At 47.3% G+C, this 122739-nt stretch overlaps 1 protein-coding gene across 3 annotated transcripts; it reads right to left on the bottom strand.

Annotated features, from left to right (window-relative positions):
- Positions 1-25871: 25871 nt before the first annotated feature.
- Positions 25872-118604, bottom strand: LOC148518705 (calpain-1 catalytic subunit-like). 3 transcript variants are annotated; one of them, XM_088477158.1, is made up of 22 exons: positions 118521-118604; positions 105587-105794; positions 105442-105511; positions 103081-103199; positions 102783-102940; positions 99263-99434; positions 96522-96593; positions 92792-92877; positions 92640-92711; positions 91110-91276; positions 90165-90322; positions 86122-86330; positions 71863-71899; positions 71179-71235; positions 70996-71056; positions 61408-61466; positions 58063-58131; positions 56878-56956; positions 45974-46090; positions 40817-40875; positions 40568-40703; positions 27015-27047 (listed from the first exon to the last, which is right to left on the bottom strand). In XM_088477158.1, the coding sequence occupies exons 2-21, from the start codon at positions 105749-105751 to the stop codon at positions 40614-40616; spliced, it is 2076 nt and encodes a 691-aa protein (XP_088333284.1). In that variant the 5' UTR covers positions 105752-105794; positions 118521-118604; the 3' UTR covers positions 27015-27047; positions 40568-40613. The 3 variants fall into 3 exon arrangements, with proteins under 3 accessions (XP_088333285.1, XP_088333284.1, XP_088333286.1); XM_088477159.1 differs by lacking the exon at positions 40568-40703 and having other exon boundaries at positions 25872-27047; XM_088477160.1 differs by lacking the exons at positions 102783-102940; positions 105442-105511.
- Between the last annotated feature and the right edge of the window lie 4135 nt (positions 118605-122739).

Genomic DNA, 122739 nt, shown 5'->3' with positions numbered 1-122739 from the left:
CACAGCCTAGCGAGCGGCCAGGAGGCCGGGTCAGAAAATAGCGGCCGCCCTCATTCAGAGTGAGCGCTCGCATTTTGCGAGCGCCTCTGAATGAGGTCCTCTGTCCCCGCGAATCCCCTCCACAGCCTTATCACTGTATTTTTCGGAAAAAAAAATACAGTGACAAGGTGCAACGCATGCGCCGACTGGCCACCGCTACAACCTCCAGCAAGGTAAATTTTTTTTTTTTTTTTACTTTAGTAAAAATAATGTTAATAAATAGAGCCCATTGTGAGACTGGAGCTTTCACTGCTCAGTTACATCTCATTTATTTCTTACCATAATTATCAGAATGAGGAGGCATTAGGCAGTTAGAGATGTTTCACTTCGTGGTTGGGATGCACTATGATGAAAATGCGGTCAGATCTCCGAAAATGCAGTTTTCGGAGGTTCGACGATAATTACTGTATGCACCAAATGCTTTCCGAAGATGGCGTAGCCTACTAGAAACCTATTTTATCTGAATTTTACCCAAAAGGAATCCAATAGGGTCCCCCTTGGCTCAGGCATGTACTGGCCGACGGCTGCGCATTCACAGATGTACTCCCGGGGACTTATGGAAACCCTGCACTGCAAAGGACGGCGCTTATCTGCAGTGCTGTCCTTTGCTAAAATGTACATGCACACGCTGGTATGCATGCAATCATTGGCAGGATGTATCCGAGTGATGCTTGATGCATCTCACCCCGTGTGTTTGAAGTTCTGTTTTACACTGACTGAGAGGCGCCTACAGATACAGAAATGTAATTTACAAACTCTGTAATCCATCAGATTGTTTTATATAACATAAAGTAAGTATTGATCTTTCTCAGTGGTCATCTGTAGCCACTGCTACATGACCAAGGGAAACACAGAGAGAGAAACACACAGAGTGAAACACGGAGAGCTAAACAGTTCAGGTTACTGACCAGGGAGACAGAAACCTCCCAATAGATGAAGTGATGGAATGATTCATAAATGACACTAATTATTATGTAAGACGAAGCCTACATCACAGTAAGCAGTTATACATGAGAGTGGAACATAGGCCCTCATTCAGAGCCGTACGGTCTGAGCAGAGCGCACGCTCTGAATGAGGGCCACCCTCCATAAAAATGAAGCGTCCTCCTGGACGCTCGTATAGCTGTGGGTCACCACCCACAGCCTATACGAGCGTGCAGTTTGATGGCCGCGATGGTCTTGACCATCGCGACCATCGAAACTGCGAGCCGGAGCCTGCGGTTGAGGTTTTCAACCGCAAGGCCCGGAGTGATTTTGGCTCTATCAGAGCCAAAATCACTCCCACTGACATCACTAGTGATGTCAGTGGGCCGGCTTCTGACGGTAGGCGTTCCCTTGGGAACGCCCCCGTCAGGGAGGCACGCCCACCAAAGGGGGCGTGCTGTCAATCAACATCGACAGCACGCCCCCTTTGATCAGACACAACGAGCGAAGGAAAGTCCTTCGCTCGTCGCGTCTGGTGCATGCGCACGACGGAGCTCCCTCCGTCGTGCGCATGCTCAGTGCAGACCATCGACCCACTTGCGAGCGGACAGCCGCTCGCGAGTGGGTCTGAATCAGGCCCATAATGTGTTGTTGAATTCAGTGGCATATCTGTAATAGGTACAGGGGGTGCAGTGTACACGGGCCCATGGGTCACAGAAGACCCTGTGCCGCACACCCTGCCCCCATGAGAGATCCACCAGAGACAGTGTCACAGTCTGTGTGGTCCCGCCTAAAAAGTCCCTTTGCTCTACGTGTGTATGCATTGATGGTTTCCCTCCACTCTGTTCAGCAATAAAGTAATTGGGATAAGACCAGGTTAATATATTTATGGATCCTGCATTGCCCCAAGTGGTCCTCTCAACTGCCATTGCGATTAACATAAGGATCTATTTTTTTAAATTCCATTCAAGCTGTATTCTGTTCATGTCAAAGTGCAAATTAAACAGAATGTACAGTAGCTGAAGCATAGGGGCAATGCCTATAGATTGTAAGCTTGCCCTATAGATTGTAAGCTTTTGAATCACGGCGCCCTAGAGTATCAGCAATTTTTTTACAGCTCCCCTGGGCCAAAAGTTTCTAATTGAGAAATTCAGCAATAATTAAATGAAGTAAATTCTGCTTATTTGTCATTCTTCGGTTCAGTTATGTGGTGGTTGATAGAGCTGTGCTTCTTTTTGTCCACATTTTTTGATTGGCAGCCATTAACACTGGTTTTGCCTATCACACTAACTAAAAATAAAATTATTTGGTACTGGATCACCAACCTGAGGCACCCCAGGGTGCCACAGCACCCAGTTTGGGTACCACTGGTTTAGTCAAATACTAAAATAGAAAATACATATATCTTTAGCGAAATAAGAATGTCAGTGCTCCGTGACAGATCCTTTGTTATTGATTGGTGAAACAAGACAAGAATTCGGAATACATATCTATAGTTGGGAGTCACTATGGCAACAGAGAATATGCTGGTAAATATATTGTTCTAGTTGATGGAATAGTAGATGACAATTTGATCTCAGAAGTTTTGGACGGAGTAGATAGAAGTATGGTCCCAGTTGCTGGAGTAATATAGATATTAAAGATGTAGATTCAGTTGTTGTAGAAGTTATTGGCTCAGTTGTGGATTTTCTAGGCTATACTGTTGTTGATGTTAACTCAGTTAAAATTGTAGATACTACTTTTTATGTTTTTTCAGCTCTTTTTAACCCAGTTGGTTTTGTAGATTGAGATGTTGGTGAAGTTGTTGGTTCAGTCATTGTTGCAGACGTACAGTAGACACAGTTGTTGCTATAACCTGAGTTATTGATGCAAATGTACAGTAGACACAGTTGTTGATATAGACTAAGTCATTGTTGCAGATGTACTGTAGACACAGTTGCTGCTATAGACTGAGTTATTGATGCAGATGTACTGTAGACTTATGCTGGCCATACACCTGTGCGACCAGCATCAGAACCTCACGACTCCCCGGAGCTCCCTAGCAGTCCCGGCGGCATATTTGCTGTTATTCTTTGCACACAATCTGTCGTACAATCGATCGTGTGCCTCACGCGCGCATCAGGAAACGGTAATTTAAATTATACGAATGGACGCACGATGCATTGCATGCACAAAATACATGGTACGATCTGCACACGATACGATGGACCATATGGGCTGCACATTTGATAATTCAATCCGTTTTAGGAGCTGCGGGAGCGCGCATCGGATCGTATCCTACTCCAAAAAAAATCACGATTTCCTCACAATACATCATACGACTCATCGAAAGTAATCCAACCGGCCCGAAAACATGCAGGTGTATGGCCAGCATTAGTTGTTGATTTAGACTCAGTCATTGTTGCAGATGTACAGTAAACACAGTTGTTGCTATAGACTGAGTCATTGTTGCAGATGTACAGTAGACACAGTTGTTGCTATAGACAGTTATTGTCGCAGATGTAAAGTAGATACAGTTGCTGTTATAGACTAAATCATTGTTGCAGATGTACAGTAGATACAGTTGCTGTTATAGACTCAGTCATTGTTGCAGATGTACAGTAGACACAGTTGTTGCTATAGACAGTTATTGTCGCAGATGTAAAGTAGATACAGTTGCTGTTATAGACTAAATCATTGTTGCAGATGTACAGTAGATACAGTTGCTGTTATAGACTCAGTCATTGTTGCAGATGTAAAGTAGACAGTTGTTGATATAGACTCAGTTATTGTTGATATTATTGAATTTAATATTGTTGTTTTTTAGTTAGTTATTGCTGTTGTTGACTGTTATGTATTGTAGACCCAGTTGTTGCTGATGTTGTAAATTGGTCTGTAAATACCATCGGCTCACCTATTGTTGATTTTGTAAGCTAATTTGTTGATGTTGTTGACTCAGGTGTCACAGACATTCGTAGAGTCATGGTAGAGTCAGATAATGCTAATGTAAATGGGGTTGTTGATTTCAACCCTGTTGAAGTTGTTGACTTAGATGTTGAAGATGTAGATTCAGTTGTTGTAGAAGTTATTGGTCCAGTTGTGGATTTTCTAGACTCTGCTGCTGTTGATTATGATAACTCAGTTATTGACATTATAGACTCAGCAGTTGTTATCTCAGTCATTATTGTTGTTATAGACTCAGTTATTGTTGATGTTTTTTGTTCAAATGTTGTTGTCAGTTGCTGCTGTTGATTCAGGTGTTATAGATATTTTTGACTCAGATGTTATTGTCGTAGGGTTACTTTTTGATGTTATAGGGTTCAGTGTTTCTCACTGCTGTTGCCAAAGTTATGTACAATAGGGTTCTGTGTTCATGTCCCATTATAGCATAAACAAGATTAGCTAGTGTTATAGTTTAGTTGTTGGTGTCACTCACTTCATTTTTCATGTTGTCTACTTGCTGTTTGTGGATATTTGTTCTGAACCAATTGTGTAGCAAAATGGGGCCTACTCAGGTGTATAATCTGCACCTTAGTCACAAATATAGATAAATAACCCCCTGCAGATTCAGGGACTAACAAACAACGCGATTATCTGTTCTCCTGCCTTGGATTACGTGATATTAGGCATTCCCAAGTAACACATGCAGTCTCTTCCTAGTCTCCACCTTCCACGTGTGTCCCATCACAAGTTGCATCGGTGCCATTTATGAATGGTGTTACACAGAAGATATGGCAGGTATCTCCTGCGCTACATAAGGATTGCAGGAACACCACCATTCCTATGACCTCTTGGTCTGAGATGTTTTCCAATTCATCAAATTTAAAAAAAAAATTTGTTTTGGAGCTTGAAGTCTATAGCAAACGCCGTCTTCAGATGGTGACAGCAGCCACTTTTGTGAGGATGGAACAGGATGGAGAGATCTTGTCAGATCCCTCCCTGTGTGTGAGCAGCTCGTCTTCTCGTTCCTCCTACACTATATTTGTTTATTAAATTTTTATTTATTTTATTATTATTATTCACACATCCTGGTCTAGTCCCCTGGTCACCCCCCCCATCCGGAAATATGAAAATATAAAGTGGTAACCCTGCCGCCCCCTCCTCTTCTAATATGAGACATTAAGCATCAGACAACCCAGCAAACACATTTATATGAAGCTTAGATGGGGAAACAATTATGCTAAACGTCATATACACAGAAATCGGAGTTGCAGATGCACTATGCCATCATTACTGCTCACATTTAAATGTATTTTGTATTTAAATATAATATCAGAGGTAGTTAGCATATCAGTGGCCAATGATACGGATCTACCCACCATCGTCATGGTCACCTCATTGAGCAGGTCCCTAACACTCTGGAGTTCACATCTGGGATGCAGGGCACCTCAAAAGACAGCCCGGCCAAAGACCTCCCCAGGGCATCACACAAAAAAGAGTGACAGTGAAGTGTTATAAAGTATCAGGTGTGTAAAAGTAGCTAATAAGTGTTAAAAATTAGGTGACCTTGATGGTGGGCAGGCCCGTATCATTGGCCACTGATATACTAACTACCTCTGAAATTATATTTAATTACAAAATACATTTAAATGTGAACAGTAATGATCGCATAGTGCATCTGCAACTCCGTTTTCTGTGTATATTACTTTAAAATCTCAGCATGATGGCACCATTCATTACTATTAGGGTGTGCAGTCTAGAGCCCCTCCCTATATGCTAAACGTCATGCCCACCTTCAGATTCATTTGTAGAGCCCCCCTACCCCCTCAACCTAATACTCCCCTTCCTCAGGCTCCGGCAGCTGGTCCGATGCTGATGGAAATGAACATTCTGTATTTCTGGAGCACAGGAACAAGTACAGTAAGAGATGCGGGTAGTGATGGGAAAACCCAACTGAATGGGTGCTGTACCTGTCCTTCCATGGAGTCATCAGTCTAGTGACTAAAGAGATAGAGGAGGACCTGTTACCATTGGGACCTCAGGATTATAAGTAAATTCAGTCTGTTAGAATATTTCCCCTGATGCCCTGTTTTCCATTTGAGCATATAGGTAAGAGACTAAGAATGCATGTCAGTATTTCCAAAAGAAGACATTTGTAATGAATATATTGGTGTATGGTGGTAGATGTTCCATTTATCCTCAGTACTGGAACCGCTCAGCATTTTCCAGCTGGTGAGTATAGCGCAGGCTTTTGTAATTAATAGCTGAATACTGGGCTCTTGATACAAAGACTTCCAAAGGCCACAGCAGCATTATTAATACATAGAAAGTATTGCCTGGGTGCGGGGATGAGTTACAGTCTCCATATGTGGACATATCAGAGATAACAAATACACCTTCTGAGTGAAGGGCACGGTGGTATAAGACTTTATAGCTGCCAGCGTGGTAAATGCAGACAGTGGAGGGGAGCACCTGCGTGTCACAAGCTGCCGCACTGCGAACGCCGGGTGATCGTTCGTTGAACTCCTACCAGTTGTCCATCATCCCTGGTCCGATCTGGTTTGACTCCTGTGGCTATTTCCTGCTGGTGCAAAGGTTGCTCTGGTGCTGGTGATAGCGTTTCACGTGTTTCCAGTTCTGGCTTAGTCTCCAGTTTGTTCAGTCGAGTACCCAGTTCTCCTGTCAGCTTTATCCTGCCATTTGTGTCATCCAGGTGGCACGGTCCACATACCGCCTTCCTGCCGTTTGTGCCATCCAGGCGACACGGATCGCACTCCTGTGTCCAGAGTGCACAATCAAGCGTCCAGCTGCTTGTGTCAACCAGGCGGCACAGGCCGCACTCCAGCATCCAGAGTGCGCAGTCCAGTGTACTGCCGCTTGTACAACCCGGCGGCATAGTCCGCACTCCAGCATCCAGAGTACGCAATCCAGCGTACTGCCGCTTGTGTCAACCCAGCTGCACTCCAGCATCCAGAGTACGCAATCCAGCATACTGCCGCTTGAGTCAACCCGGCAGCACCAGCCGCACTCCAGAGTACGCAATCCAGCGTACTCCTGCTTGTGTCAACTTGGCAGCACAAGCCATATATCAGCCACAACTAGCCAAGGCTTACCAGCTCTCAAGGCTGCTTCACGGCCCAAAGGCCGCATCTTGTTCTACGGCCCACAGGCCACAACTAGCCAAGGCTCGCCAGCCCTCAAGGCTGCTTCACGGCCCAAAGGCCACATCTTGTTCTACGGTCCACAGGCCACAACTAATAAAGGCTTACCAGCCCTCAAGGCTGCTACACAGCCGCAGCTAGCCAAGTTATCCAGCCCTAAAGGTTGTTGCGGGACTAATTCGTGGAGGTATATCTATCCATAACATCGCCGGCCCAAGAAAGAACTTTTTTGTTTACGACGATAGGAGTATTCATCCTTATTCTGCTTTTGTCATGGAGCCTGCTCAGAATCCTGTGCAAATACTTGCAGCTCAGATTAAGGTTCTGACCCAAAAGATGCAAGAACTTCCCCTCCGAGTTGAAGAGACTTAGGCTTTTCCTACTCATTCTACAGTTATGGAACCTAAATTGAATATGCCTAACCTGTTTTCTGGGAACCGTAAGGACTTCCTAAACTTCAAAGAGAGTTGTAAACTCTATTTTAAGCTCAGACCCAAATTCTCGGGCTCGGAGGTCCAACAAATCGGGATAGTAATTTCCCTCTTACAGGGTGACCCCCAGACTTGGGCTTTTGGCCTTCCTTCCACCTCAGCCGCACTACAAACCGTGGACACCTTCACAGCTCTAGGTCTGCTTTATGATGACCCAGACAAAGCAGCCATGGCTGAGGCTAGCCTCCGGTCTTTGAAGCAGGAGAACAGGGCTGCCGAGGATTACTGCACGGATTTCCGTAAGTGGGCCATCGACTCTGGGTGGAATGATTCAGCTCTTCGGAGTCAGTTTAGATGGGGACTTTCAGACCAGATAAAGGACATCTTGGTTCAATATCCTTTTGCAGAGAGCCTGGATGATTTGATGAGTCTGGCTATTCGCATCGACTGTGAGTTCCGGGAACACAGGGTAGAAAGAACTTGCCTTCTCTGGCTCCATGATCTCCTTTTTGGATGGCTCCGGCTGAACAAGAAGAGCCAATGCAATTGGGGGCATTCCTAAAGAGGAGAAGCGCAGGAGACGCACATTGGGCCTTTGTCTGTACTGCCGTGGTAAATGACATATAGCTGAACTTTGTCCTGTTAAGTCGGGAAAAGGCAAGGTCTAGGTGTAAGTGGAGAGTTGCATCTAGGCCTTGCATCCATCTCTCCAGAAAATTCAGTCCTTTTCCCCACAGTAATCAAGTCATCATGTGCTCAAGTTCCTGTTTCTGCCTTCGTGGATAGTGGAGCCTGTGGACCTGACTTTTTTTTTAAACTTTGGGACTTACTCCTGAACCCTTATCAAGTCCAGTCACAGTCATTGGTCTGGATGGCAGAAACCTCTCCAAGGTTCCTATTACTTTCTGTACTCCTCCATTACAATTGGCTATCGGAGCTCTGCATCTTGAATCTTGAACAATTATCATTTCTTCTACTTCAATGTCCTCTTGCTCCTGTGGTACTGGGATTACCTTGGCTTAAAAGACATAGGCCCTGATTCAGAGCCGGACGCTCTGGCCAGAGCGCTCGCTCTGAATCAGAGCCCTCCTCCATTAAAATGGAGCGTCCTCCTGGACGCTCGTATAGCTGTGGGTCACCACCCACAGCATATACGAGCGTCCAAAAAGATGGTCGCAATGGTCTTGACCATCGCGACCATCGGACTTGCGACGGAGACCCTGCGGTAGGGTCTCCCAGCCACAAGTCCTGGAGTGATTTTGGCTCTATTAGAGCCAAAATCACTCCCCACTAGTGATGTCAGTGGGGCCAGCTTCAGACGGTAGGCGTTCCCATGGGAATGCCTCCGTCTGGCAGGCACGCCCACCAAAGGGGGCGTGCTGTCAGTCACCATCGACAGCACGCCCCCTTTGGTGCGAGACCCGGAGCGACAGCTTGGTTGTCGCAGTACAGGTCTCGCGCATGCACATGACGGAGCTCCCTCCGTCGTGCGCATGCGCAGTGGGGAACATCGACCCACTTGCGAGCGTACTGCCGCTTGCGAGTGGGTCTGAATGACCACCATAACCCGGTGATCCAGGTGCAAACTGGTGAAATCCTTCAGTGGGGGTCCTCTTGTTTTTCTCACTGCCTCGTCCCATTTGTCTAGCAGCAGCCATTCCATCCAAGTCCTTGTCAATTCCCACTCCCTATCATGATCTGGCTGAGATATTCTCTAAGAAAAAAAGCTGATGTCCTGCCACCTCATCGACCCTTCGATTGTGCTATTGATCTTTTACCTGGTACCAGACTTCCTAAAGGCAAGTTATATGCTTTGTCTGTCCCTGAGAGTAAAGCTATGCAGGAGTATATCCAGGAGGCTCTGGAAAAGGGATTTATTCGACCATCCAAGTCCCGGGTAGGAGCAGGTTTCTTTTTCGTTCAGAAAAAATATGGATCACTCCGGCCTGGCATAGATTTCCGAGGTTTAAACAAGAACACCATCAAGAACGCATATCCCCTGCCGCTCATCTCTGTTCTCTTTGATCAACTGCAGGAGGCTTCTATTTTTTCTAAAATCGACCTTCGGGGAGCATATAACCTCATCCGCATCAGAGAAGGAGATGAGTGGAAGATGGCATTCAACACTCATTCGGGGCATTTCGAATATCTTGTCTTGTCATTTGGTCTCTAACGCCCCAGCCGTCTTCCAAGATTTTATCAGTGAGGTCTTAAGAGATTTTCTTGGAGTCTTTGCAGTTGTCTACCTTGATTATATCATAATTTTTTCCAAGTCCTTGAAACTGCATCGACAGTATGTCGCAGAGACTTCTTGACAACAATTTATATGCCAAGTTGGAAAAATGTGAATTTGAGGTGGAAGAGTTCTCCTTCTTGGGTTACATTATTTCCTCTCCATGGATCCGAACAAGGTGAAGGCTATCCTGGATTGGGAGCAACCCACATCGCTGAAGGCCATTGTCATGGCTGCCGACACTTTAGACTCCTGGGAGGAGGCAGGCCTACTAGGCACAATAAACTGGGGTGGCTTTAGGAATTACCTTTTCATTAAATCTCGATAGTATGGAATAAAAGTAAATAGAATTTATTCACAGGAGAAATATAGCAACATCTCACATAAAGTCTCAACAACACTGAGGTTCACATAAGCAATAATGAGTATAGGAGAAAACCCCCCATATAGCCTTTAACACAGAAAAGTTAATATGGTAGGGAACCCCGAATCCAGTATGAGGCTAACACCTCAGGATGGTATAGAGGAGTTTCGCCAGGGTGGAACACTGTAGTGATGGAGATCCAGAGCAGAGTGAGCCCTGTGATGCAGTGAAAGACAGAGCAGGGTTGAGTCCTGTGATGTTGTGAAATAGAAGCAGGGTTGAGCCCTGTGATGCGGTGAGGTTGGAGCAGGGTTGAGCCCGGTGATTGGATGAGGTTGAAGCAGGGTTGAGCCCTGTGATGCGGTGAGGTCGGAGCAGGGTTGAGCCCCATGATTGGATGAGGTTGAAGCAGGGTTGAGCCCTGTGAAGCGGTGTAGTTCCGGAACAGGGTTGAGCCCTGCGGTGTAACTAGAATCCGGAACGGGGTTGAGCCCCGTGATACAGTGATGATATCTGTAACAGTGCAGTTGACAACTGTAACGAAGATGGGTTCGATGTCCACAGGAGTGAGAGGCAACAGGCAAAGTAAATAGTGCAGCAAAAGATGAAACCACAGCAGTGGAGAAAAAAGCAATACTTAGGCTATGGTTATGCTGAACTCTGTAGTGCGGCTGGTAACTGGCATCAGAAGTTTAGCTGGAACATGAGCGGAGATATAGCAAAGTCCACAGCAACCCACAGGCACAGCAGGGATCTGGCAGGAGTCCAAGAAAGACCTGAAAGTAATGTTGCACAGACACTGAGACACAGTTAGTAACAGGCTTTATACTAGAGGTCTGTGATCCATAGGAAGTTCAGAACATGTGACCCAAAATGGAATCAGGTTTGAAATAATGAGCAATCTAGGAATCCCACAACCTGACAACACCTTGGAAACAGATGATCACTTTAACTCTCTATCCCCTGTATGTGAAGAACGCCAGCAAGCAGGATAGCTCCTCCAACGACCACAAAGGAACTTTGGAAAAAGTAATCTATCTTTCTGTACTGAAATAGTCGCTGTCCTGACAGCCATTCAGCGTTTTCTTGGGTTTGTGAATTATTATCACAGGTTTATTGTCTCACCCATCGTGGAATTGACGAAGAAGGGGGCTCATGTAGCTCATTGGTCCTCCAGCACCATATATAGGGTGCAAAATCTATACATAGGTTGTGTGATTATATATAGTGTGTGGGATGTATATACAGGGTGTGAGGAGTCTATAGGGTGTAGGATGTATATATGCAGGGTCGGACTGACCCACAGGGCTACAGTGGAAATTCCCGGTGGGCCCCACTACCTGAGGGCCTCACCTCCTCTTCTAATGTCACGTTTCAGACAGTGCATTTGAATTATACATTGTTACTCTATTACAGACTCAGTTACCTGGCAGAGTAGGGACATGGATGAACAGACCATGCAGTGTAGTATCCATGTTGTCTGCACGCTATGTACTCTATAATGGTAGGCCAAGCCTCTGCGGTGGCTGGACACACCCCTATGGAGGCTGGCCACACCTTTTAAACATGGGCCCCTACCACTACCTTCCCCTGGTGGGCTCTTCATGCCTCAGTCCGACATTTTATGTAAGTTTGTGGTGTGGTATATATGGGGGTGTGTGGGATGTATATAGGGTGTGAGGTGTACAGTATATATAGGTTACTGGATATATATATATATATATATATAGTGTGGGATGTACAGTATATATAGTATATATACATCCAGCAGGGTGTGGCGTGTATATACAGTGTGTGGGGTGTATGTATGGGATGTAGTGATGTGTGTATATATAGGGTGTGGTGTGTGTATATATATATATATATATATATATATATATAAATAATGAATGTATGTATACTGTATATATATTCTCATGTGTCCATACCTACATCCTAGGTAACCCTCTTACTCCTTATATACTCTCCTTTGTTTGATCACCTGTCTCTCTCTCTCCTTTACTTACCCACCACACCTGTCACTCTGTTACCCTTTCATCCCCCGCTTCCATCTTCACCCCCATATTTCTCACTGCCTGCTGCCCTCTTTCACCCCCTTCCCCTATCACTAACTGATTTCCTTTGTCACCCAGGGCTGCCAACAGCTCTGCCAGGCCCAGGTACAGGGAGGGGGCGTGACCAACCAGGGAGGTGTAGCCAGACCCCCACCCCCCAAAAAAAATAATTATATGCACTGCATAGGAGGCGCAGGGGGTGGGGGTGCAATCGCTCACCGCTCCCGCATATAACACAGGGAGAGAGGACTGACTGCTGCTGCAGCCTCTCTCCCTAGCCCGGCACACAGCGTGACAGCAGCATGTGTGCTGAGCTGGGGAGAGAGGCTGCTGAGGCCAGGGGCATAGAGAGCCCTGCCGGGTCCAGGTGAAGAGGGGGCGTGGCCTAATTATGGGAGGCATGGTCATGCCCCCATAGCAAAAAAATAAACACTTTTGCAGCGCCACATAGTACCCGCCCCCCTCTCGGCGCCCCTGCTGTCACCACCTGCTCCACCCTCTAACCGATTCCCTCTCCCCCACCCTGCCCCTCTCTCAAGGCCGTAACTAGGGGTGTGCGAGAGGTGCAGCCACACAAAGCACAGCGCTCTGTGGGCGGCACAGCCGGTCACCCACAGCTCCTGCATCTGGCTAGCAGGGTGCCTGTAATTGCACCCTGCTGCCAGAATCTCTGCAGCAGTACTGCCTGGAGCTTCCTTAGGACGCTCCAGATGGTCACAATGCTGCCCTTACAGCACCCCGGAGCATCCTCAGCATTGCTGTAATCACCTGCTCCCGACACCGGGTGCAGGCCTCGCCCCCTCAATGTGACATCATATGGAAGGGGCATGACCTATGGCACTGTCCTCTGTCACCACCTGCTTCTCTCTCTCTAGCTGATTTCCTCTGTCACACCCTCCCCACTCTCTGATTCCCTCTGTCACCCCCTCCCCTATCTGAACCCTCACTAGGATAGAGCTGGGAGCATCAGGTGCAATCTGGAGCTGGGAGAAAACAGTAGTATATGTACCTGGGTTATACCAGGAGAGAAAGGAAGTATATGTGCCTGGGTTACACCAGGAGAGAACAGTAGTGTATGGGCCTGGGTTACACCAGGAGAGAACAGTAGTATATGTGCCTGGGTTACACCAGGAGAGAACAGTGGCCCTGATTCAGAGCCGGACGCTCTGACAGAGCGCTCACTCTGAATCAGGGCCGTCTCTGTCAGAAGTTTCTACAAGCCAACGTAACTCATCTTTGGTGATTTGCCATATTCTATGCCGGTTGCTAACACAACATGGCACAGTAGTGTACACTGGGATTCATGTCATATAGCCATAGGAATAATCACACATAGATTGGTGGCAACATCCAGATTCGCACACACATGCTGAACTTGACTGCTAATAATGCAAATTAACAAGGACATTTTGCCATCACAACCACCGGTTCAAGAGCCTCATTTCGGCACTATACTGTCGATTTGTCTCTCATAATCACCCCTTGAATTGGCCTTGGAGGTAGATGTGGGAGAGACCTTGTATCCCGAGGAGTAATCACAAACTAAAGAAGTTCTGTCTCTGTGCGCATTAATTAGAAGTCCTGTTTACTCTCTTACCAATGTTATTTTGTTCCCACTCTACCCGATACATTTTTCCTTCCTCCTCCTCCGACTTATGTGGACGCTTGTCACAATTTGCCAGTGTGCCTTGTTACATACCCAGGTTCCAGTTGTCTCTCCTCCTCCGGGTCATCCTGCTCGCCAGTCACACACCCGGACTTCTGCTCCTGTGCAACGTACACACCGTTCTGGGATGACACCTTCAGTTGCTAGGAGATTGGGACACTGGACTGCAGCACGTGATACTGGGTGAGGTTTCCTTCTGTGAATCATCATTAATCACCTGCCTTGCAACTTCATTGGTTCGCCATCTTTCTTAAGCCTGCTGGTTCATCGCAGGCTATAGCGTATCTGTACGTGTCTCTCCGGTTCCTGAAAGTCGTGCTTCTGCCCTCCTATGTCTGTTTTGTCTCTTTTTCATGGATTCTCAGCCTGAACTCTCATTCCTCCATCTAGGGATCTCCTGTTCTGCCAGCAGCGGTGCTCTCCGGGTTGAGCTGTCCCTGCGGCCTGCATACTCAAGCCACACCTCGGCTCTTCTCGCCACACCTCGGCCCTCAAGGCTGCAACACAGTCTATATACTCATCGGCTCTCAAGTTGCACCTCGACCCTCAAGGCTGCATCACAGCCTGCTTACACATCGACTTTCAAGCCAATCCACGGCTCTCAAGGCCACATTCCACAGTCTGAGAGCCAAGATCTGATGTGTATTCAAAGTCGCATCTCAGCCCTCTAGACCGCATCTCACAGCCTGTATCGGCTCTCCAAGCTGTACCTCGGACCTTTAGGCTGCACCTTGCAGCCCTTGTACTCTTATCAGTGTCCACACCAGCCGCATTAATGTCCAGTGGTCTCCAGGACAGCCGAAGTCTTAAGACTCTTACACGGCGGTTCCTAGGAGACCGTAACAATGCTCAAGTGGCCAGTGAGGCACCCTACTACACATTCAGAGGACTTGCCCTAAAATCTACTGGGAAAGTAATCATGACCTGAACAGAGACATAACCAGTACCCGGCTTCTTTCTGTATTCCTTGCTACCTCATCCAATTCCTCAAGTCTCTCCTCTAAATATCAAACAAATCTTATATACTACCAAATATCAAATTGCCCCAGAATGGAAAAATGCAGAACCCCCTCTATCTCTGAACCCATCAGTGTAGCAGGTAGAGTACATTACTGCAACCTTGCCTGACACCTTTGACCACTTTAGTAAAGTTTGGAATCCATGGACTGCGCACCGTGAGGCAGAATTTCTATTGTATGTTGTCTAATATTATATAAGAATATTTATTCACCTTGACATGGGTACAGCCCCTGTTGGTCCCTTCTTTATTAGGCACATATTTACCTTCTTATCTCTAGGCCTTCAGCTTTAGCAGTCTTATAGTCTCTATATGTACAAATTGACGCTCAGTTTGTTTTATGTCCCCATTCTACTTCTGTTGTCAAGTTTCACTGAACATTTTATGTTTTCTGTTCTATTTCTCTGTTGGTTTTCCCCATGTGCAGTGCACTCCCCATCACCCTCCCACACACAGACCTTCTGCCTGCGATGTCCTCTTTTTAAGCAATATTATCGAGAGAATGGCACATGTAGCAAAGCTTCTGGGACAGTGGCAGACTATTTGTGATCACCTACGATGTCGGCAGATTATGTAGTATGGAACCACTTCGGCATACAATGTGGTCCATTATGGGACCCAAGGGCATCTGTGCACCACATGCCCTGCACCCATTATAGATAGCTAATGGAGATATTTACAGATACTTCACTACTTAGGCACTTTATGCTGTAAGGACGCTTATAGGGAAATTACTCTAGTATCCGGGAGAATACAGTGGAATGGCAGTGTGACTCAGCATCTGTTTTTTGTTTATTTGATTTTATAGACAAAGGTGATGACATCCATATGATGGGAGTCTACACAACCTGTTTTAATCTCCTGCCAATTGAGATATTATTAGTTTTGAAGTGGGCAGAGATATAAGAAAGTGTAATGAGTCAGATAACTGGAATATTCACAGCATCTAGGGGTCCGAGCACCCATGGCAAAGTAATGGTCTGGCATCCTCCTCCCCCGACATTTTCTGAATTACCTTCTGTTCTCTCCAGCCATCCCCCTTCTGTCTCCCCAGCCATCCCCCTTCTGTCTCCCCAGCCATCCCCCTTCTGTCTCCCCAGCCATCTCCCTTCTATCTCCCCAACCATTCTCCCTCTAGCTCTCCAGCCCATGCCCCCCCTTGCATCCAGCCTCCCTGCATCCAGTCCCCGAATCTCATATATACTTACTCACCACCTCTTCTGGCTGCGTCTGGCTCCTCAGTCTCACACGCAGCGATGATTAGAACAGAATTAAATTGTATTCTATCCAAGTACCATATATAGCTGGGAGGTGATGTAGTCTGTGCTGAGAGATTTTGGGACAGTGCTTCCACCCAAGCAGGGGCAGAACTATGGGATACAATGGAGGTGCCTGCCGCCGGGCTCCAGCTCTGAAGGGGCACCTCCATTGTCCACAACGTATTCACCCCACTTAGGGCTGTAACTATGTACCCGGAGTGTACCGTCACGGCTGCCCAATACATGGCACCCCTTCCCGGCACCTGAGAAGCCATCATACACTAGTGGAGAGCTCCATGTCAGACCATCAGCTGCTGCCTTCGTCTATCTATAGCCTGTCTGCATGCTAATTGCTACATTATAGTGTCAGCTGCTGGGGGGGCACCTAATTATAACTTGCCTCAGGGCGTCTGGGATGAACTTACGCCACTGCACCCAAGCCACCGTATACAAGAACTCCCAATAGCGGACTTGGGAACACTATTAAGATGACTACATGTTTTAGACTCCAGATGCTCCGAACTTCGGCTTGTTCCGAGTGCTGCTTCCCAGTCTGAGGTACTCCGTGTCACAGTTACTTGTCTCTGGCGTTGGTGGAGGATCAGCAGCAGGTGGGCACAGAGGAACCGAGGAAGCTGAATATAACACTCCTGTAGGTTTGGCTAGCAGTGAGAACTGCCTTTGGTAGTGAGTAACAGGGAAAGGTAGATTAGCTGCCCCTGGTATGAACCGGACTGGGACCAGCAGGAGTAATTTGCAGTACCGGACTGCGACTGGCAGGAGTAACTTGCAGAACCGGACTGGGAACAGCAGAAGTAACTTGCAGAACCGGACTGGGACCGGCAGGGGTCATTTTCAGAACCGGACTGGGACCAGCATGGGTAACTTGCAGAACCGGACTGGGACCGGCAGGAGCAACTTCCAGAACCGGACTGGAACTGGCAAGAGCCTAGAACAGTTAGCATAGACACTGTGAGCCTGCAACAGAGTAACCAGTCTCACCGCAGGAAGTAACTGTTGTTCAGGCACTGAATGCTGTCAGTGCAGGATACTTATACCCTGGGTCTCCCAGGGATTGGCTGATGCAGTCAGGTGGTCTGGTAGCAGCGCTCTGAGTGGTGGAGGAAAGTCAGGTGACTGGATCCAACATGGCTGCACCCACACTGAGTTTAGGAGGGAACTTTGGTGTGCAGCCTGAGAACTAGCATGCTGTGGAAGAGAGCAATTGCATCTTCTGCAGTTCTAAAGGTGCCCATACAACAGAGTGGGGTTTCCGTGATCCTGCGACGCGATCGGAAATGCCGATCTGCCGGGTGGAAATGCTGGCCGGCCACCATCGATGGTCAGCGATCCAACATGTTGGATTTCTGCGATGTCGGGTTGCAGTATCGCGGGATCATGGCAATCCATTCGCAGATGGATGGGGCCCAAAAGTCTGCACTACTGTTTGGACTACACCTGCTATTCCTATCAGGAATTTGCAGAGTTCACTGACAGAAGAAGACTCAGGTGAGTAATTAGCTTGAAAGGAATAGCACAGTCTAAATGCACACACTGAAAGTGTTGCAGCCTGCAAGTTTGAGCAGATCTCCCAGGCAATTAGAACATCTACTCTACAGGTCAGATTTCAGAAGACAAAACAAATGAAAGAATTAGTCAGGATCCTGACACCATACATGCCTACCCTCCCGTTTTTTGCGGGAGGCTCATGATTTTTCGGGTAACCCCCCGCACCCCAGGAAGGGTAGGCCATAGTTGCCTACCTTTTAATATCTCTTCCCGGGAGAAGCCCGGGTAAGAGAAGCAGGAGGGTGGTGTTGGGGCCCTGGCCTGATGATTCGCATCATTAAGCCTCACCCCCTCGCAGTAAAATTGCCGTGGGAATTCTCATTCTGCCCACTTCACTAGGCGCAATCTTACAGTCACGCCCCCGATCACGTGCCATGCTCCCGGCCATGCCCTCCGCTTTGCCGACCTGGATACCTCCTCCCGGAGGGGGCAGGCAGGTTGTCGGCAAGTATGTTTCAGTTATATCTTGCACCAAAAATAGTTCTAGCGTAAGTATGCACTGATGGTGATAACGTGTATCAAACCAAGCGTACGGATAGAGGCAGTCTGTTCACAGAGATGCATACAACTCTTTATATGCTAAAATATATGTATTTTGTTCTGGGCACGCAGTGTGGGAGTTTCTCCGGCCCAGTTCCGTTCAACCCTGCAGCAGCCCCTGTATGTCTGTGAGTGTTGCTTCACCTAATACCACTTACGGCTAATATATCTGCTTTTTATGATATTATATCCTCATGTATCACATCCCTTTGCTACCAGAAATACTCATCCTTATTATATCCAAACTGACAGCCTTGAAATAACATTAATGAAAATCCTTTGTATTTACTGCTACCAAGAGTATTGTTTGCTTAGTCTAATTATTGTATCCAATATTGAGCAGGGTTTGGCAGTTGCTTCCCCTCTTGCATACCGCATTGGTGGTTCATATTATCTGACGACGCCTCTAATTATCTCTATCTTTGATACATCTTGCTAGTCTTGAATTTAGAACCAATGAATGATGACATTTGCAAGCTCCATCTTGTGTCCATTGAGAGGTATTGCAAGTGATCAACTAAAATTAAAGTATTAAATTAAGAAGCATTCAAGTAGTATACATACATTGTTTATTATTTATCTGTGTTTCCACTGCAGCTTTGAGAAAAAGTAAAACTATTGACTTTCAGTTTTTGACACTGTTAGTGCTGTCAGATGGTTAGGAAATGAAGGGGGCGATTTAATTCAATGCAATGTGAAGAACGCCTGGAAAAAGTTCCCGGGGCTTTACAACTGACCGCGCTGTTAATCCCGACTACAGGATTTCCGCTCACACCCTCCTGAGGTGCGAGCAGAAATCCAACTGAAGTGCCGGCCGTGATGCTGATTTCCGGCTTAGCCAGCGCTAACAGCATCAAAGGCAGCACTTTAGTCGGAGAATGCCAATTACCAGGACTAAACAGGCGCAGTAACTGGCATCTCCCGACTAAATGCAGGGCGTGATGGGGACAACTGAATAGCTGCGGGAACTCCTTCCTGGCGTTATTCACATCGCATTGAACTGAATCCCACCCATAGAAATAGAATGGAGAGGGGGGCACAGGTAAGACATAGGAAACCAGCGGAAAGAAACCCAAACAAGAAACAGACAGTAGAGAGGAGTAAAGACACAAGGAGGAGGGTATAACAGATGGGTGGCTAGCCAGACGTGGGCGTGTCGTGGTCAGCTACTACAGCTTTTCCCACAGTTGCACTTTGCACTGTTTTCGGTGGCCATGTGCAGGCAGACATTCTGCTCTTCCATAGCGCTGGTGCAATGTTTGATGATGCTACCGATGAGCGACCAATGCTGCGTCCTAATATGCGAAACGGCAGATTAGCGCCCCAGCCAGTGGGCATCTCTGTACAAATCCCGTCTGCTGCATCTACGCTTCTCAATGTGCCCTTAAGGCAGTGGTTAGGGCTATTGCCACTCAGACTACTGCAAGGCTCAAGTGACAACACGCCCCCAAACCCTAATTGATTTAGAAGCTACAGTAGACTCGCTTTAGTCAAAGAGCAGAATAAACTATAACCATCAAAGTCCCTTAAATATTAACACTCTTTTATTAGAAGTCATCTGCAAAAACTTATACCCAGCCGCCCTTAGTAAACTTTGTTAGGAATGTTATTCTGCTGACAATAGAGACATCCTCCTAATCAGGGGTTAAAGTGGTCCGGAACGGGGCGGAACTGCGTTCCATCACTTCTATTTGGAGACGTAACCAGTTCCGCCTCCTCCGACCCACCTTAGCCCGGCGCCACAGGGAGGCTCCATTTGCCGGGTGCCCTCTGAGATTTTGATACCACTGGGCACCCAGCTCCCTCGCGCAGTGCCAGTGACAGCCAGAGACCGGAGCTCACTCCTGAGCTCCGGCTTCCAGCTCCGCTCCCCCCACAGGCACTATGGGAGAGACGTCATGACGTCTCTCCCATAGTTCAGAGGACTCGGAGCAGCCAGGCGGACTGGAGGCACGCAGGAGCGGGGCTTAAGGTAAATATTGTTTTTTTTGTGTAAGCTGCACTGTAGGGGGCACTACTACTTGGGGCATTACTCAGGGGGCAATACTATTGGAGGCACTACTACTGGGGGCATTACTATTGGAGGCACTACTACTGGGGGCATTACTATTGGAGGCATTACTATTGGGGGCACTACTATAGGGGGCATTACTACAAGGGGCACTGCATAAGGGGCACTATCACTACTGGGGCCACTGCATAAGGGGCACTATCACTACTGGGGCCACTGCATAAGGGGCACTACCGCTACTGGGGCCTCTGCATCTGCATAAGGGGCACTACCACTACTGGGGGCATTACATAGGGGGCACCACTACAATGGGCTTTGCATAAGGGGCACTACTGCTGTGGGCATTATGTGTAAGGGGCACTACTGCTGCGAGCATTGTAGAAGGGGCACTACTACTGTGGGCATTGTGTAAAAGGGGCACTGCTGTGTGTCATACATGAATAAGGGACACTACTATGTGGTGTAATGTGAATCGGGTGAATCAAGACTGTGCTACTGTGTGGTGTGATTTGAATTGGGAATACTATTGTGTGACCACGCTCCTTTCTTTTGAGACCATGCCCCTTGTTTTCGGCGCTCACCTCCACACTGTCCCTTTTTTTTTTTATTAAGTGCACTGAGGGGGGAGATGAGTTCCACCACTTCTCTAGGACCTCTTTAAGCACTGCTCCTAATTGTTTTCGAGCCCAAGACCTTGTTGCGTTGTCTTCATGACCTGTTAGACTAGTATAGCAAAGCCTACTCAAACAATTGTGCAGATGAAACACTCAGCTGTGTCTGACGTCGCTGCTGCACCTGACTCAGAATCACGTCAAATGCGTTTAGATCGGAAGATCTCCCCGTCAGTCTCTCCAGTAAATTGCAATCTAAATTTAGGTACACTTGGAAGACAGATTCTGTACTATATTTGGGTATACATATTTTCCTGTCATATAAAAATATGTTTGATGTTATTATTCCACCCCTTAATACACCAGTTGTTTAACTTGATCTCCTACGAGATCTCTAGCTGTCCAGTGTCACTAGATATACATGATTGTGTGCACTAAACTTATGTCATAATTCCTCACAATCCTTTACATATTGCCTAATTGTACTTGGCTAAGCTTCAATCTGTTTTATCTTTATACGTGTGGAAACCTGAAGTAAAATTGTCTATTCTAGTATGATCCTCTCCAAAACATAGGTGGACTGGCACTCACAAACCTCCTTACACATCAGGAAGCTTGTGCACCTGCCCAACTAAACTCGGGTTTAGGATAGGATGTGTCTCTTACAACCTCTAATTTCTCTTTTGTGGCTGGGACCAATTGGGCCGTATTCAATTAGCCACGATAAGCCGTTTTCGGTGAAAAGTTTTCGCCGGTGACATCATTTCGCCAGGCGAGAACTTATCCCCGTATTCAATTCCAAAGACTTTTCGCCAATGTGAAAAGTCTGCGCCTCGTAACCAGCGGAAAAGATTCGCCTCTGAATGCAGGTGGAAAAAAGTGCAGAATTGGGAGATTGGGGTGCAAAGTTGGAGTACCACCCCTGCAGCCTTGGGACAGCCCCCCAAAGGTAAACTGCATCAAAAAAAAGTTTAAAAAATACTTTAGTTCACCCCAAAAAACTACTTTCATTTTGGGGGCGAAAAAATCCAAAGTTGGAGGACAAACATAAAAACTAGCGAAATAGACTCCAGGGGGTCCCCCAAGTATGCCCAAGGTGTTTTTTTGATTGCACGTGATTGCTGAAGGTGTGTTTTTTAAAACCTCATTTTAGCGATTTTTAACCATGCTTGCACCCATTTTCATGTACCCCAAATTTGCTGGGACCACTTATTTTTGAAAAAAAAACAAAAAACTGCTAAATGCTATTCTTCACCACTTATGCAAAGACGCTAATTAGCAGCTATTGAGAGCATTTAAGCACCCCAAATACCTTCAGCAGGCCTATTCGGGGGCATCTATAGTAATCCCCAATGTCTTTTGGGGGGTGTCAGGCTGATTTCCCCAAATCTGACAGCACTTTTCGACTGTTTGAGTTTCGCCGGGACGCATTTTCGCGTCCTTTGGAATTGAATAGGACGGAAAACGGCCGTGCGCGCGGAAATTGTTCTCTCCAAAAACACAGAATGTAGGCGGAAAGTCCGGCATGCGAAAATGACAGGACTTTTCGCGGCTAATTGAATATGCCCAATCTGAATCCTGTAACCTGATATATCAGTGGTATTACATCTCTTAATGATCTCCTTGCTGGCATTTATATTTGCTCTTATTCTTCCCTACAAAACAATTCTCTTTCCCCAGATTTATACAGTATATTTTCAGATTCAACACTGTTTTGCGAGCCTTACCCAGGGTTCTGGGCCTGATTCAGACCTGCTCGCGAGCGCTGAGCGCTCGCAAGCGGGTCGATGTTGGCCCAGTGCGCATGCGCATGATGGAGGCGGCTCCGTCAGGAGCATGCGCGAGACCCGGATAGCGACGGGCAAGCCGTCGCTCCAGGTCTCGCTAAAAAAGGTGTGTGCTGTCGATGTTGAGTGACAGCACGCCCCCTTTGGTGGGCGTGCCGGGGGCATGGCTGCCCAGACGGAGGCGTTCCCATGGAAACGCCTACCGTCTGGGGCCGGCCCCACTGATATCATAAGTGATGTCAGTGGGAGTGCCTTCGGCTCTGATAGAGCCAAAAGCACTCCAGGACTTGTGGCGAGACCCTACCACAAGGGTCTCGTCGCAAGCCCGATGGTCGCGATGGTCTTGACCATCGCGACCATCTTCCTGGCCGCTCGCTATAGCTGTGGGTGGTCACCCACAGCTATACGAGCGGCCAGGAGGCCACTCTAAAAATTAAGAAGGACGGCCCTGATTCAGAGCGAGCGCTCTGTCAGAGCGTCCGGCTCTGAATCAGGGCTTCTGTTCGTGCCCCATCCTCATCACTATTCCACCGGTTGATTACAAGTACCGAAAAGGGGAACAAATCATTCTGACACCAATTTTGCCCACCTTCAAACATTCCCTCAGGCCCATTGGGAGTTAGACCTTTGTATGTCTCTTATTGATGCCCAGTGGTAATGTGTGCATGCCATGTCCTACCGGTCCAAAGGCTGCTACGTGTACGCACCCTGCAGCCTGTAGAGCTGCTCGGTGCTTCCTAAGGATGCTCCAGGCAAGGGTCTTCTTCCTAGTGCCAACCACCTAGCCCCCTTGGTGCGACATCATGATGTCACAGATTTGAGGTATGAGTCCTGCTTTCTACTGTACCCCCTTACTCTTTTTGTTTCAATAAAGACTATTGAGGAAATCTGGGAAAGGAGAATAAATACGACAATGAGGATGTAGCATAGACAAGGCATAGTGGGACAGGGGAACATATACAGGCCGGAATGGGTAGCGGGCAATGTCCGATTAAAGCCGATTGGACTTCCCCATAAGAAAGAGGAGCTCCAGATACCTCCTGGTGAAACCACACTTTCTGCAGCCTGGAGAAGCAAATCTCGGGCTTGTGCCAATACTATCTCCCTCTCACACAGTGGCCTATTCATCAACCGATAAATGGCGTTTCCGCATTTTGAAGTTACCGGGCCATTCATCATTATTGGTCCGATAGGCCCCCCCCGGTTTTCAGCAAACTCGGAGTTTGCTGCCGAGAACAAGCGCCATCTTCTGACGGCGCTTGTTCTCGGATCCCCGCTCCTTCCTATGGGAAGGAGTTCCAGGGATGCGAAGAGGGATCCGAGCAGATCCCTCCGCCGCCTCCTCACTCCCTCCCGGCTGCTTTGCGCATACGGCCTTCGATGATGAATAGGCCCCACAATCACTATTCAGTGTTATTCTCTGTACTTTGCAGCTAAACATTTGTTGAATAGAGCATTTGAAAAAGCAAATAAATTACATTATAACCAAGTTCAGTAAACATAACATGTTAAGAATTGTAGACCTCAAATGTCTGTTTAGAGTAGACCAGTGGATCTTGATTAATTCCTGTCCCCAGGTACCACCATCAGGCATCAGGTCATGTTTTGTGGATTTCTTTAACCATGCTCAGGTGATTTATTCTATTTTGCTGGGTCAGTAATTATCCCACCTGCTGCCACAGACAGACTCCTGAAAACATGACCTGCTGGGAAATGTTGAGGGTTGTGGTTGAGAATGGTTAGGCCCCACCACACGCATGAGGCGATTAGATGCACTTATTCAGCATCAAAATATTACTGGAAATGATTTTAAAGTGCTGGCAACTCCGCGTGTTTATGAAGTACTAATGTATCCTGTTGTGCTGTTCGGTAACTGCAATTAAAGAAAGTGAACACACAAAGAAGGCAGTACACAAATCTATCTGTGCTGCAATCAGATCTCTTCAGTATTATATTTTGTTTTATTAAAAGCGTTCTTATTTCAGTTATATTGTATGCTGGACGGCTGCAGTTACATTGGTGGTATAAGTTTGTGTACTTCTCTGTTTTTGTTTCTGTATTTAGGCCCTCATTCAGACCCACTTGCGAGTGGCTGACCACTCGCAAGTGGGTCGATGGTCCGCACTGCGCATGCGCATGACGGAGGGAGCTCCGTCGTGCGCATGCGCGAGACGCGCCAAGCGAAGGACTTTCCTTCGCTCGGAGTGTCTCATCAAAGGGGGCGTGCTGTCGATGTTGACTGACAGCACGCCCCCTTTGGTGGGCGTGCCTGCCAGACGGAGGCGTTCCCAAGGGAACGCCTACCGTCTGAAGCCGGCCCCACTGATATCACTAGTGATGTCAGTGGGAGTGATTTTGGCTCTGATAGAGCCAAAATCACTCCTGGCCTTGCGGTTGAAAAACTCAACCGCAGGCTTTTGCTCGCAGTTTCGATGGTCGCGATGGTCAAGACCATCACGACCATCATCCTGCACACTCGTATATGCTGTGGGTGGTGACCCACAGCTATACGAGCGTCCAGGAGGACGCTCCATATTAATGGAGGTGGGCCCTGATTCAGAGCGAGCGCTCTGGTCAGAGCGTCCAGCTCTGAATCAGGGCCCTAGTCTTTACCCTAACAAGCTAATGCCTGATGAAATCCCTATTTAAAATGTGTCCTCTAATATAATCACTAATCTAAATGATCTTTGTTATCTTGTAAATGTATATTACTTTCTTTTACTATGTTTGATTTAGCTTATCTTTGGTTTAGCAATTTTGCTTTTGTCATTTCTACGAGTGCACGATTCCCAATCGCAGTGACTGGCACGCGCACTGCGATGCTTGCGCACAGTGCAAACCATCGGCAGCTACGAGTGAACGCTTCTTAGTGTCCAAGGTCTGAATCAGGCCCAGTGTGCATGTGGCTATGAATATATTAGGCTTATATGTGTAAGCACATGTATTAGTTCTTTGAGGTCTGGCAATATCATCGAAACATGGCATACTGGCCTCTGGGGCTGGATTATATGATCTATATATATATATATATATATATATATATATATATATATATATATATATATATGAGAAGGGGTACCTTTGGTGCGCTACAACTTTGAGTATTAATTGAATAGAAGAAATTTCCACCACTTAGGGGGATTTATTGCAATATTAGCTGTTGGTCATAAACAACCTTCTAGTTAGTCTTCAAATCACCATAAGTTTATGTTTTGGATATTGTTCATAAAATAAAAGCCCTATGGTAGCCGTAATTTTTATACCTGAATATTTTATTCTTGGTATATCAACAGAGGTAAAAATATAAACAATTTACAATACAAATCAATACATGTTTGAGTGACAGATTGAGGCGTTTGTGGGTGGTAACAGGGGAAGGTGCTTGGAAACGGGGGAGTGGAGATCCAAACGCAGGCGTGCCTAATTATGCGAACGGCGTTTTATGGGAGTGCATACGGTTTATGGGAGTGCATAATTAACAAAGTAGTGTCATGGCACATGTGACATGGGAGGTTTTTAAACTGACATGATCGTAGAGCTTAAGAGAGGGTATGGTCAACCTTAAGCTCTACGACCAGTTCCGATGGTTCCCGATGGTCTCGATTAATCCTTATATGCCCGGAGATGACGTGTAATGCGTATTTTTTTGTCTTCCGGCCGCTTCCTCCCCTTGCTCGGCCAGCTACCGATCCGAACTTAGGGACGCAACTTGCGAGGGAATCATTTGCATATCCGGCCCCTTTTCCTGTACGACCGTGCGGCCGCTTCGACCGACTCTGAATGAGGTCCAGAGTCCGGATCTGAATCAGGCCCAGTGTCCATTTGCGCACTGGCGATCGCAGGACTTGCCAATTTCTCCTGCAGTGACATCACTAGTAAGAAAAGCCATTGTCCCCTTGCCCCTCCCCACATTATAAAGTACAGGAAAGTATCAGCTTCTGTTGTGCTGATTAGTGAGTAAAGCAATTTGGCTTTTCCCTGGGGTGCATAATAACAATCTCCCATTTCTTTCTCCATTCAGTACAAAAACACCTTTCTTTAATTGCTGTCTTGTAAAGAAATGTACAAAACTGTGTTTGTATTTTTCCGACAAAGGCACAGACGGTATTTCTGTATAAACTTGCTAATCTTGTATACAAATATTTTGTCACATCAAGTTAAAGATGCAGAATTAAGCGATGATTTATTGCGACATGCTCACGGGCTCCATCTTGTGGCAACTGGAGGATATTGAACAACGAAATGCACAAATAAATAAAGCAATAGACTTGAAATGGGGTTTATGAGGTATTGATTTCCAATTGCCAGGAAATCTGTTTCTTTCTTCACATTAAACATGTGGTGGGTGTGAGAGATGAAATGATTGCATACATAGACCCCAGACCATGTTCCTTCATATGGCATCTTGAAGGCTTCTTCCAGTGGTCAGTCTCTTCAGCTGTACACAGCCAGCAGTAGCCACTGTTGAGATAAATATATGACACTATAAATATTGCTTGCTTGTATTCAGGTTTGGAACATGCATGTTAAACAGAAGTGTATGTGGGGAGAAATACTAGCTACGCTGAATCATTCAATATAGCCCCTCCTAAAACAGAATGAGTATAAATACCGACAGCGGAAGCCCGGCAGTGAAGATCCCGATAGGTAAGTATTCTTTCTATGTACTACCCTAACCTCCCCCCCCCCTAACCCTAACCCTTCCTTAGGGGTGCCTAACCCTAACCTCCCCCCAGGGGTGCCTAACCCTAACCTCCCCCCAGGGGTGCCTAACCCTAAGCCCCCCTTCCCCGCAGTCTAACCCCAAGTCTCCCGGGGGGGTGCCTAACATTAAGTCCCCACGGGAGCCCCTAACCTAACTCCACCCCCCCCCCCCCACGGCTGTCCGCGCACGGCTTACCTACGATTAGTAAGCCGGGTGTCGGGCTCCCGGCGTAGGTCTAATGACAGGCGTCGGGATTTTGACGCCTGTCATTAGACACTTGGGGTTAGACAGTCGGGATGCTGACTGTATACCCCTAAAACAACTATTCATTTGTAATGTCCTTGACCTGGGCAGAAATTTAACCACTTTAAAATAACACTTCTAAATTTAATTTAAAACAGTTTGGTTTATATTCATTTATGACTTATACTTATCATAAGTGTGTAAAAAAAAATGAAACTTAAAAATTATATATTTTATTTGGAATGATTACATTGGGGACATGCGGTACAGTACAAAAATCGCAAATACAGGATTTAGGCCGGGTACACACCTAAACGACCGGCAATCGTGCCTAATGTTCAGAGTGATTTGCCTTTGCCCTGGACATGGCATGATTGCTGGTGCACACTTAAAAGTATAATGAATGACGGAACGATCTCTGTTCCGTCTTCCTTCATTAATATGTACAGTCTCGCAGTGCGATATCTTGTGATAGGTGTGGTAAGTAAGTATCAACAGAGGTAAAAAGATAAACAATTTACAGTACAAATCAATGCATAAAGGTGTGGTAAGTAAGTATCAACAGAGGTAAAAAGATAAACAATTTACAATACAAATCAATGCATAAAGGTGTGGTAAGTAAGTATCAACAGAGGTAAAAAGATAAACAATTTACAATACAAATCAATGCATAAAGGTGTGGTAAGTAAGTATCAACAGAGGTAAAAAGATAAACAATTTACAATACAAATCAATGCATAAATAGCATAAAACAACTTTTAGTAAACCTGCCCCAGTACAGAAGGATAGATGTTATCTGCCACCTACACCTTTACAGGTGTGAGCTCTTAGGTGGACTTCTTATGTGGTAGGTGCAGGTTTTTCAAAGCGATGACGCTTTACGCGTTTCGTCCACCTACGGGACATTATCAGGGGTAAACACAAAAATGGAACTGGTCTGAACAAACACTTGATGATATGGAACTGGTTAGAACACTCAGTAGTATAAGCTTATTTTCTGTCCTTTGATAGGGAGAAATTCCTAGAAAGGCTTTTAAAAGCCGGATGCATGGTCGGAGGTTCAAATCCCGACAGCAGCTGCCCGGAAATGGTGAAAATCCTGATTGTAGTAAGGTAAGAATCGCTAACCTAATTCCCTACCCTAACCCTCCCTTAGGTGTGCCTAACCATAACCTCCCCCCCAATGCCTAACCCTAATCCCCCCTGTAAGTGCCTAAACCTAATCCCCCCTTCCCCACTGCCTAAACCTAAGTCTCCCGGGAGGTGCCTAACCCTAAACTCCCCCTTCCCCAAGCCTAAGTTCCCCCCGAGGGTGCCTAACCCTCCCTCCCCCTAGCCTAACCCTAATCTCCCGGGGGGGGCTGCCTACCCTAAGTCCCCCTCGGGAGCCCCTAACCTAATCGCCCCCCCGCGGCTGTCTGCACCCGGCAACCGGTTTACCTTCGATCGGTATGCCGGGTATCGGGCTCCCAGCGTAGGTCTAATGACAGGTGTCGGGGTTTCGAGGCCTGTCATTAGTACCTTGCCAGGATTAGACAGTCGGGAAGCCGGCGGTCGGGATTTCGTCCGACAGCTTCCCGGCTGCTTCCCCTTCTGGTCACAGCTTCCTTTATGTATTCACTTATCATCCTTCTGTAAGAGCAAAAAGATCTTCCCAACATTCATCTTAAGCAGTTATCTGCTGCTTCTACTATAACACCAGCATAATATTCAGTTGGCAAATCAATTTCCACAAGTAATCATATATATATATATATATAAAACACTCTCAATATCCTCATTTGTAGAGAAGATGGTGCAGCACCTGGTAAGTAGCCAGGCTCTAGTTAGAGCAATACTTTCTTCTGGGATATCATTGTCAATAAGTGATAATGCCTATTACCAGGAAGCTTTTTAAATTACAAAGATCCTTATATTGTTTGTCCAGCAGTTATACTTTGAGCAATCCTATTTCATCGTTGGATTATGAACAGGTAATGCAATCTGTCCAAGGAAAAATCAACTACGTTCTGTATCTTACAGTACTTATAGATGACTGGACAAGTGTGTGGGGTGTGGCAAAAAAAATAAACTCTGTGAAAACAACAGCACAGCCAAGTGTAACCCAGGAGGGAGCTGGCATACATAGCATACGTGCCTACTACTGAAAAAGCATATCAGGGAGATTGTAAAAGCAGCACCTATGAGTGCGGCGGTAAAGTGGGCGTGTACTGCTACACTGAGAGGCGTGTCCTAAAATGTACTTACATCAAATGTAAATGAGCCCCAAAGCAATTAGTAAAATGTATATGTTGCTGAAAGAAAACACACTGATACTTTTCAGAAAATGCCTGTAGCCATAGGGATCATTGTGCCTTATAACCAATTCTGGGAAATTACATTAATGATCCCATTTGGATGTATATCTCTCGGGGGGAGGGTGTAATAGAACAGCTACATGATCGGGGTAAGGTGCAATCAGGGAGATTACTAGACTTTTCAGGGAGATTGTTACTATTTCAGGGAGTCTCCCTGACAATGAGGGAGAGTTGGTGAGTATGATACATACAGAATGGTGTATCAGGAGTAAAATATGTGAAGTATGTTTCCTAACTGTCAATACAAGTGGTTTGACATTCTGTAGGGAGAGATGATGATGTTTATACAGCATATCAACATATTACAGCAACTTCTCACAGGCTAAACCAGTTTAATGACACCATGAGGTTGGACACTGCAAAAGATCTACAGAAGTGCAAAATGAACAATCAAACTTACAAAAGACTCTTTTGGTTGCTGAAGTCTGTGATAAAAAGCAAGAAGAAAAGAAAGCAGGAATCCTATAGTGATGACCTAACGTTGTGATCATAGCCGGCTCTAGGGGTGTTCGACCAGCGCGGTCGAACAGGGGCGCCACCCATAGAGGGGGCGTGGCCTATGGAAATGAGGCCACGCCCCAATTTCATTCAAGCGTGTCGCCGCACGCGATAGCGGGGCGCAGAGTACCAGGCCGGCACAGTGTGCTCAGACCCCTGGAGCCGGCCCTGGTTGTGATACAGGCAGATGGGATGAGGAGGTGATCTCATTAAATATGTTTTACTAAAACACAAGAAAGCTCATGTGAAGTGTTAGGAACACAGCACCTGATGCAGAGGTGGATGCAGTTTCGACTCTTTCGCAACTGGCCGAAGGTTTTATCTACTGCACAGTCGCTGTGCATCTCGCAGCCAGCAACTGCATCTTCGAACAAGGTGGTTCTGGCCCCAGCGTCTCAGTTGCGACGGATATTCTGAGCAACCATAGGGTCGCTCAGAGGTCCGATGATGCGACCGATTTTCCCGATGTTCATCTGATGCTGCATCCTCGGACGCAAGCAGTGGATCTGAGAAGCCGCCAGTGGACATTTATTTACAAAAGATGGCTCCTGCAGTATCTGAATATGTTCTCAGATCCGCTGCGACTGAAGACGCAGCACAGACCCCATTTGCATCCATCTCTGAATAAGGCCCTCAGTACTGATGATGTGCTCGGCTACAGAACTTCCTGAATTTGTTCTGCACAGACTGCAGCTGAGGCACAGAGAGCACTTCTGTCAGCTGTTCCTTCTTATATAGGCCAGATACAATCAGCTGCTGAGAATCTAAGATATCTACTCATTGTCATAGTACAAAAGATGACTTTATTAATGGAGAAGGAGCAGAAACTGCTGACCGATGGCACCAAGCTTCATCATGTGGCAATGATTGTACAGGAGCCAATTCCCACACACTTCCTTATTATTTACATGATAACGCTGATTTGCAAGACTGGTTGTGCAACGTTTGCAGCTTGTAGCTCTGCTTGTGTCAAAAATGCTAAATATATAACATGTAATGTAAAAATTAGTGCATCTGTATTTACTGCCTGAAACGACTACATTTAAATGTAATATATACACCAAATATGATGAGCCAACTAAGTAATGCAACATACATCTGCTTAAAGCAGCAATATGAACTCAGGGTCTCATTCAGACCCGCTCACGAGCGCTCGCAAGCGAGTCGATGTTTCCCAAATGCGCATGCGCACGACGGAGGCGCCTCCGTGGTGCGCATGCGCGAGACCCGAATAACGACGGGGTAGCCGTCGTTATGGGTCTCGCACCAAAGGGGGCATGCTGTCGATGGTGATTGACAGCACGCCCACTTTGGTGGGCGTGCCAGGGGTGTGGCTACAGGGGTGTGACCCCATCTGGGTCCGGCCCCACTTCATCACTAGTGATGTCAGTGGGAGTGATTTTGGCTCTGATAGAGCCAAAATCACTCCAGGGCTTGCGGCAGACGAGACCATACCACAAGGGTCTCGTCGCAAGCCCGATGGTTGCGATGGTCTTGACCATCGCGACCATCATCATGGACGCCCGCATAAGCTGTGGGTGGTAACCCACAGCTATGCGTGCGTCCAAGAGGCCGCCTCGCAAAAAAAACAAACCATGCCCTGATTCAGAGCGGGCGCTCGTTCAGAGCGTCCGGCTCTGAATCAGGCTCTCAGATCCATAAGAGCACTAGGAAAATAAGAAATGTTTTTACAGCTTTAACGTTTTTAGAAATATGACACCTCAGTGGCGGATTTTACCTAAGGACTGCAGAGATGCAGCCTCCCCAGTAAAATCCACTACCTCAGTGATCCAGTTGCAGTCCGTGACTGCCTTGGCTGCACTGTGATAGGCACAGGGCCGGTTCTATGATCACGCATGGTACGCGGCCGCGTAGGGCGCCACATAGTGAAGGGCGCCGCGGCCGCGACCATGCTGATTTCTAAACAATAGCCAGTAGCAGAGAGGCTGACCGCGGGCAGACTGTGTCACTGTGACACAGCTGCACCGCGGTCCTAATGGGCGGCTGTCCGATAGCTTGTATAGGGCGCCGTGACGTCATGATGTCATGTGGCAGCACATCGCGCTAAGGCAGAAGTGCGGAGGTGGAGTCTGGGACAGGAGCCGCAGCCCACTTTTGATTAGGAGCCGAAGTAGACGAGTAGCCAGGCCCGGCGACAGAGGGTACAAAGGGTACCGCCGTCCCGGGCCCCGAGGTTTAGAGGAGCCCTGAGGTTCAAAGCTTGGGCTAGAGTGACGCCGCTGCAGACACGAATAATCCTCCCGGTAACTCCTCCCCCATGAGTGGCGCCTGCCCCGGCTACTCATGACACTATCAATTACTGAGCCTGATTACGTACAATGCTGCGCCGGCCCTTCTACCCTGCCTCCTTCGTCTTCCTGGGGATCCACTACCAATAACCTGAGGGGACGCGCCAAGAGATGGGGAGGGGCCAATAGTGAATGATATTCTCCCCCGTCTGGCTTAACCCCCCAGGGACATGGCCATCATTGATTAATAGCGCCCATTGCTAAAAGCTGCCCTGGTGGTCTAGTAGGGGTGTGGAGACAACCATGCCCCCACTGCCGGAGGCCTCCCTCAGGGAGCTGTCGTGCTGGATCCACTATCAAGGGGCTAACCGAGGCCACCTAAGAGGAGGCTGAAGAGCAGAAAGAGGCAAGGGAAGTTGCTGCAGTGCAAGCCCAAGTAGCAAGCATAGCAGCAGCGCCACCAGTGTCCGCTCTGCAGACTGCAGGCATCCTTCCCTGAGAGACAATTTTATGGTAAGTTGATGTTTACTTTATTTAGTGTTATATATTATATATATTTTTATATATATATATATATATATATATATATATATTATACACATATACATGTGTATATAATGTAATGTGTGTGTATACAGTATGTATATGTACTGTATATATATATATATATATATATATATATATATATATATATATACACATACAATATGCAGAAAAGGTGATTGGCCCTCTAGGGACTTTTACAAGAAAAAAATCACCACACTGTCACAGCATAAGTGTTTCAGACGTTTTCGCCTTAATAACCTTCTTCAAAACTGGAAACGTCAGACACACTTATGCTATGACAGTGTGGTGATTTTTTTCTTGTAAAAGTCCCTTGAGTGCCGCCCATCTTCTCTGCATTTGTGTATTATTTTTCGGAAGGCACCTGGGAATCTACACCGCTCTTCACACCTGGAGTGCTGAACTTTGTGCATTTATATCAACAATCATATATTAGCAGTCTCGGGAGAGCCAGGATCTACTTACCTTATTGGTACACACTGTTACTAGAGGATGTTCCCCTTTGCAGTTATTATTAGATGACAAATGCCCTACAGGGGGAGCTCCATTAGTCACGCAGGCTCATAAGCTGTGGAAACAGGCCCGTGCTTTAGTGGGGGCGGAGGGTATTGATCCTGATTTGTCTTTGTGGCATTCTTCTGCTCTAAGAGAACTGGCCCTATTAGATAGTAGCTCCTTGTGGACTGGGAGGGGGGTTCTCTCCATTGGACAGTTGTATAGTGACGGGGTATTAAAAAGTTTTGACACTATTAGAACTGAATTTGGGGTCCCGAATACTATGTTTTTCCGTTACCTACAGCTCCGACACGCTCTAGCTGTCCAGTTTTCTGCAGGCCCTCCGCAATTTACTCCTGATCCAGTTAGGGTTATGCTGCAAGCAACTAGTGGTAGGCGATTAATTTCCAGACTTTACTCCTACCTCCTTACTGCTAATTCCGATGATACCCTAGTATCACTTAGGCTTAAATGGGTGGATGATTTGGGTCCATTAGACGATGATGAATGGTCTTTAATGTTGAATAGTCATGTGATCGCCACTTCTGCAGTGAGATTCCAACAGATACAGTTCTTTTTACTACACAGGGTGTATCTTACTCCTTTGTTGATGAATCGATTTGGATCTGGAGTGTCGGATAGGTGTCCTAAGTGTTCTGTTTCCCAGTGCTCATTTTGGCATCTCCTCTGGGAGTGCCCTGCTGTTCGAGTGTTTTGGTCCCGGGTCACCACCTGTGTTACCAACACAGAGAGTAGTATTCCCATTTTGTCACCTAAAATCTGCATCTTTGGACTGGGTCTTTCAAACAGGGTTAATCGATTGACGGCCCAATATGTGATTAATGCGATGACTTTGGCTAAGGTTTGTATTGCCCGTACTTGGATGGCAGCTAGGGGCCCTACTTTTGCTGAATGGTCTGGGTTAATGAATGAAGTAGTGGGGCATGAACGTTTTATATACACCAAACGTAACTCTATCCTGAAGTATGAACGTATTTGGGGTCCGTGGATTTCTTCAACTTATTATGTTAATGGAGGTGAGGGGACTTCGGATGGTGGGGGGCTGGAGACCGGTGAGACTGCAATAATGTTTTATTATTCTGAGATGTTTGTAGTAAATTTTCTCTTATACCGCAAGGTTGAGATATTTTTCTGTGCTGATAATGTGCTCTGTTTTATTTATATACTGTTTTTGAATATGTAATTGTATTATTTTAATGGCTAGCTATTTTATTTCTGTGGGGATTGGGTTTATAGGAGGGAGGGTTTTCTCTTTCTGGGTTGTAATTTGATGTTTTTGTTATAAAATGACAAACTTTATAAATAAACGCAATATATATTAGCAGTCTCAGGGGAGGGATATGTGCTTGTGGTGGTTGAGGGTAGAGGGACCGAAGGTGGTGGAGGGGGCCCCCTGGAGACACCAGTGTACAGGGCCCCAGGTTTCTGTTGCTGGCCCTGCGAGTAGCTATATTGGCGGGGCGCCAGCGCCAATCTATCTGTTGTGTTGTCATTCAGTACTGTCCTGTGGGCTGAAGCGGCAGGGCCTCCAGATGCCATCACCGGGATTCGGGAACGACGGGAAGGGTATTTATCCAATCCTGCCTGGCTGGTAAGTTGGTATTATAACACTGACAGTGTGTGTCGCACTCACAGAAAAATACTCACATCTAGTGATGAGGTGATGGCCTGGCCCTGGGGCAGGGGTTAAACCTGCTTAAGGTGTTGAATTATAGATATATATGTATAAGATATATATCACCAAAAAAAATGTGACCCCTGGCTATTATATCATAAAGGTTATCTATCTATAGGGCTTAAACCTGGCAATGGTGTGGTTTTATAGATATATTGCTATTTCTATAAAACCACACCATTAGCATGTTTAAGCCCTATAGATAGATATATAGATACAGCTATATGATAGCCTAGAGGCATATTATTTTTGGTGAGGATATATAACACAGATATATCTATATCTGTAGATAGATATAGCTGTAGTTAGGCCATGCCCCATCTTTGGGATTTACAGTAACAAATAAAAATGTGAGGTATATAATACATACATATAAAACACGTGTATGCAGGGCCGGGCCATTACGCCAGGTACGTATCCGCGTACGGCACCAAGCTGGAAGGGCGGCCACATCATCTCCTGTGTCTCGCCGTGGTTCCACACAGCCGCCAGGTGCTGACATTACAATGAGTCACACTGACTCATTATATGCCGATGTGCAGCCAGCTGCCAGTGCCGCAGCCGGTGCCTGTCTCCCCAGAGTGACGCAGCTTAGTTACAGTAGCTGGATGGGGAGGAGGGGCCGCGATCTCCTCAGCTCCTCCCCTTTCACATTCCAACCCCAGCTTCCTCTCTCTCTGAGGCTGTGCTGGATGTCGGAGATCTGATGTCACGATCACGTGACCACCACAGCGTTAAGTGAGGTCCGAGGAGGAGCGCTGCAGTTCTGTCCCCAGGCAAGGAAAATTGATATACCCTATATGGCTGTCACCCTGTCCCTGTCACCCATTGGTCATTCTCTCCCTGTCACCCACTGCTGACACCATCTCCCTGTCATCCACTGCTTTCACCCTCTCCTGGTGTAACCCTCTCCCTGTCGTCACCCTTTACCTGTCACCTGGTGATGTTGACCTCTCACCCAGTGCTATTACCCTCTCCCTGTCTTCTAGTGCTGTCGCCCTCTCCCTGTCACCCACTGCTGTCGCCCTCTCCCTGTCACCCAGTGCTGTCACCCTCTCCCTGTCACCCAGTGCTGTCACCCTCTCCCTGTCACCCAGTGCTGTCACTCTCTCCCTCTCACCCAGTGCTGTCATCCTCTCCCTCTCACCCAGTGCTGTCATCCTCTCCCTGTCACCCAGTGCTGTCATCCTCTCCCTCTCACCCAGTGCTGTCACCCTCTCCCTGTCACCCAGTGCTGTCATCCTCTCCCTGTCACCCAGTGGCTGTCATCCTCTCCCTCTCACCCAGTGCTGTCACGCTCTCCCTATCACCCAGTGCTGTCACCCTCTCCCTGTCACCCAGTGCTGTCATCCTCTCCCTGTCACCCAGTGGCTGTCATCCTCTCCCTCTCACCCAGTGCTGTCACCCTCTCCCTGTCACCTTCTCCCTGTCACCCAGTGCTGTGATCCTCTCCCTGTCACCCACTGCTGTCGCCCTCTCCCTGTCACCCACTGCTGTCATCCTCTCCCTGTCACCCAGTGCTGTCATCCTCTCCCTGTCACCCTCTCACTGTCACCCAGTGCTGTCACCCTCTCCCTCTCACCCAGTGCTGTCATCCTCTCCCTCTCACCCAGTGCTGTCATCCTCTCCCTGTCACCCAGTTCTGTCATCCTCTCCCTGTCACCCAGTGGCTGTCACCCTCTCCCTCTCACCCAGTGCTGTCACCCTCTCCCTGTCACCCAGTGCTGTCACCCTCTCCCTGTCACCCAGTGCTGTCATCCTCTCCCTCTCACCCAGTGCTGTCACCCTCTCCCTGTCACCCAATGCTGTCACCCTCTCCCTGCAGTCACCCAGTGCTGTCATCCTCTCCCTGTAGTCACCCAGTGCTGTCATCCTCTCCCTGTCACCCAGTGCTGTCATCCTCTCCCTGTCACCCAGTGGCTGTCATCCTCTCCCTGTCACCCAGTGGCTGTCATCCTCTCCCTCTCACCCAGTGCTTTCACCCTCTCCCTCTCACCCAGTGCTGTCACCCTCTCCCTGTCACCCAGTGCTGTCATCCTCTCCCTGTCACCCAGTGGCTGTCATCCTCTCCCTCTCACCCAGTGCTGTCACCCTCTCCCTGTCACCCAGTGCTGTCACCCTCTCCCTGTCACCCAGTGCTGTCATCCTCTCCCTGTCACCCAGTGCTGTCATCCTCTCCCTCTCACCCAGTGCTGTCATCCTCTCCCTGTCACCCAGTGCTGTCATCCTCTCCCTGTCACCCAGTGGCTGTCACCCTCTCCCTCTCACCCAGTGCTGTCACCCTCTCCCTCTCACCCAGTGCTGTCACCCTCTCCCTGTCACCCAGTGCTGTCATCCTCTCCCTGTCACCCAGTGCTGTCATCCTCTGCCTGTCACCCAGTGGCTGTCATCCTCTCCCTGTCACCCAGTGGCTGTCATCCTCTCCCTCTCACCCAGTGCTGTCATCCTCTCCCTCTCACCCAGTGCTGTCACCCTCTCCCTGTCACCCAGTGCTGTCATCCTCTCCCTGTCACCCAGTGCTGTCATCCTCTCCCACTCACCCAGTGCTGTCATCCTCTCCCTGTCACCCAGTTCTGTCATCCTCTCCCTGTCACCCTCTCCCTGTCACCCAGTGGTGTCATCCTCTCTCTATCTTCATCCTCTCCCTGTCACCCAGTGGCTGTCATCCTCTCCCTCTCACCCAGTGCTTTCACCCTCTCCCTCTCACCCAGTGCTGTCACCCTCTCCCTGTCACCCAGTGCTGTCATCCTCTCCCTGTCACCCAGTGCTGTCACCCTCTCCCTGTCACCCAGTGCTGTCATCCTCTCCCTGTCACCCAGTGCTGTCATCCTCTCCCTCTCACCCAGTGCTGTCATCCTCTCCCTGTCACCCAGTGCTGTCATCCTCTCCCTGTCACCCAGTGGCTGTCACCCTCTCCCTCTCACCCAGTGCTGTCACCCTCTCCCTCTCACCCAGTGCTGTCACCCTCTCCCTGTCACCCAGTGCTGTCATCCTCTCCCTGTCACCCAGTGCTGTCATCCTCTGCCTGTCACCCAGTGGCTGTCATCCTCTCCCTGTCACCCAGTGGCTGTCATCCTCTCCCTCTCACCCAGTGCTGTCATCCTCTCCCTCTCACCCAGTGCTGTCACCCTCTCCCTGTCACCCAGTGCTGTCATCCTCTCCCTCTCACCCAGTGCTGTCATCCTCTCCCACTCACCCAGTGCTGTCATCCTCTCCCTGTCACCCAGTGCTGTCACCCTCTCCCTGTCACCCAGTGCTGTCATCCTCTCCCTGTCACCCTCTCCCTGTCACCCAGTGGTGTCATCCTCTCTCTATCTTCATCCTCTCCCTGTCACCAAGTGCTGTCATCCTCTCCCTGTCACCCAGTGCTGTCATCCTCTCCCTTTCACCAAGTGCTGTCATCCTCTCCCTGTCACCCTCTCCCTGTCACCCAGTGCTGTCATCCTCTCCCTGTCACCCTCTCCCTGTCACCCAGTGCTGTCACCCTCTCCCTGTCACCCAGTGCTGTCACCCTCTCCCTGTCACCCAGTGCTGTCACCCTCTCTCTGTCACCCAGTGCTGTCATCCTCTCCCTGTCACCCAGTGCTGTCACCCTCTCCCTGTCACCCAGTGCTGTCATCCTCTCCCTGTCATCCTCTCCCTGTCACCCAGTGCTGTCATCCTCTCCCTGTCACCCTCTCCCTGTCACCCAGTGCTGTCACCCTCTCCCTGTCACCCAGTGCTGTCATCCTCTCCCTGTCACCCTCTCCCTGTCACCCTCTCCCTGTCACCCAGTGCTGTCATCCTCTCCCTGTCACCCAGTGCTGTCACCCTCTCCCTGTCACCCAGTGCTGTCATCCTCTCCCTGTCACCCTCTCCCTGTCACCCAGTGCTGTCACCCTCTCCCTGTCACCCTGTGGTGTCATCCTCTCTCTATCTTCATCCTCTCCCTGTCACCAAGTGCTGTCATCCTCTCCCTGTCACCCAGTGCTGTCACCCTCTCCCTGTCACCCTCTCCCTGTCACCCAGTGCTGTCACCCAGTGCTGTCACCCTCTCCCTGTCACCCAGTGGTGTCATCCTCTCTCTATCTTCATCCTCTCCCTGTCACCAAGTGCTGTCATCCTCTCCCTGTCACCCAGTGCTGTCACCCTCTCCCTGTCACCCAGTGCTGTCATCCTCTCCCTGTCACCAAGTGCTATCATCCTCTCCCTGTCCCCCTCTCCCTGTCACCCAGTGCTGTCATCCTCTCCCTGTCACCCAGTGCTGTCACCCTCTCCCTGTCACCCAGTGCTGTCATCCTCACTCTATCTTCATCCTCTCCCTGTCACCAAGTGCTTTTATCTTCTCCCTATCGTCATCCTCTCTCTGTCACCCAGTGCTGTCATCCTCTCCCTGTCATCACCCTTTCCCTGTCACCTAGTTCTGTCACCCTCTCCCTATCGTCACCCTCTCCGTCATTACCCTAGTGCTGTCGCCCTCTCCCTCTCACCCAGTACTGTCACTTTCTCCCTGTCATCATCCTCTCCCTGTCACCCAGTGCTGTTGCCCTCTCCATGTCACCCACTGGCGGTCTCCCGCTCCCTGAATACATATCTTAGGGTATAATTATAGCTTAGCACCCAGGATGGTCCTGCTGTATAGGGGCCCTATAACACTTCATACATTTTCATGTGGGGGCCGATGTGTGTGTTTAATTATTTTCATGTAGGGGCCTTTGTGTGTGTGTTTTTTTTTTTTTCATGCAAATCCTATGTGTTTTATTAGGGTGCTAATGTGTGTGGGTTTTTTTTTCTCATGTAGGGGTCTATGTGTGTGTTTTTTCTGCAAAGCCTGTGTGTTTTATTATTTTCATGTGGGGGCATATGAGGTTTTTTTTTAAGGTTGTGGCCTATGTATGTGTTTTTTATTTATTATGTGGGGCCCCACACAGTGGGGGTTAATGTGTATGTTTTTTCACCTGTTACGTCAATTGTATATTAGGAGACGGTCCATGTGGGGTAACACCATTCACTCGGTTACACCAACCCTAGTGACACCACTAAATTAAATTATAAACGTGTTTTTATAAAGCTGGTTTTTTGACCTACAGATTCCCTTTGGTCATTGTTACATTATTAATGTACTCCAGATATTTCACACACCAAAATATGAGGCTTTATTTCAACAGGGGGCGCCAAAATCTATACCCGCTTACCCAAAAAAATCAGGCTCCCTGGGACTGCCAGTCCGTACTGCGATTATCAGAGAGCGTGCATCCACAGAATTATACTATGTGGATCTTGATAAAGACCCCATGCGGCCCTAGGCAATATACTGGTTTGGACCACTTCCTTTTGTAAAAAAAACAAATAAAAATGAGTTAGAGGAATCTGGGCCCCTCAGTGCCCCCTGGGCCCGAGATGAGTGAGTAGGTTGCTTAATAGAAGATCTGGCTCACACAAACCTGACGGTAATTTAGGGTCACAGTGCCGGAGCCCGCCTGGTCTGCAGCCTGGAACTTCTCTGCAGAATATAAAAGAGATTAGATAAAGCACTATCTTACATTCATATCTTACATTCATTAACTGATCAGCTCAGAACTACAGACAAAATCCAAGCACTGAGCATATTTTATATATTCACATGCAGATTGTGCGCCTGCAACAGTCTGATGTTTCCGGCCTGACGCAAGTCACGGTCGGTCGCAGGATCTGAGCTCTTCCAGTGATCACTAAAGTAATATCGCTGCCTCTCTGTGCCTTCACGCAAGTCTAAAGAGGAAAGTGTCACGCCTGCACTGAACTCTTGGTTCCCACGCTCTAGTTGCCTTCTCTCAGAGGACAGTGTCAATGGCCCTGTACACTAGATCCAATCTGATAGTCTATTTTGAAACCTGCTGGGTTATATATCAGTTGATTTGTTCTGTATCAGTAGACTACAGTCAGTGAGTGAAAGTCAGACAGTAGCAGTGGATCTGAATAGAGAGTTAGCAGGTCAGGCAGGTGCAGACCAAATGATAGAAATGTTTGGAGGTCAAGAGAAGATCAGAGACAGACAGGCCACAGCTCACTGGAGCTTATTAGGGGTATTCAATATGGGAGCTAAAAAAAATCGTTTTTGAGTTAATATCGGAGCTATGACGTCATTATCGGAGGTTTTACTTTTACACCGTATTCAATTTCAAAGACTTTTTTGCAGTTTTGAAAAGACTTTGATAAAAAAAACGGGGATAACTTTTCACCATTGAATAGGTGTCGAAAAAAAGTGCAGAATTGGGGTTTAGGGGTGCAGGCTTAATAAAAATAGTCTGCGCCCCTGGGAATGACATTTAAAAAAGAACTGTGTCAAAAAAAAAAAAATAGGGACACCCCAAAAAATGAATAAAAAAATTGGGGTGAAAAAAAAAAATGGGGAAAAATTGATTAACAATAGGGAAATAGGTTCAGGGCTATTCTGCAAGTATGCGGCAGGTGTTTTCTAGAATAGATTTATAGCGGCAGGTGCACAAATGCAGAATTTTTAAAAACTTACTTTAGGGACATAAAAATATGCTAGTACCCATTTTCATGTACCCCAAATTTGATGGGACCACTTTAAAAAACTAAAATAATAACCTAAGTGCTCTTCTGCATCACTTCTTCAATGTTGGGAAAAAACACCTGCTGCAGCTATTTAAATCCCATAGTGTTCCCCCATGTTTTTACAACTTTTTTTAAGGAAAAATTAGTAACTTTACGCAAATCCAACTTCGGAGGCTCCCGTTTTTGTTAATTTCATATTGAATACGGGGATAAGCGGCCGCGCGCCCGATACTTTAACGCAGGTAAAAACTCCGATATGAAACGTAAACTTCGTCAGCGAAGTTTACGTTTCATATTGAATACCCCTCTATGACTCAATGTATAGTTAGTTAAGAACGGGTGTGACTAATGCATAAGTGTAAGATGCAGGAGAAATGCCAGACAATAGTGTGAGAACACCTCAGTAGGGTGGGGAAGGAGATGACTAGGTATGAAGACATGGTATCGAGGTGGGAAGAGGAAGAAGAGCAGAGATTTCTTCCTCAGGTAAAGGTAGAGTGCATTGAGGACAAAGCATAGTGCAAGGGATTGTGAGAGTGAGATTTCATAACATGTCATGTCAGATGGAGTCTATATAATGCAGAGATACATCAGGTGACCGATATACAACGCAATTCTGGTGGTCCTGGTGGCTAATATATATATACCATGTAGAAAACAAATCTGCACTCCAGATGTCAGAGCTACTGCGCTATCATTGGCTGATGGTGCTCCACGTCATGTCCTACAGTGAGTACTCTCCCGGGAATCCCGGGAGGCTCACGATTTTTCGGGTAACCCCCCGCGATCCCGGAAGAGTAGGCATATCTCCCGCATCCCGCCCACTTCCTAGTGAAGTGGGCAGGATGGGGAGATTTTACCTGAAATTATCGGGTCCGTCAGGAAGGGGCGGGGCTAAATTAGGCAAATTGCGTCATTTAGCCCCGCCCCCTCCTCATGGACCCGCGAAACACGGGGGGTTTCTGTAAAGAGGGCGGGGCCTCATGCCGTCTATCGTCTGGCCCCGCCCCCTGAAGAGGAGAGCAGCAGGTCCCCTCATGCTGCTCCCGGAAAGCTGCCCAGCAATGTAGGTAAGTATGCAGTGAGCTCTGATAGGTTGCGGGAGTCCTTGGGAGGACTAGAAATTGAGCATATGAGTGATAGCATATGATACTCCAGCACCCTGCAGGGGGGATAATGGGGCGTTATCAGGAAGTGATAGTATATGGTACTCCAGCACCCTACAGGGGTGATAATGGGGCGTTATCAGGAGTGATAGCATATGATACTCCAGCACCCTGCAGGGGGGATAATGGGGCGTTATCAGGAAGTGATAGCATATGATACTCCAGCACCCTGCAGGGGGGATAATGGGGCGTTATCAGGAAGTGATAGTATATGGTACTCCAGCACCCTACAGGGGTGATAATGGGGCGTTATCAGGAAGTGATAGAATATGGTACTCCAGCACCCTGCAGGGGTGATAATGGGGCGTTATCAGGAAGTGATAGAATATGATACTTCAGCACCCTGCAGGGGGGATAATGGGGCGTTATCAGGAAGTGATAGAATATGATACTCCAGCACCCTGCAGGGGGGATAATGGGGCGTTATCAGGAAGTGATAGAATATGATACTCCAGCACCCTACAGGTGTGATAATCGGGCGTTATCAGGAAGTGATAGTATATGGTACTCCAGCACCCTACAGGGGTGATAATGGGGCGTTATCAGGAAGTGATAGTATATGGTATTCCAGCACCCTGCAGGGGTGATAATGGGGCGTTATCAGGAAGTGATAGAATATGGTACTCCAGCACCCTGCAGGGGGGATAATGGGGCGTTATCAGGAAGTAATAGAATATGATACTCCAGCACCCTACAGGGGTGATAATGGGGCGTTATCAGGAAGTGATAGTATATGGTACTCCAGCACCCTACAGGGGTGATAATGGGGCGTTATCAGGAAGTGATAGTATATGGTATTCCAGCACCCTGCAGGGGGGATAATGGGGCATTATCAGGAAGTGATAGAATATGGTACTCCAGCACCCTGCAGGGGGGATAATGGGGCGTTATCAGGAAGTAATAGAATATGATACTCCAGCACCCTGAAGGGAGGATAATGGGGCGTTATCAGGAAGTGATAACATATGATACTCCAGCACCCTACAGGGGTGATAATGGGGCGTTATCAGGAAGTGATAGCATATGATACTCCAGCACCCTGCAGGGGGGATAATGGGGCGTTATCAGGAAGTGATAGCATATGATACTCCAGCACCCTGCAGGGGGGATAATCGGGCGTTATCAGGAAGTGATAGTATATGGTACTCCAGCACCCTACAGGGGTGATAATGGGGCGTTATCAGGAAGTGATAGTATATGGTACTCCAGCACCCTACAGGGGTGATAATGGGGCGTTATCAGGAAGTGATAGAATATGATACTCCAGCACCCTGCAGGGGGGATAATGGGGCGTTATCAGGAAGTGATAACATATGATACTCCAGCACCCTACAGGGGTGATAATGGGGCGTTATCAGGAAGTGATAGCATATGATACTCCAGCACCCTGCAGGGGGGATAATGGGGCATTATCAGGAAGTGATAGCATATGGTACACCAGCACCCTACAGGGGGGATAATGGGGCGTTATCAGGAAGTGATAGTATATGGTACTCCAGCACCCTACAGGGGTGATAATGGGGCGTTATCAGGAAGTGATAGAATATGATACTCCAGCACCCTGCAGGGGGGATAATGGGGCGTTATCAGGAAGTGATAGTATATGATACTCCAGCACTCTGCAGGGGGGATAATGGGGCGTTATCAGGAAGTGATAGCATATGGTACACCAGCACCCTACAGGGGGGATAATGGGGCGTTATCAGGAAGTGATAGTATATGGTACTCCAGCACCCTACAGGGGTGATAATGGGGCGTTATCAGGAAGTGATAGAATATGATACTCCAGCACCCTGCAGGGGGGATAATGGGGCGTTATCAGGAAGTGATAGTATATGGTACACCAGCACCCTACAGGGGGGATAATGGGACGTTATCAGGAAGTGATAGTATATGATACTCCAGCACCCTGCAGGGGGGATAATGGGACGTTATCAGGAAGTGATAGTATATGATACTCCAGCACCCTGCAGGGGGGATAATGGGACGTTATCAGGAAGTGATAGTATATGATACTCCAGCACCCTACACGGGTGATAATGGGGCGTTATCAGGAAGTGATAGCATATGATACTCCAGCGCCCTGCAGGGGGGATAATTGGGCGTTATCAGGAAGTGATAGCATATGATACTCCAGCACCCTGCAGGGGGGATAATGGGACGTTATCAGGAAGTGATAGAATATGGTACTCCAGCACCCTGCAGGGGGGATAATGGGGCGTTATCAGGAAGTGATAGAATATGGTACTCCAGCACCCTGCAGGGGGGATAATGGGGCGTTATCAGGAGTAATAGAATATGATACTCCAGCACCCTGCAGGGGGGATAATGGGGCGTTATCAGGAAGTGATAGCATATGATACTCCAGCACCCTGCAGGGGGGATAATAGGGCGTTATCAGGAAGTGATAGAATATGATACTCCAGCACCCTGCAGGGGGGATAATGGGGCGTTATCAGGAAGTGATAGCATATGATACTCCAGCACCCTGCAGGGGGGATAATAGGGCGTTATCGGGAAGTGATAGAATATGGTACTCCAGCACCCTGCAGGGGGGATAATGGGGCGTTATCAGGAGTTATAGAATATGATACTCCAGCACCCTGCAGGGGGGATAATGGGGCGTTATCAGGAAGTGATAGCATATGATACTCTAGCACCCTGCAGGGGGGATAATGGGGCGTTATCAGGGAGTGATAGAATATGATACTCCAGCGCCCTGCAGGGGGGATAAGGAGGGGAGGGAAGGGGGGAGTCAACTATAATCCAAAACATGTCTGTGTCTAGCTCTGTCCCTAATATTACTATTACTTAATGTAAAATCTATGTGTGTAGTCTGTGTGTTTCACATTGGTGTGTATAATGGAGGCTCACCTGTCAGACTTTTAAGTTTTAGGAGACAGCAGATGAAATCAGGGTAACTGAGGAAGCCCTCTGAGTCTCCATATCTGACTTGGGCCAGGCGTACTAGGAAATCATCCACCGGAAGACCTGAGAAAGACAGAGAAAGTCCTGTATTTGTACTTCGGCTATTTACTTTCCTTTTCCACAATTGACAGGTCGGCCATTTGCAGCCTGCGGGAAGCGGGACTGATACAGGGAGACTCAAGATGCAGAGCACACATAGGGGTATACGCAATTGGCCGCGAGAAAAGCCAAAAACCCGCACCTGCGAGGTATTTCCTGCAGGTGCGGGTTTTTTGCTATTCTATTAGGTGCGTGTTTTTTATAAAAACACGCGCCGGGAGGTTTTTTCTTGCGCACCTCCTGAGCAAGCGTGATTTTTCCAGAAATCAATGTTCTTAGGAAAAATCACGTGTACTTGCTCTGACACCCCCCCTCCCCAAAGGACTAATTAAGCAATTGGAAGTATCCAATTAGCTTAATTAGTCCTTAATTACTCACCTTCCGAAGCGCTGTCTTCTCATCTTCTTCTGCATCCAGCGTCGGGAGCCGGCTCTTCTGCTGCAGCGGTGAGTATGTCAGAGTGTGTGGTGTATGTAAGTGTGTATGAGTGACTGTGTGGTGTGTGTGTGTGTATGAGTGCATGAATGTGTGTGTGTGACCCCACCGGAATGGGCGCTGGGAGAACTACATCTCCCAGCAGCCCTTGCTCCTCCCATCAGCCCCCGGGACTCCCAGCAGCCCCCTCTCCAGTAAGAAGAGAGAGGGGAGGCCGCCGGGAGCCGCGGAGACCCGGACAGGTAAGTGATTTTTTACGGTGGTTTTCAGTGATGAAAACCCCGCGCCCACTGTTTTTTTAATTGAATCCCGCAGGTATCGGGAGCGCGCATTGCCGCGGGATTTCGAAATTGGCCGCGAGGGGCCCGAGGTTTTTTCTTAGCAAAACCTCACGGCCAATTGAATATACCCCATAGTGTAGCCGTGTTTCTCTCCTTGCGTCCTGGGTCCTGCATTGCGCTGGCTCACTCTGTGCCTGGGGTCTCTCCCAATCCAGGCCTCCCCTGCTACAGCCAGACTATGGGGCCTATTCATCAACACTAAAATAATGTTTTTTAAGGACATTTTCCTTAATTACCGTTATTTTAGTATTCATTAACACAGGAGAAATCACTGATATCTCTTGGTTAAGTCCGACTGCGTTAATTTCCACACTCCTCATACATTAGTACATTAGTATGGGGATGTAGAAATTAGGCTATTCATCAAATTCAAAAAATTATGTCTTTTCGGAGTTTAAGGGTGTTACTATATGCCACTCTCAGGTGGTGTATAGCGGGTTACACTTACCTGCTGCCAGCTGGGCAGGTCCTCCTCGGCTCCCTCCGTAACTCCCTCCTCCGGCTGCTGCTCTGACACTGTGTTCTCCCAGCAGAACACAGTAAAGTTAAAAAATATATATATTTTTTTTTTTTGTGTAACTTTTACTGTTTTCGCCTCTTCAGATGGGAGGTCGGGGTCCGCGGGTGCAGCAGCCAGGTAGGTGGGGGACAGGGCGGTGAGCGGAGGTGGGGGGTGGGGGGGACACAGAATTACCGCAGCTGTAGGCAGTGCTGCGAATGCGCCGATTTTATGAACGTAACGGCACATGCGCAGAACTGATTACAGCTACGGTAAGTTTGGGCAGATAGGGAAAAGTATCTATTTCCTAAAAAGCTGTCATCGCAAAGTAGAAATTTGCAAAGAATTCATCAATTTGGTTTTGAAACCGGGCTAATAAGTTAAAGGGGAACTATCCTGACTTTTAACTGCAATATATTATTTACAGTATTATTTTGATCAGCTATTTATATGGCACCAACCAGTGATGCAGCACAGTACAATTTGTGGGGGCACTGAGAGGAGGGGAGGAAAGGTACAAAGCAGGGCTGTAACTAGGGTGGTGCGACCAGTGCCATGGCACAGGGCACAGCAGGGCAGGGGGCGCTGTTCAGGCCTGTCAATGTTTCTGTTTATTATCATTCTCACTTGTAGCTTCCTTTTCTTTTATCCCCAGCATCTCCTGGCCTCCCCTATCTCTTCTTTTTCTGGAAAAAATACTCCTGAATACTATGCTGCACCACTTATACAAAAACGCTATTTAGCAGCTATTGAGCCCATTTAAAAACACCAAATACTTCAGCAAGCCAAATCGGGGGGTACCATAGGGAACCCCCATGTCAGAGCATCTTTTGGGGGGGTGTCAGGCTGATTTCCCCAAATCTGACAGGACTTTCGCGTACTTCCATATTGAATACGGGGTAAAGCGGGCACGGCCGCGATACTTCTTTTCCGCCTACAAAATACGCGATGTAGGCGAAAAGTCTGGGAGGCAAAAAAGTATTGCGGATCCACTCTAATTGAATACAGCTCATAGAGTCCAGGACCGGACTGACCATCGGGCAGTTCTGGCGAATGCCAGAAGGGGCGATAGCCAAATGGGCCGGTTCCAGGCAGTGCCGCGGGGGGGAGGCGGAAGGCAGCAGTGTTCATGGCCACAGCACTCTGTATAGGCAGTGCTGTGGCTGCCTGACTGAATGAGACTTCCTGTCTGCCCTGCTGCACACCGAGCCACCCGCCGCCGCGCCTCCAATATCAATATATGTGGCTGGGGTGCAGCGCTAGACACTCAGCCCGCTTCACTCGATCCCTGTTGGTCACCCTCCCATGTGCTGGCAGGAATGAGATGACGAGGTGACATCATCGCGCATTTGTTTCTCCTGCCGCACGAAGAGCCAGGAGCCGCCGTGAGAGGACCGGACACAGACCCATCCGGGTAGACGCCGAACGTCCATATCAGTGACAGGGAGCAAGCGATGGAGGAGGAATTCTGAGGACAGCATGGGGAGCGCAGGATAGAGGTAAGTTAGAAAGAGCTGCACGAGGGGGAAGCCACATGAGGGAACATATGCTGTGTGAGAGCCAGGGGGAGAGCTACGTCACGGGGAGAGCTGTGTCAGGGGGAGAGCTGTGTCAGGGGGAGAGCTGTGTCAGGGACATCTGCATCAGGGGGAGAGCTGTGTCAGGGACATCTGCATCAGGGGGAGATCTGCTTCAGGGGGAGTGCTGCGTCAGAGGGAGTGCTGCTTCAGGGGTAGTGCTACGTCAGGGGGAGAGCTGCATCAGTTGGAGAACTGTGTCAGGGGGAGAGCTGCGTCGGAAAGTGTTGCATCAGGGGGAGTGCTGTGTCGGGGAGTGCTGTGTGAGGGGTAGAGCTACATTGGGGAGAGCTGTGTGAGGGATATGGTTCAGTGAGAGTGCTGCATCAGGTGGAGTGCTGCATCAGGGGGAGTGCTGCATCAGGGGGAGAGCTGGGTCAGTTGGAGAACTGCATCAGGGGAGAGAGCTGCGTCGGGAAGTGCTGCATCAGGGGGAGTGCTGTGTGAGGGGTAGAGCTACGTCAGGGGGAGAGCTGTGTGAGGGATACGGTTCAGTGAGAGTGCTGCATCAGGGGGAGTGCTGTATCAGGTGGAGTGCTGCGTCAGGGGGAGTGCTGCGTCAGTGGGAGTGCTGCATCAGGGGTAGAGCTGTGTTAGGGTAAGAGCTGCATCAGTTGGAGAACTGTGTCAGGGGGAGAGCTGTGTGAGGGATAAGGTTCAGTGGGAGTGCTGCGTCAGGGGGAGAGCTGCGTCAGTTGGAGAACTGCGTAAGGGGGAGAGCTGCATCGGGAAGTGCTGCATCAGGGGGAGTGCTGCGTCGGGGAGTGCTGTGTGAGGGGTAGAGCTACGTCAGGGGGAGAGCTGTGTGAGGGATATGGTCCAGTGAGAGTGCTGCATCAGGGGGAGTGCTGTATCAGGTGGAGTGCTTCGTCAGGGGGAGAGCTACATCAGGGGGAGTGCTGCGTCAGGGGGAGTGGTGCATCAGGGAGAGTGGTGCGTCAGGGGGAGAGCTGTGAGGGATACGGTTCAGTGGGAGTGCTACGTCAGGGGGAGAGCTGCGTCAGTTGGAGAACTGTGTCAGGGGGAGAGCTGCGTCGGAAAGTGTTGCATCAGGGGGAGTGCTGTGTCGGGGAGTGCTGTGTGAGGGGTAGAGCTACGTCGGGGAGAGCTGTGTGAGGGATATGGTTCAGTGAGAGTGCTGCATCAGGTGGAGTGCTGCATCAGGGGGAGTGCTGCATCAGGGGGAGAGCTGGGTCAGTTGGAAAACTGCATCAGGGGAGAGAGCTGCGTCGGGAAGTGCTGCATCAGGGGGAGTGCTGTGTGAGGGGTAGAGCTACGTCAGGGGGAGAGCTGTGTGAGGGATACGGTTCAGTGAGAGTGCTGCGTTAGGGGGAGTGCTGCATCCGGTGGAGTGCTGCGTCGGGAAGTGCTGCGTCAGGGGGAGTGCTGCGTCAAGGGTGTGCTGCATCAGGGGGAGTGCTGTATCAGGGGGAGAGCTGTGTCAGGGACATCTGCATCAGGGGGAGAACTGTGTTGGGGACATCTCCATAAGGGGGAGAGCTGCTTTAGGAGGAGAGCTGTGTCGGGGAGTGCTGCATCAGGGGGAGAGCTGCATCAGGGGGAGAGCTGCATCAGGGAGAGAGCTGCATCAGGGGGAGAGCTGCATCAGGGGGAGAGCTGTGAGGGATATGGTTCAGTGGGAGTGCTACGTCAGGGGGAGAGCTGTGTGAGGGATATGGATCAGTGGGAGGGCTGTGTCAGTGGGAGCGCTGCGTCAGAGGGAAGAGGGAGTGCTGCGTCAGGGGGAGAGCTGCGTCAGTTGGAGAGCTGCGTCGGGGGAGTGCTGCGTCGGGGGGAGTGCTGCGTGACGGGTAGAGCTATGTCAGGGGGAGAGCTGCATCAGGAGGAGAGCTGCATCAAGTGGAGTGCTGCGTCAGGTGGAGTGCTGCGTCAGGGGGTGAGCTGTGTGAGGGATATGGATCAGTGGGAGAGCTGCATCAGTGGGAGAGCTGCATCAGTGGGAGCGCTGCGTCAGAGGGAAGAGGGAGTGCTGCGTCAAGTGGAGTGCCGCGTCGGGTAGAGCTGTGTGAGGGATACGCTTCAGTGGGAGTGCTTCATCAGTGGGAGTGCTTCGTCAGTGGGAGTGCTGCGCCAGAGGGAGAGCTACGTCAGGGGGAGAGCTGCGTCAGCGGGAGAGCTGCGTCAGGGGGAGAGCTGCATCAGGGGGAGAGCTGCGTCAGGGATACGGTTCAGTGGGAGTGCTGCGTCAGGGGGAGAGCTATGTGAGGGGGAGTGCTGTGTGAGGGATAAGGTTCAGTGGGAGTGCTGCGTCAGTTGGAGAGCTGCGTCGGGGGGAGTGCTGCGTGACGGGTAGAGCTATGTCAGGGGGAGAGCTGTGTGAGGGATATGGTTCAGTGAGGGTGCTGCGTCAGGTGGACTGCTGCATCAGGTGGAGTGCTGCGTCGGGGACTGCTGCATCAGGGGGAGAGCTGCATCAAGGCGAGTGCTGCGTCAGGGGGAGCGCTGCGTCAGGGGGAGCGCTGTGTGAGGGATAAGGTTCAGTGGGAGTGCTTCGTCATTGGGAGTGCTTCGTCAGTGGGAGTGCTTCGTCAGTGGGAGTGCTGCGCCAGAGGGAGAGCTACGTCAGGGGGAGAGCTGAGTTAGGGGGAGAGCTGCATCAGGGGGAGAGCTGCGTCAGGGATACGGTTCAGTGGGAGTGCTGCGTCAGGGGGAGAGCTATGTGAGGGGGAGTGCTGTGTGAGGGATAAGGTTCAGTGGGAGTGCTGCGTCAGTTGGAGAGCTGCGTCGGGGGGAGTGCTGCGTGACGGGTAGAGCTATGTCAGGGGGAGAGCTGTGTGAGGGATATGGTTCAGTGAGGGTGCTGCGTCAGGGGGACTGCTGCATCAGGTGGAGTGCTGGGTCGGGGACTGCTGCATCAGGGGGAGTGCTGCATCAAGGGGAGTGCTGCGTCAGGGGGAGCGCTGCGTCAGGGGGAGCGCTGCGTCAGGGGGAGCGCTGTGTGAGGGATAAGGTTCAGTGGGAGTGCTGCGACAGGGGGAGTGCTGCGTTAGTGGGAGTGCTACGTCAGTGTGATAGCTGCGTCAAGGGGAGCGCTGCTTCAGAGTGAGTGCTACATCAGGGGAAGTGCCGCTTCGGGAAGAGCTGTGTGAGGGATACACTTCAGTGGGAGTGCTGTATCAGTGGGAGAGCTGCATCAGGGGGAGAGCTGCATCAGGGGGAGAGCTGCATCAGGGGGAGAGCTGTGTGAGGGATATGGTTCAGGGGGAGAGCTGCTTCATGGGGAGAGCTGCGTCACAGGGAGAGCTCTGTTGGTGAGAGCTGCGTCAGTGGGAGTGCTGTGTCAGGGGGAGAGCTGTGTGAGGGATATGGTTCAGGAGGAGAGCTGTGTGGCATAAAGTGTTATAAGGAGTATTACTGTGTGGCATGTGTAAAGGGCACAACTGCTGCATGGCATAATGTGTTATAACTAAGGGGCACTACTGTGTGGCATAATTTTTATAACGAGTTCTACTGTTAGGTGTGGCATAACATGAATGGGCTCTTTGGCATAAAGTGAATGGGCTCTACTGTGTGGTGTAATGTGACAAATGGACACTACTGTGCGGTGTAATGTGATGAAGGGGCATTACTGTGTAGCATAATTGGAATTGGGAGTACTATTGTGTGGTCACGCCCCTTCCCAGCAAGACCACATCTGTCTCTTTTTTCAGCACGCGCCTTCAGCGCGCATTCTCCCTCATTTGGTTGTGGATGACGATACCAATGCTCTTTATGTACACAGGGCACCAAAATTTATAGTTATGGCTCTGCTTTGGTGTGCACAGAAGTATCCTCCTTTTTGTTCAGCTATCTAATCCTGTACAACTGCTAAGATGGGTCTTGGTCATTTGGAAAAATGTCTTCCCTTTTCTTTGTGTGTGACCTGCCCCAATGAAGTGCCAGCTTTACCTAACAGAACCAACCATATACTTTTATGTTTTTCTAATAAGTATATTTGTAAGAGCATAGACTAAGAAGTGGGAGGAGTCAGGAATAGTAAGGGGAGGAGTATATGCCAGCAGACAGGTGCTGACGGAAGGTGGGCCTGTGTGTTTGAAATGCCAGGGCCTATTTTTAGTCCCAGTCCGGCCCTGATAGAGTCCCATTTATAAACAAATGAAAATACCAGCAGAAGTTTTCGTTTATAATCAATGTTGTACAAACGAAAATGCCACTAGTATTTATTAATACTTACACATCCGGTGAGGTCCCGCCAGTGGCGGGCTGGGCGGGGAGGCAGGGTGCCATGTGCCCCCCGGGCCGCCTCTGTCACTGTGACACAGACTGCACCGCGCGTGTAGCGCTGACCGGACAGAGTTCGGTCAGCGCTACACAGCACAAACACACAGCCGCCGGAGCCGGCAGCTGTGTTTGCTTTAGCAGCTGATGAGAGTCAGACAGACTCTCATCGGCTGCTGCTCCCACTGCCAGAGCCGGACATCTTCCGGCTCCCGCAGTGGGTAATGGGAGAGACACGTCACTCCCATGACGCGTCACTCCCATAATGCAAAGCAGCGGACGGAGGAGCTGATCTCGGCGGCGGAACCAGGAGCAGGAGCGGGTTTCAGGTAAGTGTTTTTTTTTTTTATATTATGTGTGTCTACTGCGGGGGGTCGGCACAATAAGGAGGAGACCACTACTGGGGGCACTACAAAGGGGGGGACTACTACTACTGGGGGCACTACAAGGGGGGGGACTACTACTACTGGGGGCACTACAAGGGGGGGACTACTACTACTGGGGGCACTACTACTACTGGGGGCACTACAAGGGGGGTACTACTATTGGGGGGGACTACTACTAGGGGCACTACAAGGGGAGGGGACTACTACTAGGGCCATTGCATAGGGGGGGGGACTACTAGGGGCACTACATAGGGGGGAGGGGACTACCACTGGGGGCACTGCATCGAGGGACCACTGCTGGGGGCTCTATATAAAGGGCAATAGTGGGGGTACTGCATAGGGGGAAGACTACAACTGGGGCCACTATTTAAGGGGCACTGCATAAGGGTTACCACTACTGGGGGCACTATATCAGGGGCTTACTACTGGGGGCACAAGGGGCACTGCATAGGGGGGATCACTACTGGGGAACTACTCGAGGCCTGCATAAGGGTGTCCTCTCCTGTGGCACAGGGTGGCACTGCATATGGGCACTACGACAGGGGGCTGCCCCTAATCTTTATTTTTACCTTACATTAATCCCATATGGACCCGCCTCCTCCCTAGAACACTTGAGGGGGAGGGGGGCGCTGTAGCACGCACGTTCTTTCGGGCACCCTGGCTACATGCTACTCCTCTGCCAGGGCCGCCAGCATGCATTTGCCCCCCAGGCTAAAAGTTGCCAGCCAGCCCTTGGGTCCCGCGAAGTCCTCATCCGCGGTGAGGTCCTCCACTGGGCTGGCCAGCAACGGGGCTCCAGTGTTATGCGCATGAGCAACAGTCCGTCTGCGCTTGACACGGGAACCCAGCAGTGCCTGGAAGGCTTCGCTGAAGCTGGAAAGGCACCGTCGAGTCTCCATTGCCGGCAATGGGGCCTGCATCGCTCTTGCCATCTAAAAGATGCTGTGAAAACAGCGGTAATCTTAGATTACTGCTGTTTATTAAATGCAGAAACCTGGCATAACCCCTTTATCAAACACTAAAGGGGTTTTGTTTCGTTAGCAAATGGAGCCCATAGCTGGCTATGGTGGCAGCATTATTAACAGAAGACAAAGGCGCCACTAGAGAAATCCCTGATCTGTCTGGCTGTTCATACATTTTGGAGAAGCGGGAATAACCATTTTTCCGGCACAAATGCTAGAAAATGGGGTTACCACTTATTGACACATTTACCCAGAGCTGTAACTAGACTTTTTGGTGCCCTGTGCCAGAAAGAGCATTGGCACCCCCCTCATTTTTCAAAGGGACATAATGCACCCAAAAAAGGGTCATGGCCTCATGGGGAAGGGCCAGGGAAGAGATAGGGGAGGCCAGGAGATGCTGGGGATGAAATAAGAGGAAGCTACAAGTGAGAATGATAATAAACAGAAATTTGACAGGCCCAAACAGCGCCCCCTGACCTGTGGTGCCCTGTGCATTGGCACCAGCTGCACTACCCTAGCTACGGCCCTGCATTTACCCCATAGTCTACTACATGGACTGCACCTCGGCAGCAGAACTGTGGGTTCCTGAGACTAAAGCTGGGTACTCCCTAGAGATGATATATTGGACAATTTGTCGTTCTGAGGCGAATCGGAATGACAAATCGTCCACATAGTCCAGTGTGTACGCACTATGGAGCGCTCCCGTGCGTGGTTCCTCTCATCTTCAGATCGGTCTGCAGTGCAGTGGAGGTGGCGATCTGTGTATTGTGTTACTGCCCGGAAAGGGGGAATATGGACCATGAGTGGACATTTTGCACCCATACCTCATAATGCTACTAGCTTATTGCAAATGGCAAATTTTGAGATGCGTTGGGCACGATGAAAAATAGTTGCTGACATGAAGGGTTAAGAATTACTATAACTATTAACAATATTTCCTAATTTACAACATTTACCTGCAAATGACTGAAGATTCATGCTAGCTGAGAGGGTAGTGATAACATTGTGTATAAAAAACATATATACAATATACCTGAATATGTAAACACCATTTGCCATGTAATTCTGCACTTTCCCTAAAGTACCTTGTGATTCTCCACCTAATCAGCATGTTCTGCTACACCCACTTTATGCTAATTCACAGCATTTCAATTTCCACTACAAATATAGCCTAAAAATGCATGTAGGTTTGTTATATTTATATACATATATTATATAACAGCTCCCAATTGTCATTTTTCAATCACAGCCTGTGAGATGACAGTTGGGAGCTGATTGGCTGGCACCCTATCACTTTCTTATCACTTTTCACTCTGGGCCTGATTGAGACTTGGTCGCAAGCACTGAGCGCTCGCAACCGGGCCGATGTTTGCCCACTGGGCATGCGCACGACGGAGCCGGCTCCGTCGTGCGAATGCGCGAGACCCGGCTAGCGACGGGTGCTTCGTCGCTCCGGATCTCGCACCAAAGGGGGCGAGCTGTCGATGGTGAGTGACAGCTCGCACCCGTTTGGTAGGCGTGGCCGGGGGGTGGCTTCACAAACAGAGGCGTTCCCAAGCAAACGCCTGCCGTTTGTGGGCGGCCCCATTGACATCACAAGTGATGTCAGTGGGAGAGCTTCCAGCTCTATTAAAGCCAGAAGCTCTCTGGGGCTTGCGGCCACGAGACCCTACCACAAGGGTCTCGTCGCAAGTCCGATGGTCTTGACCATCGTGACCATCATCCTGGCCGCTCGCAATAGCTGTGGGTGGTCACCCACAGCTAAGTGTGCGGCCGGGAGGCCGCACAAAAAAACAAACAAAAAAAGCCCAGATTTAGAGCGAGCGCTCTTTCAGAGCGTCCGGCTCTGAATCAGGGCCACTGTCTCCTAACACTGCTTAGTAAATAGACCCCAAAGTGAACGGTGATAAGGTACCAGTCAACCAGCTCCTAACTGCCATTACCACAGGCCACACCCCCTAAGTGACGTTATTTGGAGGCGTGCCCGCATGGCACGCCTCCAAATAACGTCAGGCTGGGGTAAGCCCAGCACTCCGTCACTAGTTGGGCTTCCCCCAGCCCTCTCCCGGCACTGAATGAATGCCGCGACAGTTGCGGTGGTGGGGGTCCCCAACCTCCAGATTTGACCACCCACGGGCCACTGCAGCCCACGGGTGGAACAGCGGGACAGTCCTGTCCCGCTGAAATCGGGATGTTGGGGAGATGTGTGCCCTCTATGGGGTGGCGCCCCTGTTCGACGGCACTGGTCAAACACCCCAAGAGCCGGCCCTGGTCGTGTATAATCAGGAATGATAACTAGGTAACACGCTTACCTGCTGCCTGTAGAGCTGGTACCAGCTGGTCCCTGTGAATTCTGTCAGTCATGTCTTTGTGCAAAGTGCAGAATAATTGCTGTAGGAAAGCAGATGGTTACTGTTACCTATATCTAGTAGTAGTATGAGTGTGTGGATTTATTAATTCATAAACTGCATTCTCGTATACATATTGCTTCAATCCATAAAATGGCTGCCTCCAAGTAAGGGATACCAATCCATCGGACATTGGGCCTCATTCAGCTTAGGACGGAATTGCAAAGTTGCACGGAGGCATCCCTGCAGTTATGGTAATGCAGCAGGAGGCATCACTCCTCCTGCTACACTACATATCCGAGCTGCGTTGTACAACGCAGCACCAGATAATCTGCGTGAACATCGGCTGGCTAAGTGACCCATGTGGCCATGTAAGCCGGCCGCTGCAGATGAGAGAAAGAGGCCAGGAAATCTCCGTCAGCCGAGATCCTGGCCTCTTCCCTCCCACTCAATGGCGTCAACACGCCTCAGTTTAAGGAAACGTAGGCCGTCTCCACCCTCTCCCCGCCCACAAATGGCAGCAAACTGTCAATCAATGACAGTCTGCATGCGAGATCGCAGACCTGTTCTGCACATGTGCAGAACGGGTCAGGCGACCATCGGCAATCTGCGGGCACTGCTGAATCAGGCCTAATGTCCCTAACTGCCAAATCATTGAGGATTAATTGTAGAATGCTCACTGGGCTTTATTAATTAAAAAATAATTGTGGAGCTCATGCTGATTTGGGCAGAATTTGCGGCTAAATCACAAGCATAAAATGATCCCCATAGAAAGGTAGAGTGTTTGGAATGCCCACGGGCATGCTAGTGCACAAGGGAAAGGCTGAAAGTGGCATTTGCTTATTACCACCGCCCATGCGACAAAAAAACGCAATTGTGACAGCATTGGCGTCCACCTCTGAATCAAGCCCTCTGTGCGCCAACAATCAGGACACACGCACGGGGCAACGCATGCGCAGTGTAAATTCATTCCTCCTCTGTGTCTGACACTGGCCGTGTATTAGACTCAGAATCAGGCCCACTGTCTAGTATAGTTTATTTTATGGCTACGACACACAAAAAAAACGTCAAGCTTAGAATACCAGAATGAAGTACAATATGTAAATGGGAATAGCTATCTCATTACAAGTCACAAAGGAATAAACATACTGTTCCGGCTCTGATTCTCTTCCAGAGTATGACAAACTGCTCCCAGGCCAGGGCTCCCACCGCAGATATCTGTCTGGAGTCACATAATCATAACACAAAGATGGAGTGCAGAGATTAAGGGGTCTATTCAAAATGTTAATTATCAGGGTCCATGTGGACCCCGATAATTAACATTCTAAATAATTTCGGAACAGTGAAGCTAGTGACCTACAGGTCACGCATGCGCACAAGAGCCCGATGTCTGGCGGAGGGAGCTGGACAGGGACGGAGGAATCCCTCTTCGCAACCCAGGACTCCATAGGAAAGGTGCGGGTTACGAGTCCGGAGTGGTAGCATTTGCCATCTGAAAATGGCGAATGCTCCCGCACTCAATATATTAAAATATTATATTTAAATATAATATTATATATTATATTTTAGGAGCTTGATGAATTCTGCCCATACTAGTGTATGGGTACGGCGGGCCATTCCGCCAGAGGCAGGTAAGTAGGAGATAATCTGTGATACTAGTGTATGGGGACAGCGGGCCATTCCGCCAGAGGAAGGTAAGTAGGAGATATCTGTGGTACTAGTGTATGGGGACAGCGGGCCATTCCGCCAGAGGCAGGTAAGTAGGAGATAATCTGTGATACTAGTGTGTGGGGACAGCGGGCCATTCCGCCAGAGGAAGGTAAGTAGGAGATATCTGTGATACTAGTGTATGGGGACAGTGGGCCATTCCGTAGGAGGAAGGTAAGTAGGAGATAATCTGTGATACTATTGTATGGGGACAGCGGGCCATTCCGCCAGAGGCAGGTAAGTAGGAGATAATCTGTGATACTAGTGTATGGGGACAGCGGGCCATTCCGCCAGAGGAAGGTAAGTAGGAGATAATCTATGATACTAGTGTATGGGGACAGCAGGCCATTCTACCAGAGGAAGTTAAGCAGGAGATATCTGTGATACTAGTGTATGGGGACAACGGGCCATTCCGTAGGAGGAAGGTAAGCAGGAGATATCTGTGATACTAGTGTGTGGGGACAGAGGCCCCCATTTTGCCAGAGGAAGGTAAGTAGGAGATATCTGTGATACTAGTGTATGGGGACAGCGGGCCATTCCACCAGAGGAAGGTAAGTAGGAGATATCTGTGATACTAGTGTATGGGGACAGCGGGCCATTCCGCCAGAGGAAGGTAAGTAGGAGATATCTGTGATACTAGTGTATGGGGACAGCTGGCCATTCCACCAGAGGAAGGTAAGCAGGAGATATCTGTGATACTAGTGTATGGGGACAGCAAACCATTCCGCCAGAAAAAGGTAAGCAGGAAATATCTGTGATACTAGTGTATGGGGACAGCGGGCCATTCTGCAAAAGGAAGGTAAGTAAGAGATATCTGTGCTACTAATGTATGGGGACAGCGGGCCATTCCGCCAGAGGAAGGTAAGCAGGAGATATCTGTGATACTAGTGTATGGGGACAGCGGGCCATTCCGCCAGAGGAAGGTAAGTAGGAGATATCTGTGATACTAGTGTATGGGGACAGCGGGCCATTCCGCCAGAGGAAGGTAAGTAGGAGATATCTGTTATACTAGTGTATGGGGACAGCGGCCATTCCGCCAGAGGAAGGTAAGCAGGAGATATCTGTGATACTAGTGTGTGGGGACAGAGGGCCCCATTCTGCTAGAGGAATGTAAGTAGGAGATATCTGTGATACTAGTGTGTGGAGACAGAGGGCCCCATTCTGCCAGAGGAAGGTAAGTAGGAGATATCTGTGATACTAGTGTATGGGGACAGTGGGCCACTTCGGGAGAGAAAGGTAAGCAGGAGATATCTGTGATACTCGTGTATGGGGACAGCAAACCAGCAAACTATTCCGCCAGAGGAAGGTAAGCAGGAGATATATGTGATACTAGTGTATGGGGACAGCGGGCCATTCCGCCAGAGGAAGGTAAGTAGGAGATAATCTATGATACTAGTCTATGGGGACAGCAGGCCATTCCACCAGAGGAAGTTAAGCAGGAGATATCTGTGATACTAGTGTATGGGGACAACGGGCCATTCCGTAGGAGGAAGGTAAGCAGGAGATAACTGTGATACTAGTGTGTGGGGACTGAGGCCCCCATTCTGCCAGAGGAAGGTAAGTAGGAGATATCTGTGATACTAGTGTATGGGGACAGTGGGCAACTTCGGGAGAGAAAGGTAAGCAGGAGATATCTGTGATACTCGTGTATGGGGACAGCAAACCAGCAAACCATTCCGCCAGAGGAAGGTAAGCAGGAGATATCTGTGATACTAGTGTATGGGGACAGCGGGCCATTCTGCAAGAGGAAAGTAAGCAGGAGATATCTGTGATACTAGTGTATGGGGACAGCAAACCATTCCGCCAGAGGAAGGTAAGCAGGAGATATCTGTGATACTAGTGTATGGGGACAGTGGGCCATTCCGCCAGAGGAAGGTAAGTAGGAGATATCTGTGATACTAGTGTATGGGACAGTGGGCCATTCTGCCAGAGGAATGTGATATCTCCCGCTTTACCTTCATGATGAATGGTACGATCTTAGGGCCTGATTCAGACCCACTCGCAAGCGGCTGTCCGCTCGCAAGTGGGTCGATGGTGTGCACTGCGCATGCGCACGACGGAGGGAGCTCCGTCGTGTGCATGCGCCAGACGCAACGAGCGAAGGACTTTCCTTCGCTCGTTGTGTCTGATCAAAGGGGGCGTGCTGTCGATGTTGATTGACAGCACGCCCCCTTTGGTGGGCGTGCCAGGGGCGTGCCTCCCAGACGGAGGCGTTCCCAAGGGAACGCCTACCGTCAGAAGCCGGCCCCACTGACATCACTAGTGATGTCAGTGGGAGTGATTTTGGCTCTGATAGAGCCAAAATCACTCCAGGGCTTGTGGTCGAAAACCCCGACCACAGGCTTCTGGTCGCACTGGCGATGGTCGCGATGGTCAAGACCATCGCGACCATCATCCTGCACGCTCGTATGAGCTTATGGAGGACGGCCCTCATTCAGAGTGAGCGCTCTGCTCAGAGCGTCCGGCTCTGAATGAGGGCCTTAATTTTTACAATTGCAAGGGAAAATGTTAATTTTCAACTGCTTTTGTAGAAATTAAGTGATGATGATTAGACCCCTAAGACACAGGAAAAGTGAGATACATAGTTTCTAAGCAACATTGCTTGTTTTATGCTGAAGGCTATAGTCTGAGGCATTATATCATACCATATATTTAGAGGAGATAGGGCAGCATGACACATATTTATAGTCCATGTCACATTACCAATGTAGGTATTTTGGTCATTCTTGCTAGGTAAGGTGTCATGCTGTGGGACAATATAACCCTAGTGTTAACACATCAGGATACATCCATGGAGGCGATCAGCGAGCGGCACATCTCCAGGGTAAAGTCCGGCAAGAGAGGAACTGCAGAGACACCAGGACAGAAATAAATGACAAGCCATCCCTGTACAGGGGTTTCCTATTGACTCCCATGCCATCACCATGCTGTCAATAGAGTAGAATGGACTCTTCTGAAAATGCGCGGTCCGCTGCATACGCCCAGTATACAGAAGAGGCATCTGTGCTACTCAACTGAGAGCAGAGTAGGGGCCTAGGAGATAGGAGTGACCCAGGATTGCACGGCCCCCCTGACCTCCAGGCCCCACAGCCATTGCACCCACTATAGTTACTCAGCTTGTAAGAACCTCATTTATACAGGGATGCGTTTAACACCACAATTTTATTATCCTACATTCAGTGTGAGGAGCACTGCTACACAAGGTAATGAGGAGGGAGGTGTCATACACACATACATACTCCTCATCGTACATGCAATGTGAGGAGCACTGCTACAGGAGGTAATGAGGAGGCGGGTGTCATACACACATACATACTCCTCATCGTACATTCAATGTGAGGAGCACTGCTACAGGAGGGAATGAGGAGGGAGGTGTCATACACACATACTCCTCATCGTACATTCAATGTGAGGAGCACTGCTACACAAGGTAATGAGGAGGCGGGTGTCATACACACATACATACTCCTCATCATACTTTCAATGTGAGGAGCACTGCTACAGGAAGTAATGAGGAGGGAAGTGTCATACACACATACATACTCCTCATCGTACATACAATGTGAGGAGCACTGCTACACAAGGTAATGAGAAGGGAGGTGTCATACACACATACTCCTCATCGTACATTCAATGTGAGGAGCACTGCTACAGGAGGTAATGAGGAGGGAGGTGTCATACACACATACTCCTCATCATACATACAATGTGATGAGCACTGCTACACAAGGTAATGAGGAGGGAGGTGTCATACACACATACATACTCCTCATCGTACATTCAGTGTGAGGAGCACTGCTACACGAGGTAATGAGGAGGGAGGTGTCATACACACATACTCCTCATCGTACATACAATGTGAGGAGCACTGCTACACAAGGTAATGAGGAGGGAGGTGTCATACACACATACATACTCCTCATCGTACATTCAATGTGAGGAGCACTGCTACAGGAGGTAATGAGGAGGGAGGTGTCATACACACATACTCCTCATCGTACATACAATGTGAGGAGCACTGCTACACAAGGTAATGAGGAGGGAGGTGTCATACACACATACATACTCCTCATCGTACATTCAATGTGAGGAGCACTGCTTCACAAGGTAATGAGGAGGGAGGTGTCATACACACATACATACTCCTCATCGTACATTCAATGTGAGGAGCACTGCTACAGGAGGTAATGAGGAGGGAGGTGTCATACACACATACTCCTCATCGTACATTCAATGTGAGGAGCACTGCTACACAAGGTAATGAGGAGGCGGGTGTCATACACACATACATACTCCTCATCATACTTTCAATGTGAGGAGCACTGCTACAGGAGGTAGTGAGGAGGGAAGTGTCATACACACATACATACTCCTCATCATACATACAATGTGAGGAGCACTGCTACAGGAGGTAATGAGGAGGGAGGTGTCATACACACATACATACTCCTCATCGTACATTCAGTGTGAGGAGCACTGCTACACAAGGTAATGAGGAGGGAGGTGTCATACACACATACTCCTCATCGTACATACAATGTGAGGAGCACTGCTACACAAGGTAATGAGGAGGGAGGTGTCATACACACATACATACTCCTCATCGTACATTCAATGTGAGGAGCACTGCTACAGGAGGTAATGAGGAGGGAGGTGTCATACACACATACTCCTCATCGTACATACAATGTGAGGAGCACTGCTACACAAGGTAACAAGGGACAGGGATGTCATATACACATATATGGTCATTATCCAACATTCAATATGAGGAGCACTGCTACACAGGCTAACAAGGGAGGGAGATACCATGCACACATACATAGTTATTATCCTACATTCATTATGAGTAGCACTGCTGCACAAGGTAATGAGGGAGGGAGATGTCATACACACATACATGGTCATTATCCTACATTCAATATGTAGAACACTGCTGCACAAGGTAATAAGGGAAAGGAATGTCATACACACCTACATACTTCTCATCCTCCTGAGGAGCACTGCTGCACAAGGTAATGAGGGAGAGGAATGTCATACACACTTACATACTTCTCATCCTCCTGAGGAGCACTGCTGCACAAGGTAATGAGGGAGAGGAATGTCATACACACCTACATACTTCTCATCCTCCTGAGGAGCACTGCTGCACATACACACCTACATACTTCTCATCCTCCTGAGGAGCACTGCTGCACAAGGTAATGAGGGAGGGGGATGTCATACACACCTACATACTTCTCATCCTCCTGAGGAGCACTGCTGCACAAGGTAATGAGGGAGGGGAATGTCATACACACTTACATACTTCTCATCCTCCTGAGGAGCACTGCTGCACAAGGTAATGAGGGAGGGGAATGTCATACACACTTACATACTTCTCATCCTCCTGAGGAGCACTGCTGCACAAGGTAATGAGGGAGAGGAATATCATACACACTTACATACTTCTCATCCTCCTGAGCACTGCTGCACAAGGTAATGAGGGAGAGGGATGTCATACACACCTACAGTACATACTTCTCATCCTCCTGAGGAGCACTGCTACACAAGGTAATGAGGGAGAAGAATGTCATACACACCTACATACTTCTCATCCTCCTGAGGAGCACTGCTGCACAAGGTAATGAGGGAGAGGAATGTCATACACACCTACATACTTCTCATCCTCCTGAGGAGCACTGCTGCACAAGGTAATGAGGGAGAGGAATGTCATACACACCTACATACTTCTCATCCTCCTGAGGAGCACTGCTGCACAAGGTAATGAGGGAGGGGAATGTCATACACACCTACATACTTCTCATCCTCCTGAGGAGCACTGCTGCACAAGGTAATGAGGGAGGGGAATGTCATACACACTTACATACTTCTCATCCTCCTGAGGAGCACTGCTGCACAAGGTAATGAGGGAGAGAAATGTCATACACACCTACATACTTCTCATCCTCCTGAGGAGCACTGCTGCACAAGGTAATGAGGGAGAGGAATGTCATACACACCTACATACTTCTCATCCTCCTGAGGAGCACTGCTGCACAAGGTAATGAGGGAGGGGGATGTCATACACACCTACATACTTCTCATCCTCCCGAGGAGCACTGCTGCACAAGGTAATGAGGGAGGGGAATGTCATACACACTTACATACTTCTCATCCTCCTGAGGAGCACTGCTGCACAAGGTGATGATCGAGGGGAATGTCATACACACTTACATACTTCTCATCCTCCTGAGGAGCACTGCTGCACAAGGTAATGAGGGAGAGGAATATCATACACACTTACATACTTCTCATCCTCCTGAGGAGCACTGCTGCACAAGGTAATGAGGGAGAGGGATGTCATACACACCTACAGTACATACTTCTCATCCTCCTGAGGAGCACTGCTACACAAGGTAATGAGGGAGAAGAATGTCATACACACCTACATACTTCTCATCCTCCTGAGGAGCACTGCTGTACAAGGTAATGAGAATGGAATGTACATGAAATTATTCTTATTCAAACAGTAACATAGATGTCATAATCTGTAAAAGCATAGATACCGGGTAACAATATACATGGAGATATGAAATGCAGTGTGGAATAGATGATTCAGAGTCACTACCTGTGTGTCTGAGTAAATGATGTTTATGCAGTGACATAAAGGTGTGGGGTGGAGGATGTTTGACGTACATTAATGAAGCAGTAATAAGCAGGAGTGCCATAATAAACTTACAGATGCCAGTGAAGTTTGTTAATACAGGGTGTGTAGAGTAGATTGACAGCAGTAACTTACAGCTGTGACCTTTAATTTGGTATAATATAAAATATAGTAAGTGCTATGTAGGCCAATTCAAAATGTTATAGTTGATCTTATCTTATACAGTACATAGAGCAGTGTTAGGGTGGGTTTGACTAGGGTCTGACCAAAAGTCTGTGTTCAGTCTTCTCTGTTACTCCTCCATTATGTATAACAAAGAAAAGATATCGACTGTGCACACCAGATGATGCAGCCAATAAGGGGAAAGCAAAGACTCTTCACAAATCTTAATGGTCAGAAACTAATACAGGTTGAGTCTCCCATATCCAAAATGCTTGGGACCAGGGGTATTTTGGATATCGGAATATTCCGTATTTTGGAATAATTGCATACCATATTAAAATGTCTTAGGTATAGGGCCCAAATCTAAACACAGAATGCATTTATGATTTATATACACCTTATACACACAGCCTGAATGTAATTTTATACAATATTTTCAACAATTTTGTGGCTCAAACAAAGTTTGTGTACATACATGAAATTTATTTATGTGTCATATACACCTTATGCACACAGCCTATAGGTCAATTTACACTTTATTTTTAATAATTGTGTGCCTTAAACAAAGTTTGTGTGCATTGAGCCATCAAAAATCAAAGTTTTCACTATCTCAGTCATGCTAAAAATATTCCATATTTCGGAATATTCCGTATTTCGGAATATTTGGATATGGGATACTCAACCTGTAGTACAAATATCCCCTCAAAATATGGCGCTTCACTATATAAATAAGGTAACACACAAAAAAATCCTTACATCAATTATTTTGCAGTTATTTTCCGTTCCTTTAATAGGATGGTCTTTTCCATATACAATATAATTGTATATGGAAAAGACCATCCTATTAAAGGAACGGAAAATAACTGCAAAATAATTGATGTAAGGATTTTTTTGTGTGTTACCTTATTTATATGGTGAAGCGCCGTATTTTGAGGGGATATTTGTACTATTAACTCCTCCATTATGTCCCAAGTTTTGGAGTGGCCGGACATACATAATATTTATTTTTGAGATCATCTGAATACTTAGATAAACATGAGTGAGCTGGTCCTGTGGGAATTAGTGACCTGTCTGCTCTGGTGATTGTGTCCATGAGAACTAGGGAAGGCACATTGGTGGTCTTGTATCAATCTTTTGGATCGAGACGGGATCAGCATCTTTGTATCATGGAAATAATATTTAGGGGTCTAGTTACTAAGCAGTGTTAGGAGACAGAGTGAAAAGTGATAAGGTACCAGCCAATCAGCTCCTAACTGCCATCTCACAGGCTGTGTTTGAAAAATGACAGTTGGGAGCTTATTGGCTGGCACCTTATCACTTTTCATTCTGTCTCCTAACACTGCTTAGTAAATAGACCCCTTAGCTTTTCTAGAAACTATATTATTTTTATGGATGTGCAGTAGGCGAGTTATGGAAACGTTGTACATGTGCAGGGGTGGCGAGAGACATGGGGAGTGGGTACTAATTACATGGGCCTGGGCCATACTTGCCTACTCTTCCGATTGGGCCGGGAGCCTCCCGAAAATCGGGTGCCGCCTCCGGCCCCCTGGAAAGGCAGGCAAGCCACCCAGTCCAGTGACGAGATTCACGCTGAATCGCGTCATCGTGGCCCTGCCCTCTGGGTTACAATGCCATTAATATCGCAATTGTGAAGAGGGGGCGGCGCCATGGTGACGCAATCGCACTGTCACGTCCCATGCTCCGCCCCCAATAACACGTCACCACCCGGACATGCCCCCTGTTGCTGCGACACGCCCCCCCTGTGTTTATATCAGATCTATATAATTGGTTTGCTGTCTGTTATTGAACAGGAGGCTTGATATTAAAAATAAAATTTATTTAATGAAAGACATCAATAATATAGACCAAACAAATGAATCCTTTGGAGTCCTCCGCTATTTGGCATATGGCAGCTGCTGCGGTTGAATGATCCTGGACGGACAATTACACGGATATCATTCCAAAGGTCGTTTTTTCATTATTATCCTCCAACTCACTTTATTTAACACAAGTGCGGACCACCTGTTTCACACTGGGACGCCAGTAGTGAAACACATTGTAGCAGCAGAGTTTGGCTGCTCAGTATACTTGTTCGTGGGATTGTGATTATTGCTCCAGCTACACTGTTGCATTATCAGTGACATTATTTTAAAAGATCATGTTGTGGAACCTCTGCCTTTTATTGTTACATTAGTAACCATTCACTCAAGCAATTCTCAGTCATATCACACCTGATATAGGTTGCTTGTGATATTCCATTCATTCATTCATTGTTTGTATGCAATATATGTTTATATTTTTATATTTTTTTATTTTCATTATTCATTTGTTTGGTCTATATTATTGATGTGTTTCATTAAATAATTTTTATTTTTAATATCAAGCCTCCTGTTCAATAACAGACAGCAAACAATTATATAGATCTGATATAAACTATCACATCCACAGTGTTTAGCGCAGCATACTTTGCTTCTGTTGTTTCATACAGACTTTGGTCTCTGGGGTTCTAACCAAACCCTCATTGCTTGCAGCCATCACTGAGTCCTATTATTTATCATTTACAGCCAATTCAAGTGCCGGGATTTGCAGGTTATACTGCTCATTTTTTTCTTTTCTTGGAATGGACGGAGACAGCAGGAAACCGGACGTGGTTATATATAGTGGAAGGAGCAGGGTCTCCAGCAGCACAGAGTATATCAGGAGATGAGTGATGTGGCAATGAGGACAGGGCTGCATATAACAGCGGCAGTGTACTGAAAGAAATGGAGAGAGCAGAATAGTCACAGATAGAGTTATATATAATGAGCAGGTTCCCCCAGCAGCACAGCCAGGGCCGTAGCTAGGGTAGTGCGGCTGGTGCCATCGCACAGGGCACCACAGGTCAGGGGGCGCTGTTTGGGCCTGTCAAATTTCTGTTTATCATCATTCTTGCTTGTAGCTTCCTCTTATTTCATCCCCAGCATCTCCTGGCCTCCCCTATCTCTTCCCTGGCCCTTCCCCATGAAGCCATGGCCCTTTTTTGGGTGCATTATGTCCCTTTGAAAAATGAGGGGAGCGCCAATGCTCTTTCTGGCACAGGGCACCAAAAAGTCTAGTTACAGCTCTGAGCACAGCGTATATCAGGAGATGAGTTGTGTGGTAGTGAGGACAGGGCCGTAAGTGATAGGCAGTGACATGATGTGCTGAGGGGAATGGAGGTAAGTAAGTGTGTTTTATAGTAATTACGGTAAAGAATAACTTTTGCAAGGAAGATTAGTACATACATACCTACCCTCCCGGAAGCGTCGGGGGGCTCCCGAATTGTTGAGGAGCCCCCCGCACCTCCTGAAGAGTATCCACGTGTCTCACATCCCGTTCCCTTCCTAGTGAAGTGGGCAGGATGGGGAGATAAATTCCGGGAATCACGGCATAATTGCCGTGACTCGTGGCTCCGTATGGAGGGGGCTGAGCTAAACAATGGGAAACTGCGTCATTTAGCCCCGCCCCCTCATCACGCTCCCACGATTTGCAGCAATTTGCTGTGATGGGGCGGGGCCTAATTATGTAGTAATCCGGCCCCGCCCCCTAAGCGGTCACTAGTGTCTGCTCCACGGTCATCTCAGCAGTTAAGTAAAGAAGGTAAGTATGGATCAGTATAGCCACTGCATTCACAATAGATTGTAGAGTAAAAGTCTGTTTTGGAGAAGACCAGTAAGGAGACTACTGCAATATTCAATACAGGAAATATAATTACATGATTTCACATTTTTGCAGTGTCTTGTATGAGAGATGTGCATATTCTGAATATGTTTCTTAGATGTATGTAATATGATTTGGCTACATATTAAGGGGCCTATTCGTCAACACTAAAATAACCATTTTAAGGACATTTTCCTTAATTATAATTTTTTTAGTATTCATGAACACACTTAACACAGGAGATATCACTGAATACTCCTAGGTAAGTCCGTCTGCGTTAATTTTCACAATCCCCATACATTAGTACATTATTATGGGGATGTATAAATTAGGCTATTCATCAAATTCCGAAATTATATATTTTCAAATTTGATGGTGTTACTATACGCCACTCTCAGGTGGCATATAGCGGGTTACACTTACCTGTTTTAGCGTGGGCAGGTCCTCCTCGGCACCCTACGGCACTCCCTGGTCCCTCTTATGGCTCTGGTGGCTGTTCTGACACTGTGGGCGGGATATAATAGAGATCGAGTCTGCCAGATGTGCGGGATGCAGACTGATCTCAATGGTTTTTTTAAAGTTGCAGTCATTTACAGGGCAAAGCCAGTTCGGCTTTGCCCTGTAAATGACTGCAACTTTAAAAAAACGATTGAGATCAATCTGCATCCCGCACCTCTGGCAGACTCGATCTCTGTTACATCTCACCCTGTGTTCTCCCGGCAGAACACAGTAAAGTTTAGAAAAAAAAACAAAACCTTTTTTTTCCCTAAACTTTACTGTGTTCTGCTGGGAGAACACAGTGTCAGAGCAGCAGCCGGAGCCGAAGGCGGCTGCGGCGGACAGGTAGGTGAGAGGGGAGGAGGAGGAGGGAGGTTGGAGGGGACACACAGAATTACCGCAGCAGTAGGTAGTGCTGCGCATGCGCCGCTTTTTGTGAACGTAACTGCGCATGCGCAGCACTGATTACAGCTGCAGTAAGTTAGTGTAGAGAGGGATAACTATCTATTTCCTGAAAAGCTGTCATCGCAAAAATGACAGCTATTCGGAATAGATAGTTATAGGGAGGAGGAATGATGAATTCCTCCGGTAATTAGGTAGAACTCCATGCCAGTTCTAAACCTAATTACCTCCATCAAAATTTTAGTAATGCTGAATAGGCCCCTAAGTGTGGGGAGCAGAAGACAGTTCAGAGTAAAGGATGACACCTAGACTGCTTACTTGAGGTTGAATCTATTATGTTCACCCACAGCCTAGTAAGCGGCCAGGAGGCCGGCTCGGAACATTGAAGCGGCTGGCCTCATGCAGAGCGAGCGCTCGCATTTTGCGAGCTGCTCTGAATGAGGTCCTGAGCCTTGTACTCCACCTGATAAGGGAAGCAGAGAACACTGAAAGAGCGATTAGATAAGTAGGATGAGAATCAGGATAGGACAGTGTGCTGGAGACCTAGGGATTGTAGTGTACAGTATGTATGGGAAGAGAGTGGTCAGCAGTGTCAAATGCAGCTGAGAGATCCAGAATAAGAAGTGAGTAAAGGGTTAGTGGGAGATGGGAGGAGGGTAAGTATACTTACCCGACCCCTCTGTCGGCATACCAACCATTGAGATGCTGTTGTCGGTATTTTGACAGGAGGCATCCCGACAGCCAGCATTAGATACCGATTCCAGTACATATACTAGGTGCAAGTGATACGTCTCAGCTTTGCTTACATGGGAAGGAGACATTACAACCTAATTATGCCTCCTCAGTCACAAGTGCAACTGAGATACTTATGACTGCCTCACCTGTACGTGGTTCCGGAGCATGTACAGTCTGAAAACATACAAGATATGCTCCGCAAACAGAAGTACGTTCAACTCCTCATCAGCCCCTTAATGTTTGGATTTACTCACCAAACTTGCTCAGTAGTGAAGCCAACAGCTTGTGAAGTTGCCCATCATTAACTCTGCCATCCTGTGATTAAGCAAGAGAGAAGAGGAGGAGGACCTAGGGTCTTGTAGAAGATTGGTAAGAGAGAAAAGACATAGGCTGATATCTGTTTTATGCATTGCATGTTACTGCAACATGTTACTTGCCTGGTTTGCAAACTGTACAAATCTGCTCCGACACTGATCCTCTGTGGGGCACACCGGCTGTAATAGACAAACACACTGGTCACATCCCGTTCCAGCAAGACTAGTAGCATGAGCCATATGTAACTGCACACGCATATATTATAAACAGGTATGTTTCTGTCTTTGTATATTAGGGGTAGTGCACATATCATGTAAGCGGTCTTCATGTAAAATAGAAGCCCAATGCAGGATGGTTAGGCTTGATATAATGCTAAATAGTTACTATTATGCCTACAGGTGGGTTGATATTTGAGCAGCAAGTGAACAAAACTACCTGCAATTTGTCCTCTCAAAATGCACATTACATAAATCCCAAATTGCTACGTACTCATGGGCAGATGCAAGGTGCGTTACACTGCGCTTGGTTCACCTGAAAACAACTGCAAATTCAGCAGTTATGAAAATAGTGATCTCGGGTGATCTATTGACCAGTACGAAAAGTGCTGCAGCCTCATACATGGGAGTTTTTACAATGAAAAGAAGAAGAGAAGATCCCTACAAATTGTCTTTCTTTTCCTGGGACATAATCTGCATTTGTTTCCGTGGGCCCATTTCCCCTTTAGATCTGCGGTTATCCATATGACGGACTTCTGTGTACAGCTGTGCTAAGTGATTATCTCAGTGAGCTCATCGCTGTACACTTACCAGAATTGCTCCACAATTTGTGGGATCTACCACTGACCTGAAATAGAGGAAAGGACAATTAAAATCACTATTGGGGCCTGTTTCTGTTCTAGTTTAGCGATCATTTGCAACTTCGCATGTGTGAAAAATTCTAAAATCTCCAGCAAGCATGCGATTTTGCAAAGAAGAGGCTCTGCTTTATACATCTACCCCGATATGCGGTTCAAAGAGGAGGCTCTGCTTTATACATATACCCCGATGTGCCATTCAAAGAGGAGGCTCTGTTTTATACATATACCCCGATGTGCAATACAAAGAGGAGGCTCTGCTTTATACATCTACCCCGATATGCGGTTCAAAGAGAAGGCTCTGCTTTACACATCTACCCCGATGTGCGGTTCAAAGAGGAGGCTCTGCTTTATACATATACCCCGATGTGCGGTTCAAAGAGGAGGCTCTGCTTTATACATCTACCCCAATGTGCGATTCAAAGAGGAGGCTCTGCTTTATACATCTACCCCGATGTGTGGTTCAAATAGGAGGCTTTGCTTTATACATATACCCTGATGTGTGGTTCAAAGAGGAGGCTCTGCTTTATACATATACCCTGATGTGTGGTTCAAAGAGGAGGCTCTACTTTATACATATACCACGATGTGAGGTAGCGGCAGCAGAGTCAGTGACAAGCGTAGAGTTTTTTTTATCATTGGAGGCTGGTGGAATAGCTCCCAGAGGCTGGCAGAGCATTGAAGGGCAGTACTGAGATCCGACAGCTGACTGCTCATCAGGGCTGCCCCAAAGAGGCAACTGTCCCAGGTCCTGATGAGAATGGTGCCATCAGAGATGTTGGTGTAAAAACACAGCATCCAGCTTCATACATATGTTTCAGACTCTCAGATAATCAGCACAGCACAACACAGAGATCTATTCATCAGCAAAGTTAACACAATCCAAGTGGTATCCAATTAGCCCCGAACATTGTTTGGGCACTAATTGATCCCCGAGATCAGTGAAAAACGGGGAGTTTTAACCGAGCACCCCGTTTTTCGACGGTTTTTTTTCACCCTATCCTATTATTTTGAACGTGTTTTTGCCTTTTTTTAAATTGAAAAAAACAGCACTTATCGTGGATTATTTTTCAGGACACATCAGGTCCCGAAAAAAAAGCCCCTATAAGTGCCGGCGTCGGGCTGACTTCAGGGCTGATTGGATAGCCACGGGGAATCCATTAGCGCCCGAACAATGTTCTGGGCTAATTGGATACCCCTAAGAGCAAAATAGCCAGGAAGGAGCTCAGCTGTTCATTGTAACTGCCAAGCCAAGTTGTAACTTTTCTTTGAGATCAGTGAAAAACGGGGATTTTTAGCCGAGCATCCCCGTTTTTCGACGATGTTTTTTTTCAACCTATCCTATTATTTTGAACGTGTTTTTGCCTTTTTTTAAATTGAAAAAAACAGCACTTATCGTGGATTATTTTTCAGGACACATCAGGTCCCGAAAAAAAAGCCCCTATAAGTGCCGGCGTCGGGCTGACTTCAGGGCTGATTGGATAGCCCCGGGGAATCCATTAGCGCCCGAACAATGTTCTGGGCTAAATGGATACCCCTAAGAGCAAAATAGCCAGGAAGGAGCTCAGCTGTTCATTGTAACTGCCAAGCCAAGTTGTAACTTTCCTTTGACTTTTAGTAATAAGTTATAGTTGTATCTATCTAGCCCAGAAACTTTCAATGAGCACCCTAGGAATACACTGATATTTAGTAGTGACTCTTCCAGGCTCTTTGCAGCTATTATTGTAGTATTTAACTGGACATTGCTCTACAAATACTACGGAAAACCAACAAGAAAACATTGTGCACCACCGATCTCTATGGACAATTAACTTTGTTTTAGCAATTTATACTGCAACAGAAAAATATTTAAAGTCGTTTGGTTCGCAGGAAGATACTAGAGATATTGTTCTGTATAGTGCCTGAAAAAGTAGTGTTATGTATTTTATGTTATTAGATGTTAGGCAAATTGGTAAATATGTACTTTTATGAAATAGTCAAGATAATTTATTAATGCTCTAATAATCTGTTTATTGTATGAAATTATCATATTTCCAATGCGGGAAGTATAGCCTGATGGAGACATCTGCTGATCCGTACCCGCAAAATAAAGTTGTAATCTTTTGCCAAACTTGCATTTATTACCTGTTACTGAGTTACATCTAGAGTCCAAGGTCTAGTAGGGGAACTGGCCTCTGAAAGGGGTTACTTGTGTTACAAACCTGTGAAGTCTCATGAATCATCGCTAATGCTCTCGATTCACGGTGGTTGCAGAGGAAGTCGCGGTCGGGTTATTCCCTGCAGACACCTTTGCACCAATACACTTTGTTCATCTACTCGTTGACCAACTGTTCTATCCATTAACTTACCTTGTACTGGGACATTGGGACATTGATGGTATGGTGTGTAGCAACGCCTCCAGTAAAGATGTTGTTTATTAACCCTCTCTTCGTCTACCAAACTCATAACTTCTTCTAGCTTCTCTCTACCCTCACCGTGTTGGCAGTTTTGCTGGTAGTTATGTGGAGGACCTCTGCGGCGTGCATAGCGCTGATAATGTGTCAGGACTGCGACTATTTCAGTACATAAAGATAGACTACTTTTGCCAAAGTTTCATTGTGGTCGTTGGAGGAGCTACCCTGTTGCTGGCATGCTTCTCATTCAGGGGATAGAGTGTTAAAGTGATCATCTGTTTCCCAGGTGTTGTCAGGTTGTGGGATTCCTAGATTGCTCATTATTTCAAACCTGATTCCATTTGGGTCACATGTTCTGAAACTTCCTATGGATCACAGACCTCTAGTATAAAGCCTGTTACTGTGTCTCAGTGTCTGTGCAACGTTGCTTTCAGGTCTTTTCTTGGACTCCTGCCAGATCCCCGCTGTGCCTGTGGATTGCTGTGGACTTTGTCACATTCCAGATGAACTTCTGATGCCAGTTATCCGCTGTACTACAGAGCCCAGCATTCCTATTGTCTAAGTATTGCTTTTTGCTCCATCATTGTGCTTTCATCATTTTGCTGCACTATTTACTTTACCTGTTGTTTTTCCGTTCCTGTGGATATTGAACTCATCCTTGTTACAGTTGTCAACTGCATTGTTAGTGTCATCTCTGCATCACGGGGCTCAACCCCGCTCCGAACCCTAGCTACACTACATGGCTCAACCCTGCTACAATCTTCTCTGCATCACGGGGCTTAACCCCGCTCCGAACCCTAGCCACACCACAGGGCCAACCCTGCTACAATCTACTCCGCATCATGGGGCTCAACCCCGCTACAATCTTTTCTGCATCACGGGGCTCAACCCCGCGCCGATCCCTAGCCACACCACAATGCTCAACTCTGCTATAATCTTCTCTGCATCGCAGGACTCAACCCCGCTCCGAACTCTAGCCACGTCGCAGGGCTCAACCCTGTTCTGGAATTTCATCACCTTACAGGGTTTAACCCTGCTTCGTCTTCATTATACCACAAGGCTCAAGTTTGCTTCATCTCTCACTGCACCGCAGGTCTCGGCCCTGTCCCGGAACTATATTATTCTGCAGGGCTCGCTCTGCTCCGGATTTCCATTACTACAGGGTTCTACCCTGGCCAAGGTCCTCAATGCCATCCTGAGGTATTAACCTCATACTGGACTCTGGGTTCCCTACCACGTTAGTTCTTATATTTTAAAGATTGCATATATATTTGGGGATTCTTTCCTATACTTATTATTGCCTATGTGAATCTCTGTGCTGTTTGAGACTTTATATGAGACCTTGCTGATTATTCTTTTGTGAATAAATTCTATTTTACTTTTATACTGTGCTACTGAGTTTCATGGAAAGGTCATTCCTAAGACCACCCCAGTTTATTGTGCCCTCCAGGGGTCTCAAGTGTCGGCAGCTGTGACATAATGATTCTGAGCCACTGTACATTTCCTGCCTCGCACTGAAACGCCTCCAGGGCCAGTCCCATTAGCAGCTTTAACAGCCTTTTCTCCTTTTACCACAGAAATTCCACAACTTCCCCTCCTTCCAGGCTTCTGAAACACTTTTTGGGATCATTCTTTTGAATGGCTGAACCATGTACAAATGCATCTTTTTTGGTGTTTGATTGGTAGATGGGGAAGGTATAGGGTGAGAGCACGGAACCAGTGTAAAATGCAGCCATACTTTATGCCCCGCCCACCAGAAGTCTAAACCCCATAAAAAATATGAATAGAAAATGGAGCAATTATTAGGTCTTCTACTATCCATGGATCCACGCCATCCCAAGCTTTGTTCTTTGATGTCTCAATGTCTTTCACTAAATTTTCCATGTGATATAGCTTTTATCTTGAGAAGCTCAATATCTCTCTTGGCAGCAATCCTCTTCTCTTCCATCCTTGGTAGTCTTATCTGAAGAAATACGAGGGTCAGAAGACATTAATGTAATCACACAGAAAAGTACGTCTTTAAACCACTGATACATCCAGCCCACATGTCATCACGTCTTCTTTCTTGATGAAGAACAATCAGAGTTCCTCCCAGTAAGTGTATCTGTCATCAACCAAAGTTGATGCGACCAAGCCACCAAGACCAACAGCAGTTACTGCCAATCAATGTCAAGCCTCTAAACTCGCTGTCATCAATTTAACTATTTAGGACTTCCTCTTCAGGTCCTGAATTATGCTCGTCTTTCTTTTATAGGTCTGCTTGTAAAATGACTGAATGATGTTGACATCGAATGAATGATGTTGACATCGAAGTCCACTGTAGAAAAGTCTCTATAATATTTTCTTACACAAAAACTATTTACATTTGTTATTTACAAGAACAATACCTATTCAAAACGTGCATGTTTGGCTAATGTCTATAAAGAATAGTTAGATCACCTTTGTTCCTCTTTCCCGACTTTCCCAGAACTCTCTGCAGAATTAATGCTACCTCACTGGAATGTATTTCAGTATATCCATGGTCTGGGAATTTACAATCCGGAGGGCACAGACATTAAGGGGTCTTTGGGTACAAGCATAGGCAAAACTAGGCATCTGGTAATGGGTGGTCCCACATGACCCTTGTGTCACTCAAGCCTTGTTCCCTGTGTGTTACCTATAGCTTCCTGCCGCCTATCTATTTTACCAGAGGCATGCTTAATCTGCACCTTTTTGATTTCCATTTTTTACTTTTTTTTGTTTTATTCATTGTACTGTGAGTGTATCCTAACTATGGGATGTGTGTTTTAATACATTTATATTAACCTTCATTTTTTGTGGATGGAGTCTGCAAGTGTCTGTGGAGAGTGCTCCAACAACACGTTTCGACAGCTAGGACTTCGACTGGGAGTGCTTGTATGAGCAGCAGTGTGGCATGCAGGGGGTTAAGATGTCATCTTGGATCTGGCACCTGTGTTGATTGCTTGTCCAGTGCATATTGCCGATTCGGACCAAGGCTCACACCTCCAGGTTGTTTTTCCTCCACAAGTGGACCTATTCTCTCCATTCTTCCTAAGGGCTTGTCCTCGACCCTCAGGACTTCTGAGTTTAAATTTTCTTGTTGGCGCAATTGTGTTCAACATGACCAGTCTTCTGGCAGCGCATACAGATACGCCGACCCTGTTTGTCAAACTTATTAGTAGCACGTTGTCCATAATTTCCTGTCGTCCCCCATCTGTTGTTATAACTGGGCCTTTTATCAGAATGCCAGTCTTTCTCTTCTGTTCTTGGTCTCTCTTTCAAGCTCTTTATTCCTTTACACATATACGTCATGCCCTGAGTAAGGTCTGCAATTTGTTCTTTCAAAACAACTAAAGGAACTGCTCCAGCCAATGACGGAATGTGTTGAGTTGCTAATTCCATATTTGCATTGCTCTGCATTTGTCCAGAATCGGTTCCCAAAATCTTGAAGAAACTGCTAGTTGGATTTTGAAGCCGCATCATTCTAAGCCGTTTTAATTTGTTCCTCATGAACTCCCTCAACAAACTGTCTGACAAGTGCTTCATCTTCTTGAATTATTTCAACTGGCTTGCAAGTCTCAATGGCCTGCAGGGCTTCCTGTAAGCCAAGAGCAAACTCTCCTAGTGACTCACAGGCTCAATGCTTTCTTGTATAAAAATGCAGTTTAATCTCCGACAATGTTCGGAAATCAAAAATGTTCGCCAGTATTTCCAATATATTTTTGACAGTTCTCTTTTGACTGTACCCAAGAATTTGCCTCACACAGAACAGCCCCTTCAGTTGTCCCAATTAATATTTCCACTTTCTGTGGCTCACATACTGGGTACAATCTGAACATGACCTAAACTTTTGTTCTTAAACTCTTTGAAATCAATTGCTCCTGCATTGGCCATGTCCCGAATAGCTGGGGAGCCATGGTGTCCTAAAATAATATGGCATGGTAATGGGGGCAACAGTATGCATTATGGGACTTCCCCTATTGGGTACCTTCCCCTGACCCATCTGTTTTTCCTTATGTGACATCCCATATTAAATATGATGCCGTCACGACCTGGCCCTCAAGGTTTCCAGTCAGAGAACTGGGAGTCGGGGTGACTAGATAAGGAGGCAGCAGTAAACGAGGAGGAAGTAGATTCCTCATCAGCTAATTCCAGGTGTTGATGAGCCCTGACCAGAGCCGCGAAGTCTAACTCATTGGCGGTTTTCACCAGTGACCCTTCCAAGTGGGATTTGGGTTTCACGGTGCCCAATGAGCAGGTCGCGGCCCCCTGATCAGGGAGCCAGGAATTAGCAACTGAGTGGCTGGAGATTATCAATGGAGAATATCGTTAATCACTGATGTAGTAATACTGAAGTGTATTGGTAGAGACCGATGTCGAATAACACTGAAGAATATCGGTAGTGATCGATGTAGAATATCACTGGAGAGTATAGATAGTGACCAATGTTGAATGCCACTGAAGAATATTGGTAGTGACCGATGTTGAAGATCACTGTTAGTGACTGGTGTTAAATATCACTGAAGTATATCGGTAGTGACTGAAGCTGAATATCACTGAAGTGACATGTTAAATATCACTGAAGAATATTTGTAGTGACTGATGTTGAAAATCACTGAAGAATATCGGTAGTGACCGATGCTGAATATCACTGGAGAATAACAGTAGTGACTGAAGTAATATCACAGAGACTGGTGAAGTGTACGGAGGATACAACAGCGTGGAGCCTGGAACAGCGATCCGAAGCTAGCAGCTACTGGAGAAAAGAAGTTGTTCAAGTTACTTCCTGTTTCCTTGAGTCCTGCTTTATACACTTAGGTAACTACCCATTGGAAGAGAGAGTCAGCTGAGAGGTGACCAGGCTGCCATTGGTGAAGGGTCCGGTCAGGTGAGACAGACAATATGGCTGCGCCCATGACCGCCGCTGTGGGAACTCCGATATGGAGTATTGTGTGGAAGTCAACAGGGCCCCGGGGATAATACTCAGCGTGTCACCCGCCGCACCTGGCGTCTGACCGTGCCGCTAGTCAGGGGAAGCCAGCACCGTGGTGAGTTATGGCCGATCCCAGGCTGAATCCTGACAGACTCTTGCTTTGGGCCCTGGTAATATCCTGTTCGTGAGGCCAAAAGTGTGATAACCCCCCAAGAGCCCAGTATGCCTCTAGTGACTTCACATATTTTTAACACTGGTAACCCCTTTTCAGAGAGGCAAGTTCCCCTACTAGAACTTAGGACCTCATTCAGAGTCGGTCGTTGCGGCCGCACGGTCGTACGCCACCAATGTTCGCTAAACTGCGCATGCGTAAAATTCGCAATGCGCGTGCACAAACTAGCTGTTACGATCGGAAATATCTCTCTCCTTGAACTTGGCCAGGTCGTTTGTGGGTGGTAACAGGGGAAGGTGCTTGTGAACGGGGGAGTGGAGATCCAAACGCAGGCGTGCCTGACTATGCAAACAGCGTTTTATGGGAGTGCGTAATTAACAAAGTAGTGTCATAGCACACGTGACATGGGAGGATTTTACATTGACTTGATCGTAGTGCTTAAGAGAGGGTATGGTCAACCTTAAGCTATACGACCAGCTCCGATGGTTCCCGATGGTCTCGATTAATCCTTATATGCCCGGAGATGACGTGTAATGCGAATGAGAAGGGGGCGTATTTTTAGTCCTACGGCCGCATCCTCCCCTTGGTCGTCCAGCTAACGATCCCATCTTAACGACGCAACTTGTGAGTGCATCATTTGCATACCGGCCCCTTTTCCCTTACGACCGTGCGGCCGCAACGATCGGCTCTGAATGAGGTCCTTAGACTCTAGATGTAACTCAGTCACAGATAATAAATACAAGATTGGCAAAACTATACTTTACGTACAGGAAAAAAATGTAAATTCATACAATAAACAGATCACTACAACTTCAGAATTCAGCATAAACAAATTATCTTGACTATTTCATAAAAGTACATCTAATAACATAAAATACATAACACTACATTTTTCAGGCGCTATACAGAACAATTTCTAGTATCTGCCTGCGTTCTAGGGAAGCCAATCCCGCCTCATATTTTCAATCCCAGGATTCGGGAATTAAAAAAATCTCAATCCCGGGATACTGCTCAGAGAGTGTGAGTCGTGACACAGTGACAGTGTCACTCGCTGTCACCACGTGGCCGTGGCACTGACTCGGCACCAGAAGACAATCCTTGTCTTAAGCGGATGGGCAGGCGGGCGCGAAGGGTTGGGCTGGCGTGGGGCTGTGCAGTGTGAGTCGAAGCCGAGTGCTCAGCGCTGCCCGGCTGAATAGAAATCTGCGCATGCACACTGTAATCCCGGAAATCCCAGGATTGAAGCCATCAGTCCCGGGATTCAAATCCTGGAGCTTTTGGGCCCAAATTCTGGGATCCTGCCGATCCTGGGATTGGCCTCCCTAATGCGAACCAAACTACTTTAAATATTTTTATACTGCAGTATAAATGACTACAAATTGTCCCTAGAGCCCGGTGGTGCACAATGTTTCCTTGTTGGTTTTCGGTAGTATTTGCAGAGCAATATCCTGTTAAAAACTACAATAATAGCTGAAGTGTATTCCTAGGCTGCTAAATGAAAGTTTCTGGGCTAGATACTGTAGATACAACTGTAACTAATAACTTAAAGTCACAAGGAAAGTTACAACTTGGCAATGAGTCAATGATCAGCTGAGCTCCTTTCCGGCTATTTCCCTCTTAGGACTGTGTTAACTTTGCTGATGAATAGATCTCTGTTGTGGTGCTGTGCTGAGTTTAAAATATATGTATGAATCTGGATGCTGTGTTTTTACACCAACCTCTCTGACGGCACCTTTCTCGTCGGTTCTTGGCACAGTTGCCTCTTTGGGTCCACCCAGATCAGCAGTCAGCTGTCGGATCTCAGTACTGCCCTTCAGTGCTCTGCCGACCTCTGGGGGTTGTTCTACCCATCTCCAATAATAAAAAGCACTTTGCCCCTCACTGACTCTGCTTCCGCTACTTCTCACAGGACCAGCACTCCCCTTGGTCCACCTCTGGCTCTCACTCACTTGGCTGCCATCTTCCTCATGCTCCGCACTGTGACAGACACTGCTTGTCGGACCTAGCCTGCGGCACCTCCAACCTGTAGTCTTTGCCTCTCCGCTGCTATCTCGGGACTAACTGGCGCTCACCAGCTGCCTCTCCTCTTCTCCCAATTGCCCCCAGCCTCCCATCTAACCTATCACGGGGCACCTCTCTGCTTGTGCATATACAGTATAGGTAAGTTCCAAATATATCACTCCCTTGGAATGGCGCTCTTTGTATTCTTATGTTTAGCTCAGAGAAAATGATGAGAACACAAAGGAAACAGTCATAGGGGCATATTCAATTACCCGCGGGACTTCTCACGTGAGTAATTGTGGGGTGAAAGTCCCGCGGCGCGGGGTTAAGCTATTCAATAGAATAGCTTTTTCCCCGCGTCAAAAAAATGGACTTTCACGCGAGAACACACTGATTCCGCGAGAACTGCGGAATCAGTGTGTTATTCTTGCTCACGCGAGGCCGAATAGGGTGGCCTCACGCTGATTTTACCTCGCACCTACATGAGGTGCGAGGTAAAATCAAACAGCGGGGACTCGCGCGCGGGGTCTCAGGGTCACCCGCTCATGGAATCCCCGCTAAATGAATCCCGGCCAGCGCACCAATTATTACCCTGCGGCTAATTGAATATGCCCTATAGTGTAGTAATTTAAAGAGATTGTTGATCCACCAAAAGTGAGGGACTATTCATATCCGAAGTAGGTGTTGATAGAAACGTCCCATCCACCTGATGTTTAAGGTACACACCTCTTGATATATTTAAAGCACACAACTCTTAATACCCCTTCAGGTCTTAAGGTTACCCACACAAAGAGGATTCAACAGCATACAGTATATTTCAATAAATCCTTTATTACAGCTCCAACACACGAATTCCAGGTGATAATTCTTGTACCAACATAAAAGAAATAGAGGTGCATAGCATAATACTGCTTCAAAGAGCTATTTTATAAAAAATGTCACAAATAACTAAAAAACAGGACCTCAATACTTAATAACAAGTCCTTAATATAAAAAACAGACACTAAGGGGTAAATTTACTAAGAATCGAGGCTGATCTAGTTTTTCTTTTCTACTCGATTTGCAACTCGGGTGATTTGATGCTTCTGAAACTCACAAATTTACTAAGAAGTGAGTTTAGCTGAGAGCGAGTTGGCTGATGGTGAAGCAGATCGAGATATCTCCCCCGAGTAGCAAGTTTAGAGATTTCTCACCCGAGTTTGCAGTGTTTCCTCTGCCAAACTCTCCCGAACAAGCAGCCTGCACATATCAGTGAGACATGTGAAGGCTGCTTGTATGGTCTACCTGTAAAAAAAAAAGGTTACGTAGGGTCCCCCCCCCCAATAAAAAAGCATAACCAGTCGCGGGCTGCTGTGCAAGTCCTGGTTCCTAAAAATACGGGGGACAAAAATTAATAGGGTCCCCCTGTATTTTAGGAACCAGCATCTGGCTGCTGAGTCAGTCCTGGTTTTAAAAATAGGGCCCCCCCATATATTTAAACATAACACCAGACTCAAATCCGGCCAGGGTGTAATGCCACAACCAGGGGACCCTATCACCGGGTCTCCGCAGCCGAAGCATTCGCACCCCAAGCCGGTCAGCCCAAGCCAGTCAGCCCGCTCATTGGCTGTGACCCACGTGTAACCAGCCAATGAGTGGCCAATATATATAGAGCAGCCTCTGATTGGCTGGCGGCCCATGGGATTTCCCAAAGGGGCCCATCTCCTGTCATTCGCAAAGTATTGGTATATGTGACAACACATATAACCAATATTTGGCCGGCATGGATCGGGTCACTCGTTTTGTTTTTTTGCTAAGTCCGGGGATGCTACGAAGACCAGCGCAAGGACAGAGGTGAGTAAAGCATCTTTTTTTCAGGTACACCCATTGTATTTCTACTAGAGAAGGGGACAAATCACCTGGCAGCAGGTAAGTATGTGTGAGGTAGGTGTATGTAATAAAATTGTGTGTGTTGTGGTTCTTTAACATTTTTTTTTACAGCAGGGGTACGGGTGCCGGCCACCTGCTGGCACTTGCAGTTCCACAAGTGCCAAAGGGCAGGCATGCTGGCACCTGTAGTTCTACAGTAAAAAACAATAGTCGTTTTTCACTATTTACAATACTATTACCCCCGTACCCAACGCTCCAGGGGTGCGGGGAAGAGAGCCGGGCTTCAGACTAAGCCTGGGGTGCTCGGGAGAGGGGGACCCCTTTATTGGGGGGTCCCAACCTCCTCTGAGATCCCCAGCTTGGGCTGACTGGCCTAGGATGCGAATGATTTGGCTGGGGAGACCAGGTGATAGGGTCCCCTGGCTGTAGCATTACACCCCAGTCGGATTTGAGTCCGGTGATGGTTTTAAATATAGGGGGACCCCAACACAATTTTTTCCCCCTATTTTTAAAACCAGGACTGCTCAGCAGCCCGGTGCTGGTTCCTAAAATACGGGGGGGGGGACCCTATTCATTTTTGTCCCCGTATTTTTAGGAACCAGGACTGACTGAGCAGCCCGGTGCTGGTTATGCTTTTTGCGGGGGTCCCTATGTCATTTTTTCTTTAATATTAACCCTTTAGATAGTGTTTCCATGAAGAAACATACACAAATCACACAGATCTGTGTATGTTTCTGCCAAACTCGCAGCTCAGGATGTGGTCTATTTAAAACTTCAATTTAGCTGTGAGTTTGCTACAATTACATCCGAGACTGAAATCTCATTTATTAGTAAACTTCTTCTTGTATCTTTGTCATGAAAAGTACTTACGAGTTTGGCCGATGGTGAGTTTATTCGAGTTTTTCAGTGAAAAGAGAGAGATCTCACCCGAGTTTGTCTTTAGTAAATTTGCTAGTTGATAAAAGTGCCAAAACTCACCCAAGATTGTAATCTCGACCAAACGCGAATCTTAGTAAATATACCCCCTAGGCTGAGGATGCCTACCAGATGGCAAGATGGTCTGAGTGATCTCAGACAAGCGCATGCAGTCAGGAGTCCCAGACACTGCTATCCTTTTAGCTGAATCTGCGCACACAGGTTCCAACATCTACACCCGTGCACGAGTCCCGCCAGCGACGCATTTCGGATTACTCCTTTATCAAGCTGCGGAAAATGTGTCTGTGACAGGCGCCGCTTTTAAGCACCTTACACTAAACATTAATTCGCTATCGCTGTTGCGTGGGAAGCACTCTGCGTTCCATATCCCAGATGCCCATCTGACATAACTTCCGGTTTAACTTCCTGTGAATGTTCAGTGGAACGCAAACTGCGTTCCAAAAACCGGAAGTGTCCACAATATCTGTCCAGCATTAAAAATACATACTAAAAGTGAAATACAATAAACATTAAGTCAATAAGACATAATAAAATAATGTAAAAATGATATAAAAGTATTATACACTTCATATTACACATTTCTCCATATGAAGTGTATACTACTTTTATATCATTTTTACATTATTTTATTATGAATAATCCCTCACTTTTGGTGGATCAACAATTTTTTTAAATTACTACACTATGATTGTTTCCTTTTTGTTCTCATCATTTTCTCTGAGGTAAACATAAGTATACAAAGAGCGCCATTCCAAGGGAGTGATGTATTTGGAACTTTACAGTTAGCGGACGGCGATATCTTCGCTTCCTCCCAGGAGGCTGCATAGTTGGTTTCCTAAGCGCTGTGATCACATTTGTTTATTGTTCATGTCTAGGTAAGCACAATGTAGTGCCTCAGCCTTAATACCTGAAATATTGGGGTATTACACTTGTGTACTATGTGATAGGATCGCTGGTAAAGTGGTCTGTGGCAGGTACATTTGTCCCAGATTCCTGTCTTTTGTATTTTAAACCCCCAGGAGAAAGTCTGCAGTATAGCAGGCTTGAGTTTCGGCTTTTTGAAAAGCCGGTTTGGGACCTGGGGGTTCTGGGTGAGAGGAGAGGGAGGGCTCCACCCACGGCCACTCCAGGTTTTGGTTCTCTTAGCCTGGTAACAGGCTTGATTGGGTTCCCACCTGAGAGTGGCCAATATAAGCCTAGTGTGTTGAGGGCTGATTGTCTCACCTGGGAGAGCAGACAGGGAGTTTGCTCAGAGACACTTGGAAAACCTATCTGTGAGTGTTGTGCTGTGCTTTGTTGCTGGCGAGGGCATTAGGCCCTGCCAGGTTCTGGTAGTGAGGGAACTACCTGTGAAGTTAGTGCCCCGACAGGGCTAGGATTTACGTTTATGTTTTCTTTGTGTTATTTCTGACATTGTACAATAAAGACTGGCGCCGACCAGCTTGTACTTGCATCCAGACTGGTGTGCTGCTTCCCTGCTGCTGTGTGTGTGTGTGTAAGGAAGGAGTCCTCTACCCAGGAGAGGGACCCCCTAACCTAACTGTATCACAACTATTAATTAACTAATCAATTGCCCAGAAATATCTGATTTGCCTATCCTAGATCGGTGGATTCACACACATGATCATAGCCAGTCAATGTCATAGTAAATATACTGGGCATAATATGCTTTATATGTATATGAACTTTGCCTCCTATATTGCCACTACCTTAGATATTAAGCTGAACATACAGCTGTAATCAATAGTTTTTATTAATTATTTAACATTTATGTATATTGCACCAAATTTACTACCAGCTATTGTTATTATACTTGCACCTGCCATGTAGAAGGTGCAAGTATATAAATGAGCCTCTATCTTCGCTTACCAACAAAATTCAGACGTATTTATTTTTGAACTTCGTTACCTGGAACCTTTACCCTTCTCAGTCAGGACTCGGATCAGAAACTCTCCCTCATCAGACTCCTTCTCTAGGGATGGGATGATTATATAGTGTCCGGGTGGCAGGCTGGAACAGAGGACCACCTCCCTGTGATTATGAGAGGGTCCAACGCTAAGAAGTGGCTGGGAGGATCGGAGCACGTCTTGCATCAGATATGCATGGCTGTCATCCCCCTGACATAAAACACACAGACAGGGGCTGTGATGTCAGAAGGTTTGTGATCTTCTTAACCACAATATGGGGCTTAGGGCCCGATTCAGACCCGCTCGCTAGATGTGTTCGCACGCAGCCAAAGTATGCAAATCCCGCAATCGCACGGCAAGGCATTAGCACGCCCACTATGTCTTGGCGTGCGATCACGGTATGTATTTAGACGCCCACCAGCCGGTCTTAAGATGCCCACTTATACACGCCATCTCCAGGAAGTGTATGCAACAATCGGTAACATCGAGTACCATCGGAAGCGTACGCAGCACTTGTGGCAGACATACCCTACCGCAAGCACTTCAACCATGTGACGTGTACGCTGACGCTGCGTCTTAATTATGCATGCCTCTGAAACGGCGTTAAGACTCTCAGACATGCCTGCGTTCGCACCACCACTCCCCCGTTTCCATCGACCAACCCCTGTTACCACCTACAAATAGCTAGTCCTGTCACTCAAGCTAGCGAGGCATCTATGCACAAGGGGTGATCGCTTCACGTTCGTATGGACTGGTACGCGCACTGCACATTGCAAACATCGACAGGCTACGTGCGAACGCAGCCTAGCGAGCGGGTCTGAATCAGGCCCTTAGTTAAAAGACCAATGGGTTGAACTCAAAGCACCAATCAGATGTCAGCTTAATTTAATAAGTACAACATCTGATTGGCTGTTAGCAGTTGCACTGCATCATTGATCTTGCACCATGTCAGTAAATACCCCTCTACGTTGTAGTGGCTGTGCAGCATGGTTACTCAACTCAAGAACCCAAAACATGTTTTAACAATGAATATATTTTTCAGACTCTCCAGCTTAGAAACCATGAATATCCCCAAAACTGAAATTATAGTGACTTGCAGGACATTTGTAGTCCTTAAACGTGCACCCATCTGCTATGCAATGTGGAAGCAGCTATTGTGTGGGTTTAACAAGTACTCATTAGAGTCCAGCGACCTCTGTTGCTCTTACTATTAGTTTGGAGGGTACTTCAGTCACTCTGATCTCACAAATTTGAGTGACTAAATGTGTGTGTAGCTCGTTACACCTTCCATAGGAATCCACAAAATGTTATGCCCTTTATGTATCTGGAAACAAACTTGAAGTGGTGATTCAGGCTGGGTGTATTTTGTGCTCTCTTACAAATGAGGAAAATATGCACATTTATTGTTGTTCTAGATTAGAACATGAAGGAGACGGGCTGTGAAGTAGGAAAATGTGAGGACGTCCTGTTTTAATGAAAAATGTTCCAGTCATCTGAGTGACAATTGGTGAAAAAATAGCCGGGTGCAGAAAAATCTTTACAATAAACTCAATGTAGCTTCCCCAATGTAAAAATTCACAAAGAAAATTAAATGAAAATAAATAACTAAAAATGTATTGTACTTTACAATAAGTTTTGCACGGGACATATAGGTATGCAAATTAAATGACTGTTTCCCCTACTATATTCCACTTGCAGGACATGTAGTAATAGGGATGGTACAGGATCCTGACCCCGGCATCCCGACAGGGTTAGGATACCGACACTTTGTTGGTCGGTATCCTAACCCTCCCCCCCCCTCTCCCTACCCTAACCCTCCCTCTTTGGTGCCTAACCCCCCCCCTAGTGCCTAAATCTAACCTCCCCCTTCCTGCACCCTAAACCTAACCCTCCCCCTAGTGCCTAACCCTCCCCCCAAACCCGCTACTTACCTTCAAGATGCCGGCGCAGGGATTCCGACAAATGTCGGGATTCCGGTGCCGACATTCTGACCGCCGGAATCCCCTCCGTTGGGATTTTAAGCGCAACCCGTTTTAATAATATAGCAGTCGTCAAATAAGCTCCTTACTTACTTGTAAGCAGACTGTATCCTGCAGTCAGCATCACTTTTGTATTAAAATCTGCTGTGGGTTTGAGTGCACTAAGCACTAGCAATGTACATTCTATTTGTATATTCCTATTGGGGATTGGGGACAGGGTTGGACTGGCCCACAGGGGTACAGGGGAAATCCCCGGTGGGCCCCACAGCCTGTGGGCCCATCCCCTTTCTCTAGGTGTCAGGTTCCAGACCTCAAATTATAGAGCCACTGATCAACATGGGGGCTTGGCTCCCTTCTATAGAATGTACTGTACACCAAGATTTGGCTAATGGTTAGCCAAGTGCCTGTGGAGGCTGGCAGGGCCCCTACCAATGCACTTTCCCAGTGGGCCCTTCATGCCCCAGTCCGACACTGATTTGGGAATACTTCTGCGCCAGTAATAATAATAATAATAATGATAATCACTTATTAAATAGCCCCAGTTGTTTCAAGTTTAAGGTATAATTACTTTCATATAATTCTGGGGGTGCTGCCAGAGACAATAAATACAACTGGATATGGAAAGAGAAGAGAGAATATCTCTTTGTTGGCGCACTGGAAAAAGAAGAAATAATAAAATATAACTTTTATTATTTTCAATAAAATATACAATGCCTACTAAGAGAAATATTAAAAGAACACATCAAAACAATATTGTGGAATAAAGAGGCGACAAGCGAGATGTTTTTATGTTATTTAATACACATCTTTACTTTATTCACATTATTTCACAAATTATTATTCATTATTTATTTTAACATTTCACTTAGCAGGCATTATATATTTTATTGAAAATAATAAAAGTTATATTTTCATATTTATTCTTTTTCCAGTGCGCCAACAAAGAGACATTCTATTTGTAATAAGATGACGGGAAACTGGAGAGGCTAAGTTGCTCATGACCAATGCGTTTCGTCCTATTAGAACTTTTTCCGAAGCTATAATAGGACATTTTTTTATCTATTGAAATATATAAATGTTATAATTTTATCATAATACATTACTATCTGTATTGCTGATTTACGATGCAAGCAGTGTAGATTATTTTTATTTTGACACTGCAATTTACATTTGAGTTTGGACTCCCCCTTCCCCCCTCCTGCAGTGCAGCATGTTTTTACCAAGGTGCAAAGTTACTACCTTTTTTTTTTTGCTTTGCTCCCAACTCAGAGTCAGCCCCTTAATGTGTATGGGGACAGGCACAGGTGAAGGCACCTAACTGAACTCTATTAATAATATCTCAAACCTTTTAAAGATGACAGGTGGAGAAGTTGCTCATTTCAACCAAGCAGATTCTAGCTATCATTTAATAGAATGTAATAATAATATAATTATTAATATTTTATTTATATAGCAGTTTTCTCCACAAGGACTCAAGGTGTTCACTAGATAAATGATAGCTAGAAGGTGATTGGCCACTTTAGAATGTTTGATGCTTCCCCCCCCTTAAATGAGACCTTAAAACTGTTAGAAGTGGAGCGCATTACAGCACAGTCTCCAACAAATTGGCTCCCCTATGGAAATTTAATTCCCCAACCAATATGGCCACCGATATCTGCGCATGCTCTGTGCCATCTTGCCACTGTGTGTGAGCGACATGGTGGAGGACGGCTGTCCTCCTCTTAGCTTAGTGAGACCCATGGCGATACCTACTATACACCGCTGTTCCAGTGCCTGCACCACTGGCTGGTGATCTGTCAGCACCCCTGCTGCGCTACAGGCTCCGCATCCATCTCATCCAGATCTGTGTAACAGTGAGTACGGCTCTACATCCACTGTTCTTTAATAAACCTACACAATCTGGTTAAGACACCTGAATGGTCATTGCCTGTACTATTTATCTGCTGGTGTGTACAGAACTCTGCATTACAACCAAACTGCAGACACATTCCCAACAGAAACATGTTAGGAGGTTTCTCAACACAGACATTTATTTGTACACGGTTATATGCATGGTATGTATTACCTGAAATATGTGACATGCTACACGCATGTGTGTAGTCCTTCGTAACCTCTGGTGTTTCTGCAAAACAGATACTATAAAGCTGCATGATGGTTGCGTCCCAGTGCTGGTGTCAGTGCCCAGTAGAGTGAGGGAATACTGTGGGTTCATCCAGTAATAATCTGAGAAGTAAGGAAAAGTGGGGATTAATCTGCAAGGTGACCCAGGGAACAGAACTTTTCGACAAGGAGACTATAGAGCTCTTCATCCAAAATGGAACTCTTCATGCAAGCGAACATAAAATTGTCACTTAAATATCCTACTTCCTATCACTTTGGCCCATCCCATTGATTGATTACAACTTAAGGGAAGGATAAATCATAGAGTGCATGTCCTAGTGCAGACAGAAGGGAGGTATAGATCATAGAGTGCATGTCCAAGTGTAGACAGAAGGGAGGTATAGATCATAGAGTGCATGTCCTAGTGCAGACAGAAGGGAGGTATAGATCATAGAGTGCATGTCCTAGTGCAGACTGAAGGGAGGTATAGATCATAGAGTGCATGTCCTAGTGCAGACTGAAGGGAGGTATAGATCATAGAGTTCATGTCCTAGTGCAGACAGAAGGGAGGTATAGATCATATAGTGCATGACCTAGTGCAAACACTATGAGACATGGAGTATCCATCACTCTAGGTCGACACAAACAGAAAGGATGTAGGAGGTAAGGAAACAGTCTTTTTCCTTACAGAATGACACAGGGACAAAGGAAAAATGGAGAAACTGTTGCTCCCTGTAGAGTGACAGAACAGAGCTATAGAATTTGTCCTGCCCACTATAGGGTGACACAGTGATACAGACAGGACGTGACTATGAGACATGTCCCACTGCAGGGTGGCACAGGCAGTACGAAGCTACTCTCTGTGACATGTAGACCTTTCTTTCCAATCCACTGCAATACAGTTATTTACCACTGCAGGAAAGGCTGCCCCCTGCAGTCAGTCCTTTCACCCAGCGTCCTTCATAGGTGACATATTCCCAGGGTTTATCAGCTCCACCAGCTTGCAGAAGACTCTGGGGCCCCAAGTGGCAGATCTCTAGGAAATGGAAATTCTTTTGGAAGTCCTCTACTGCCATCCTGTACATAGAGAAACAGTACTGTAATAGTGTATATTAGGTATGGATACATCGCTTATCAGCCTGTGCCACCATGATTACAAGGGTGCTCCTCCTCATTACACCAGTCTGTGGCCCCTTATTACATGAGCCATTTTTCCCTCAGTATATCAGCCTGCACCTCGTCATTATTCCATGCTGTACCCCTTCATTACACCAGCCTGTGTCCCCTTATTACATGAGCCATTGTTCCCTCAGTATATCAGCTTGCACCTTATTATTCCATGTTGTACCCCTTCATTATACCAGCCTGTAACCCATATTGCAGAAACCTCTGCTCCCTCATTACTTTAGTTAGTGCCCCTCATACCAGCCTACACTCCTTGCTATTCCAACCCGTGCCCCCTCATTACATCCATATTTGCTCCCTCAGTATACCACCCTTTGCCATCTTAATATACCACCTACTGCCCCTGCAGCTTCATGCTGTGAGCTCAGCTGTCACCAGATCTTAAGATGTGCAGCATCTGTGGAATGACATGGAATGAGCTTATCCATCAGCTCATTTACACTAATTATGTGACACACTGAAGACGACCTGGGCGATCACCCCTCTGCTGCACTTTTCACACCCAAGTACCTCTAGTCTAAAGCATAAGGTAAGAAAGCCAAGAGAAAAAAGTTCCCTTAAGGCGTGGAACTGCCCTCTACCAAACTTCCGGCACCTTGTTGTACCCATGCCCTGTTGCATTCAGGCTGTACTGATGGCACATTGGGAAGCCAGTTAGGTAGATGTCCATAATAGCGTGGTGTATTGGGAGAGCAAAATGGCTACTGAGAGCCACTTTCATTCATGGTTCTTATGTGTGTATCAGACATGAGGTGGCACAGGAATGTGGAAAGTAGACAATTCATAAATCCTTTAGGCGTTGACTTTTGCGATGTATGCCTGTGTTAAGTTTTTAGAAAGTCCTTATCAGTAGTTAACCAATAGAGTAGTTTGAAGTAGGTTTATACCTATATTAGTAAGAGTTAGCTGGGTATGACAAGTAGGATGCTATATAAACAGAGACGAAGGAGATTTGAGCAGCCTGCCCTTTGCCTGGATCAGTCTGCAGCTGGTGGAAAGAAAATTGTTCGTCCAGCTATTCTGAATAGATCGAGGCTCCTGGATCGTGTAACCATTTTATATTCCGAAGCTAACTATTATTCCTATGTTGTTATTTGTTGTAATAAATGATATGTTTTTTCAAGATACTGGTTTGTGTGGCTTAATTAACTTTTTGTATCTAAGAACCTTATTTCGTTCCAACCGGATCATGTTACCTCTGGGTGATGTGTACATTGGGGAGAGCAATAGATTAGATAGTGAAATAACACTTTACCAGAATTCTCCATCTTCTAGGATTACATTCTCTGCCTGGTCAGGTTCGGTGACATTCTGCCATTCTGGCCCGCTGGGAAAGGGACACATACATATCACATCTCACAACGCTGAAAGCAAAATGTCTGAATAAAGAAGTGAGCTAATTCTTACCCATCTCTCCATGGCCCCATCCACTCTGTGTGTCCCCACGGGTTACGAATTCGCAGCAAACACTCTGACCCATGTAATGTCCGAACCTGGAAGAAAAGGCCAATGGATGAGATCCTTTACAAGCTGCACAGAATTGCTTGTAGAATAAAGGAAGGAGGAATTCCACTCATACATTGTGGCCTATTGTTGCTGAGAACAAAGCCATCTTGGTTGGTCACTGACCCTGGGCATTACATCGGCAGCACGGGACAGATACTGCCCAGGTGAGACTTATAGAGTCAATTTGGCCAACGGCATTGGCGGCTTCCCTCGACAAGATCTGTCTGTCTGTTGCACAAGCCGGCAGCTGTCTGTCTTCCAGCTTCGCGTTACTACCACACACACATTAACAGCGGTGAATTATCATCTATAATTTACCAGCATGCTCCAGAATAATTCATTCAGGTGGCATTGTTTTGGGCCACTTGTTTCACTGCTGACATTGTTGTGTGGAAAGCTTAAATGCAAGTCTGATAATAGAAGGCACAATTACAGCCATACATCTGTAACCAATATGGAGTGTAGCTGGGGGATGTCATGTGACGTTCAGGGATGTGCAAAAAGACCTCTGGAGCAGGAATTAGAGGGGATGGAGCCAGTACTTGATTAACAACAGGGCAACAAGGGGAGGTCGCCCAGGGAACTCTACACGTGAGGGGGCCCCTACATATAGCTGCCTCAACAGCTTGGGGGTTACTGTGGCATATTAAATTGGTGTTTCTCTGTGGCATAATGTAAACTGGGGGCAATACAGTCTGTTTAACACATTTGTGGTGCTGGGAGTATTTACACATTTACACAAGTCTTGGAGAGTGATAAAGTGGAGCGAGATAAACTACCAACCAATCAGCTCCGGACTGTCATTTCTCAAACAGCCTGTAACATGACAGTTAGGAGTTAAGTGGTTGGCAGTTTATCTCTCTCCAAGACTTAGTACATCTTGCCCTGACAATTTTATTGATAGGGGCCCTCCCACAGGTTAGTTGCCCTGGGGCCCCCACAAACCTCAATCTGGCCCTAGATGGAGCTTTATGATTGGAGTCAGGTTTGAGTAAGGTTGAGGAGGGTAGAATGGGGAAGGGAAAGGATTTACTATAAGGTATAGAAATAGTCTGTAGATGACAGAATTTGCAAGAGCTGTTAGGCCAGATTTGGGAACAACACAGCTACAAGGCAAAGCATGGCTACAGCACCGCCTTGCAGATATACCCAGCCTTGCTAGGCGTCTGAGATCTCAGATTGTCCCTCACCTTTACAGCAGAGGCAGCATAGAAAAAGTGCCAGGAAGCGCATCGCAGAGATTAATACTAATGAGAAGTCATATTAATAATTGTTGGCGGGTCAAGGAGCATGTTATGGTGAACCATATCCTTGTGGTCAAGTAAATGTTCCACTGGTGGAGACCCCAGAGAGACCCTTGGGCTACAGGCAAGTTGATCGGAGTCATTGTGGGAAGTGTGGCAGGTTCAGCAGTAAGTGATGAGATTGATGCAGAAATCACTACAATAGGTGTAGGCCTCGTGCGACCATCCAGCCGCTGTGTAACTACAGATGCCAGCATGCTTTGCTACAGTTTTAGCATACCATAACAGCAAAACTGTGGCAAGGCATGCTGGATTGTGTAGTTCCACAGCAGCTGGAGTGCCACAGGTTGGCTACCCCTCTAGTAGAGTATAATTTACTTCCTTTGATTAGGACATTTTAGTCAGATTGGCTGTTATTTTATCTCCATCCAAGGCTTACTAAATAGACCCCAGAGTTTGAAAAATGACAGTTAAGCTGGGTACACACTGCAAAGATATATCTGCAGATGATGGTCGTTTATACTGTACGCACTGAACGACCATCATCTGCATCTGCCTGGGGGGCGTGTTCCGTCCCCCTATCCGCAGCCTCTGCTGCATGTATACACACAGGGTCTCATTCAGACCCGCTCGCGAGCGCAGGACGCTCGCAAGCGGGTCGATGGTACCCAAATGCGCATGCGCACGATGGAGGGAGCTCCGTCGTGCGCATGCACGAGACCTGGCGAGTGACGGGGTAGCCGTCGCTCGGGGTCTCGCACCAAAGGGGGCGTGCTGTCGATGGTGAGTGACAGCATGCCCCCTTTGGTGGGCGTGCCGGGGGTGTGGCTGCCAGACGGAGGCGTTCCCATGGGAACGCCTACCGTCTGGGTCCGGCCCCACTGACATCACTAGTGATGTCAGTGGGAGTGATTTTGGCTCTGAGAGCCAAAATCACTCCAGGGCTTGCGGCAGCAAGACCCTACCGCAGGGTCTCGTCGCAAGCCCGATGGTCGCGATTGTCTTGACCATCGCGACCATCATCATGGACGCCCGCATAAGCTGTGGGTGGTAACCCACAGCTATGCGAGCGTCCAAGAGGCCGCTCCAAGTTTAGGTAGGAGGGCCCTGATTCAGAGCGAGCGCTCTGGTCAGAGCATCCGGCTCTGAATCAGGCCCACTGGCCGATGGTCAGATACATCTGCCATCGGCTCTGCTGCAGAGCCGACGCGATATGTCCGTGAACGACGTCATTCACACACATACCGCTCGTACACACTGGCCAACGGGCAGCAGATATATTGGCCGATCGATTGATCGGCCAATATATCTGTCAGTGTGTACCCAGCTTTAGCTTTAGTGTGTACCCAGCTTTTGATTGGTTGGCATACATGCCTACCCTCCCGGTTTTCGCGGGAGGCTCCCGATTTTTCGGGTAACCCCCCGCACCCCCCGGAAGGGTAGGCATTTCTCCCGCATTCTGCCCACTTCCTAGTGAAGTGGGCAGAATTAGGAGAATACCCGCGGCAATCGCGGGTCTCCGTGAAGGGGGCGGGGCTTAAGCTGTGATTCTGCATGAATCACAGCATTTGGCCCCGCCCCCTATGTAAATTGTGCCCAATCGCGGCAATTTTACCGCGAGGGGGCGGGGCTTAATGACGCGAATCGTCAAGCCCCGCCCCCGTCGGCCCCCTGCTGCATCTCTTACCCGGGCTTCTCCCGGGAAGAGAATGTTAAAGGTAGGCAACCCTGTTGGTTGGTGCTTTATCTCTGTCCACTTTATCTCTTCTCCAAGGCTTAGTACATAAGCCCTAAGTATCACTGATGTTAATCTGAAAATATTGTGAGTAGATAAAGACAGAAAACCGCAGATTAGCATCATCCTGGCAAGACACTGTCATCGTCGTCAGGGATCACACAGCGGCTCTGAGGGCTCGTATAGTGCTAGGAGCTGAGACAGCACTTTTATTCTTATTTAATATCACAACTGAAGCTAAATAAAATCTTTCTTTTCTCAAACAGGGTTACTCTGCACGCTGTAGTGGGTTCCTGATAATGTATTGTACAGGACGGCTAGTAGGTTTTTAGGCATGAGTGACATTGTCAAGCACCTGTTTGTGTAATCAAAATTGTTTCTGCATTTTACTATTTAAGTTGAATCTTTTATATGTATTCAATAACGACTGGACAACATAATTGCACCGCCCAATGTGCACCTGGATCTTTGTAGGCCGTTTATCTCCTAGCACTGCCCAAAACATTTTTATGGACACGTTTAAAATGTTGACCTCGCAAGGATATAAAGATATTTATTTTTTTTCTACAAAGCTGTATAAGGAAGCAAACCTTTGCATCAGCCTGCTAGAAACCGAGCATCGTATGACAATCTGACCTTCCAGTCTACTTACCTCCTTTGTCGCTGTCACCGAGTACATGTGGTGGCTGAGAATCCCCATCAGATTGGTAGTTTCAATTTCTCCCTACAGGATAATAAGTTCAGATCTGTGATTGATATCACAGAGAAATTGAGCAGATAAGGAAGATAATACACAACTTCAGTACAGACATTTTTGAGCCTTTAGGCTTGTGATGTGCCGTTATGGTGTGTAATGTGTGGCTATGGTGTGTAATATGCTGCTATGGTGTGTAATGTGCGGCTATGGTGTGTAATGTGCAGTTATGGTGTGTAATGTGCGGCTATGGTGTGTAATGTGCGGTTATGGTGTGTAATGTGCTGTAATGGTGAGTAATCTGTGGCTATGGTGTGTAATGTGCGGTGATGGTGTGTAATGTGCGGTTATGTGTGTAATGTGCCATTATGGTGTGTAATGTGCTGCTATGGTGTATAATGTGCAGCTATGGTGTATAATGTGCAGCTATGGTGTGTAATGTGCAGCTATGGTGTGTAATGTTCGGCTATGGTGTCTAATGTGTGGTTATGGTGTGTAATGTGCGGCTATGGTGTGTAATGTGCGGTTATGGTGTGTTATGTGCGGTTATGGTGTAATGTGTGGTTATGGTGTGTAATGTGTGGTTATGGTGTGTAATGTGCGGTTATGGTGTGTAATGTGCATTTATGGTGAATAATGTTTTGATGTGAATAGTGAATGTTCTATGATTAATAAGACACATATAGAACTTTTTTGACATCCAGGTTTATTGTACGTTTTTTTGTTTCAAATGATGTGAAGTGTGTTAGGTGCTGTTACAAGGATTGTATCATGGGTATATTATGTATCATAAACATGGACAACAGCTCTGCAATATGACCAGCAGGATCTTTTCATGTGACACTGACATCTTAATGCTGTCGTCCAATATACAGCTGTGAGAAGGCAGCACCTGCAGTTCTAGTAATTGCAGGTTAAAGTCCATGCCAGGGCTGCCACTCCTTCACTTACTAGTGTCAGATCACTGAAGAGAGACAGCCAGAGTGCAGTTATTAACAAATGAGAGCGCGTGTTAGTAGCAGCTGTGATAACATCCCTGGTCCCTGGCCACTTGTCAATGGCAGCATCAGGAAGGTAAAGTGAGGAGCCCTGGGGAAATGCCAGCACTTGTATCTCTATAAATACTTACCTACTTTTTTCATCTCCTCTCTGGGAGAAGCCCGGAGAGGAGATGGCGCAGTTGGCTACTTTGGGGGTGGGGCCTAATGATGTGAGAGCTCTGCCCATTGCGGCAAAGTGCCACGGTTTGCGGGGAGGAATGCGGTTTTGCGCCATTTTAGCTCTGCCCACTCCATACGGACCACAATTCCTGTTTTTGACAGCTCTGCATGCAGACAAGCAACATCCTCCATGTAATGTTAAGTGTTACTACCTTCTGCTGAGAGTAAAGTGGAGGTCAGATACCCCTGTGCCCACCCTATAGTTGACATATGTTTATAATTTCCAGGGACAGTCGTAAATAGTGTCCCTGGAAAGTCCCCATTTTTTATTTTTGTTTTTTAAACTACTTTTTATCAGAGCATTACATCAAATCACAAACATCGAGCACAATGTGTCAGGTATGCAGAAGAGAAATAGGAAAACACTTCCATGTTCATAATCGTATACAGGCAGTAATATACATAAAAGCGCCCAATGCCACTGTCACAATAACAAGTACATATCGAGTACAGCATCAGTTCCAGGCCCATATCCCAATAGGAAATTCCCCATCTTTAACATTTACCAAATACACAACACAGGCTGAATGGAGTTCTTGCCATCTGTTCTTCTTACCCCCTGGGTTTTATAAGTTAATATTTTTTCAGTAATATCTAAACTGGGGATATTTTTTCAGTAATATCTAAACTGGGGATCTTTAATCATGCACAAGTGGGTAAATCTATTTTATTGGGTCAGTAATGCAGTAATAATCCCACCTGTTTCCATACACAGAAATCCACAAAACATGACCTGTTAGGGATACTTGAGTATGAGGGTTGAGTATGAGAACCAGGGGTTCCAGAGCTGGGGGTGCGGAAACTATGTTGGGCCAATATAATGCAACATTGTGCTGCATTGCAAGTGAAATGGATGTTTTAGCTATTGCGTCCTTTGAAGCACACGCAGAATAGGGATTGTTTATATATGATCAGTTGCCCATCTTAACTAGCGATACCATTTTTTCCAAGTGGCAAAAATGTTCAAATCATTTTGGGTTTTTTTGGAAAGAAAACCCCTTCAGATTGAGATGTTACGGTGCCCCACACATGTAGCCATGTTCTCATTGTTACCAGAGGGTGTGGGAGACCCTTGTGGTCATGTCATGTGAAGCTGGAGCTTTCTCATGGCCACATACAGTAAGGGGTAAATTTACTAAAGTGAGAGTTTTTAGAAGTGAGTTTTAGAAGTGATGTTGCCCATAGCAACCAATCAGATTCTATTTAACATTTAACTAGCACCTCCTAGAAGATAATAGCTAGAATCTGATTGGTTGCTATGGGCAACATCACTTTTAAAACTCACTTCTAAAAACTCTCACTTTAGTAAATTTACCCATAAGTGTATATCGTGTTAAGGAGGAGCCTGTACATGTTGGTTCTTGTAAGTCTGTATGGGTATTATCTTCCCCAAGTGTCGCCATTTAGTATTAGCTAGACTGGCGAGTGACTTCTGGTATGGGCTATATTTGGTGCTGTGAGACGACATGGACATCTTACCTGAGTGTTACCGCAGCAGATAAGAGCTCCTCTCTGGAGCATATTGTTCAGATGACTCCATAACTCTGAAACCGGGCCATCAGTACTGCAGCTCTGCACAACACCGCCAGTCACATCCTCCAGAGCCTCTCCGGCAAAGCCCATCTGGAGAGCGGAGTAACCACCTTTCAGCCTGCAATTCATCCCATGATTAAACAATGGTCCTAGCTGGGGGGAACTGAGGGCCTGATTCAGCATGGATCGCTATTTTGCTAATGTGCACTCAATGCAGTTACTAATATCAGCGGTGATATGCGATTGCAGCCTCACATAAGGATGCCCACTTTCCCTTGTCTCACATCTGTAATACTTAGCAATATAGCGAAACAATCTGTAACATCAAGTACCATCGGACCCATACGCACACTTGCACAAGCCTAGACCTTACTCAGAAATTGCTAACAGCCACGCACGCTATCAGTGCTATGGCTGCGTATGGCATCGCAGTGTCTAATTTATGCACGCCCTTGCAACGGCATTGCAATGCACTGGCATGCGTGCGTATCAGCAACTGCGATCTTTGCTGAATCAGGCATTAGACATTATATGACACAGACAATTGCAGCCATACTTTACAATGAGAAGTTATTTGAGAGGGGAGCAAATTTGTTCTGTTAGCTTAAAACAATATTAAATCGAAATCCTCCAGTGGTAATTGCAATTGCTTCACAAATCTACTAAGCTAGCCTTTCCTGATTGATGCAGTAACATAGAACCTTAATTCTGTTTATTTATTTGTACTTTATGCATACAGCACGGAAGGGATGCCCGGCCTATTCTGAGTTACATGCAACTTGGCAGGATCTGTCTTTCCATGAATTAGGGCGTTTTGGGGAGGGGACTGGGCTGTGAAAGTGCGATCACATGTCAAGAGCCGCGCCGGGCCCCGGTAAAAAAGGGGAATGTGGCCTAATCGTGGGAGGCATGGCTACGCCCCCTTAGGTAAAAAAAAAAAAGGTTTGCAGCGCCGCGAAGTGTTGCTACGTGCTGGCGACGAGGGCGCAGTGAGCCACCTCAGCCTGGCGCATAACCAGTGGGGGGCTCCCCCCACAGGCATAGGAGACTGCTGTGGCTGCATTTTAGCAGCCGCGAGCAGTCTCCCAGTGGAGCCCAGCACACAGCTGAGTGTGCTCGGCTGCCGTGATGTAAGAGGGGGGAGGGAGTGGTGCCGGACCCGGGCCCCCACCAGGTAATTTGTTCCCCCCCCCTTTCGGTGCCCCTGACCACCCTAACTTGTGGGAGTGCCATGGGCAGGAATGAAAAGCTCAGGACCTCATTCAGAGTCGGTCGAAGCGGCCGCCCGGTCGTACGGGAAAAGGGGTCGGATATGCAAATGATTCCCTCGCAAGTTGCGTCCCTAAGTTCGGATCGGTAGTTGGCCGACCAAGGGGAGGAAGCGGCAGGAAGACAAAAAAATACGCCCCCTTCTCGTACGCATTACACGTCATTTCCGGGCATATAAGGATTGATCGAGACCATCAGGAACCATCGGAACTGGTCGTAGAGCTTAAGCACTATGATCATGTCAGTGTAAAAACCTCCCATGTCACATGTGCCATGACGCTACTTTGTTAATTATGCACTCCCATAAAACGTATGCACTCCCATAAAACGCCGTTCGCATAATTAGGCACGCATACGTTCGGATCTCCACTCCCCCGTTTTCAAGCACCTTCCCCTGGTACCACCCACAAACGCCTCAATCTGTCACTCAAACTACCGACCTGGCTGTGTTCAAGGAGAGAGAAATTTCTGATCGTAGCGGCTATTTTGCGCACGCACATTGTGAACTTTACGCATGCGCAGTTTAGCGAACATCGGTGGCGTAGACCGTGCGGCCGCAACGACCGACTCTGAATGAGGTCCTCAGTGTGATCATCGGTCATGCGTACGGGGAAGGGAAGCCTGTTTATGACGGACCTCCTGTACCTACCATGGGGCTGGAGGATGTGCTGATATTAATGATGACGGTTCCTGCGGCCTGAGTAAAACCAATGGGCGGCACAGGCTTCCATTTGCACGCCCATGATCCCCTGCATTAAATTAACATATACTCGAAATGTACAATAAAAGAGAGTAGTTGTTTATATTAGGCGCACAAGAGCCACATTAAGAAAAACTTCACTTTTAATTGAATATTTTTTAAATTGTCCCATTTCCACTGGGTAGGGTAACGTCAACAGTGAAATATTAATGTTAAAATCGAAGATATACTGTATATATATAAATTGTGCTCGAAGAATAAAGATAGTGTATAAAACAAGTGCCTGTCTACTGTGTCTTATTCATAGGTTGGTTTTATCAATATGTAGCTGTTCGCTGGATATAATTATCCTTCTTTATTACAATCTGTTCACCTGATCTAGAGTCAAGCTGTGGATATACGTGAAGAATCTTTATTAATGGTTATAAGACCTAGGCTATTTCTCCCCTATTGTTTGAGTATATTTTCATATATCCTGTTTAATTATACCACATCTGTTGAGATATTGAGATATGCCGCTTTACATTGGCCTTAGCTGTACAAAAAACTCATGGATAATTCATACAATGTGATTCAGTTTTAGTTGCAAAAATCTGGTGGTGGTGGATGTGAGCCTGCACTAAAAGTGTCTATATCAAAAATTAATAGGATCAATGTAGGATCAACTTACGGGGTCATTTAGTAATCAATAATTATCTACTATTAATTTACATATTTGTTGTTCTCAAAATTGTTATGAACGTGTACTTGCATTAGCATAAAGTAGTAAAACCGGCTTCCGCGGCTTCCCGCAACTACTTCCAATTTGCGTGTGACGCAGAATCAGCCCTGTGTGTACAAGCCAATGGCCATTCTCACTTCCTAACATCAATAAGAAAATAGACACAATGATGCCCTCTCCCATCCAGCCAAACCAGGAGCGGGTTGTCCCTGGCATTATTCATATAGCCAACCATACTTGCCACCCAACCCTGGCCATAATGCGAATAAGGCCTGTGTTAGAGTGGGGTGAATGTATATAGAGAGCAGTTTCTCCGAGTTCGGCCTCGATGATGATTTTGTCCAAAACATCATGGTCCTTTACTAGAACCCATCCGTCACCATGTCAGTTGCATATATTAGGTGGTATCTCCTGATGAGAGGTGCATCTATAAAGACAGGTAAGTGGGCATGCACTTGAAATGCACAAGGCGGATAATCAGACACACTTGTCCGCAGGTCGGCATTTTAGCAATGTCTATTAAGTTTGCAATCCCTGTGTTAGATAAAACCACCAGAAAATAGAGTATTGCTTTCCATCTGTGCAGTAACAATAGGCCTCTTTATGTATGTTTGGAATGGGAAAGACCCCATTTAGAGCTGCCAAAACCATTGCTGTCCGAGAATCCTAATACCACACAGTAAAGATCTTTCCACCAGTAATCCAAACACAGCGTGTTGCCTATGAATGTGTGATTTCAGAGCAATGTGTCTTTTTGTGCGGTTTAGCACACTCACTTTGCATAGGCTTTCTCTAGCAGCGAACTCCAGAACTCGCCCTTGTCCTTAGAGTGCATGAAAAGCAGATTGTATTGAGTTCTCCCATTGTCCTGAACTGGAACTGTAGGCAGAAGATCATCCACCACAACTTCTACCCAATGTCCGTACTGCCAGAACTGCGAGAGAGACATCATGAGATGTGTTCATTATTGGACTGTGTTATATGATGGACATTGAAGCTGTAGAACCTCTTTGCCACAAGCCTGTATAACGAATGATATTTCCTCACCCATTGCCATCTGACCAACAGACTTACCTGGAATCTGAATCTGCCATTATACCCGTCCCCAAAGTCTTGTCCCGTGGGCACCACTTGTCCCAGCAGTTTGGGGTACAGAGACAGACAGGCCACAGCTGACAGGAACCAGCAGTTACCTGCAAAGGGAAGAAGGCTTCACTGAGCAAAACACCCTGGTGGACTGAGCACCTAACTTCCCAACATAAATACATAAATATCCACAGGTTATACTGACACTCTACCAGTCATGAGTGAAAAAGACATACATAAGGTACCATGGTACATATCAGTCTGGTTTGCCACTGAACTGAATAAGTGGTACTTAAATTATTATAGTGACCAATCAGATGGCACGGAATTATCCATGCATGGTTTATGGGCAAGCCCTACCAGCAGTTATTTTAGGCTCTCTAGAAACCATAAGAGCCTGGGTTCATGAAACAGAACTCCACTACCTGCTCTACCACTAAGCCTTCTGCATATCCACCTTAGCCATCTCATCAGAGTTCAACACTAAGTTTATGGGTCCTCGCACATGCCCATTATACTGCATGCAAAGTCTAACTTCCCCTTTATCTGACCATTGGAGCATTGGAGTGGAGCACAAAGGGGGAGCAATGCATTAGGAGTGTACAAAGGTGTGTAAGCCAAAACCTGTGGTGGAACCTGGCATCAAGGGGTGGGTCTGGTTGAAAAGCACATCCACTGTAGACCAGTGTATACATAGGTGACACATAGGTACTGGATAGCAATTGCTCCTTAAGTAATTGTTTTATTTGCTTAGCAAATATTCTGTTGGAATTGTCTGCACACACCCTGCCACACATTATTTGGACACATCATTCAGGGTACGTGATCCCTGCAGAGATTTACTGAGATTGCCCAAGCACCCACCAATCAGGGTACGTAATCCCTGCAGAGATTTACATTTCCCTGTCACACACCAATCAGGGTACACAATTCACGTAGAGAGTTACTCAGACTACCCAGGAACACACCAATCAGGGTACGTAATCCCTGCAGAGAGTTACTCAGATTACCCAGGCACACACCAATGAGGAAACATAATCCTATTCCCTGCAGAGAGTTACTAACATTACCCAGGCACACACCAATCACGGTACGTAATCCCTGTAGAGATTTACTCAGATTACCCAGGCACACACCAATAAAAGTACATAATCCCTGCAGAGAGTTACTCACATTATCCAGGCATATACCAATAAAGGTACGTAATCCCTGCAGAGAGTTACTCACATTATCCAGGCACACACCAATGAAGGTACGTAATCCTTGCAGAGGTTTACATTTCTCTGGCACACACCAATCAGGGTACACAATCCATGTAGAGAGTTACTCAGATTACCCAGGCACACCCCAATCAGGGTACGGAATCCATGCAGAGAGTTACTCACATTACCCAGGCACACACCAATCAGGGTAGGGAATCCATGCAGAGAGTTACTCACATTACCCAGGCACACACCAATTAGGGTACATAATCCCTGCAGAGAGTTACTCACATTACCCAGGCACACACCAATCAGCAAACATAATCCCTGCAGAGAGTTACTAACATTACTCAGGCACACACCAATCAGGGTACGTAATCCCTGCAGAGATTTACTCAGATTACCCAGGCACACACCAATAAAGGTACGTAATCCCTGCAGAGAGTTACTCACATTATCCAGGCATACACCAATAAAGGTACGTAATTCCTGCAGAATGTTACTCACATTACCCAGGCACACACCAATCAAGGTACGTAATCCCTGCAGAGAATTACTCACATTACCCAGGCACACACCAATAAAGGTACGTAATCCCCGCAAAGAGTTACTCACATTATCTAGGCACACACCAAAGAAGGTATGTAATCCCTGCAGAGATTTACATTTCCCTGGCACACACCAATCAGGGTACACAATCCATGTAGAGAGTTACTCAGATTACCCAGGCACACACCAATCAGGGTACGGAATCCATTCAGAGATTTACTCAGATTACTCAAACACACACCAATCAGGGTACATATTCCATGTAGAGACTTACTCAGATTACTCAAACACACACCAATCAGGGTAAACAATCTCTGCAGAGACTTACTCAGATTACCCAGGCACACACCAATCAGGGTATGTAATCCCTGCAGAGAATTACTCAGATTACCCAGGCACACACCAATCAGGGTATGTAATCCCTGCAGAGAATTACTCAGATTACCCAGGCACACACCAATCAGGGTATGTGATCCCTGCAGAGAATTACTCAGATTACTCAGGCACACACCAATCAGGGTATGTAATCCCTGCAGAGACTTACTCAGATTACACAGGCACACACCAATCAGGGTACGTAACCCCTGCAGAGACTTACTCAGATTACCCTGGCACACGTCCATCCTGGTAGCTCCATCTACAATAAAGTAGGGAGAGTCGCAGATCTCCTGTGAGGAAAGGACAAAGTGATGGATATCTGTAGTAGCATCTATTATACAAAGATCAGAATTATTTAGCTGTACCTTTGGCCTCTTCCACTTTATGCCTTGGATATGTAGAGCCTCATCCTGGGGGAAGTTACTGTCCACAAACAGTGGTGAGGAGGGGAAGGCTGTAGCAGCATCAGTGACAAGAGAGTCATCAGGAGGTGTCATAGACTTGGCTCTCTTAGCTGGCGGAGCTTCCATTACCTGCCACAATGAACATTAGGAGCAGTAATCTCTTCACTATCTGGAATATTAACAGGAGAGACAAAATCTATAGATCACTTTTATTGAACAGATAGATCTGTATGTTTTATTACTATCTTTTATTTTTAAGGCCGTACAAAGTGTCAAAAGCGACATACACAGGGGCGGCGCTTCCATTAGGCAGCTGCATATGGCCGCCGGGTCCAGAGGGGCGGCTCTCTGAGGCTGGGAAAATTTTTTAGAGAACCTTAGATGCTGCTGCTATACCCGCTCTTTTGGGTATGAGGCCGCTTCCCCCCTCCCGTGTGGTGGATCAAATATTCGGCCGCCATAATAACAAACTGCGACTCAGAGGAGGGCTTCATTAGCCCTCCCTGCGCAGCATACACATCTTTTCTAGGCGCCACGTGACGTCACGATGTGCGATGTCACGTGTGTCACCCCACCGGTCAGCGCCAAGAATGAACACACCCCGGCGCTCCTTCGGTTCCGGTGAGGGCTGCTCCTGCCCGCCTAACCAACTGTGGAGGCTGAAGTTTTGACTAGGGTGCCGGGAAACTTTGCACCGGCCCTGGGCATACAAGGGGGTTAAATATAAAGACAATACAAATTACAGAGCAAAAGTACACACACAAAACAACAGCTATCCATGTCGTGAGTACAGAGTATAAGTATAAAACATTGCTCTAATAACACCACAGAGGCATACAGTATGAGTGACAGAGGCATACAATACCACAAAAGGACATACCTAACAATTACAACCAAACAGAATAAGAATCAATGCATGCAATTTCAATAAAATGGCATAGCAAGGTAATAGGATGACTGAGCACTAACTACTATTGTTAGTTAATTCCTATTGATCTATGTTAAAAATAGTAAATAAAAAAAACCTTTTAAAAAATGTTTTTTTTTTTATTCTATCTTTCTCTTTCTTCCTCTTTCCTTTCTTCTGTAAAATAAATAATTAAATTAATAAAAACAGTATGCACCAGCAAGATAAGCAGAGAGGGGAAGATGGTATTAGGTTAGGTAAAAATTCAGACCTGCTCGCGAGCGAAGGACGCTCGCAAGCGGGTCGATGGTGCCCGGAGGGAGCTCCGTCGTGCGCATGCGCGAGACCCGGCGAGCGACGAGGAATCTGTCGCTCGGGGTCTCGCAGCAAAGGGGGCGTGCTGTCGATGGTGAGTGACAGCACGCCCCCTTTGGTGGGCGTGCCGGGGGCGTGGCTGCCAGACGGAGGCGTTCCCTTGGGAACGCCTACCGTCTGAGTCCGGCCCCACTGACATCACTAGTGATGTCAGTGGGAGTGATTTTGGCTCTGATAGAGCCAAAATCACTCCAGGGCTTGCGGTCACCGAGACCCTACCGCAGGGTCTCGTCGCAAGCCAGATGGTCGCGATGGTCTTGACCATCGTGACCATCATCATGGACGCTCGCTATAGCTTTGGGTGGTAACCCACAGCTATGCGAGCGTCCAAGAGGCCGCTCCATTTTTAGGGAGGAGGGCACTGATTCAGAGCGAGCGCTCTGGTCAGAGAGTCCGGCTCTGAATCAGGCCCAGAGACTCCAATGTTTAAAACTCTTTTAAAAACAATGTTAGAGCAGGAGGTGAAACTATATTCAATGTCCTGATGATTAGGAGGAATCGAGATATTTTAGCTACTGTCCCTGACTGTCCCTACCTGTGGGTTACTCTGGGACTCTTGCAGCATGCGATCTTCTCCTCCTTTGCTGTCTAGAAAACTCTGCGGAGATCCAACTGGAGCATGCCACAACAGCTGGTGATGACGTCACTTGCCGGCGGCTTGCTGCTCTCTTGGTCCTGCTTAGAGTTGCACACTGCTCTGCTCTGTCTTCCAACGTTTCACGTCCTTCAAGACGCTTTGTCCAGGATATTTTCTTAATGAATGGGTGTTGTTTAAATAGCAAACTTTATTGAAATAAAAAATGGTGGCCGGAACAGGAAGTGACCTATATTTGGCGGTAACCATATGTTCCTATTAGTCACATCATTAAGGTCTCTTAGAAATGAATAGGGTAGAATAGAAAAGTAGGGAATGAAGGAAAAAAGGGGGGGGAGAAGGATGGGAATAAAAACTGTCTTGACTTTTAACATAAATATATATATATAAAAATTAAGATGATAAAAATATAAAATAAATTAAAAATGTAAAAATAAAAAGTTAATAAAATGAAATAAAAAATAAATAAATAATAAAAGGTTTAAAAATTATAAGATTTGTTGTGTGTGTAACATGATTATGAAAAAGCTTTGAGCTCAATATCAATATTTAGTCCTTGCGGTTCTAAGGTTTTCAATTGGTAGATCCTTCTTGTTTCATTACGTTTTAAAGTTGTTACCAAATCTTCTCCTCTCCAATTAGGCGTGATTTTTTGGACGCCTATGAATTTCAGACCGGAGATGTCTTTATTATGCTTCTCTGCAAAATGGGCCGATACACTATGTGTTTGGAGTCCTCTTTTGATGTTGTAGAGATGCTCTGCCACCCGAATTCTGATTTTCCTTTTTGTTTGTCCTATATATTGTTTTCCGCAAAGGCCATTCTAACAGGTAGATAGCACCTTCCGTGTTGCATGTTATATTGTCCTTGATATTGAATTCTTCATTTGTAATTTTTGATTTAAAGCATGGGATTGGTTGAGTATTTGCTTTCTGATTTTTACATCCAGGACAATTAAGACAATAGTAGAATCCTTTTCTTTCTCTTTGGACTTTTTCTTTTTGTGGGGGGATGTAACTTTGTGATAAATGTTGTAGATTTTTTTTTTTTATTTACTATTTTTAACATAGATCAATAGGAATTAACTAACAATAGTACTTAGCGCTCAGTCATCCTATTACCTTGCCTAAATCGAACTACACTGAGCTGCTTACATATACACAGCACAGCATACTATTATCTACCTCAAAATGGCATAGCAGATGGAAGCAATAGTTGTAAGACATGGAAGACAGACATGAAAATAACAGTTGTACAGAATACGATAAAATAATGCATTCAGGGCCTGATTCTGTACGGATCGCATAAGCGATTACGCACGCAGTCTCACTGCCAAGATATGCTAATGATTGCAAACGCAATGCCATACGCAGCCTAACATAAGGACGCCACCTTTACCTTACACACATCCGTAATACTTAGCAAGACTGCGAAACCATCTATAACATGGAGTAACATGGAGTGCCATCACGCCCACTTGCACAAGCTCTGACCTTACTCAGGAATTGCTAACCTCGTCGCACACAATGAGTACACAAGCTGCATATGCCATCGCACTGGCTAATTTATGCATGCCCCTGTAACAGCGTTCAAACTAGGGGTGTGCACCGGCCACTTTTTGTGTTTTGGTTTTGGATCTGGATCTTTCTTCGTGTTTTGGATCTGGATTGGTTTTGCCAAAACCACCCTTCCGTGTTTTGGGTTCTGGGTTTTGTGTTTTGGATCTGTATTTTTTTTTTAAAAAGCATAAAAACAGCTAAAATCACAGAATTTGTTGGTTTCTCTGCTCCTATGCTATTATTAACCTCAATAACCTTAATTTCCACTCATTTCCAGTCTATTCTGAACACCTCACACCTCACAATAGTGTTTTCATGTCCAAAAGGTTGCACCGAGGTAGCTGGATGACTATGCTAAGCGACACGAGTGGGCGGCACAAACACGTGACCCATCTAGGAGTGACACTGCAGTGGCAGACAGGATGGCAGTTAGAAAAACTAGGCCCCAAACTGTACATAATGCAAAGAAAAAAAAGAAGTGCAAGATGGAATTGTCCTTGGGCCCTCCCACCCACCCTTATGTTGTATAAACAGGACATGCACACTTTAACAAATCAATCATTTCAGCGCCAGGGTCTGCCACACAACTGTGGCTGAAATGATTGGTTCGTTTGGGCCCCCACAAAACAAGCTGGCAATTAATGTGTCCCTGCACAAACTGGCTCTACGGAGGCAAGATGTCATCCTCATCCTCCTCATCCACCGATTCCTCACCCTCTTCAGTGTGTACATCCTCATCCTCACAAAGTATTAACTCGTCCCCACTTGAATCCACCACCACAGGTCCCTCTGTACCTTCTGGAGGCTGGTCTCCCTGGAAGAGCTGATAATTCATTTTGATGAACATCATCTTCTCCACATTCTGTGGAAGCAACCTCCTACGCCTTTCGCTGACAAGGTTCCCGGCTGCACTAAACACTCTTTCGGAGTACACACTGGAGGGGGGGCAACTCAGGTAAAATAGAGCCAGCTTGTACAGGGGCCTCCAAATTGCCTCTTTTTCCTGCCAGTACAGGTATGGACTGTCTGACATGCCTACTTGGATGCTGTCACCGATGTAATCCTCCACCATTCTGTCAATGGTGACAGTATCATATGCAGTGACAGTAGACATGTCAGAAATTGTTGCCAGGTCCTTCAGTCCGGACCAGATGTCCAAACTTGGTCCTGCCTGCCCTGCATCACCGCCAGCGGGTTGCTTAGGATACCTAAGTTTTTTCCTGGCAGCCCCAGTTGCGGGAGAAAATGAAGAAGGAGCCGTTGACGTGTCACGTTCCGCTTCAGCTGACAGTGTGTTCACCAGCAGGTCTTTGCACCTCTGCAGGCTTGTGTCGGCCGGAAAGAGAGACACCACATAGTCTTTAAACCTAGGATCAAGCACGGTGGCCAAAATGTAGTGGTCTGATTTCAACAGATTGACCACCCTGGAATCCTGGCAAAGCGAATGAAGGGCTTCATCCACAAGTCCCACATGCCGAGCGGAATCGCTCCGTCTTAGCTCCTCCTTCACTTTCTCCAGCTGCTTCTGCAAAAGCCTGATGAGGGGAATGACCTGACTCAAGCTGGCTGTGTCTGAACTGACTTCACGTGTGGCAAGTTCGAAGGGCTGGAGAACCTTGCACAACACGGAAATCATTCTCCACTGCGCTTGAGTCAGGTGCATACCCCCTCCTTTGCCTATGGGTGGATGTATAGGCTTGTATGGCCTTTTGCTGCTCCTCCATCCTCTGAAGCATATAGAGGGTTGAGTTCCACCGCGTCACAACCTCTTGCTTCAGGTGATGGCGGGGCAGGTTCAAGAGTGTTTGCTGGCGCTCCAGTCTTCGGCACGCAGTCGCTGAATGGCGAAAGTGGCCAGAAATTTTTCGGGCCACCCAAAGCGTCTCCTGCACGCCCCTGTCGCTTTTCAGAAAATTCTGCACCACCAAGTTTATTGTGTGAGCAAAACATGGGACGTGCTGGAATTTGCCCAGATGTAATGCCCGCACAATATTGGTGGCGTTGTCAGATATCACAAATCCCCAGGAGAGTCTAAGTGGGGTAAGCCACTGGGCGATGATTTCCCTCAGTTTCTCTAAGAGGTTGTCGGCGGTGTGCCTCTTACTGAAACCGGTGATACACAGCGTAGCCTGCCTTGTAACAAGCTGGCGTTTCTGAGATGCTGCTACTGGTGACGCTGCTGCTGTTGCTGCGTAAGGTGATACATCTACCCAGTGGGCTGTCACAGTCATATAGTCCTTAGTCTGCCCTGTTCCACTTGTCCACATGTCCGTGGTTAAGTGGACATTGTGTACAACGGCATTTTTCAGGACACTGAGGACACTTTTTCTGACGTTTCTGTACAGTCTCGGTATCGCCTGCCTAGTGAAGTGGAATCTAGACGGGATTTGGAACCGGGGACACACTACCTCCATCAATTGTCTAAATCCCACTGCACTAATGGCGGATACCGGACGCACGTCTAACACCAACATAGCAGTCAAGGCCTCAGTTATACGTTTTGCTTCAGGATGACTGCTGTCGTACTTCATCCTCCTCGCTAAGGACTGTTGGAGGGTCAATTGTTTAGTAAAAGTAGTGGTGTTCCTACTTCCTCTCTGGGATGATGAACGACTCCCAGCAGCAGCAACAGCAGCAGCGGCAGCAGTAGGCGTAGCAATGCAGGATCCTCCAGAGGAATCCCGGATAGGAGAGTCAGTCATGCCAGTGACATGGCATGCAGGACTAATTCCGATCCTGACTAAGGAGGAAATTGACGAGGAGGGAGTTGACGGTGTGGTTTGCAGGCGCTTGGATACAACAGGACAACGGGATTTAGGTGTCCCTGGACTGCTTACGGTCTTAGCCAAAGTTTCTGAACTTGACAGTAACTTTTTATGAACGCGCTGCAGGTGCCGTATAAGGGAGGATGTTCCTAGGTGGTTGACGTCCCTACCCCTACTTATTTCACCTTTACATATGGTACATATGGCAAGACAGTTGTTGTCCGGATTTGGATAGAAATATTGCCAGACCAAAGAGGTGGAATGTTTGGTCTTCTGCCCAGGCATGACCGTGATGGGCTTTTTCATCCCACGGACAACAACTGTCTCCCCCGGAGCCTGATTTAAACAAACCACATCACCATCAGAATCCTCCTCGCCAACTTCCTCCTCAGCGCCAGCTACACCAGTATCCTCATCCTGTTGTACTTCAACAGTGACATCTTCAATTTGCATATCAGCAAGTGGACTGTGGGTGCTCCTTTCAGCACTTGCAGGGGGCGTGCAAATGGTGGAAAGAGCCACCTCTTCCCGTCCAGTGCTGGGAAGGTCAGGCATCGCAACCACCACCACACTTGGACTCTCCTTGGGGATTTGTGATATCTTCTTAGAAAGCACAGTTCTTCGCTGTGCTTTTGCCAGCTTAACTCTTTTGATTTTTTTAGTGGGAGGAGGGCTTCCATCGTCATGTGAAGCTGAACCACTAGTCATGAACATACTAGGGATCGACCTTAGCCGTTCCTTGCCACTCCGTGTCGTAAATGGCATATTGGCAAGTTTACGTTTCTCTTCAGCTGATTTAAATGTCTTTTTCAAGGTCATTTTCCTGAACTTTGCCATTTGGGATTGTATGTGCCCTCTACTATGACATTGGGCATCGGCCTTGGCAGACGACGTTGATGGCATGTTATCGTCTATGTCATGACTAGTGGCAGCAGCTTCAGCACTAGGAGGAAGTGGTTCTTGATCTTTCTCTATTTTATTTTTATCGGAGAAAGTTTGGTCCTCCATTTATGTTATATCGATTTGATATATACGTGCGGCTAAACACAGAAAATAATTTTTTTTTTGGTTTGGACTGGAGTGTACTTTGGGGGTTACAGCACCCTTTAAAGGTCAAGCCAGCCGGCCCTTATGACACAGGCGCACTCTTGGCACTACTTTGTTGATGCACGTGCGGCTACTGCGCACACAATTCACAAACACAGAAAATAATTTTTTTTTTGGTTTGGACTGGAGTGTACTTTCGGGGGTTACAGCACCCTTTAATGGTCAAGCCAGCCGGCCCTTTACTTATGACACAGGCGCACGCTTGGCACTACTTTGTTGATGCACGTGCGGCTACTGCGCACACAATTCACAAATACAGAAAATAATTTTTTTTTTGGTTTGGACTGGAGTGTACTTTCGGGGGTTACAGCACCCTTAACGGTCAAGCCAGCCGGCCCTTTACTTATGACACAGGCGCACGCTTGGCACTACTTTGTTGATGCACGTGCGGCTACTGCGCACACAATTCACAAACACAGAAAATAATTTTTTTTTGGTTTGGACTGGAGTGTACTTTCGGGGGTTACAGCACCCTTAACGGTCAAGCCAGCCGGCCCTTTACTTATGACACAGGCGCACGCTTGGCACTACTTTGTTGATGCACGTGCGGCTACTGCGCACACAATTCACAAACACAGAAAATAATTTTTTTTTTGGTTTGGACTGGAGTGTACTTTCGGGGGTTACAGCACCCTTAACGGTCAAGCCAGCCGGCCCTTTACTTATGACACAGGCGCACGCTTGGCACTACTTTGTTGATGCACGTGCGGCTACTGCGCACACAATTCACAAACACAGAAAATTATTTTTTTTTTGGTTTGGACTGGAGTGTACTTTCGGGGGTTACAGCACCCTTAACGGTCAAGCCAGCCGGCCCTTTACTTATGACACAGGCGCACGCTTGGCACTACTTTGTTGATGCACGTGCGGCTACTGCGCACACAATTCACAAACACAGAAAATAATTTTTTTTTTGGTTTGGACTGGAGTGTACTTTCGGGGGTTACAGCACCCTTAACGGTCAAGCCAGCCGGCCCTTTACTTATGACACAGGCGCACGCTTGGCACTACTTTGTTGATGCACGTGCGGCTACTGCGCACACAATTCACAAACACAGAAAATAATTTTTTTTTTGGTTTGGACTGGAGTGTACTTTCGGGGGTTACAGCACCCTTAACGGTCAAGCCAGCCGGCCCTTTACTTATGACACAGGCGCACGCTTGGCACTACTTTGTTGATGCACGTGCGGCTACTGCGCACACAATTCACAAACACAGAAAATAATTTTTTTTTTGGTTTGGACTGGAGTGTACTTTCGGGGGTTACAGCACCCTTAACGGTCAAGCCAGCCGGCCCTTTACTTATGACACAGGCGCACGCTTGGCACTACTTTGTTGATGCACGTGCGGCTACTGCGCACACAATTCACAAACACAGAAAATAATTTTTTTTTTGGTTTGGACTGGAGTGTACTTTCGGGGGTTACAGCACCCTTAACGGTCAAGCCAGCCGGCCCTTTACTTATGACACAGGCGCACGCTTGGCACTACTTTGTTGATGCACGTGCGGCTACTGCGCACACAATTCACAAACACAGAAAATAATATTTTTTTTGGTTTGGACTGGAGTGTACTTTCGGGGGTTACAGCACCCTTAACGGTCAAGCCAGCCGGCCCTTTACTTATGACACAGGCGCACGCTTGGCACTACTTTGTTGATGCACGTGCGGCTACTGGGCACACAATTCACAAACACAGAAAATATTTTTTTTTTTGGTTTGGACTGGAGTGTACTTTCGGGGGTTACAGCACCCTTAACGGTCAAGCCAGCCGGCCCTTTACTTATGACACAGGCGCACGCTTGGCACTACTTTGTTGATGCACGTGCGGCTACTGCGCACACAATTCACAAACACAGAAAATAATTTTTTTTTGGGTTTGGACTGGAGTGTACTTTCGGGGGTTACAGCACCCTTAACGGTCAAGCCAGCCGGCCCTTTACTTATGACACAGGCGCACGCTTGGCACTACTTTGTTGATGCACGTGCGGCTACTGCGCACACAATTCACAAACACAGAAAATTATTTTTTTTTTGGTTTGGACTGGAGTGTACTTTCGGGGGTTACAGCACCCTTAACGGTCAAGCCAGCCGGCCCTTTACTTATGACACAGGCGCACGCTTGGCACTACTTTGTTGATGCACGTGCGGCTACTGCGCACACAATTCACAAACACAGAAAATAATTTTTTTTTTGGTTTGGACTGGAGTGTACTTTCGGGGGTTATAGCACCCTTAACGGTCAAGCCAGCCGGCCCTTTACTTATGACACAGGCGCACACTTGGCACTACTTTGTTGATGCACGTGCGGCTACTGCGCACACAATTCACAAACACAGAAAATAATTTTTTTTTTGGTTTGGACTGGAGTGTACTTTCGGGGGTTACAGCACCCTTAACGGTCAAGCCAGCCGGCCCTTTACTTATGACACAGGCGCACGCTTGGCACTACTTTGTTGATGCACGTGCGGCTACTGCGCACACAATTCACAAACACAGAAAATAATTTTTTTTTTGGTTTGGACTGGAGTGTACTTTCGGGGGTTACAGCACCCTTAACGGTCAAGCCAGCCGGCCCTTTACTTATGACACAGGCGCACGCTTGGCACTACTTTGTTGATGCACGTGCGGCTACTGCGCACACAATTCACAAACACAGAAAATAATTTTTTTTTTGGTTTGGACTGGAGTGTACTTTCGGGGGTTACAGCACCCTTAACGGTCAAGCCAGCCGGCCCTTTACTTATGACACAGGCGCACGCTTGGCACTACTTTGTTGATGCACGTGCGGCTACTGCGCACACAATTCACAAACACAGAAAATAATTTTTTTTTTGGTTTGGACTGGAGTGTACTTTCGGGGGTTACAGCACCCTTAACGGTCAAGCCAGCCGGCCCTTTACTTATGACACAGGCGCACGCTTGGCACTACTTTGTTGATGCACGTGCGGCTACTGCGCACACAATTCACAAACACAGAAAATATATTATTTTTTTAGCACTTGGGGGGAGCACCCCTGATGGACAGAGCACCCCCTGGACAACACTGCAGCACTCCTTTAGGACTGGGACACTGCACAGGACTTTGGAGTGGACACAGCCCCTATGGAGAACTGACTGCACAACACAGTCCAGCCAGCCCCTATGGACTTTGAAGTAGTGGACACAGCCCCTATTAACAACAGCAGCACAGCACAACACAGCCAGCCCCTATGGACTTTGAAGTAGTGGACAACAGCAGCACTACACTACACTACACTACACAGCCCTAACTCCCACCCTCCCTCTTCACTGTCCACAGCCGAGTGAGAAAATGGCGCCGACGTGGGTACCTTATATAGGATCCAAAACCCGCGAGACTCGGAAGGCGGGATGATGACGTTTTGCCTCGATTTCAGATCCGAGTCAGGCGGGAAAAGTCGAGCCTGATTCGGATCGGACTCGGATCGGGGGGGCTCGGGGGGGTTCGGATTTCAGAAATCCGAACCCGTTCACCCCTAGTTCAAACGCACTGGCACGCCTGTGTTTTGCCGACCCCTCCCCCCATCACCACCCCCAAACAGGACTTACGGTCAGTCACTCTGAGATGGGTCTGCATAGTCACTGCGATCGCTGTCCCAATTGCAGTGGAGTGTTTGAGCACGCACACTGCGATGCATACGCAGAATGCAACAATCGGCCGATTTTGCGTGCGTAATCACTGGCTGGAGAGACAGAAGGGGGGCTGGCTAGAGACACAGAAGGGGGCTGGCTAAAGACACAGAAGGGGGCCTGACTAGAGACACAGACGGATGGTTGACTGGAAACACAGAAGGGGGCTAGTGGAGACAAAAGGAGGGCTGGCTGGAGACACAGAAGGGGGGCTGGCTGGGGAAACAGAAGGGGGGCTGGCTGGAGACACAGAAGGGGAGCTGGCTGGGGAGACAGAAGGAGGACTGGCTGGAGACAGTATGGGGGCTGGCTGGAGACACAGAAGGGGGGCTGGCTGGGGAAACAGAAGGGGGCTGGCTGGAGACACAGAAGGGGAGCTGGCTGGGGAGACAGAAGGAGGACTGGCTGGAGACAGTATGGGGGCTGGCTGGAGACACAGAAGTGGGGCTGACTGGAGACAGTATGGGGGCTGGCTGGAGACACAGAAGTGGGGCTGGCTGAAGACACAGGAGGACTGTTGGAGACAAAATGGGGTCTGGCTGGAGAGACAGAAGGGTGCTGTCTGGTGAGACAGAAGTGGGTCTGGCTGTGGAAACAGAAGGAGGACTGGCTGGAGCTGGAGAGACACTGCAGGGCTGGAGTTTCAGAAACACAGGGAGGGGGATTGCATGCCTATTTTGTCAGTTCCAGGCCGCACAATTTCTGAACGCAGCCCTATACAGTTTGGATCTGCTGACACGTTTTCTTTGTTGTCTCGATGTTTGATATAAGTTACTGCTTTTTTATATACCCCTCAACAGAAATGTTCAATGTTTATATGTTATCATAAGGCAGCAGGAAAATAATAATAGTAACCGAGCATAAAGAAGCAGATGGCCATCTACTGTACATTCTACTTCCTCAAAACCTGTTCGGAAATGTAATAGATTATTTAATGTCATTATGCTTTCTTCTTTTACGTATGTGTGAGGATGTGTTGGTTTTTTTATTTTTATTTACTTTTTGCCCTTTTTTCTTTATATATGTAGGTACAACTGGAAGTGTCCTTGCAATAGTATGCTAATCCATTGCGAACGCTATGTCATCGCAGCACAACATGAGGACGCCCACTTTACCTTACACTCATCCGTAATCCGATGCAAAAGAGTGCAAAACCATCGGTAACATCAAGTACCATCGCAGCCTCGCGCACACTTGCACAAGGTCAGACCTTACTCAGAAATTGCTAACCTCCTCGCACGCTGTGAGTACACAAGCTGCGTACGGCATCGCAGTGGATAATTTATGCACGCCCCTGCAACGGAGTTCAAATGCACCAGGCATGCCTGCGTTTCGCTGACCACCCCCCTGTCACCACCCCCAAACAGTACTTCCTGTCAATTACTCTGCGATTGGTCTGCGTAGCCACTACGATCGCAGTTTCAATCGCAGTGGAGTATTTGCACACCTACACTGCGATGCATGCTCAGATCGCAACAGTCGGATTATTGCGTACATAATCGCAGTTGAGATCCTGGCTGAATCAGGCGATAGGTAAGATTTCTGTTCCTCTGTACATGCTTGTGTCGGTTAGCCAGCTTGCCTGTACCTGCATATGCTGGCTGGCAGGCTCTCAGGCATGCGTGTATTTGAGTGTGTTATCTAGCAAATGATTATTAAAACTTAAATGCAGTACAAATTAAATGGATAAAGTTTTATCAATCACTAATAACTTTGACAGTTATTTTGAGTTGAATATGAAAAGGCTGAAGGAACCCTTCAGTCTGTCTGAGGTAACCCTGGTGATGACACATGTATCATAGTTTGAGAAACCCTGCAGTAAGGGAACCAGGCAAGAGATACAATTGTTTGTACCCACACAATGTACTAAATAAGTCTTCTGTCAGATTGGTATCTGAGCAGGCTCTTACAGACACTCCCATCGGACACCTCTTTACCTGAGCAGTAGGTCACAGGGAAGGATCACAGGATCTTCCAGAGCTACCACAGACTTGGACAGACTCATTCAGACATGTTGCAGAATCAATAGGGAAGTGACAGGACTGGAACAACCAGTAACTTGGAAGTTGCAATGCTTGCTGGGAAGGAACTATTTTTCTTTCTCTTTAGACTTGGAAGCACCTGTTCAACTTCATCCACACATTATATCAGGTGTTGTGCCAGTGCCACTAGAGTGTCAGCATGCTGCACAAACCTCCTGTTTAATCTTATTACTTAAAAAATAATTGTTGTAACTACTTTTTTTAAAATGATTATTTCTAGATTTGCTTTATCTTATACTGTTAATAGATTATAAGTAGGGGTGAGCGGGTTCGGATTTCTGAAATCCGAACCCCCCCGAGCCCCCCAGATCCGAGTCAGGCTCGACTTTTCCCGCCTGACTCGGATCTGAAATCGAGGCAAAATGTCATCATCCCGCCTTCCGGGTCTCGCGGGTTTTGGATCCTATATAAGATACCCGCGTCGGCGCCATTTTCTCACTCGGCTGTGGACAGTGAAGAAGGAGGGTGGGAGTTAGGGCTGGCTGGGCTGTGTAGTGTAGTGTAGTGCTGTGCTGTGCTGCGCTGTGCTGCTGTTGTCCATAAGGGCTGTGTCCACTCCTCCAAAGTCCATAGGGGCTGGCTGTGTTGTGCTGTGCTGCTGTTGTCCATAGGGGCTGTGTCCACTACTTCAAAGTCCATAGGGGCTGGCTGTGTTGTGCTGTGCTGCTGTTGTCATTAGGGGCTGTGTCCACTCCTCCAAAGTCCATAGGGGCTGGCTGTGTTGTGCTGTGCTGCTGTTGTCCATAGGGGCTGTGTCCACTCCTCCAAAGTCCATAGGGGCTGGCTGGACTGTGTTGTGCAGTCAGTTGTCCATAGGGGCTGTGTCCACTCCAAAGTCCTGTGCAGAGTCCCAGTCCTAAAGGGGTGCTGTAGTGCATACCTGCCTACCCTCCCGGTTTTTGCGGGAGGCTCCCGATTTTTCGGGTAACCCCCCGCACCCCCGGAAGGGTAGGCACTTCTCCCGCATTCTGCCCACTTCCTAATGAAGTGGGCAGAATGGGGAGAACTTCCGCGGCACTCGCGGGTACCTGTGTACAGGGCAGGGCTTAAAGACACGATTCTTCATGAATCGCGTAATTTAGCCCCGCCCCTTATTTAAATATGCGCCAATCGCGGCATTTTGCAGTGGAGGGGGCGGGGCTTAATGCCGTGAATCGTTTGGCCCCGCCCCCATCGGGACCCAGCTGCTTCTCCTCCCCGGGTTCTCCCGGGGAGGATATTTAAAAGGTAGGCAAGTATGCTGTAGTGTTGTCCAGGGGGTGCTCTGTCCATCAGGTGTGCTCCCCCCAAGTGCAAAAAAAAATAAAATATTTTCTGTGTTTGTGAATTGTGTGCGCAGTAGCCGCACGTGCATCAACAAAGTAGTGCCAAGCGTGCGCCTGTGTCATAAGTAAAGGGCCGGCTGGCTTGACCGTTAAAGGGTGCTGTAACCCCCAAAGGGCACTCCAAACAAAATAAAAAAATATATTTTTTTGTGTTTGTGAATTGTGTGCGCAGTAGCCGCACGTGCATCAACAAAGTAGTGCAAAGCGTGCGCCTGTGTCCCATAAATAAAGGGCCGGCTGGCTTGACCGTTAAGGGTGCTGTAACCCCCAAAGGGCACTCCAAACAAAATAAAAAAATATATTTTTTTGTGTTTGTGAATTGTGTGCGCAGTAGCCGCACGTGCATCAACAAAGTAGTACCAAGCGTGCGCCTGTGTCCCATAAATAAAGGGCCGGCTGGCTTGACCGTTAAAGGGTGCTGTAACCCCCAAAGGGCACTCCAAACAAAATAAAAAAATATATTTTTTTGTGTTTGTGAATTGTGTGCGCAGTAGCCGCACGTGCATCAACAATGTAGTGCCAAGCGTGCGCCTGTGTCCCATAAATAAAGGGCCGGCTGGCTTGACCGTTAAAGGGTGCTGTAACCCCCAAAGGGCACTCCAAACAATATAACAAAATATATTTTTTTGTGTTTGTGAAATGTGTGTGCAGTAGCCGCACGTGCATCAACAAAGTAGTGCCAAGCATGCGCCTGTGTCCCATAAATAAAGGGCCGGCTGGATTGACCGCTAAAGGGTGCTGTAACCCCCAAAGGGCACTCCAAACAAAATTAAAAAAAAAATTCTGTGTTTGTGAATTGTGTGCACTGTGGCTGCACGTGCTTCAACGAAGGAGCAGCGCCAAGCGTGGGCCTGTGTCCCATAAGTAAAAGGCCGGCTGGCTTGTCCATTAAAGGGTGCTGTAACCCCCAAAGGGCACTCCAAACAAAATAAAAATATATATTTCTACTTCAGGGTCCATAGGGGGTCCACAGGGTTGACCTTGGGGTATAGGTTGGGAACCAAATCCGGGCACCACGCAGTTAAAGCTTTTAGCTCCCAGGATGCACTTGGGTCCACTCTCCCTATAACCCCTCCCCCCAGCCAGAGGCACCTCAGTTTAAGTTGGTGCCCGGCCGGAGTCGGGTCACCGTTACTGCAGGGGGGCTGCTTAGCAGCCCCTAAGCTTATAATTTATTTTAAAGAGTTTTATTTTATTATTTTTTACTACTCTTCAGAGCGGCAGCATCAGACTGTCCAATGGACGTCTAAGCTGCCGCTCCTACACCCCGCCTGCGCTGCGACGCCAGTACAGATCTGGGGATCGCAGCGGGACCCCAGAGTCTGTACTAGCTGGGCTCTGGAGGACTCCCTGGGCTGCTGCCGGATCGACGGGGACAGGTAAGTCGCGTGGTCACCGCTTGCGGTGACCCGCGTGTACATGCAGCCTTATGCCTCCGGTCTCTGGGTACAGACCGGAGGCGCTAGCGGTGGCGGCGGGCTCCCCCTCCATGGAGGCATACCCCGCGTGTCCACAGCCCACCAGGGATTATAGCGGCAGCGGGAGCCGGCATCCCGGGGGGTTAATTGCTAGCCAGGGGAGGAAGCCTTCCCTGTCTAGCGGCTCCTCCCCTCAGCTCAGCGCGCCTTTCAATACTACAGTCTGGCGTTGCTGAGCTGCTTCCTCCGCGGGCCACGCTTCTTCTGAGGTCTCCAGCGGCCATTATCTCTCGGTGGTGCTGCAGAACTCCTAGGATGACAGTGAGCCCAGTCCCCCTGCGTACCTGGCCATTTTGGGTGAGTGTACACAGCGCTATAGCCTTCCCAGACACTGAATCTGGGCAGTTGAATGTAGCGACATTGTGCAGTATATTATATGTCATGCTTATGTATGTACAGTATATATGTCTGCATTGTATGTGACTTATGCTAGTGCTGACTGTCTGCTTTTTCTCTCACCTGTCAGTGTATATCTATCCCTTTTCTTTATGTGCCCTAATACAGGTGTACCTGGGGTGGTTCTGAGACCTCACATATATATACTTGTTAATATTTGTGAGGTTTGTCACATACTGTTGCGTGCTGCACGTTGCCATATTTTAGATGGAACTGTGTGTTGCATATGCTGATAATGGGTCCCTGCAGCTACTCTTAGCGTTAGTCAGGACCGGTATGGCGCTGCTTAATATTTCCGTCAAGATAGTCAAATATATCTGACCAGGAGATTGCACACGATACTGCACCCATTATTGCTATCCTGCAAGTCATAGCCTGCAGGAATTAGTGCGGAGGATTTTAACTCAGAAAGGTTTATGTATGTGGCGCCATCTGATGCTGGGCCCCTTGCACGACCCCCTTAACGGGCGGTTTATTTCTCAGGATCCTCTCCTTTGAGGATCGCCGGGCGGGCCCCATTGTCGTCACTCGCTTGGAGTTACTTCACCATAATGCCCTTTTCAACTCGGGGTATCTCGCAATTTCTTGCAGTTTACCCCTGTGTCACAGACTATCGCTCCCTACTGGGGTTTTTCACAGTACATGAATTACCTCCGATACCACATCGGTCTGTCATTCCCCTTGCAGGGATTACCACAACGGCCACCCTGGTGGATGTCGTTTTCTACGAAATACTAAATGGCGTGATATACGCCCTGTGGGTACTACCCAGTGGCTCTGCCGTGAACTGGATGGTGTATTCGGCTCTTTCCCTCTCTCATGGGGGGAGCCGATTTCAAGTATTATTATCCCTGCTTTGGGGCTGGTAGCCAGGTCCATTCTGGATATAGAGAATGTCGATCCTGCACCTGTATC

This window comes from Taudactylus pleione, unplaced genomic scaffold (assembly GCF_031769625.1).
Source record: "Taudactylus pleione unplaced genomic scaffold, aTauple2 ptg000199l, whole genome shotgun sequence".
NCBI classification, from domain to species: Eukaryota; Metazoa; Chordata; class Amphibia; order Anura; family Myobatrachidae; genus Taudactylus; species Taudactylus pleione.
Note: the sequence above shows the minus strand (reverse complement) of the source record. Positions and strands in the feature narration are given on the sequence as shown.

Bases quoted from the DNA above. Each gene is read 5' to 3' on its own strand.
- LOC148518705 (XM_088477158.1), bottom strand. From the start codon at position 105,751: ATGGAAGCTCCGCCAGCTAAGAGAGCCAAGTCTATGACACCTCCTGAT. The intron at 56,957-58,062 runs GTATGTTTATTC...GCTTTCCTACAG, and splicing joins AGAGAATCAGAGCCGGAACA to CAATTATTCTGCACTTTGCA. The intron at 46,091-56,877 runs GTAAGCGTGTTA...TGTCTTTCTCAG, and splicing joins ACCAGCTCTACAGGCAGCAG to GTCTTCCGGTGGATGATTTC.